Genomic DNA, 144179 nt, shown 5'->3' with positions numbered 1-144179 from the left:
AATAAGCTCTGCACTATGCAACCTTACTATGGATGCCTTTTATTTTTATCCTGATGAATATGAACACTATGGTATGTTGGTATCTATTTTATTTTCCACCTGGTATATATATATATATATATTAATGCTGTTGATTATTTCAATGCTCCATTTTTATGACATAGCTTTTGTCTCTTATCATTTAGAAGAACCTACCGAGTCAAGTAAATCATCAAATGCTGGTTTCATAATTAGAGCAACAATTGGCGGTGGTTCTTCCCTACTTGTGTTACTACTCCTCACAGGGGGTTGTGCTTTATGGCTAAAGAAAAAGGTAGAAAAAGCAATCCAACAAAATTACCTGTTTGGTATGATAAATTATATACGTACTTAGCTTCTACTTTACTAGTTTGTTTAATTAATATAGTGTTTGTAGCTATTGTTGCAAGAAGAAGCGTTTGAATGTGTATCGAGTTTTTTTTTTTCTATTTTTAAGAACCAATCTATTTTGCCATATTGTATAAATCTATTAGAACTTGATTCTTTATTCCCCCCTGCAGGTTTATGTTAACAAAAGTCGGGCGGAGTTGACAGGCCGCAATGGTCCACATTTAGTCATGTTAACTACTTAGGCCGCAATGGCTAACCTAAAAGTATAAAAGACGATTATGGGCACCAGTGCACTAGACAACCCATCTGTGGTGAGTTTAATTTCTAAGACCCTTCTTCTAAAGACGACTATGGGCACCAGTGCACTAGACAACCCATTTGTTGGGACACTAATTCAATTTTTCAAATAAATACAGTAGTGGAAAGTTAAGAGCTACATTCCAAGACATGGTGGAATGTATCTAAGTTCTTTGAGAACTTTAGTACCATAATGCAAGGACGTAGGTAGAGAGGAGATAATTAAGAATCACTAAGTCTCATTAATAATAGAGTCATGAAGTAATTAAGGTAGGCTAGAGATCGTACTCGTTTTACCCACAAATGCTATCAACTATATAATGAAGTAATTTTATGGAATATAATGTTATTGTTGTCTTTTTAAATCACATTGCCTTTTTTTAAGAAAATTTTGTACACATTTTAATAACATTTTAAAATCTGGATTCTTGGTGGATCCATTGATCATGAGTTTTTTCACATATAACTCATTTCAACAATCTTAGACTTATGATCATCTAAAGAGTAAAAATCTGATAAGTCATATATATGATAATTAATTCTCTCATGGTTCAAAAACTGAACGAATTATTTAACTACATATAAATGTGCAGTGTGCAAGAATTGAACTTCCTCCATAGACTATAATCTTGTCTACAATCAAAGAGAAAGAGACCAATCATGAGATCATTTTGTAGTAGCAACAACACTGTATCCAAAAATTGAGTACCACGAAAGTAAATGTAATTGATTAAAATGGCTGGTACCTGGTGTTGTAGCAAGATAAGCTAGAGGTAGCAACTTTGCATAAGTAGCCACATTGGCTGGCTTGTGGCTCTAAGAAGTATTGTAATTTATAAATTTTTGTTTGGACATTTTATAACATAGGTACTATGTATTTTCCCAAAATTTATCTAAATTTTGTTTTGTTTTATTGTTTGATTTTAGTTCTATTTATTGGCTTTGTCATATATTGTTCTCTTTGCAATTTATAAGTTTTTGTTTGGACATTTTATAGCATAGGTACTATGTATTTTCCCAAAATTTATCTAAATTTTGTTTTGTTTTATTGTTTGATTTTAGTTCTCTTTATTGGCTTTGTCATATATTGTTGTTTGTTTAAAGTGAATAAGCTTGGTATTTTTATGTGTTTTTGATATTTGTACGTGTAGATTATGATTATGACATTCATATAGTTTTTAAGTATAGTATCTTAAAAGAAAAGTGGCAAGAAAGTAGAGCTCATTTCACCTTTGCCTAAACCTCCAGAGGAGAAAAAAGAAGAAGAAATAACCGCAGCAAGAGGAGAAAAAGGAGGAGGTAAATCATTCCCCCCTTATTTGGCTTATTGTCTCCATTAATTTTCATATTAGACATTAAATTCTCCTTTTATTTCTGGTCTGTGTACAATTAATTCTTGTTGAGAGATTTTAATATTATATAATAATATTTATTGATTATTAGCAATATTGATGATATAAATTTTGATTATTAATTAACCTAAATTTTAATTGTTTGCAGGTTATTCAACATTTAACATCGGTGCTTACGTCACCAACGATGTTAAACCACACAGGTTATTCAACATTTAACATCGGTGCTTACGTCACCACCGATGTTAAAACACAATTTTTTACATCATTCACGAATACAACACCGACTTAGAAGGTATAATTTCTACATCGGTGATCAGGATAGCACCGATGTAGACAATATTGTATTTCTACAACAGTCGATTGAGGAACAATGTCAAAACTTTTAACTTTCAACAATATCATATTCAAAAACGGTCCAAAAATGATGTAAAATGTCATTTTCTACCGATGTAAAAACTGTAATTTCTAGTAGTGAAAGTTTATGAAATTTCATGAAGGGTTGCATCTGAACCCGTTTTGAAGTATTTTCATTTTCAATACTTAATTGGCCCCATTTTCTATCCATTTTTGGAGTGTTTTTGGCCTGAAAATTGTACAATTCTAATGTACAATATGCCAAATATTGATTACGATAAAAAATAAAGTGAAATTAAAGGTGTTAGAGATGTCATAAATTTTGCTCCAAACATGTACTACAACAAAATAACATTCTACATTATACAATTAGCATTAGTTATATGAGAACTAATGTAAAAAAAAAATGTAATGACATGTAAATAAATTAATGTTATTAACATTGGTTACCTCATAACCGATTTTACTAAACGTATATAACGTTGGTTATATCTCATAACTGATGTTGTGCATAAGTTTTCTTACCCTTCTTTCACTTTCATTATCACACACTTACCTCCAAACCCTCATTTTCTTTCCTCTCTACCTCGAGCTCTAACTCCCCGGTCTCCTTTGCAGCCACCAGTCAGTCTCAGCCTCCAATGCTTTGTCCATTGATCTAATTCCGCGCTTACTGCTAATTGCATTTTCACCATTATCGAACGTCATTATTCCTCGATCTCTACAGACTATTCGAACTAGTTGGTATGTAACTATCACAAAATTATACTACAATATGCATTACATGGGTACAATGATTTGATGATCATGTTAATATGAATGATTAGCTATTTACATTGCTACTATGCATTATGTTAGATCAATGAATTAGGAAAGTAAGTACTATTAACCCTTTCTAATTATTTTTATATTCTAATTCATGCAACTACCATTCAACTTAATTATCTATGATATATAAATATTGAATATATTACTTAAAATTAAGTAGCAACTTAACTGAGTGGTTAATTGCTTACTTTGTAATTGTTGTTGAGTATTAAAGGATTGCACCAAATGTATGTCTTCTCTATCATATTTCTCAAATGGTCGATCCTCAGTATTCCCTATGTATGACTCAGAAGGTGTTTCCATAAAAACATTCAAGAGCTGAAGACTCCATTTGTTCTTTTCATTATTAGAAAATATGCTTTCTACATCGGTTATTTATGACTTTCAACATCGGTTTTTGAATCGATGTTGAAAGTACCGACATTGATAGTATTATCGTTAACATCGGTTTTTTAAAAACCGATGTTGCTAATATGAATTACACCCAAAAAATGTATATTAATGTTTAGTTAAGATCGATTTTCTGTAAAAAAAAAAAAAAAAAAAAAAAACCGATATTAATGAATGTGTTACTATTGACAGTTAACATCGGTTTTCTGTAAAAAAAAACCGATGTTAACAAATTTATTAATGTTGACAGTTAACATCGGTTGTTTGTAAAAAATTGATGTTAACGAATGTGCTACTATTGACAGTTAACATCGGTTTTTCCAAAAAACTGATGTTAACTAACGTTAACATTAGAGAACAACTAGAAATGCATTACCGAAATTTCATCAAATTAAACAAAATAATTTTAACCTTAACACATGAATCTACCATAAAAATATCAGTCTCTCCAAACTGTCCAAACGAACAATTCAAGATTGAATACAATGATTAATGCAAACTGTCCGCAAGAATCATTGCATCCAATCTCAAACGGGAATCTAAGGTTCACTCATCATTAACACAATTTGTATAGCATATATCAATTGTCATTAATGGAAGTGAACACGTAATAAAAATATTCATTGGTAACAAACATTTGTACCTGCGATGATGAGCAACACGGTCCAAAATGAAAGCAAGAATCAAAGAAATAACTGAATGAACACCTACATCAATCATCATTCCGAAAAACAAATATCAATATGAAAGCTACACTCAAAAGCAAAACTCTATAGTATCGACTCATGTAACTGCTACTCAAAGTTAGTTTAGTTGCTAAGGATATAATTCATATTTAATAAAATCTATAAATGCCTACTTAAGTGAACTTTGAGTCCTGACATCATGTGTGTGGTAGTTGGTTACGATGTTGCAATCCATTTTAGTAAATTAAAATATGATATCTAAAAACAAAAAAAATTTAAATTTTGTTCTCTTTTATTTTTTTTAATTTCAATTTCAAATTTTTCCTTCTTTCACTTTTTTTTTCATCCAACCAAACTTATCATAAGAGTAAGACTCTAAAGTTTTCGTATATTAATATAATTACTAAGTTTATATTGATAATAAGATGTATCATATTAATGATGATTAATATATATTACGAAATGCATTATATTATCAGTATAATGTATTTCAATGATAGTGTAAACTTATAATGTCCATACCAAGGGTGCTTTTAGAAATCCATTTAGAGACTTATAAATAAAAAATCCTGTTATTCAAATGTCACTAACTTCACATGGAAAATCAATTAATATCTCCATAAATGGTCTTCTAGTTGTCTGTTTGCGATGACAATGCCATGACTACAAGACTTATCCTTCATGCATGTCTTTGGTTCGTGCCATATGTTTTAGAAAGGTAAAAAAAAAAAATCCAATCCAATTGGATATTAAATTAACACCTAACATGTGACACACATATATCTAATATCATTAATATCATTAAATGAGAGAGATCGAAGGATAAAATAACTAAAACTTAAGGTTTAAAAAAATTACTATTAATTTTTATAAAACAAAAAAGATAACATAAACTAACAAAAAGGACTAACATAATTTTTTAAAAAATGTCTTAAAAATTACCTTAGACTTCAATAACCATTGAGTCACCTCTGTGCCAAACCATAAACCTTAAATACTGTACCTGAATATACGAAGGAGTTGTCGCAGCTCGAAATCACCTAGAAAGAGTGGTTGTTTGGTGACAAATTCAGCTACAATTTATAAGCAATTAGTATTATTAGAAAAACCTCTATAACTCTTCCTAATATACAAACCAGAAGATCCTTGAATCCTCATGTTCTTACCAAATATGCAGCCAACGGACCACTTGTTGACTGTTGAGTAATGGGTAGCTCCCAAGAGGACTTCAGGAGCTCTATACCACAGGGTTAGTATCTGAAAATAGATACATATATTGGCATACAAAGGTTTAATATTAACCAAGGTAGAGAAAAATAGACACAAAAAAAAATTCTAGATATATTTGTGGTATTCAAATTTAATTATTACTATAAAAAATAAATAAAGAATAAAAATATAAGATAATATTTGTATAATGATTCTACAATCTTATTTTATTTCGACTAATAATAATTTTTAAATTTTTCTCTTATAAAATAACTCATGGCACGAATATTAAAAAATGATGGTAAAACATTCTATAACAATATAATTTTATAAATGTAATTTTTTTATGATTTTAAATTCTACTGCTTTTTTGTTAGTGAATGTAAACATTTACACACAAAATACATGTGTACACACAACCACTCATAGAAAGAGAAATGAAATGAAATCCACCAACGTGTATATCAATACTTTACAGCATCACCATAAAGAATTTGAATATCATTCATAGAAAGAGAAATGAAATCCCTTAAGTTTTGCATTTATCCAATCCCAAGATCTATAGATTTCAGAAGTCGCAGAACCAATTAGTTTCTTCGCCACCCAAGATAATCTAATTTTGGCTATATATAACATTCGAAAATCGATATATATATATATATATATATATATATATATATATATATATATATATATATATATATATATATAACATACTATTTACTTAGGATCAATCTAATCTCGATTATAATATTCGAAAATGTATAAAAATACAATGATGAAAGCATTAAGAAAATCGATATAACATTGTTCTAACTATATTATCGACGCAATTGGAATTAAAATGTGAGTTTGGAAGGTGTGGCTTTGCACTTACAGGACTTCTGTTGCTGCTGCTATGGCTGCACTCCGATTCCGTCCACGCTGTAGTGGCGGAGGAAAAACTAAAAAAGCCCTAATTCTAAAACCCTTCATTTTGTTTTTATTATTTTTAAAGGGTTCATTGCAGGTTAACCCATTAAACTATTTGACCCGAATAAATTCAACAAGTCGCACCTAATTACCCAACTGAGAAGGGGCTTTCCCAAGTTTAACATGACTTCCCCAAAAGAAACAAAAACAAGACCACCTTTGAGGTTGGTTATTGGAAATTAGAAAATAGAAACTAAGCTTAAGTTTAAAATATACGGACCTCAACTCTCTCCTTAAATCTGCCTCATTGTTTTAGCCTTGGAGTCCGCGTTCCGTTAGCATCAGTTCATCTCCCTTGTCATTCACGTACCAAAAATAAATAAAACATAAGGCGCTGTCAGATTTTGAATTTTCTTTTATTTTTTATGCAGTGACCATTATATATTTTTCAATTCTAAAAATACTGTTTTCAATCCTACTCCAGCTTGATAGAATTACAGGAAGTTTGTAAATTTTTGTTTTTAATATACAACCCAATCGCAAGATTTACGATTTAACGTTAAGTTAAAATAAATTTAGGTCAATTGATCTATATGTGTAATTTCCTAAAACTAATTTAAATTATTAACAAATAAAAAACAAATAATTCATACAATATAAATGTTTTGTAATTGTGTTCAAAGTAAACTGTTATATACCATTTTTTTTTTGTTTTTCTATAATCACTCTAAAAAAATATGTCAAAAGTGAATTTTAATTAATTAACAATATAACAAAATTATATTCACATAATCACATTACATGTTTATTGTACTAAAAAATATTAACGAGAAGTTAAGTCTAACAAATGAAATTATATTCACATATTCAGCATTTACAAAATTAATTTTAAATGGAATTGGTTTTGCATATTTGATTTTGATTTTGGGTGATATAATTCATGTTTAGAGTTTTTTATTTTTAACACAAGTTAATAATAAAATTCAATATATATTTTTTTATCTAACATGTGATAGTCTCGATGTTTATCATAACATCATTTTGTCAAACAAATAAAGTTGACGGCAAAATCTAAAGATAATAAAGAAAAGTTTGAAGACTTTGACAAGCCAAATATTTGTTCAAATATTAAAATTAGAATTTAAAAAAAATAGAGACTAAAAACAATTAATCCGAAATGTTTTTTCTTTGTTTCTTCTTTCCTAAATGAGTATTAAAATAACTTTTAACAAAAACAATTCATCACTATTTAAATATAATTCTTTTTCTTTGTTTCTTCTTTCCTAAATAATTTTTTTATTAAATTTATTAACAAAAAATTCACATAATTAACAAATGAGGTTAAAAATAATAAAAAAAAGAAAAATGTAATAAAAATAAATTACATGTGGATTATAATTAACTCTAAATTTAAAGACTTAAAACATAATTTTCGTGTCATGAAAATATTTTTATTTTCTGAAAAAATTGTTTAAAAATAATGAAAATTTCATTTTTTTTAAATCCTACAAATATATGAGATAACTATAATTATTTAAATTAAACCACTATAACATATATTTTTAATAAATCAAATTAATATATACAAATATTTTAATTTACTTTAAATTTAAAGATAATACGATAATATAAATATAGTAGGATTTCATAAAATTTTTAAACAATATTCTCCATTTACCTTTTTAAGAAGAAAAAGACTAATTTTTTATTTTTATAATAATTAAATAAAAATATAATAATAAAAGATTTTAATTTTTTATGATATAATTGTTTTGACCAACATTCTATAAAAATTCTATAAAAGTAAAACTCTATTATTAAAAAAAAAATTTATTTTATTTTCAAATTAACTAATATCAAATAATTTATATAAATGTGTGTTATATTTAAATGATGATCATTAAATAATAAAATTAAAATTACAAAAATTCATTTTAAAAATTTAGTTTAATTTTTAAATGCTTACCTTTTGAATTTATTATTGTTTATTAATTATTTTATTTTTTAATTAAAATATAATTAATAACGCAATATTTTATTTTTTAAAAAAATATATGAATAATTAAAAAAAATTATATTAACATCGGTTTTTCAAGCAACCGATGTTAATGCATACACGTTAACATTGGTTTTCAAAAACCAATGTTAACGTGTATGCATTAACATCGATTTTTTGGAAAATCGATGTTAACATATCATACGTTAACATCGGTTTTTCAAAAATCGATGTTAACTAATGATGTTAACATCGGTTTTTGAAAAACCGATGTTAATGTCTATGCATTAACATCGGTTTTCTTGAAAATCGATGTTCAGAAGGATATTTTATTTACAAATATACCACCGCATTTAACTTAACATCGATTTTGGACAAAATCGATGTTAATAAGCCGATGTTAAAACTACTTTTTGTAGTAATGTTTGTTTGATCTTCTTTATTGCTTTGAAGTCTTGAAAATGAAGTACATGCACAAATAGGAGAAGTTGTGATAATTAAACATATCAGATTTTGTTCAAAATGACTGTTGCTAGTTGACTAAATATAAAAAGTAAGCAGCAACATATTAAGAAATTAAGAATAATGTTATTCTACCTAAAATTTTCATATAAGTTTGACATCAAGGAAAGAGATGTGCAACATATGGAAGGAAAGGATGTATCCTTTTTGCATTGCTTTTATTCTGACCCTATGATTATGCTAACACCACTTGTTAGACTTTAGTTGGTACAGTAGATGCCAACTTGAGTTTGCTTAAAAGAACCTAGAATCAAGCAGGTGAATGTGCTTTGGTGAAAATATCGATTGTTTTGTCCGCAGAGGAGATGGAAATCAACCAGATGGTGGCACTAATTATTTAACATGTTGATGTACAATGTGTTAATTAATTTCCATGTGCTTCATACACTCATGAAAAAAATTATTGCCAAAAATTTATATTGCACTTTCTATTGTCAAAATGAAGCGTAGTAGCTAAATGGTGTTCGGAACCCATATAACGCAGGGAATTGGTTAACCAATTAAAAGGAGAAAATTTTTAATGTGGGAATTATTGTACAACGCAAAAAAAATCATATGTAGCATAATTTTACGCAATTCAATAAATTTTTTTTTCATTTTAGCTCCTTAACCCATTGTCCTAGCATTTTCCATGAGATAATAAATGTAATTTCAAGTACAACTATACATGTGATGTTTAACATTTTTTTTTTTTGCCTAATTCTTAATAAAAATGTTCCTAAAAACTTTTGTCAACATTCAAAAAATATCACCAAACTATGAATAAATGTTACTAATATGTTTTGCAACATTTTATCAAATATTGCATATAGTCCTTGTTACTAAAGCCTTTTCATGATATTTTCAAGCTTTAGCAACATGGGTTATACACAATATTTGATCAATTGTCAAAAAAAAAAAAATTAATAACATTTATTCATAATTTGACAATATTTTTTAAATGTTATCCAAGACTTTTAGTAATACTTTTACTAAATGTTAGACAAAAAAGTTACTAGAGGTCACATAGGTAGTAGTAGAGGTAGCATTAGCAAGAACCCAACATTAATGTTTTGTGCTAGAGCGGGATACAAAAACTTTAATTTTGCTAGGCCAAGAAATAAGAGAATTTTCCAAAAAGAAAAAAGAAAAAATAACTAGTTGTTGACCAATTATCTATTGGATCACTAGCCATTGGAGTATTATAAGACTTAACTACTAATTTGGTTCCTAAATTATTAAGATGTCTCATTCAGATCTACTAATTTTTTAAAATGTTTCAATCCCATCTATTTCATCCAATTGAGGATGACATCATTAGGATTGAGAATTTCAATAATTTTTGTTTAAGAGTTGTTGTCATTTTTAACCATTACTATATTTATTATTTGAAAATTAAAAATTATAAGAAAAATTTATAGGTTATGAGGGCACTCCTTTCATTTGTAGATTCTTCCAACTCACAATAGAGATCTAACCAGATCTCCTATTTTGGCAACATAATTGAATGCTCTTGGATGTGTTTTGCTCATTTTTTAAAGGTGAAGAGAACCCCTCAACCAATTTGATGAAATAGGTCCAAAAATCAAGATAGAGAAAAGACAAAACGAAGTTGGGCTTGACATGTTGCAGTTGCCAGGGACCAAGTATCTCGGCCTTTTTACCAATTAGGGGTAAAAAAATTTCCAATTCTCCAATCAGGGGTATATTTTAAAAAATTATCCAAAATGGGATAAGTCGTAATAGGTATTACGACTTCTAACTCAGAAGTCATAATACCTGTTACGACTTGTTATTTTTTTAATTTTTTAACTGAAATCGTAAAAATATTTACGACTTCAATGCAAATCTTTTTTTTTTACGACTTTCATTTTTAAAACGAAAGTCGTATTTTGCTTTACAACTTTAAAGTTATAAAACTATTTTATTCTTTTTTTAAAATTTTTTTAAAGGTTTACGATTCAGAGTCGTAAACCTATTTTTTTTAAGAAAAAACTACTTTTTTACTATTTGTAGACATGTTTTTGTTTTGTTAACCTATTTTTTTTCTTTTCGTAAATCTTTCTCTCAATTGTAATTCACCGGCATTCGTCTTCTTCGTATCTCTTTTTATTTGTAGACATGTTTTTGTTTTGTTAACCTATTTTTTTTCTTTTCGTAAATCTTTCTCTCAATTGTAATTCGCCGGCATTCATCTTCTTCGTATCTCTTTTTCTCAATTGATTTGCGTAGGGTTTTGATTTGCACATCTGACCCGCCTGAGCGTCATTAAAGTTCTAAGTCTCATTCTTCTCCTTGGTCACCGCTTCAATAACCGTAAGCGACTTTTGAGTACTCGTTATAGTGTCAGATCTCTGCTTCATCTGAAGCTTCCTCCAACAGCTTCACCTTGTGAATGGGTCTATGTCCTTCTCTTTGGCGAGAGCACTGAACTTATTTTGAGAATGATAACCTCAACGTACGTCGTCGTTTGGGTCAGTCTCGTGGCGGTGCATGCATGACGTAGACAACGAAGGTCGTCGTCAACAGGGTTTGGTGGAGGATATGGGAAAGTGGGAAGAAGAGGGTTTGGATTGATGAGGATTTGATGTTGCAGTCATGGGATTCGATTTGTGTGAGAGAGAGAGAGAGAGGAGAATCTGAGAAGGAGCTATGCAGCACAAGTTTTGCTGTAAAGGAGTTGCCACAACTAATATTACGTTTAGAGGTGAGAATATTTACATTGGTTACTAACCGATGTCAATTTTGCAGCAAATTACGGAATTGTCACTGCATGTTTTTTAAGTCATTTTTTAAGCAATCATTGTAAATTCGTGATGTAAAAAGTTTTTTTTTTTATACGGTGTGACATATAATGAGTTATTGAATACACAAATTTGAAACTCTACATGTTTAGTGTGCTTAATTTTAAAATATATTTTAGTGTTCCTTTAATATGCTACATAAAATTATAAACTATTTTTTCCGCTCAAAACCTCAGAAATTAAAAAAAAATATAAATATTATCATATTAAAATGAATAATATAGTAAAGTAATGTGATGAAAAAATAACAGAGATGGGAAACTGGTAAAAAAATAAAAATAAAAATAAAGTGAAGAGAAAGATGAAAGAATGCTTATTTTGAATTAATCCCTTTCAAAAATACTTGATACAAACTAAAAGAAATTATAAAGACTAAAATAAAATTAAAAAAACAAATATATTACAATGACTAAAACAAAATAACAACTAAAATAAAGAAAATTGATAGCTCCAAAAGTTAAGTAATTTTTTTTAATGGATCAAAAGCAAATATGACTATATTTACGAGACAAAGCATATTTAAACAAAAATTTTAAAGTCTTAGCTGTTAATTTTTTAGTAGATGACATTCTTTAGTAAGTCCTTTATATATATATATATATATATATATATATGATAGTTAGCAGTGCCCATTTTCAATTGGTTGGCATCTGATGATGGCTATTAATAATGAGATGATATACAATGCAAGCAAATTACAACCACCAAAATATGAAATTGGTATACTGTTTTCCAGACATAATTAAATACAGATAAGACATTAGTCTGGTACAAACATTCCAATTAAACTAGTGATCTGTTTAAATTGATCAAGGAGGATGGAGTAAGAAGAACCAAAAATGGCAACCCTTATCTTTTGGCGCGTTGTGGCACCTTCTTAAAAATAGCTTTAAGTAGATCAACATACAACGGAAATTGAATCACTGCATAGAAGGTCACGGGCAAGCAAGTGGCACCATAAATGGGGAATAAGATGTTCTTGTACTTATCCTTAAGCACAAAGAAATGAGCAGCGCAAAAAGAAACTAGCATTGAAGCAATGGACACGAAAAGAGAAGTTAGGCCAAAGAGAAGCTTTAATGGCAAGCTCTTGCGAAAGTCTTCAGCTTGTTTACGAGAAGTGAGTATGGCGAGGAACATTATGAGAGCCGTGACGGAGAAGGAAAGCCCAATTAGCGAAGCAATGGCAAATGCATCAAACGCCGGTTGGCCTTCCAATGTAGGTTTACCTTGGTCGGTGCCTCCAGGGACAGTGCTTGATGTTGCAAAGGAAACCCCAGCAATGAGAGCTGCCACAACCGAGCAAGAATTTGATGTCTCCTTTAGCCACTCCGAACTGTCTTTTATCAGGTCCTTGTGTTTTTGCTCGAAGATTTCCCATGGGGTTTCGCCATCCTTGTTGTTTATAAAAAAGAAATGATCTGGCACTAAATCTCTGATGTACTGCTCCATGCATGGTATAACCAGAGATCAATATACTTGTGTATTACATCAAATTAATTTATCTACTCTATGTAAGGGCAAACAAATGACAAAATATACAGACAAAACTGTCAAAATTGTTATTAAAGATTTAATATTGACTTGTGATATGATCATCAAAATAATATATATAAAAATGAATAATCCTTGTTTTATGAGCTACTTTTCAATAGTTGAGAACTTCATCAAATTTAACATGAGTTTCATGTCTAATAATGACTTAATTAGCCAGTGACCCGCTGCTTCCTCCCTTGAGACTTTATTAATATGTATAGATTAAAATAAATAAGAAAAATAGGATATTTGAGATAGTGTTTGCTTAATATAATTTCCTTCTAGTAATGGATCCTACTTCTAGTTTTACAAATATAATTAATAATAAATATTTTTTATAAAATTCATTATTTATTAAAAATTAATATTTATATTATTGTGGGAAAAAAAATTGGGGCTTTAATATATTTCCAGATCCGTCCCTGAACTTAACTATCCTATGGTAATAGTTGAGAACGTCAAATTTAATAGTTGAGCTTCGGAAACTAAATAAACACATAAGAGAACTGCTAAAATATTTAGTAATCTTAAATAGATTATCATAGCTCAAAAAAAAAAATTGCTGATAAAAAAAATCATAGCACAAGAAAGAACTGTAGTATATCGTGTGCACGACTTATGGTGTGGCATGCATAGGTTGATGCGAATATATATATATATATATATATATATATATATATATATATTATAATTTGTAAATATACATACCTCATACCACTTTATATGCCACATCATTTGCATGGCAGTACCAGCAATCTGCCAAGTCATTTGGCTGTTGCTTGTTGTACCTGCCGCCAAGTGTAACACAGTGTTCTCCTTGTTATCCACTACTAAAATTAGGCTAACAAAGAGTTTCTTATTCAAACTCTTCCGCAACTCCTCAACAACCTCAGTTTGCCTATTCTTCACTGCCACAAGCAATACGTTTTCATTGTTACAGTTAGTTTCATGTATGGCACTTGGTATTGCAGTTTGAAGAGCAAACACAATTTCGACTATGCCGTTTTTCGCTGCGGCCATAAATGCAGTCTCCTTTTTGTTAGTATCATGTTCTTGTTTTGGCATCATCTCTGATGAGCAATCTGCTGCCTCCTTTGGAAATTCTTCTTTGACTTCTGCAAATAATTAATATATAAACAGAGAGATGGGACCAACTACAATTAAAATATTATTAATACAAATATAAACTAAGCGCTTGGGTAATATTTAGGTAGCATGTTATAACATGTGAGCCCATGAACTCAGACAGTAAGTGAGTGTGTGATCTTCACATATCTCTTTACTTTCTCTATAAATATAAATATTGCGACATATCCATGTAGAGACTTTTTGGTCTACACACTTACGCATCATGTTTGAGAAAGAAGGAGGACGAAGATCCTATCCTACAAATCTAAGAAATGTAAGGCATTCAAGGTAATTAAATTAAGTCTAAAATCAATGAATTCAGAAACTAAGTACCATTGTCTCTTTCTAATTAGTTAATTGGTATCCTAATTCGTGTAATTACGATTCAATTTAATTATTTATGAAAATATAAAAATTTAATATATTACTTAATTATGTAGCAACTAAACTAAAGTGATTTATTGCTTACTTTCTAACTGTTGCAGGGTAATAATGGTTTTCCATGGAATTGCCATGCTTGTGTCTTCCTTTCCGTCATATTTCTTAAATGGTGGATCTCCAGTATTTCCTATGTACGACTCAGAAGGTGTTTCCATAAAAACATCCAAGAGCTGATGACTCCATTTGTGCTTTTGTTTGATTTTCCTTATTGCTTTGAAGTCTTGAAAATGAAGTACATGCACAGAGCAAGAACCGTTGTCATGGTTAAACATTAATTAGAGTTTGCTCAACATCACTGTTGCTCGTTAACTCAATGTAACATATATAAGAATAATGTCATTTCTATACCTAAAATTCTCAAATTACTTTTTACATCAAGAAAAGAGATAAAAGGAATAGAGAGATGTTAGATAAGATGAATGATATGTGAATGCACAAAATATTGCATTACGTTATAATTAGTAAAAGATAGTGTAGGTTGTTTTGCAAGATTACAATTTAAACATTCGTTGGGATCAAATTTGGTAAATCCTAATAAACTATGACACGGTTTTAAATTATGGCTCAGAAAATCTTTACATTGTGAGCAATTGCAGTTAATGTGATCGTAATTACAGTTGTAATGTGATTTTGGAATGTCAAAATATTTTGATGTTGCGGCCGTAACTACACTTACGGATCGCTATTTAAAATTATAGGTTATGATAAATTAAAGGCTAAATTTTGCTAGTTGAGGCATGGCCAATCTAAAGATGTTGGGGTGAATGGAGGAGGTAATAGTAGTTATGGACACATTTTAAAGGAAGATATATGGAGAGATTGAACTCAAATAACTAACTCATCCCGCAACTCATCCCAATAATCTATTTTGTTTATGGATCCTATTAGGGATGGAATAAAAAAGATGTTAGGAGGGACAAAAAGTTTATTGCTAAATTAACATTAATTAATTGTGATGTATATTAATGGTATATAATTATTTTTTGTTAAAGTAAATGCATTTATTATATTATTAAGTATATTCATCAATTGAAAAAATTATTTTTTAAAAATAATCATCACTTGAATCATTAAATATTATGAGTAGAATTGAAATAAAACTAAAATTTATGATATTATTAACTAAAATTGACTAATTTAACAACTTTCATTGATTTTAATTTTAATGAATTAAGTAATTGTTTCTTAAAATTAACAATGATATTAGTTCCTATTATTATTAATTTTTAAATGACTCTAACAAAAATAAAAATATCATATACCCTATCCTATAAAAGTAAATATAACTATTTTTTATGCAAAGAAAAAACATAAAACAATAAAGCATTTCTTTTTGTATATAATTTAAATTTTGGGCCATTAATTATATCGCGTTAGTGTATGGCCTAATTGGCCTCATTTTGTGCAGCGATCTTTTTATTTGTAGTTTTTCTATGAATCATGAATGATGAAAATGACATAGGCTAACTAACGCAGTGGCTTAGGACCCAATATTTTCTTTCAACTGCCTATATTAGGAGGTTTTGATATTTCAGGGGGTGCAGCTGCCCCGGTAATCTACAACCTAGTTCCGTCCCTGGATCCTATACCTAGACACCAAAAAGGCGAAAATGGATCATTTTTTTTCCAGTGTTAAGTTAGGAATCAGACTACTAACAGAAATTAGATTGAGTGTCAAGTTGGGGATAAAATATAGATGTCAAGTAGACTGAGTTTAGAGGTAGATATATGATCGAGTGAGTGATGTATATTTTAGTATCATTTGTTGTGTGAAACTGTCAATTGGTGGTTGCAAAAGGCAAGAGCTTGATGTTAGCTAGTGGTCATATGGTTACAAAATGCAAAGTCAAAGAGTCAAGAAGAATTACACAAAGTAGCATACAAGGAAGAAGAGGTATTGGAAGAGAACCCATTTTTAATTTGAAGATATCCGCCTTTCAATCATGGAGGGTATAAGGGACAGTGTTCAAGAATGTGGCCATAACCATGACAATACCCTCATTCTACAGTAAGGCAAGTACAAAAGTTATAACCACTTTGACGAAAAATGTTACAGTGTTAATTGTTGGGTTTTCAATGTGAGGATCGAGAAGTTGCAAGAGCTGCACCAAATTGAGGAATTTTATCCAGATTGAAGCGAGTTTCTTCAAAAAATAATTTCCTAAATAGAAATATATCTAATGATGGAAGTGGATAATGTCAATGCAAGAGGCTTGAACAATTTCATATTCTGGTTGAAGAGCCGTGAGAACCTAAATGAGAAGATGATCTTCACTGATTTTGGCAACAGCTACTTGATTCCAAATTGGTTGGACCTTATCAATGAAATCATTCATCCATCTTAATGAATGTTTTAATCCCTCAATTTGGAAGTTTTATCTTTTCTAGATCCACAAATTATTTTTTTAAATAACTGAATTTTAAAATTTATTCTTTTTAATCGTTCTTTTTATAAGTGTATGTCAAACAGTGAATAATAAATTAACAATGATGATTTTAAAATATAAATTTGGCACCTATAAATTAAAAACCAAATTGTTGCAAAAACCACCCCAAATTACGAATGTATTATTCTCTGTTTGTTGCACACTCATAGAATAAATTAAAAAGAATAATTTTCAAAATTCAATGAAAAATAAATAAATTTAAATTTAAGAAACTAAATTAATAATTAAACCTAAATTGAAAGAAAGCCTATGACACACCATGTGATAATTGTGAGTGAATCTAATTGTTTTATACCATGTAGCCAAGAAATTCCAGACTTCTATAGAATCATAATCAACAAATTAAACATGAATTGAAAGGATAGAGGTATATCTGATGATTTTACTCTCCCAAACAGTCTCCAAATATCAGTGTCATCTTTAGCTTTAGTTGGCTTAGTAATGCCTCTAATAACTGCACGCCAAAGCTTACGACCTATTAAGAAACTTCTCAATCCTTGAATCCAAAGGTTAATATTGGAGTATAAGTATTTGTTCAAATCACACAGTAGAAATAAAAAAAATTGAGGATAAATGATTAAAGTATGATATAGATTTACTTATTATTTACGATTGATCGATGCATATATCTTAATGTTTAACTTTCTTGTATGCACAATAATTGATATTCCGCTTGAGAAAAAGATTATCATATACAAAAGACTCACACTTAGAGAAAGATTATTTGACTCATGTGTACAATTAGGGAGAGATTGTTGAACTTATGTGCAAAAGTTATAGTTAGAGCAACACGAAGTGTGTGTAATAGCTTTGAGACATCATATTTCCCCATGAAGGGAAAAAAAAAAAGCATTGTTGGAAACAAAAAACAGAGAAACAGAATGAAAAGGAAAAAAAAAAAGGAGAAAGGAAAGGGTTTTAGAACCTAATCTCTAGATAGCATAATAGCAGAATATATGTGTAGAAGGTAAAAGTGTATCCTTCTTTCATTGCTTCTGTACAATGATACAATTCGGATATAAACAACAACAAAGCCTATAATTGAGAAAACTATGCAAGAATAATATTCTGATTAAAAATTATTTCAGAAGAGAGAAACACATACCCCGTGGGGTGACACCCAAACCTGATAGGCTAAGGCCTTCAAATGCTAGTCGAACAACGTTCTTTGCACACCGAACAGAAGTGGCATACTTTTGTCCGACAAAAGTTTGTGCTCTTCTCATAGTACGTGCTTTCTGGGCTGCACTTTCAACCTGTATTGTGACTGGAATAATACAACTCAACTGACTAAGTGTAACAATATTACGAAACAAAATATACTTAGTATTTGTTTTAATAAACTTCTCAATGTGTATTTTTAAAAGAAAATAAAAAAAATCTTCATAAGTTAAAATTAATCTATGCTTGAGTTAATTTGTAAAAACTCTTTTATATAACTTCTCTAAAAAAATAAATTTTAAATTATACATAACGCAAATTTTAGATCATGAAAAAATTCTTTTCATTTTTCTTCTAAAGGTACTTTTGAATAAACTTATTCAAATATGTCCTTAAACTGTTAAAGTAGCAATCAAAAAGTCATCATCTATCCATTTCTCAAGTCTCTAATAAAATATATCAATTAAAATATAATGAGTAGAACTAGGATATGAATTCGTTTAATGATTATGCTCTACTTTAATTGTTTGTTATTCTCCTACCACAATTCTGTCAAGCAAGGATGCATGATTGGGCTTTATATATAGTTTGCACATAATGCTGGATTTGGTACAAATTAAAAATGTCACCTTGTTGTACTGTATCCAATAAGGATTCTCATTCTTGTTAATAAAAAAAATTATGAAACAGTTTCATTGCATGCCTTATTCCAAAAAATAAAATTTACTATCCCCTTTAAAAGAGATTATTTTGGTGATTATATATATGCTTTATGTATTGAGCTTTTAGATTTTTAACTAGTGAAATTTTTTAAAATATAATTATTCTCCTTCATTAAATAAAATATACAAAAATCTTAATTTTGTTTCTAATTTGCATTAACTCAAAGTATCGTTTCTCACAACTATTTTTTTTAAAAAAATGAATTTGAAGAACTCATGTTGCATATAAAAGGAAATATGTTTGATGACCATTTTAGTTTCTATAATTGCAATAACTTCCTCTTTTAGTTCATGTGATTTGAAATGTCTTATTTTGACTTTTATGGAAGTTCTTTTCTTGGAATTTTATTAAATTTTTGAGAATATTATTCCTTTTTTTATGTAAGAATTAAACAAAATATCAAAGGATTTATAATATTCACACATCTTATTCAACTAGCTGAATTAGATTCTCTTGTTTTATATATATAAACACACTAGAACCATTACAAAACACAAATTGTCTAAAATTTTTAGCAGTTTTTTGCTTTCAAATTTAGTTTTGTAGCAATTTTAAAGGATTCAAGTGTCATTAACCACGTTAGGGGATTATAGACGGGATGAATAAAAGAGTAGAAAAAAAAATTATAACTGCAGCAACAACAATAAGATATTTTAAACTATAAAAGTAAGAGAGAAAATTGTTGCAACTATATATAAAGATCAAAATTATAATTAAATCAAATAAATAATAGTTAGCCAGATACATAAAAAAATTGCAATAATATAAGAAACAACAAAAAATTAAAACGTAGCTATAAAAATATCGCAAAATTAAAGGAACTAATATTTTATATTGTTCTAATAGAATGGAATCTATATAATGCTACACAAAATTCTGTCAAAAAATAGTCTTAAACAAAATAGGTGGTAATTAATAATAACAAAATAAACAAAGCAAAGGTACCTTATATATGATGAAATTCACTTCCACATGTGACTGTTCAATAGAGTTATAACATTGAGATATATAGTCATTGGAAGTTTACCTTCGCCTAGGTCCCCAGCTTTATCAATTTTCTCCTTATATGATTTTATTGCTTTTTTACCGTCTAGATGTCCTACGAGTATACCTTTGACACGAAAATAATAGAGATAGTCTTAGAAGGGTGTCTTGATTACCTTAATTTGACATGAATAACAATAATTCAACTAAATGTTATTTTGGTCTCCTAGAAAAGTATAAGTTTCATACGTTCTTTTTACTTAATTGTATTTCTTATTTTTCATATAGATTATTTAATTGCAAGTTTAGTTTCCTATGTTTTTATTAATTGAATTCCTTTATTTTTTTTAAATTAAATAAATTTAGTCTCCATATTAATTTTATTCTACTTAAAACTCTCAAATTATTATTCTTAATTCGATCTCTCGTTATTTGAGAGTTTATGATGAATTCCATACAGTAAGACTAAGTTTAAAAGATTATAAATAATAAATTTAATTATTGGAATAATAAGCTAGTGGACTACCTTTCAAAAAGGGGGGGGGGGGGGCTAGTTGACTGGCACGGAAATATTGAACAAATAATACCCAAATAGCTAATTACTTTTAAGACCAATAAAAAGCTCATTTGGAAAGAACCTATTAAATCTTATGGAAAAATAATAATAGCCGTTCAGATTCTTTTGTTTTTAAATGAATGGGTAACATTTACCCAGGGTACCTGCTGGAAGAGTTAATAATATTCGTTAAAAAGAAGAAGAAAAAAAAATCATCAGCTACTTTTGGCCAAAGCAAGTATTTGAGCTTTGCTTTAAATAACACCTATTATTCCTCGTTATATCTCTCTTTCCTATTTTTTTTATGTCTTATCTTTTTTTTTCTTCTTTTTCATCTCTCTATCACTTGATGTCACTTAATCTTTTGGATCACCAAGAATCATTTTTCTATGTAATCACTAAAAACCAAACCATTTATTATATAATAAACTGATTTGGATTAAAAACCAAACCGTAAGAGTGATTCAATTTGATTTAATTTGTTTTTTTTTTTAAAGCACAACCCTATCTACATTTAATTTATTTTTTCTTATAAAAATTCTTGATGCTCGGTCACCACGCAATATATACTTACAATAATATAGAATTTGCTTCCACCATGGGAGACTCCTTCCACTCTTGAAGGCCGAAGGCTTGCTGGCAAGAACTTTGAGAGGAGTGGCTCCGTCTTTGTTTCGTGTGTCAACAAGTCGACCAGGATAGCAATGAGTTATTATAATTGCCAAATCTGTAAAATTAATCACCACAGGAATATTATTAACCAATAAAATCAAAATTTTCATTGAATCAAGCTGAATCATTTCTCATTCTTTTTTGATTAAAAAAATCTCATTCTTTGTATTTTATTTTTTAATTTAAAATAATGATACATATATATGTGAACTAAATACATTTTAAGTCAACAAAATATAATGTTAGTAAAAAATTATCATTGGTAAAAAAAATTGACTAAAATCTAAACAACACCATGGTTGATTGAAACTTTTTAAAACAAGAGGATCTAATTAAAAAATTTAAAATAATTTGATTATCAAATTAAATATTAAGTCATAAAATAATAATAAAATTAATGTTATATCATCATTGGTGAAAGAATTATTTTAAATTTATTTGTAAACATAAAAGTCAATATGTGTCATTTAAAATATAAAGGATAAAAATGAAAAAAATTACAAAATTAATAGACTAAAAGATATTTTAACCTACTTAAAAATAACTTGTATGGGTAATTAAAGGATAGATGGGGATCAATTGCTTGCTTACAAGAATAAAGTAAAATAAATAAAAAGTAACATTGCTTACCGAATAATTCACCCCAAATGGCACGGTGAAGGATGGTATCACCCTCATTGTTTGTAAGTGAAACATCTAAATCCTTGGAAGCATGATAGAGGTACACAAAGGTCTTTTTGTGGTATGTGGCCACAGCACGGAAGAGAGGTGTCTCACCCTTGTTGTTCTTTACCTTGATCAATTCCTTCCTTTCCCCATGTTTCCCTATGATGCACTTGCACATATCAATGAACCCTCTTGATGCTGCAAGGTGCAAAGGAGTGTCCCCTCTCTCATTGGTTGATTTCAGTGCACTTTCATCGCTCACCACTTCCCTACCTTCGTGCTCCAAGATTGCACCAACAAGTTTATTAACAAGTTCCATTCTGCCATCATTCACTGCCACGTGAAGTGCAGTGCCTCTGCTTTCGTTGATTTTTATTTTGTGGAAGTCGCTGTTGTTTTTATATGCCGGAATGACGTATTCTTCCCATGCCCCTTGCAACACGCACCGTCGGAACAACGAGTCCCGATTCACATTGTCAACTTCCGTTCCTTCAATAATTGTTGCTGTTGATTCTACAGTAACCAATCTTGTTGATGATTCTAGAGAAACAAATTATGGATCCTTGTGAGAATTAATGGAATAATCGTAACATCCCCACCACGTGGTGAATGCAAATTATTTACATTATACATATATATGGGTGTGACAGAAAATTTTGATAGATTAATCCTTCATTCAAAGATATCACAAACCAGTCATACCAAAAAGCATAAATTATATATTAACTGAAGATACATCTATGATTTTATATTTGCATTTCTAAGACGATGGGGACGACCAAACTCAACTACATAATGGTCATAGAGATTTTGATACACAAAAAGCATAAGCTGTTAGGCAACTCATGATTTTATATTATATTTCTTGTCATTAAGAATTCATCCAAAAGACTTATTTTGGATCGAAATTATCTCAGATATACACTAATTTAAAGGTGCTTAAATAAATAAAAATGCTGAAAATAACGCGTGCATTGAAATTACGTTAGATAACTAACAAAATATAATGAAGAGATGGTCAATCAAACTAATTAGTACAAGGAGAATATGGAAATATTCAAAAACTTGTTTACAAATGTTCTAATCTACATTCCATTTTGGACTCACCAGTTGTAGTCATTTTGCGAGGTTGAAACGAAGAATGATGGGAAGGATGATACGATATAAGCGAAGTGGCAACTGCATGTAGATACTGGAAGGAACCTACGCAAGCTTTCCTTTATAATATCTCACGCTTCTAATTAATTAATTCAGTTAATTGTAGCCTATGGTGATTTGGAAGTAATTATCTATTGCATTTTTCATACTCCTATTTGCTTTATAATATTACGAAAAAAAATAGATGCATTAACAGTATAAATATTTTTATATTTTCATTCAGTGACAACTAATATTTATAATAAATTTATTATTAAATTTTAAAATAATTATCTTAAAATATGAGAAGCATGCTAATAAAAGGAAAAAAAAGTTGCGTCGATACTGATTTCTAATTAAGTAATTAATTGACAGCGTGAAAATTATTACATTAATTAACAGGGTGAAAGTCATCATAGTGATTTGATGAGTTGGAATTTTGGAAAAAAGTTGTGCATGTTAAGCACAAATGTTGAGTAAAGCGCACAAGCTTATAGTTAAAGCACAAACTAAAGGTACTTTCTTTTTCATTTATGTTCTGGCATTAACCAAATATTAGGCTTCGTATCTAATTGCCGTCTTTATTGTGGCTTTTTAATTTATTTTGTTCTTCAGTTCTTCAGTTGTGGTCTTTCTTTTGTATGAATTCTTTTTGGCTGTCTTAATTTTTTTATTAAGTTCTTTATTGTGGTTTTTTTTTTTGTTGAGTTCTTTATTGTGGTGTTCTTTTGTCGAGTTCTTTATGGTGGTCTTTTGTTTTTGTTGAGTTCTTTGTTGTGGTCTTTATCGTATTGGTTCAGTCATTTTTCTTGAAAGAACGCTATCTTGAAGTAATGCTATGATTTTTGGATAAAATAATACATGGGTAGCAAATGACGGATAGTATCATAGGTGGCAACCTCGTTGAGATATATGGGGGCGTGCTATTGTAATGTGTTATATAGCATACCTTAACTTAATTAAAAATAAAATAAAAAAAGGTAATGCTCTGATTTTTGTCGGGTAATTTTAAGATCTATGTTTGCTGTTGTAAATTTGCTTAAGTCCCTACTCCCTACCATACAAAGCACACTAAATGATAACCAGCAGATCCGATAACAAATTAGTAACTTAAAAAAACCATAAACACATAATATAAATATATGATAAGTAATATGACGTGATAAAAAAATTAAATAATAAATTTTGATAAAATATATAATATTTTGTTTGTGGTATATATATATATATATATATATATATATATATATATATATATATATATATATATATATATATATATATATAAAAGTAAGATTATCAGGAAGGATTATTTCGGTGAGTAACCAAGATTTTTCTCACAGATTAGTTGTCTCTTTTCAACAAGAGTGTTTCTCTATTTCACCACTAATATATTAAGATTTAAATTTGAAATTTTGATCAAATGTTTAAAGAACACAATTTTAGTGTCTTGGACCAATCACTTAGTCACTTCTTTAATTATATTTGAGACCATAGAAATATATATAATATATATGAGTGTCAATATATTATTATTCTGTACAAAATCCAAAAGAGACCAAAACATGGTATATGTAGCATAGTACAAGACATATATTATATATTCAGGTACAAATTACCCAAATAAAATTATTAATAAGTAGGATGAAGCAAAAAGAACAAAAGAATCCCCTCTAAAATTGGCTGCTGCTAATACTTGGTTGTGGCACCTTCTTGAAAATGGCTTTAAGTAGATCGGCATACAGCGGAAACTGGACCACAGCATAGAAAGTCACAGGCAAACAAGTAGCAATATAAACGGGGAATAGAATGTTCTTATACTTGTCCTTGAGCACAAAGAAATGCGCAGCACAAAAGGAGACGAGCATCGAACCAATGGACACGAAGAGAGAGCTTAAGCCAAAGAGAAGCTTCAAGGGTAAGCTCTTGCGGAAGTCTTGGGCCTGTTTTCGAGATGTGAGTATGGCGAGGAACATGATGAGTGCCGTGACGGAGAAGCAAAGGCCTATGAGCGAGGCGATGGCGAATGCGTCGAAGGCGGGCTGGCCTTCAAGTTCGGGTTTGCCCTTCTCGGTGCCACCGGGGACGGAGCTCGATGTGGCGAAGGAGACGCCGGCTATTAGGGCAGCGACGACGGAGCAGGAGTTGGAGGTTTCCTTCAGCCACTCGGAGCTTTCTTTCACGAGGTCCTTGTGTTTTTGTTTGAAGATTTCGCCTGCGGTTTTGTCGTCCTTGTTGGTTCTGAAAGCGAAGTGCTCCGGCACTAGGGCTCTAATGTACTGCTCCACATGGCAGAATCAAGGGATTAATAATATGAGTGTGCATATATGTTGTATTGTTGTATATGTTACATCAAATTAATTTACTATTATATTTGAGGGAGAAAGGGCAAAATAATGACAAACAATAATGGGTGGGCAAGCTTGCATAATCTTGTCCATGTAATTGTTTGGTTTTTATCCCTTTCTTTTCAGTTAGTGTAAATATACAAAGAATAATATAATTGGACATCCAAAATGGCATTTAATACAAAGTAAGAGAGACAGAAAAAAAAAAATATAAGTAAGGTGGATAGATAGATAGGTAGTATATTATGATAGATAGATAGAAAGGTAGTATAATCTGATAGGTAGGAAGAGAGATAGAGAAAAATAAGAGATATTGATAAAATGTTTAAAATAAAAATTTGTCTAATTGATTCCAAGTAAAAATGAAATTAAAATAGTCCCATCTTAAATAATTTATTTATAAAATTTAAAAAATTATCTTATTTTAAAATTTATCATTAATGTCATGACTATCACATTTAATGTATCATCTTTAATTTCTCTTTTATATTATTTATGTGTAAAATTAAAATTTTATATTTGTTAGTTAAAAGTTAATAATTAAAAGTATAAAGTATTAAAATCTCAATAATTATTTTTTTCATTCACTTTAGGTAAATAGTTATTATAAAAAAAAATTTAGGTAAATAATCTTCATTTATTTTACAACTTCTAAGTATAATATTTTAAATATTTTTCCAACGCTTTTATTATCATTTTTAATTAAAAAAATTTAGATAAAAATTATAAAAATTAAAATTACAGCCATATATATTTTTCCTAAGGTGAATAAAGAATATAGTGATTAAAAAATAATTATTAAGATTTTATAATTTTATTACATATACATTTACATTTATGTATTTTGATATAATTTTAATTATTAACTTCTAATTAACAATTATAAAATTTTATTTTAGATATAAATGATATGAAAGAGAAATTAAATATAAAACATTAAATTTAAATATGATAATCATAGCATTAATAAGTAAATTCAGAATAAGACAATTGTTTAAATTCTATTAATTATTGAATATGAGATTGTTTAACGATATTTTTATCTGGGACCAATTAAATAAATCCTTAAAATAATGTTATGTTCAAATATCATTATTCAATATGCAAACTTAATTCATCAATATTTGTGTATATTTATGCCAATATACACAATATTTTTACAAGGGAAAGGATTCATTCCCCCTTTTTGAATGAGCAAGTATTAATTGGTAATTAATTAGTAATATATCTAATGGGATTTAATCATATACTGGACAAATTGTATTTAAATTTTGCTAATCTCTCTTGATAGATATTCATTACATACATACTCATTTAACAATGAATCTTAATTGGAAAAAAATGCGATTAGTACGAATCCAAATTGGTGAAAGTTTATGAAACAAATATGAAAATATGCATACCTGATACCACTTGATATCCCACATCATTTGCATGGCAGCACCAGCAATCTGCCAAGTCCTTTCAGTGTTGCTTGTGGTACCTGCTGCCAAGTGCAACACAGTATTCTCCCTGTTATCCACTTCCAAAATCAAGTTATCAAAGAGTTCCTTATCCATATGGTTCCTTAACACCTCAACAACTTTGGTTTGCCTGTTCTTCACAGCCACAAGCAGCACGTTTTCATTGTTGGAGTTGGTTTCATGCACGGCACTTGGTATTTTGGATTGAAGTGCAAACACAATCTCCACAATGCCGCTTTTCGCCGCGGCCAAAAATGCAGTCTCCTTTTTGTCAACATGGTGCTCTCCAATTTTGTATTTGATGTTCTTCATTGCCACAATAAGCAAGTTTTCCTTCTCAGGGGTGGTAGTGTCATGGAGGGTACTTGGTACTTTATTGTGAAGCTCATTCACAAGTTCAACTATGCCGGCTTTTGCCACTGTCACAAATGTCTCCTTTTCCTCATTTTTTGCTGCAGATTCCACTGTATTATTTTCTTGTGGCCCTGAGCTAGCTGCACCACCCACCACTGCAAATATATTTATGTAAAGGGAAAATGCTATTTGGTACGAATTTGTTCATGCTCCTCGAAAAACATATATATAACACAGCAACCACCACACCTTAATTTCCATCAAAGATTGAACTTTCTGCTTTTAGTTTAGAATTTAGCCAAGAACATTTAATTGCCACATGTATTCGTACAATCTTCGTCGTGCAAATGGTATTCGTACTACCGTATAGCACTACTCATCTTTTCAAGGTAGGAAGAAAGCAAAGAAAAATACTAATTTCTGTAACACATAACATACCAACATTCAAGATTAATTTCAATACTCCATATTTTCAAGGATGATTTTTTAAAAAATATAAATTAAATAAATCACCAAAAGAATTGATTTCAAATATGATGATCACATTGAAGTGAGGCACACATACATACATGACATGGGTGTATGATCTTATTCCACATTAATTGCAAGAGCAAATATAAATAACAGGAGACCCAAGTGTAAAATTTTGTCATAGAGGGAGCAAGGTGCGTTCTTATCAAATCATTCGAGCATGAACTATTAAGTTATCCTACAATTAGTCTGAAAATTAACACACGTCCAATTTTCATAGGTTTTATTCTTCAATTTAAATCAGTACACATCACATTTAACATCATTTTTATCTAATACCTAATAATGTTACTAGAAGTTTTTGACGAAATTTGCAAATATTGTAAAATTATAAATGAATGTTATTAATATAATTTTGTAATATTTATCAATTGTTACGTATAGTTCCATGTTGTAAAAGTTTTTTTATGTCGCAAAAATATATTAATAATATTTATTTATAATTTGAAAAAAATTTAATGTTTTAGTAATATTTTTACTAATTGTCAGATAAAAAATGTTGTTAAAAGTTTATTATGTAGTAGTGGTATATTACTCAAATAATGTAACAACTAAATTAATTAACTGAAGTGATTTATTGCTTACTTCGTAACTGTTGTTGGGTAATAACTGGTTGTCCCAAGTCTTTGTCTTCTCCAGATTTGACAAATGGTCGACCCCCAGTAACTCCCATGTACGACTCATAAGGTCTTTCCATAAAAATATTCAACAGTTGACGACCCCATCTGTGCTTCTGCCTGATTTTCTTTATAGCTTTCAAGTCTTGAAAGTTATAATTAAGTAAATGCACGAAGAAGAGAAATTAATTGTGATTATTAAACCCACTAGATTAAACAACATATATTAAGAAAAATAATTCATGCTATATCCACTTAATTATAATACTCTTCAATAATTTTTATACAAAGAAGTGTAAGATAATTAGATGAATGATATGAAGAGAGAGGGAAAAAAATATTAAGTGAGAACAATATTATTGATTAAAAATTAATTCGAAAGAGAGACCTACGTACCCTGTGCAGTGACACCCAATCCTGAGAGGCTAAGGACTTTGAATGCTAATCGAACCGCGCTCTTTACAAACCGAACAGAAATGGCATACTGTTTTTCCACAAAAATTTGTGCTTTCTTGGCTTCACTACTTTCTAAATGTATATTAACTGGAATAATGCAATCCAAATGAGTAAATGTAATATCAAGTAACCAAATTAAATACTCTTAAATTAATTGTTTAAGTAATTAAGAGTTGAGTCCTCTATCTTTTTTTCAAGTGATGTCTAATCAAATATATCAACTAAAAATGTAAAGAGCAGAACTAAAAGGATTTGAATTAATCAAATGATTAATCCATACTGTTTTTATATTCTCTAATCACAATTCTGTCTATGGGAAGGCTATGATTGGGCTTTGTATTGCAAATAATGCTACGTTTGCTACAAAATTAATAATGTCATTCAATATTTTTGTTAGTAAAAAATTATGCATGAAACGGTAATTTCATTGCATGGCTTATTTTTTTATTTATTTTTTAAAAAAAGTCACTATCCCGTCTAAAAGAGATTATCTCTGTCACTATAAATATGAGAATTGGAGAGAACTTTTTGAGGGAAATGTTAATTATAAATCATCTATTAGGTGGAGGAGATCTTTGTTTAGCTTGTGGTGGTAAGACTCCATGGTATCTTGGAAACTTGGGGATGGTAGTAGAGCATGCTTTTGGTTAGACAATTGGTTAGGGGAAGATACCGTTGCCTTTTGTGATTTCTAACCAACAACAACATCTAGTTTCGAATATGGGAACATGGTTGGTGTTGGCAATTGCAATGGAGAAGGGATCTCTTTATGTTGGGAAGACAACTTAAAGAGTTGAAATCCTTGATGAATGGTATTGGTGTAGGTGTACGATTGGAGATGGGAGGAGGACCAAAGTGGCTTTGCCTGAAACTGAAATTGATCGATGGTGTTGGTGACGACGTATTTATTAGAAGGGTGTGGAAAATCCAAGTAAAATCCAACTAGGAAAAATCTCATTAGACAGAGGATCAACGTGGAAGATCTCCAAGGGTGTGGACTACACTTGTACATCTTTCCAAGTCTTTGGCCAGTTGTAATACATTTATTTTTCTGACCAAAAAAAATATATATATATCATGAGGTTTTTGAATTTTTTTTCTTGACATACTGTTAATTTTCTTAAGAAAATATAATCATCGCCCTTCATTAAATATAATCTACAGTGATCTTAATTTTGTTTTTAACTTATTATAACTTATATTTTTTTTTCTTAACCTTTGAGTTCATCAAAATAAAATAATTCTGATTAATTTTGAATTTGACTGAAAAATAAATAAATTTTGATTAAGAGTTATTTTCATCAAAAAATTAAATTCAAAGACTATCCAAACTATTTAACTTTAACACATTAATTCTAACTTATATATTTAACTTAATGTATGTTTCTTACGATTATTTTAGAAAGTTTTAGTTGAACTAATTTGCAGATGCCGTGTTTCCATATATAAGAAAATAATATAGTTAACCAAATACATTAAAAAAAAATTAAAATTATGATATTATAACAAATGAATTACCGATACAAGATCTCACAAAATTAAAGGAACTAATATTTTTATTATTCATCAATAAATTTATATGATTTTAAACAAAAAAGTTAAATAATAACTATAAGATCATAGAAGGGGGGGAAATTAAAAGCATCAAAAATAGGTACCAGATCTGATGAAATTCACTTCCATGTGTAAGTGACAGTTCAGTAAAGAGTTATAATATTTGAGATAGTAGTTGGAAGTTTACCTTTCAGTTCATTGTCCTGATCATATTTTTCAACTTTATCCATATAGGATTTTATTGCTTTTTCAGCGTCTAGATGTTCTACGAGTATACCTTCGACATGAAAATAATAGAAAATAATCTTAGAAGTGTGTTTTGATGGTCTTTAACATAAATAAAATTAATAACTCAAATAAATGTTATTTTGGTCTACCAAACTATAAGTCTTATAATGTTATTTTTTTACTTCATTTTACTTTTCATTCTTCTAGTTTAGATTATGTACATGATTTTTATTATCTAAGTTTTTAAAGTTAAGTAAGTATCTTTACTTTTAAAATTATGCAAATTAGTCTTCATGTCAATTTTTCTATTTCAATATTTACGCACATTATTATTTTAAAAAATATATTTTAGGGTTGATGATGAATTAGATATATCATATATAATTTAGAAGTTTAGAAGTTTAGAAATAACAAATTTAATAAAAAAAAATTGATAAAATTTGAAAGATTATAAGATGAAGATTTAGAGTTGGAAGATGAGATATTTTAAGATTAAATATTTATATTTTAGATGAAATTCAATGTTTTGTTTGGTGAATTTTAAGTAAAATATGATTAATTGGTTCAATTTATAAAAAAAATGAGTGAAAAATAAAAAAATTGACGATTTTAAGTAAAATAAAATCTCCCTAAAAAAGGTAAAACAAAATCAATAGGTGATCGATAGAGTTGCTTAATTTTTAAAATAGACATGATTAATGATTAGTTTGAAATGATAAAAAATACAACAAAAAATCTTTAATAAAAATTTGTATATTGAGGGATCATCATTCCAAGGTTAGTTTTTGAGTTAAAATCACTACTAGGTTACATTGATTAAGAATTCCACTCTTTGAAATTATTTACTTTATTTAGATGGTATAAATTTATAATTATTGATTAAAAAATTACTGAAATTAATTTTTATAATTAATTTTGTAATTTACTACACACACACACACATATATATATATATATATATATATATATATATATATATATATTAATAATGACTTTTTTTAAGTCATTAATATACTCAAAATAATCTATTAACCTATGTAATTAGGACAGTGTCTATCACAGGTAAGATTTATTAAAAGTATTAAATGCAATAAATTAAGAAGAAATAATTAAGGAAGAAGTAGAACAATATGATCTAAGATAGTTAATTGTCAAAAGGAGATCAAACTGCCTTGTACCACCACAAATGCTGAAGCCTGAAGTGCTGAACACTTAAACTACTATGAGATAAAATCTCCCAACACAGAATAACAATAGCTAACGGTCTGTTAAAAGAAAAACTAACGTAAAAATGAAAAGGCTATACTGTTCCAAATGCGACACTTATTAATTATTTAGGAAAAATATATAAAAATTAAACTAGTGGGATAATGAGAATAAATTAATGGAAAAGTAGACTAGTTTACATTCATGGAAGGAAGCAATACAACAAAATAATTTTTTTAAGAAAATAGTAAGATCGATAATTAATATGTAAATGATAAAAAAAAGTCAATTTAAATTGGACTTAAATTTTAAGAGATTTTTTACGTATGAAACATTTTTTAAGGGAATAATTATAAGAGAATTTTGTCGAGGAAACTAAAGCAAGTGTTTCTGTGTTTGGAATATTACTTTAGGGTTGAGCCACCCCTGAAATTTAATTCCATTTTTGTAAAAAACAGAAGAAGAAAAATCTTATGAGCTCAGCCACCACGCACGCAACACTTACAATAATAAAGAATTTTCTTCCACCATGGGAGATTGATTCCACTCCTGAAGGCCGAAGGCTTACAGGCAAGAACTTTGAGAGGAGTGGCTCCATCTTTGTTTCGCATCTCAACAAGTCCAGGATAGCAATGAATTATTATAATTGCTAAATCTGTCAAATTCAAACACCACAGGAATTATATTAACGAGTAGTTATGCAATCAAAATTTAGATCCAATCAAGCTGAATCAATATGTTTTTAGTTCGAAGACAACTGAGCTCAAATCTCATAATTTAAATCTTAAATTTAAGTTATTTGAGAGAAAATGAGGTTAAAAAGAGAAATCAAATCACTTTAATTCTTCTCATAATCCAAAAACTAAGCTGAATCATTTCACATGAATTTGTTGTCTAATTGTATTGCATATATGATTATTTTGTTAATTTAAAAAAGTGATACGAGTAATCTAAAACATTCTAGGTCATTCAAATTCATGTTTAGTGCTCCATTTTTTAGGATCCAAAAAAAAGTTTATCATATAAAAAATAATTATTTTCAGATTCATCCCATTCATTCAAATTCATCCAATTCATTCTCCCACAGTCTTAACTAAGAATCAACACAAATTCAAACCAATCATGAGTAATAAAAAGGATGGTCGAAAATAGAATTAAAAGCTTGCTTACCCAAGAATTCTCTCCAAATGGCATGGTGAAGGATGGTATCCCCATCATAGTTCCTAAGTGGAACATCTATATCTTTGGAAACATGATGGAGGTACACAAAGGTCTTTGTATGGCATGTGAGCACAGCCCGGAAGAGAGGTGTTTCACCCTTATTGTTCCTAACCCTAATCAAATCCTTCCTTTCCTTAAGCTCCCCTATGATGCACTTACACATTCCAATGAACCCTCTTGAGGATGCAAGGTGCAAAGGGGTGTCCCCTCTCTCATTGGTTGTTTTCAGTGCACTATCATCCCTCAGCACTTCCCTCCCTTCGTGGTTTAAGATTGCAACAACAAGGGTGTTAACAAGTTCCACTTTGCCATCATTCACTGCCACGTGTAGTGCTGTGCCTCTGCTTTCGTTGATTTTTATTTTGTGATAGTTACTGTCATTTCTATATGCTGTAAGAACGAAGTCCCATCTCCCTTCCAACACGCACCCTCGGAACAGTGAGTCACTATCCACATTGTCAGCTTCAGTTCCTTCAATTGTTGTTGTTGATTCTACAGAAACAAGGGATCTTGTTGCTGATGATTATAGTGAAACAAAGAAAGATGCATTAATGATTTAAATTTATTCGTGCATGCGCATGCACGATAAGTTAAAGAACCAATAATATTAAAAAAAAACACTATATTCAGAATAACTTTTATGATCAACAAAGTTAACATATAAAACAACTTTTTTATACATAGTAATTAAAGATAAGTATAACGATTAATAATAACTCATACATGTTTAATCAATTGAATTAAACTCTTCTCTAACATATAAAACTATCTATGATTGATTGACACTACAAAAATATTTAGACTGTGTACAAAATGAATTCTTCTAATTTTAATTTGCATTTCTAAGAGGTCGAGGACCAAACTCTACCACTTGATCATATAGATTATGAGTATCATACACAAAATGCTTAAGCTGTTAGGTAAGAGGACCCATAATTTCATATTAAATTTATAACTAAAATTAACTATAACAAGTTCACTCAATAATTATAACAAGATAATCAAGAGATAATAAAAAAAATTAATACCAATCATAGTAATTAACCTAATTACAAGGAGAATTTGGAAATATTAGAACCAGTATATAAATGCTCTCATCTACATTCAATTAATTGGACTCACCAAATGTGCTCATTTTGCGAGGTTGAAACGAAGAATGACGAGAAGGAAGATGATAGACTCGAAATGGGAGATGTAATACTGGGGGGAACGCAAGCTTTCCTTTATAATACCAAGGTTCTAAATCCCACGCTTCTAATTCACATGTGTCTTGTAGTGAATGGAAAGTGTGTATTTATTTGTTCTATAGAATTATTCCTTTCAAACTACATTTTTAAATTTTTTTATTATACTATTTATTAAATAATTGAGTCATACGGCTGTCTGTTACCACTTCCACCACATAAATTTCTAGTTCGCCATTATGATAATTTTAAACATGGAATCCATGCATTTTCCATATAGTTTCTTCTATATTATAATTTATTTTTAAATTCTGTTTATGTACATTTATGGATTAAAATTTAAGAATATTAGAATTCTATTTATATCTAAAACCCAAAAAGTTTACAAGTAATCATAATGACCTGATGAGTTGGGGTGCGTCGAGGAAAATTTTCTTGCATCACAAGCACAAATGCATATCCATGTTGAGTAAAACACAAGCTTGAGCAAAACCAAAGGTACCGTCTCTTTTTCATATTTGTTTTGGCATCAACCAAAGATAAATGATTGGTATCTAGTCGTCTTCATATTGGTCCTTTATCATATGATCTGTCCTTTTCTTTAAAGTAGCCTATATTGAAGTGATGCTATGATTTTGGTCCGTTAGTTTTAAGATGAAGACTTGCATCAAGAAAAGCGTTTTAAGATAAAGATTTTTTGTTTTAGTTGTACGTAGAGAAACAAAAGTTACAATATTACTTAAATGAGAGGAAAGAATTATGCTTCACTTCAGCAAGAAGACTCAGTGTATGTTTGACTTAATATTAGTAAACTTAATTTTGAATAAAATTGATTTTGTAAAATTAATTTAGATTAAAAGTGAAATCATTTTTATTATGGATCACTGTTTTAGGTGGTTCATTTAGGATCACTTTATATTGTCTGTTCGATTTAATAATATAAAATTTAACGGCCAAGATTATATACCGGCAACAATTTATAAAAGTCAAAAGTCATTCTAGTTAATGTTTATTCTTTATATGAATTTGAGTAATTTTACTGGTTTGTCCTTTTCTTATGTTAGTCATTTAATTAATTTTAGTCTTTGGGTGTTATTGGTGTGTTTCGAGGGTTTTTTTTTTCAAACTAACTGGTGCTGCAATGTTTGTTGTGGGATTAGGTTATCCTTGAGTTGGAATTGATGAACACAATTTGGTGTTAAACCAGCTTTTTGCTTTGATAGTATAGTTTTGTGTTTTCCTTGAGTTCCAATTGATCAACTGATTTTTTTTTTTTTTTTTGCGTGCAGTGTTTGTTGTGGGATTTACAATCACGCTTTTTTATTGGAAGTTACAACCATGCTTCTATTTGCCTTAATATGGCAACCGTGAATTTACAATTTGTGTAAAACTAAATTTCACACATTCGATTGTTCCCCAAACGATAATTAACAAAAAAATTGACAAGCAACAAAATAACCCCAAAAAAGCATTCGAACCATCACAAACTATGAAACTATAACGCATATACCAGAAGGACTAACAAAAAACACTAGGAAAAAAACTCCCAATAACATTACAACAAAAGACCATAAAAAACATTCCAAATTTTTTTCACCCAACTTAACTCATAACCCTCCACAATCCAAAAAACGATGACACAGTCGCCAACAATACTGTGTCCAACCCGATGTGGAAGGTATGTGGAAGGTGCACAGTCACGGGACTCCCACCGTAATCCCTACCTTTCACCAACTGTTAAGCTTTTATCACAAAAAATATTATTTTCACAAAAAATAAAAAATAAATAAAAACTGGGAAAACTTACGATATTGGGTTATACTTCATGGTCCAATCTGGACCATTTCAATAGCTCGTCCATCGAAGCAATATTCTAAAATTAACTTTGAGGTGATATGATTTAAGTTTTGATGTTTTATTATAAAATAAAATTATGAATAAAATTTGTAAAATATTGAATCTAACGTAAAAGTTACTTAAAATTATTTTAATTGGGAATTAATTTTAATTTTTTAAGTAAAATTAAACATGTAAAAATATATTTAAAATTAATTTTGTATTAAGAATCAATTCTCCAATGTTAAACTAAATATACACCGTAGATAAATACGTTTAGCTGAATTTTCAAATATTGGCATATATATACTAAGGTGGTGGAATTAAAGGGTGCAGAAATTTGGAGTTCCATGTATGCATGGTACACAACCACTGCAACCTACATGTAGGTTGAAAAAAAAAATAGGATAAATTACTTATTTGGTCCTTATAATTTCATAGTTTTTACCTTTTTAGTTTTTATAGTTTGAAAGTGATTTTTTTAGTTCTTATAGTTACATTTTAATTCTCTTTTAATCCCTGTAGTTTAAAAATGTTTTTTTTAGTCTTTATAGTTTATATTTTAATTCTCTTTTAATTCCTATAATTTGAAAATTATAAAGACTAAAAAAGTAAGAATCATGAAATTATAGAGACTAAAAATCATTTTCAAAATTACATGGACTAAAAGAAAATTAAAATGTAAATTATAGGGACTAAAAAAGTAAGAATTATAAAACTATATGGACTAAATGAGTAATTTAACCAAAAATTTATATAGTCCCTTTCAAACATTATTTTACATAAAGATATAAATGAATGCAATATTTGAAAGTAGTCCTTTATATTGTGTTTGAAACAAAGTTTGAAAGTATTCTGATGTTGTAGAGGTCCTGTCTAAAGCCATTTGAATGCACGATTAATTTTAGTCTTTCCTTCATCAATGATTTGCCAATGTGGGAAATTAACACATTAACATATATTTCGAATGTCGACATTATGTTCAACAAATTGTTCAACCACCTCCCTTGATTTCACTCAGCATTGGTCCCAAATGATCATAGGCACTTGAGCCTGTAACTACAACTGTGACTATCAGTCATTTTAAATTATGTATTACTAACATTATACAATACCAAAAGACAAGAAAAGAAAAAAAAAACATATTGTTTACTATATAACTAGCCGTTACTTCACCTTTGTCCAATGTTTTTATCCATGTTTGTTTTAGATTTTGAAATACTAAAATGGGCAACTTGGTTTACCAAGGCAATTTATGTGAATATGTGAACAAAACAACTCCCTTCTAAAGTCAAACAAATGCACAGCTAGCTGTGAGAACATTGGTGGAAGAAAGCTTAACAAATGCATATGAGAACAATTACAGAATCAATTAATGAAATTCTAAATACAAAATATTTCATTCCAAAATTATTGAAACAAAAGAAAAGTTATAACATGGTGCAAATTAGAGCCAATTATGTATAACCGGCCGGAAACAAAGAACCTATTGAAACTAAAATTAAATTGAGGTCGGTTCAAAGCCAACTAGTTATAAACTGATTTTAATACAATGTTGTTTGTGTTAGAATCCATTAATTATAGGGATTATATATATATAATTTGAATTTAAATTGTAATTAATTTAAATCCCTATATATTTTCTCTTTTTTTATTTGTGATTCTGTTTTGATATTTTGTCCTCAATAATCATGGAAAGATGGTAAAGAGGATAATGTATTTATTCACTGTTTCATATCAATAAAAATTACTAGATTTCATTTTCTTAACATGGTATCAGAGTCAACTCCAATTACCTTTCTTCTTTAGAAATTGAAGATTAGCTTCTGAGTACGAAAATGGAGAATAGGTCAAATGAATCAGATTTTGTTCCACATATGCAGGATTTGTCTTCAATCCCTACACCTGAGTGTCTTGATGGTACAAGTTATCCTGAATGACACCAAAAAGGAAAAAAGATGAAGTCTCCCAAGGACAACTCCACCGCTGCTACTGGAGTTGTGGCTAAGTCAGGAACATTTCAACCAATTTGTGGTTTTTCTGTTACTATTAAGGGTAGTGATTGGATAATTGATACAGGTGCAACAAATCATATGATTTGTGATAGAAATATGTTTACACAGTTTTCCTCTAATAGTTCTGTTTCAGTCATTATTAATGCTAATGGTGATTCTTCCCCAATTATAGGTAGTGGTACAACATCCATTTCTCCCTTGTTATCCATTTCTAATGTACTTTTTATTCCTTCTCCCAATTGCAATCTTCTCTCTGTTAGTCAATTAACCCAGTCTCATAACTGTGTTTTCTTGTTCTTTCCCACACATTGTACTCTACAGAATATACATACGAAGGAGAAGATTAGCAGTGGTAAAAGAAGTGAAGGATTATACTATCTTGAAGGTAATTCTCAATATACCAAAGGAAAAACATTGACTCACTCTATAAGTGATGAAACACAAGCTAAGAATAAAAGAGATATTTGGCAATGGCATAAGCGATTAGGACATCCATCTTTTAGCTATCATAAGAGATTATTTCCTTCATTGTTTAACCATTGTCATATCTCTGATTTTAAATGTGAAACTTGTGTAATGGCAAAAAGTCATCGCGTTATTTTTCCAATAAATAACAATAGAGCTAATGCTCTTTTCTCTATTATTCACTCTGATGTTTGGGGACCTGCCCCTCTTCCCACACATAATGGAATGCGATGGTTTGTGACATTTGTGGATGACTGTACAAGAATGACTTGGTTATACCTTCTTAAATGCAAAAGTGATGTGTGTAAGGTTTTTCAAGTTTTTCACAAAATGATATGCACACAATTTAATACTCCAATAAAGATAGTCAAGTCTGATAATGGAGGGGAATACTACAAAAATGAGTTGACAAATTTTATGAATTTTGTTGGTATTCTTCATCAAACATCATGTCCTAATTCCCCTAAGCAAAATAGAGTAGTCGAGAGAAAAAATAGACATCTTTTGGAGGTTACTAGATCACTATTGATTGGCGGTAATATTCCTTCTTACTTATGGGGTGAAGCTTTAAGCTCTGCAATTTATCTTATTAACAGAGTTCCCTCAAGTGTGTTAAACTTTAAGAGACCTCTTGATGCCCTTTCTCATCATTTCACCCTTAATTTTGTCAGTCATTTACCACCCCATATTTTTGGTTGTGTCATATATGTGCATTTCACTATTAGAAAATATACTTTCAACATTAGTTATGTACGACATTCTACATCGATTTTAAAACCGATATTGAAAGTACCGATGTTGAATGTATTATTGTTAACATCGGTTTTTTAAATAACCGATGTTATATATAAAGAACTACAACAAAATAAGTGTATACATGATGAACGTTGACATCGGTTTTGATATAAAACCGATGTTAACTAATAAATTAACATCGGTTTTTTATGTATAACCAATGTGAACGTCCATCATCTATACACTTATTTTGCTGTAGTTAATTATATATAACATCGGTTATTTATAGATAACCGATGTTAATGTTTGTATATTAATATCGGTTATGTATAAATAACTGATGTTATTAGAAATAATCAACATCGGTTTATTGAAAAACCGATGTTAAGGTGTATGTTGATATTGGTTTTTCTAAATAACCGATGTTGTTTACTATATTAACATCGGTTTTTATTAATAACCGATGTTGTTTTCAAGTTTTCTTTTTATATAAACTTTTTTTTTATAATAAACCCAAAATTGTACCTGTAAAATGCAATTTCAGACCCAATTCACAGCAAATAAATATTTTATTATGCTTTCAAGCAGTTTTAATCACAATAAACAATGAATAATTGATTTATTATTAACAACTATCAACAAACGAATTCAATGTTCAAATAACATAGGAAATGGCAAAAATGTTAAACCAAAGTAAACTAAGTTAAACTTAATGTCCCTGAATCCTAGCTCCTAGCTCTAACTCGGAGATAATATTGTGTCCACTGGATCCGAAGCGCCTTTAATCTCTCTGGCTCCAATGGTCTAGTATCGTTAAAATATTGCATGATGAAATAAATGATAAGTTAATAATGTAATACAAATTATAAAAAAAATCGAATTTGTTTGAAATAAACGTACCGCTTCCCAGTTATTCATGAAACTTCCTAATATGATGGTGGACATCCAATGCATGACATAATAGCCGCATTCAGTGCTTCCTTTTTGTCTATTACACTAAATACATAATGAAATTTGGATATTAATTAAACAGTTAGCGTACACACACATAAGAAGTATATATAAGTGGAAATTTTATGTAAATGACGTACCTTGACGACAATCCACCTAGTAGTAGCCTTTGATTTAGGTTGTGGAGCATCATCAAGACCTTTTAAAGTATTGTTCCAGACGAGTAACAATTAAAAACTGGTGTTGTTGAGGTATTTCAATGCAAATGTATTGAAAAGAACACTGACCTGTTAATTATCCCCTTAAGGTAGTTGTCTGGCCTGTTATGTAATGAACAAAACCAGACAACTAGGTGTTCCTTGGGCTGGATGACCACCATCTGCCAATGTCTGCTGCAGTGGAGACGAATATGGGTTAGTATATTAGTAAACATTAATTAAATTCAGTTATTTTGTATGACTTATCCATTCAGGTAGGCTCCAAGGTAGACATCGCGTTTTGAACTCTGCATCCAACTCTTTATGTAACTTCCAGACTCAAACTGCGACTGACCAGACCTCTGAATGGACTGTGGCTCGAGGAATCTATACAGATCATAATTTCTCGCTCACATACTTGTTTCAGTCAGATGATTGTTTATGTTAAGTCAAAGTTAAATATTTATGAATTGAAAGCAATAACTTAGGTAATTAAAAGTAATCTAAAATGACTTACAGAATTCACAACTATAACACTGATATGCTAAGACATTGACCACCATGTGCGATTTCAGAGAGGTATTCGTGCTTTATGTAGAGCAGGAAGTTTGGATTAAAGACCCCGAACATGGTGGCATCCCATGTAACCTGGTAAAGCCTCAAGAAAAGCTCTGGGATGTTCAATGTCATCAGATAAAGTGGATCATCGACCTCCGGATCCGGCTTTTGAGGTGGTTTTGCCGGAGACACAACTGCTTGTTCATGAAACAAAGTTAAATGGCCTAATTTAAGGCACGCTGAATGAATTAATTCAAAAAGAAGAAACATATAGTAAGAGAAAAGTATCTGTTGTGATAAAGACTTGACCAGATGTGTCGGCCATGCAAGCAAGGAAGGAGTGAATTGTCTACCCCACTAAGGAAACCTCATCAGTGGGTACAGGAATTGGAGCATCAAGATCTTTAGCCTCCTCCACACCCACCTTTACTTGGCCAGACAACAAAGGAGTGTTATCAACAACATTGGATCCCTCATAAACTCTTCCCAGGGCAACCAAGCGGGCAGGATTTGCTTCGATGTACAATTCGCACATGTCTGAGTCACCCGTCTCAGGATCATTTCCTGAGGAGTCAACACAACTCTCCTTTATGCTTACTCGAGGACCTGAGGGACCAACTAGAGGCTCCGGAGGCAGTGCAAGTCCCTGAGATTGCATCTGGGACTGAAACTGGGACTACATCTGGCTGAATGATGCCATGAGCTGCCGAGTCACTTTTTCTGTGATCGACTCCTCTAATTGGTCCCTGATTTGTTGGGTCAGCTGCTGCAATTCTTTAGGAGGCAGCGAGGAAGAGCTGAGGGACGTTCGTGGAGCCGATCCGAAGTATTGCTTGATGGTGACACCAGCTCCAGCAGCACGAACACGTCCAGGGTGCTCTGGACATCCAATAGCAGCGGTGAGAACATCCTGACGTCCATGGGGGACGAAGGATCCCTGTGACGCCTGCTCCTTAAAGGAATCCTGCATAGAAAAGACACATTTGTACATGGCATTCACAAAATAAAGAAATATAATTCTAATGGTTAGTTGAAAATGACTTACAATCTTCTCAACGATTTCCTTTGCGGCCTTAGTCGTCATCTCCCCTGTTTTCTTGGTGCGAGCCATCTTCCACTTCATGTGGCATCTGACAAGGGATAGAGGGTCGATGACGCCATCAACGCTTCCTGACTGTGCAGCTTCCTCCAGCTTCTTCTTAGTCTTCTCAACCAGGAGATTTTGCTCCAAATATTCATAACCCCCACGAGACAAAACGTGGGGGGCAGTGTTCTGTTTTTGGATGGCCTGTGCCTTTTTCCGCACATCCTGCAAAAATAAAACAATAATCTTTCAAATTGCTAGAATGAATTATAACAAGTTAATGTTTTTTGAAAAATAACTTAAATGGCAAGGTACATATCTCCCAAGAAGGGTCTCTGCGAGTCTGGCAAAACTGGGCCCATTTTTCCTTGCTTATGTCGTATTTCTCACAGACAGTGTCGTCCACACCGTCCTGATCGGCTGCAAGGGCCCATTTACTTGTGAAGTCTGATTTAAAAGCCTCCATCTCTTGCCAACAGTCTGAAGTAACTTCTTTTTTGTGCTACTGTCAGAAGCCTATGGGATTTCAAATTCTGCCTGAAAATAACAAATAAGGTATATTTGTTACAATAATGTATTTTTTGGCTATTAATTAAAGAACATCAAATAAGAAAAGAAAAATACTTGAATATCCTTCAAAATCAAGTCCTTCTGAGCAGTAGGGACCTCCTTCCAGTTCTCGTACGTGACGTCCAGTTCTTGTGGGGACCGTCGGCCTTGCCGGTAGCAGGATCAACGTGGACCACTGGTCTCTCAGCACCAGGTGGTCTAGTAGACAAGGATCATAGACGTGAGGCTTTGCGTGTCCGCTTCACGGTAGATGACAAAGCTGATGCGTCTGAAGAAGGAGGAGGAGGAGGAGGAAGCGAGGCAGGTGGAGAAGTCATGACCCTTTATACAAAAAAACTAGGGTTAATAAACATTACAAAAAACAACTGTATGACTTATGTAAATCAATCTAGCAAAATCAAATATATAAATAGAAAATTACATTAGACGATGTTAATTAATTCTCCTTCATCATGATCATTACGATTAGCATGAACGTTGTCAGCTTCTTCTTCTCCGACTACGTTAGGAGTGATTTGTGTGGACAAAGGAATAACATAGGTGTCCATGTATGAATCATCATTTTTTACATTAACACCAATTGTTTTGCCCTGTAGAACCACGAACCACCTTTCATCACAAGGGTCTTGCACATAAAATACTTGTCTAGCTTGTTCTACCATAATGAAAGGGTCATTGTGGTAAGCAAGTTTCTTTAGGTCTACCAACGTAAATCCTATATCATCGGTGTACACACCGGTGTTGCTGTCAACCCATTAACATTTGAAAACACAAACAGTAAATTTCACATAGTTAAGCTCCCAAATTTCATCAATGAACCCAAAGTAAGGGATGGAAGCTACACAGGGATTGGCGTCATGCACACTTGCGAAGTGTTGAGATTCAGCCCTTAGGGTGACCCCGCTATTCTGCATTGTACTTTTGTCGTTTTGTGCTTTTTGTGTAAAATGAATACTTGTTTATGTCGTATCCTTGACAAGTTATAACATTTCTTTTAGGCCCATCTGCTAGCTTTCTTAATGTTTCTGAAGCATTTTCATCTGCAAAAATTGTATCTTTAAACCAATCACAGAAAGTCTTGTTATGCTTTTTTAACACCCAATTCTTTGACATTTTTGGATTATTTTGTTTGACTAAAGCTTCATGCTTAAATATGTATGGCAAAACTTCATTACTGTTGTTCAAGACATACAATGAGCTTGTAACAAATCTTCTAGACTTGGAGTGATCACATGCAGTCCTCTTGAACCCTTACCACCCACTATGTCATCATGCTGAGACTCAGGAAGGCCAACAGGTTTAGCCTTCTCAATGTATTCTGAACAAAATTCAATGGCTTATTCTGTAATGTACCTCTCAACAATAGATGCTTCCGGACGATATAGATTCTTTGTATACCCTTTTAAGATCTTCATGTATCGCTCAACCGGGTACATCCACCGCAAATAAACAGGACCACAACATTTGATTTCTCTGACCAGATGCACAATCAAGTGAATCATGATGTCAAAGAAAACAGGGGGAAAATGCATCTCCAACGGGCACAGTATAATTGTGGCCTCATTTTCCAGCTCATCAAACTTGACAGGATCAACGACTTTGCTACATATGGTATGGAAGAAAAAGCACAGGCGAGTTATGGCTAACCTAACTTTGTTTGGCAAGATGTCTCGTATAGCCATGGCTAACAATTGTTGCATCAACACGTGACAATCGTGAGACTTTAACCCTACAAGCTTAAGCTCCTTCAACTGCACAAGACTCTTAATATTTGAAGAGTATCCATGTGGAACCTTCACCTGACGAAGACACTGACAAAAACTTATCTTCTCCTTTTTGGACAAAGTATGACAAGCTGGGGGCAAGTAAATTTTATTCCCATCAGACCTTGGATGCAACTGTGATCGTATCCCCATCTTAGTTAGATCTTGACGGGTATTCAAGCCATCCTTCATCTTGCCTTGAATGTTAAGGAGCATCCCAATCACACTGTCACATACATTTTTCTCCACATGCATAACATCAATACAATGTCTAACGTCTAGATCAGACCAGTACGGAAGATCAAAGAAAATGGACCTCTTCTTCCATATGCAAGTCTTACTTTCTTCCTTCTTTTGGGTCTTTCCAAATATAGTATTCAGGTGTTGAACCTGCTGGTATACCTGCTCACTAGTCAACGGTATTGGCGCAATATTGTGCTCTTGACTTCCATTAAAAGCTTTTTTCAGTCGTCTGTAAGGATGATTGGGTTTTAGAAAACGGTGATGCCTACTATAGACTATTTTTCTTCCATGTTTTAGTTGTATGTAGCTTGTGCTTTCTTCACAAATGGGGCATGCATGATGACCCTTAACACTGTAACCGCTGAGATTCCCATATGCTAGAAAGTCATTAATGATACAAAAAAGCATTGCACGCATTTCAAATGTCTCCTTGCGAAACGCATCAAACACTAAAACCCCCTCGTCCCATAACTTTCTCAGGTCTTCAATCAACGAACTTAGATAAACATCAATGTCATTTCCTGGCTGTCTTGGGCCCGATATCATCATAGACAACATCATGCATTTTTGCTTCATGCACAACCAAGGAGGCAAATTGTAAATTACTAGCAGAACTGACCATGAACTGTGTTGAGTGCTTAAGGTGCCATATGGATTCATTCCATCACTGGCTAGTCCAAGTCTAAGATTTCTTGGCTCATTTCTGAAATCCAGATGCAAACCATCAATCTTCTTCCACTACGAGCAATCAGTCGGATGATGGACCATTCCATCATAAATCCTTCCATTTGCATGCCATGTAAGGTCCTTTGCGTCGTCCTCGTTAGCAAAAAGACGCTTCAACCTTGGAATGATTGGAAGATACCACAAAACCTTCGCTGGAGGGCCCTTCTTTGAGTTTTCATCAGAACTGTTTTCCTCTTCATCCTTCACTTTGTACCGTGAAGTCCCACAGATAGGGCATTTGGACATTTTTTTGGAATTCATGTTTGTACAGTATGCAATCATTGGGGCAAGCATGAATCTTCTGATACTTCATACCCATCGGATACAATATCTTTTTTGCCTTATAATAATTTTTAGGTAGTGTGATGTCCTTTGGAAGCAGATTGTGCACTACCTCCAGCAGTGAGGTAAAGCTTTTGTCACTCCACCCATACCTAGCCTTCACATTAACCAGACTTAACACCATAGACAACAGGGTTAAGGAATTCTTGCACCCCGTATACAAAGGCTTCTTTGAATCACTCTGCAATCCTTCATACACAGGGGGTGTGTGCTTGCTGAAAAGACTCTTGTCCAAGGTCACGAATCATGTCCTCCAAGCGATCTCCCATTTCTACATCAAATGGTTCAGATTGGGACCCACTCTGCATGTCTGTCACTTCACCATGCCATATCCACGTCGTGTAATTCTTCTTAATCCCATCACATAATAGATGCTCCTGTATGTCGTCCAGTAGTTGTCGTCTTCCGTTCAAACAGTTGATGCAAGGACAATAATATTTTCCTCCTTCATTCGGTCAACCTCTTTCTGAAGCAAATTGCAAGAACTGCTCGACGCCATCCTCATATTCTGGGCTCATGCGACTTTGATTCATCCAACTTCGATCCATTTAAGCAATTTCATGCATGAAAATTTCACTTTTTTATTTATAGGTGTGGCCTTATCCTATTTAGGAAGACTGTCTTTTATGTTAGCTTCATATGTCAGGGTTAGCATTATTTTGAAAATTTTGACTAAATTTCGACAGCATTTCGCATTGGTCTCCAAGTACACGACATCACATCAGTGAAATTAATTTCTTGATAATCAAGTATGCACTCAGAGAACAACTTGAAATGCATTGTACCGAAATTTCATCAAATTAATCAAAATAATAATAACCTTAAAGAATGAATCTAAAATAAAAATACCAGTATCCCCAAACTATCCAAACAGACAATTCAAGACTAAATACAATGACTAATGAAAACTGTCCGCAAGAATCATTGTAATCAGCCTCAAACGGGAATCTAAGGTTCACTTAGCATGAACAACAGTTGTTTATATAGCAAATTACATTGATGATGTGCAAGAACATACAAAATCTAAATTTCGATTACAGAAAAATATCAACATCAACAGTTGTTTGTATAGCATATTACATTCATCACATACAAGGACATCAACAGTTGTCTGTGTATGTGTGTGTGAGTGTGGGGGGGGGGGGGGGGGTCATTCGAGGGTAGCAAAGGATCATCATATTCTAAACATCATCAGCCACACAATGCACTCCTATATTGAAGACTTACTAAACCAATGCGGCCAAAACAAGCATTATCATCAATTTGCAGCCGCATGAATTCACCTTCTTTGGAGGACACTACAATTCTGCCATCTATTATGCAACTGCCAAGGGATAACACTCAGATTCTCAAAAGCTAACTTAACAAGGATTCAATCACACTCCAACTATAAACACTTCCATCCATGCTCATGAGCAATTTCAATTGCTGGCATAGAGAGATTCCCAGAGAGAGAAATAGCCGCTACAATCTCTGAATTGATATGGTTTATAGAAAAGTCACACCCTATTAGCATCAGCTTGCAAGAAACTCACAGCATCTCGAAAAGATAGGTTATATGATTTAGAAGGAAAGGGCATTGAATTGGTTCTAGTGGTTAAAACTGTGGACAACAGTCATGATATGGCCAGTGTTCAACCATGGGTTGTTGGGGATATTTCAGATTTACTTTTCAGAAAATCCATTAGGTGTTAATGGAGTTGTGATTGAAATTGGATGATGGATTGATCATACAGGTAATTTGGTAGGTCCTTAAAGATCAACATAATGTATTAAGAGAAGAAAAGGAGATGAGAGAGAAGAAAATCAGAGAGAAAAATCTATTATTCTGCTCTGCCAAGGGAGAAAACCCTTCTACAATTGTTAAGTTTGCAAACTTAGTGCATGTTTGGATTAAACTTAAGTTTGCAAATGGATTGTTGCACTTAGTACATTAACATGTTTGGATTATTTTTCGAATGGTTAACCAAACATGCTCTTAATTGTACAGGATGAAGTGAGAGCATTCTTCGATGTGCTCTTAATTGCATATAATATTTTAAATCAAACACCAGTATATAAGATTTTAAATCAAACACCAGTATATACATACATACCTGGAGTTAATATAATCAAAGAGCTTCCATAGCAACGCGAATTACAAGTAGTATATGATAACCTGAAAAACATTCAAAAGTAACAATAAGGAGTGAAGTGTGTGATGCAGAAGTATTAGTTGGATCTCGTGTTTTACTTTGTCTTCCCAGCAAGACAAATAGCACTGACATAAAACTCTAGCAATAAAGTATAACATTTCAAACATAACAAAGGTTCAAATAACTAACTAGCAAATTGAAAGAGCATAAATTTGTTAGTTCCTAGGTTGGCAACGAAAATGCCTTCAATAAAGGAATGCAAATACACAATATCTCTATCATATGGATGGAAACCCCCTACACGCTTATAATAATTTCCACAAAACTCAACAAAGAGATGTTCAGTGAGATTGGTCCTATGCACCAAATCCCATGTTACAAACAACATTAGTTCCCACACACATAAAATATGCACAGTAACTGTCAAAATTTTCAAAAATAGCTTTTAATAAATAAATAGTTCATATATATTGAGCCAGGTGTGGGCAGGTCCTCTCAGTGATAACAAGGTAGTTGTGGTCTTATGGAATAGATCAAAGTTCATCAAATGCAACAGTGACTGCGTCTTGGTCTGACATAGGCCTGAAACCAGGAACTATGGTTAATGCAAAAGATTTATGGGCGATGAGATACATGGTTCAACTTATTCTGTTCTTTATAATGCAAATACCTAAGGTTTTGATCATGTGTAATATGAATTCTGCAGAATTCTACTCAACAATCAGCTTCAGGAGAAATCTCTGCTCAATTAGATTCACATGCATGCAAGATGTATGTTCTGACTCCGAAGAGCCCTTGACGAACAAGATAAACCAAGATTCAATTTCCTAAGAGGATATTATTCTTGGCATTGCTTTGATTTAGGCTGTGGATTTTAAGTAAGCTTAGGAGCTGTGGATTTAAGGTTGTGGTGCCCAAGACTAGGTAGTTTTGTGTGTGTGCGTGTGTGTGTGTGTGTCTCTCTCTCTCTCTCTCTGTGATTCATTTGGGTGATTCATTTTCAGTTTGGTAGGTGTTGTTGTAGTTATTGCTGATTTATATATTGTGCTTTGGGGTAAAGCCAAAGAGTTTGCTGAGAATAAACCAGAGGTGGCACCACAATCATCAAACTTACAAGATGATCATGATATAAGTAGTAGGATAGATTTGGAATAACCCCTTCTATCAGAGAAATTGTCTGAACATGTAACATAAGCATATAGCAAGGTGTAGCCATGATGATTGAACCAATATATGTGTGTGTGTGTGTGTGTGTGTGTGTGTGTGTGTATGTGTGTGTGTAGAAGTTTTGGTGAAGTTTTGATCATTGTAGAAGTGAAGAAACTGAAACATGGAACAAGTTGCAGCTTAAACAAACTTGGCTTAGTTCCTTTCACCAAAATTGCTAACGAGCTTAAACAAACTTGGCTTAGTTCCTTTCATCACTATTTAATAAGCTTAAACAAATTTTGGCAGACATGACTTAAGTGTACCTTCATTATCTGGTTGGAGAAACACTACCTATGATGGGCTATTGTTTCCCTATATATGTACAACATTGACTATGTTATGGTTAAGGGAGAGAATTTGTTGAATGGGGAATGCACAAGTTGGTTTTCAAATCTGGGTTGGTTTTGGATAGGTCCATTGCGTTGAAGTTGTTTGACTTGTATGGGAAGTGTTCAATGAGATGGGAACTCGGTTGTTGAACCTGGAATAACAAACCATAATAAGCTTGAACCAGTAGCAGAGAATGACACTCAACCCAAATTTTGCTCAATTGCCTGCTGACAACAATCTCAATTGGTAAAATAGCTTACATCAGCTTTGAAAAAATCAATTTTTGAATGGCCAACCTAGCATACAAACACAAAACAAATCCTCTTTGTGATTACTATACAAAGATACATGAACCCTCTATTACATTTAAGCCATACATACAAAGGGGATGGGGTATCAAGTAACTTGCTTAATGCTGTTAGCATTAGCATGGTTCCTCTTAATATGGAGACCATTTCTTATAACAAATTCTGAGATGAAGGACTAATTTATGTTGGCTGAAGTAGCAATACTAAAAATGCTGCTTTTGCCAATAACCATTGCAGTACCATACAGTCCAAACATTGAACATGATGACTACAGTAGCTAACACAATGTCATGCATTTACGGGGACCAAACTTAGGTACTAGACAAGAGAATGTTTTCAAAAGAGGATAAGTCATAAGTGAGTGGCTAATCAGCTCAGTCTAGGGTACAGAGAGAGCTTTCAAAAGAGGATAAGTCATAAGTGAGTGACTTAGTCTAGGGTACAGAGAGAGCTTTCCTTGTTAAGTTTTTGATGGTCTAGGCAAAATCAGCTCAATCTCTGTATTTGTTAAGTGAGTGGCTAAGTGTGGGGTTTATACAACATTGTCCTTGTTAGCTTGTCAATGATGCAAACATAATCAACCTATAGTTATAATGGCGATGAAATGAATTATAGAAAAAAAGTATCAAATACAAAAGAATAAAAAAAGAATTAAGGGCAGAAATCAGAAGCTTTTAACCATGTTGGTTGGAATTTAATCAATGAATCAATCATGTCATAGAAATTTGAAAAGCAAAAAAGAGGGTCCACTACCTATGATGTTAAGTAACATAAATGAACTTCTCCCTTGCTATCATTCTCTTTCTCTGTTTTTTCTCCCTTGCTAACAAAAAGTTCACACATTCCTTTCAAGTTATGTGTGATCAGTGTGTGTGATCAGCCAATTTGTGCATTGATCAGTGTGTGTCATCACTCATCAGCCAATTTGTGCATAATTTCTAACAATTTCATGTCTAGGCCAGGTATAGGGTACTACACTATTTAAAAGGCTGTCCTGAGAAAACAATTATTGTTTCCAAATAATACTATGGCCTTAGAACCTTGCACTTAAACTATATATGGCTTAATCCTTGTAATTAACACCTTTACAAATTTTCATAAAAACATACATTTAAGCTGAAATTTTAGATCGAGTATATGGTAAAAAAACCAGGAATTTCATAGACATTCTCAAGTAAGGAAGCTTGAACGAATGTAAAAATTATCAATGAAAACTCACAACTTCAAGTGAGATTATCCAAACTTCTCAACTCTTTGTCAGCTTGAAGCTTCTAGGACTTTAACACCTAGCTGTCAGTTGTATTTGGCTGTAGTGTTTTAATACAGGTTTTAATACATGCTTTACACATATACATGTATATATAACAAGTAGTAACAATGTGCTTTACCTGGACTTGATATAATGAAACATCTTCCACAACAACACCAATGGACAAACCAAGTTCAACTACAACAAACTAATTCAGCTTCACCTGGAGTTGATATAATGAGTAATGGCATTAGAAGAACTCAAGGCCAAACCAAGTTCAAGTACAACAAACTAATTCAGCTTTTTCTCAACCAAAGTATGTCAAACTACTTGTTGGCTATTAAAAGTGTTAGTTATTCATGTGAAAGGCAAAGAGAGTTGTAAGACGATAATTCTTGTTTCTATTCATGATTAAGATTCACCAAGCAGATATAGTGTTCTTTCTCCAATGATTGCTATCAGACGAACAAACAGATTTGTTAGAGAAAAAAGGTATGAACACCAGATTTTGGGATTTCAAAATTGCTCCCCAATGATGTAAGCCATGTCTCCACAGCTCCATAAGGGTCTCTAGGGTATCTTGACCCTCAATATTTTGAATTATACATGCTCAAGGACAAGAGTGATGTCTATAGGTTTGGGGTTGTGCTTATTCAGCTGATATATCATCCATGGCAGCAATTGATGTAGCTAGGGAAAGAGATGAAGCTAATACACACAACATATGGTAATTATGTCTTTTGTGCCTTCAACTTAGCTTAATTAGAAAATCCCATTATGTGGCCTTCTAAGCTAGGGGCACTGTACCATACACTTAACCTGGTAGTTCAGCCTATAAAATTAAGGGATATTCCTTGCATTTTACAACTTTGACCAATTATACCTAGCTTGTTGCTTCCACCAAATATTTTTGTGAAGAAACTAATATGGACTAGTAGGTCCCTACTAGATCTTAGCCTAATCGCACCCACACGATCAACTATCCAATGCCCTACGGGGTGCACCTCTTATACAAGAACACAGTAAGGGTAAGGGATATTCAGTTAAATATGAGATACCCTAGCCATGTTTACTTCACTAAGTGTGCGATACATGAATGCAATCAAATATTTATACAAGATTAGACGAAACATACCTAGGTAAGGTGGCGAAGGAGAAGAAGCAGAGAGTTGTGACAATGCTCGAGTGCGACGGAAAGGATGCTCGAGCTTAGATGAAACGATGCTCAGATGGAGAACAAAGAGCTTCAAGGTAGATGGAGAACAAAAAGCTTCTAGGTAGACGGAGAACATAGACCTTATATGGAGAAGAAGAGAGCGTGAAAGCTTAGATGGAGAAGAAGAGAGCGCGAGCTTGATAGGGCACATGATATTTTTTAAAATATAAGTTCAAGAACAGTTTTTTTTAAAAAAAAAAACCGATATTAACAACATGATGTTAAGGTTAACATCGATTTTCTGAAAAAAAAACCGATGTTAACATTTGAAACGTTAACATCGGTTTTCTCAAAACCCGATGTTAACAAACTTATGTTAACAGCGGTTATTGGGAAACCGATGTTAACTAATCGTTAACATCAATTTTCCAATAATCGATGTTAACATCACTTCATTAACATCGGATTTTCACAAAACCGATGTTAATGGATACACAGTATTTACAATTATGCCACCGCGCTTACGTTAACATCTGGATTAAATAGATGGTTTCCTTACGTATCTGGATTAAAGAAAGAAAAATAGGAGTAGAAAGATCATAGACCATGTTACACAATGGGTCATTGCTTTTTCTACTTTGGGGGAAATATTATATCATTAGATAAATTATTTGCTTATTTGCAATTCTTTGACACTTCTATTATTTGAATATTGGAAAATTGACACCATACGTGACACCATATACAAATATCTCTATCTCTTGCTTCTTTTAATTTTTTTTTTTATCTTTTTTTGTTTATACATACACCTCAAAATCAAAGGAAATAAGTTTTTTTTGTCCATTTTGATGTTCACTAAACATTTTCCATTCTTGTATGCTTGCTGTAGGAAAATACTATAGCAATGTTTTTGTACTTTGACTCCTTCGCTAAATGAATTCATGCAGCAATAGTTGATAAACAGGTCTTGTTCTGAATGTTGAAATTATGCAGCAATATATACTTTTGACTTATGAAAGTAGTAATGTTGGAAGGTTGGTTTGCATTTTGACTCAATAAATAAATGTTATTTTCCCCTAAAGTAACTAACAATTTAACTTTTATATTGATTGATGGATTATCTATCTGTTTTAAATTAGACATAATTTTGTACCAGCCTCCTTTGCGATTGATATCACTGCATCAGAAATCTTTGAAACTAATTGGAAATATTTATCTCCTAGGTCCATAAAGTGCTATAATTTTTTGTTAATTGCTAGTAATTTCAACTAGCTATGATCATGTTACTCACATCACATGGTAAAACTAATTACTGAATACTGAAGTAGCATCTTTTCATTTTATTTATTTAATTTTTAATGGACCCATTGTATGTGCTTTAACCTGGCAAGTAACAAGCTACTAATTTTTTTTTCTCTTGACAATGGTTAAAAGAAAATAGCATAAATTCAACCAATCATACTAATACTATGCTATATGCTAGATATCTTGTCTTTGAAAATGATCGGCGATTTAGCTTTTCATGTGTTTAGGAAAAATATCGGTTTCCACCAAATCTCAGTAAAGTACTACCAACCAAACTGAAGCATATGGTGGCAAGTGGCAAAATAATCAAGTTAGTTTCAATATTTGTTACTGTTGTAGCAAAGCACATAAAGCTCTGCATACAAACCTGTGTAATAGACATAGTCAATCTGGTATGAAGGCGATATTGAAGTTTTTCATCTATGACAGTGACAAATATTTGATGTTATTGAAAGTCATTAAAAGAAAATGATTGGCAATGAGATTAATTGGTTATATGATGTTAAGACTAAACAATTGGAATAAGAAACTGAATATTGTATTGATAGATTCTCTTAAAACAGAGTATAAACAAGAGTGAAATATGAAAATAGTGATGGAATGGAGCTAAGCTCCTTACAATGCCATAAGATTCATGCTCCAAGGTGAAATTAAATTCTATTCATCCCATTTTTTTGTTTCCTCCTGCATACTCTATAAACATAATGTGTAATAGTTGTGCAATTGTTCTATGCAAACAGAATTATGTCAATAATATTGATAGTTAGTGGATTATAGATATTTAGGTGAGATGTCAAGTGGTTTAGTTTTTAAAGGATATATATCCCTTTTCATCTCCTAGCTAGCTGCAAGGATGAGACACTAATTAAAGATATTTCGCATTAAACAAAGAAATGATGTTAAAATAATTAAAAATAAAAAAATATAGTTCTTTTGTTGTAAAAGAATGGTAGTGGCTTCTCTACTATTTTTTAGATTTATCAAATAATAAAAAGTCTAAAGTTGTATGAAAATGACCCATCAGTCAAACTTGTGATAGTAAAGGTAAAAGATAAATTATCATATTGCATTGATGGGGGATGACCATATGAAATTAAATTTGCAATTTCTTATTTAGTCAAGTATTTTATCTTTTTAGCTGATTAATCTTTTTCTTAAATGAACTATTTTTTTATTGAATATTTCCATTATCATATTGAAGTAGTAAATATCATCTCTTTTTCGATGTTAACTAGGGTAATGGAAAAGCTTTTTGTGTCGGTGGTCATGTGGTATCAGTGGTTAATTACGTCTTCAGTGGCAGGTACGACTTGTCCAAACCAGCAAAAATTATGTGCAAAAATCCCTACACTTGAACTAAGTAACTAGGGTCCCAAATGCTTGTTAGATTTTTTTGTAGTTATCTTTTATGCATATAGTTGTAGGTATCTATAAAGTTAGTTGTTTTTTACAATGATTACGAATATTCATGTAATCAAAATCATTTATTTAATTTTTTATCTAGTTGTAGGTATTCCTGAAGCAACATATTATGCATGTTCTATTGATAATTAATAATTGTTATTTTTCTTTATAATTACAAATATCATCTTATTTTTAAAAATAAAGAAAATATTTTTTTTTTACAAAAATGACATTCTAGAATCTTTAATTTTTAAAATAATACTTTTTTTTTAAAAAAAAAAAGACATTTTAAGACGGTTATTTGAAAAACCACCTTAGAATGTCTACCTTCTAATACGTTTTAGAATCTTTAAATTTTTTAACATTTTTTTTGTTTTAAAAAAATATATTCTAAAATGATTCTCTGAAAAATCTTCTTAAAAAATCTACCATTCTAAAATTATTTTTAATTAAGAACTGTCTTAGAAAAGTATTTTTTTTCTAATACGGTTTTTTATGGAACCATCGTAACACCTTTTATGATGTTGCTTACAATAATGATTAATAACTGACGTATAATAGCTTTTTTTAACCGACGTAGAATATTCTTTTTTGGGATTGTGTTAGGATAAGAATTTGATATTATTGTTATGCGCATATAAGTTAATTCATGCTCGTCCATAACTAGACGTTTATAAAAAAACACAATTAATTAGTTATAGAACAACCTCCATGTGATGGAAATATGAAATTGGCAATGCAAGAGCCCAAGTAGAAATCATGCACATTGCTACGACAAATAGGTATCTCTTCCATCTTAGCAGGGGCACTTGAAAATTTTCAAAACATCGAAACACCCTAAAATAAAATATTTTGACATTAGTTTCTATTAGCGTATTTGTTAGAAAATATTCATGTATCTTGGTTCAATAGCTTAATTTGTATTTGAGATGAATTTTAATGATGGAATATATTTTTTCAAATGGATTTTAAATGTTTTGGCATAAAATATATATAGTTTGGATTTCAAATCAAGGATGTTTGAAAATATAAAGCATTTTAGAAGACAATTTTAACTAAAGGATTTGAATTTTCACTCTTTTGGAGGATATTTTGGAAATGTTTGCTCTTGAGAATCAACTTCTAGTAAATAATTTAACTCTCAACCTATCTTATTTTGCAATATAATTTTTAAAAATGTTTTTTTTTTTGTAAAAAATAAACTATTTCGAAAAACTCATAAAATTAATATACAATAAATTATTTTAAAACTTTTTTATTCAATTTAAAAATAAAATATGAAAAAAATTATCTTGGATTGATTTTGATTCATAAGGGTTCACTATAATTTTTATTCAATAAAAAAACTTATTTTTTAATTCATCTTCCTAATCTAGCTACTATTATGGATATACTACTGACAGTCTTATACTCACGTCTCAACTATTGTAAAGGGAAAAAATAGTCTATACGCAAATGAAAAAAAACTCACATCGATTGAATAAGCCGTCCACCATGAAGCGATTACTACAAGATTACAAATCAATGGCCAAGAGCCGGTAAATCAAGTAAATTCAAAACTCTAAAAAAAAACAATAAGTCCCCTCATACTCTGTTGACAAAGCTCATGTTGAAAAAAAATTGTAGAAAAGGACAATTCTTAAAGGCACCAGAACTAAAAATGTTGCAGAAATAATGACACTGGTTTTAAAGGAAAATTGTCTAGATGCCATTGGAAGATGTGGTTTGTTTATCTGCAAAAAACATGTAACAAATTAGAAATAAGACAAATCATACAATACTTTTCCACCCAAAAGTTTGTAAGCTATAAAAAGTTGCATGTTTTTCGACCATATCAAGGGCTATAATAATTAATCAGACTTAATCAACCAAAATAACACATGGAATTTGGTTATCATATTCTTAACAAAATAATACATAAGCCCAAAAGACATAAAGAAAAGTATTTTATTATTTATTTAGATTATTTATTTCTAATAGTAAGTCTCATACCTTGTCTATTTCAATGTCATATATGTTGATTCACACCACAAAGATAAATTTCAATAAACAATTGAGGCAGCACACCCTAAAACATTTTAAAAACTCGATGTTAATGAATTTTAAAAACTCAATGTCTTGAATTAAGCGATGACAAGCTCAACTAACGAGTGTTCAGGTGATGTTTTGATGATTGGAAATTTGACTGAGTACATGCTAGAGCTGGTCCAACTTTCCAAGCAAACATAAGAAGAGGAAAGTTCATATGTAAGACCTTCAACATATTCAATAAAGCTTCCTTCAACATCTTGAATTCTATTTGTCTGGAAGTAATATATAACAAGCAGAATGCATACCTCCTCCCGCAGTAGGCCAGAAACTAAAGCATATACCTCAACAATATTTCTGCACAGAAGAGTTTTCATTGAAATAAGTAATTATATATATGACTCATATTATTTGAACTCAAGATAGAGAACTTACAGCTTTTTGTACCTTTAGTTTTACCCAATTAGCAGGAGGCCCAATATCAATCACAATTGTGTCCAATCTAGCAAGTCAGCGGATAAACTAAACTCCCAAAGTAAACACTTTCTAGTTTCAACCAAAGCAACAGGTTGGCAACACATTTCACTAATTAACTAGACAAAGCTGCAAGCATTAAGTAAGCACAACACACAAGAAAAAGCAACATTGAAAATGAAGCAATGGGATCTTAACTGTGGTTTAGATGGTTTAGTGCATGCAGCTTTGACTGCATTATCCATGTAAGAAGAAGATGGCTTCTTACGTTTGTGTATATCTGAGTCAATAAGGGAGATAATCCAAAAGTAAGAATCAGCAGTCTGCAAAGTAGGAGGAGGAGCTGGAGGTGCTGCAGGTGGTTGCAGAGGTTGGTACCCATATACTAGTATTTTGCACATAATGATAGCACAAACTAAGCATTCCCTTCTATAAATAGTTAATGATTTTGGTGATTATCCAACCTTCAATTGAACATGCAGCTAAACTATTGACCTTAATTATATACCATTGCAAACAAAATAGATTGGATTCAAGTTCAAGAAATAAAACCTTTGGATCAGTTGAAAAGAGACGCCAATTGCTCAAACAACCTTTCTTCTGAAATCCACATCAACTTTAGTAGCATACTCCTTAAATTCCAATTAGATAATTTAAACAATGTCAATTAGAGATATTTTTAATACCTAAGGAAAATTTATATTATTCTAAAATAAAATAAAACAAAGACATAAAATTAAAAGGCAAATATGACCTTCCACTTAATCCAATTATGAAAATGGTCAGGCTGCTACTAAGTACCTTATCACGCCACCATAAACTATACCATGATGAGGATCCTTCCAACATTTAAAAAGGTCTTGAATAAGTTCCTCACGATGAGGCTGAGCACATACCAATCCTACATATTTTGTTACTTCTAGCCAGTCCTAGGAGTCTACAACCAGAATAACAATAATCAGAAGACCAAATATATGGTCAGCTATAAGTTAAAGGACTTTGGAAATACTTACAGTAGCAATGGATGGACAAGGGTCCTCTCCAGATTCTAGATGAGTTACATCTGCATATAGTTAATGTAGTCACACAAAGATAAAGATCTTAAAGTCATCGTTTAAGATCATGATTTAGATAACAAAAGATGATCATAAGAAGCATTCTTGTTTTACCTACATAAATAGAGTCAAAAACTCTAGGAAATCCACAAAATATAGTTGGTTTCAGTTCCTGAATATCTTCCAGCAAGAACCTGACATCCTGCTTGAATCAACAAGAAAAATCCACATGAGTCATTAAAAACAGAATACTTAAAGAATGGACCAAAAACTAATTCCATGACGCCAATCAAAATCTTACGCCTTGCCAAGATCCTATTGATGAGCCCTTGGAGATGCAATAGGTCTCCATTATTTGGCCATATACATGAGCAATAGGAAGAAAGGAAAAGTACACATCGTCTTCTCCTGCCTAAAAATATCACAAAATATTTTCACTATCAGTACTCAGCACTACAATGTTTAATTTAACAAAGATTAGATATTCATACTCATCTTCTCATTGTTTTAATTTTGAATATGATTAAAATATGTACCATATTTTTCCAAGAGGAATGATGAGAATAACATTACTTTCCTTAGTCTAATGCGAGTAAAGTAATTGCTTACAACCTCCAAGTGAGCTTAATTATGTTCAATTTTATTTATTTTTTTATAGGCACTTCTGTCCACCTTACTTTATATTAGGATTTCACCATCCATTAATTGAAAAATAGTTGGGGTTTGATTTCCCCATTTTATTGCTTTTAACTATTATGTTGACAATGTTGCCACTTGATAATCATTATGACATTAATCAACATGGCAACCAAAGAAACATTGACCTGCACTACAAAAAAACAGCATTTTTCCATCGAAAACGTTAAAAATCCGTCGGAAACGTTAAAATCCATCACTAACTGTCAATTTCTGATGGACTAAAATCCGTCGGAAAAAAGGTCGTAAGAAATTTTAATCGACAGATTTTTTGTTATCCGTCGGAAATTTCTGACGGAATATCCATCGGAAATAATCAGTGGAAAATTTTCGATAGAAACTTTCTTTGGGAAATTTCCGTCGGAAAGTTTCCCACGAATTATTTCCAACAGATTTTTCGTCAAAAATTTCCGACGAATTTTCGGACAGATTTGTTCGTCAGAAATTTCGCACGGATTATTTCCGATGAAAAATCCGTCGAAAATTTAATTTTATAAATAATTTATTATTTCAATTATTTTTGTTTTTTTATCATTTATGATTGACATTTTAGCAATTATGTTATGAATTTTATTATTTACCATAAAAATTTGAATTTAATACATACTTATAATTAAGAAATAGTAAAATTGATAAATCCAAAACATAGATAAATAAATCATTAAGTTAAATTGAAAGCAAATGTAAAAGATAAACAATGCAAGACTTCAATGTCGATTGTCAATAGTAATTTTTTGTTGCTTAGTCAGTAATCAAAGTAGTCATTAGGAGAGTGTCTTTGTTGGTTATCATGTTCGTGCTGGTCATCTGCCTAGTGTTGGTGTTGGTGCTGGTCTTGATGCTGCTGGTGAGGTTGTTGTTGTTGTTGATGAATAATGTTTCGCGCTTCAAGAGGTAAGAACTGAAGGACAACTGACTGAAAAACACGCATCTCCTCCTTTGATTAGCGCAGCTCATGCCTTAGTCGGTTAATCTCTGCAACATCTTTAGCGCAACTGGAAGATCATTGTGTATGCTGCATGAAGCTGTCATTTCTGCATTTGTAAGTATGAGCAAGATCTCCAGTACCATATATGTGTCCCTTATGCTTTGGTCCTGCAGCTGCAATCCAACACCGACTCCTAAGTCTTTGTTCTTCAACAGGGTCTAAGGGAGTGAGTTGGGATTCACCAACACTTGATGCAACATCAGACCTAGCTTGAGATAGTCTAGCCTCAAATTTTTCCTGTAATTCATAAACAATTATTATTCCATAAATATAATAAACATTTAAAAGAATAAAAAAAATATGCAAGATAATGGTCTCACATGTGTCCGTCTAGATCTATCATCGACAAATTGACCAGTATCCTTTCGTAAATGACTTTGCTGAAAGACCTCATCTACATATACAGATCGACCAAGTTCCTCTAACTATTAACAAACATTAAAAAATAAACATTAAGTGGTAAGTTAAACAAGTATAAACAACTATGTATTATAATTTTAATGTACATACCAAGCAAATGGCATGATCCTGCAAGCTGATAGAATCACATGTGTGCATACACCTACCCTTTTAAGATGCTCGATTTATTTTGGCATGTGCACACTTGGAACGATATTCAGGTGCATTCCAATGTGATAACAGATCATTCCAAACACGATCTCCAATCCAATATGGCCTTTTATTTTCATTTCGGGCATCCCTAAACATCTCAGAAAGTCTATGAGAAGCTTTCAAGTTAAAAGCTTTTTTTATTTCATTCTCTTCCTTGGGTCTCCAAACCAATTTTCTCTAAAGTAATACAAAGTAATGAAATTATACACAATTAGAAAAATACAAATTTTATAATTTCAGTTTAAATAAAAAATAGCATTATTATCCATTTCAACCTTTGAACTAATTCATTAATAGAAGAATAATTTACCTTAAAACGCTAGAAAAAAAGTTCTTGATGATCTTTTGGAATCGCTCCCCATGTAGGCCAAGGCTGACCAAATTGTTGCCTAATGGACAAAGTGACAGCCTTTGCCGCAACCTTAGATGGATGAAACCTAAATATAAAAGATAATTAATCAAAATAGTAAAATATCATGTGATGCATCATATATAATGATAATTATATAAATTGTGTAATACTTACGCTCCATTAATTAGCATAATCATAGGACAATCATTAAGGAGAGGGTCTTCCATCGCCAAATTTATAGCATCTTCATCTGTAGGCATGTTACCCATAGGCGGGGATGGGGAAGGTGTGGATGTAGGTATTGGGGACTATCTACCAGCTTCTTCACTCATCCTAGTCAATATTGATATCAATTTCCTCACACCCCCTATTTTGTTACCTAACCCATCATATAATCCTTCTCTCTCTTTCCTCCCTTTCTCCAATTGACACCTGTCATTTTCTATTATTCTCTCCCTCTCCTTCAACCATATTCACATGCTCCACTCCTCGCCACTTGTGCCTTCATGGACCTAATTTCGCTTCCTTGCCACTACCATACTCGTATATAATGAGCCTATGATATTTTAAGCTGAAGGTTACAATCGCATTTCAAATTATATGAAATTTGATCATGCTGAATGAATAACACATTCCAAATCAGTAAACTGCTGATATCTTCTGAGGTTAACTCTTCTGATTTCATGAACTGTTAAAAACCAGCATGTTATGATATGATTAAATTAGGAGTATTTAAACTGCTACAGTAATACTTTGATTAACAAATATTGGTTGTATTGTTAAAATGAGATTTAGTCTACAATTTGGTCTTATCACTGGTTTATATAGAAGGAAGTTAATGTTAAATCACTTGTTAATAACAGAAAAATGATGAAATAAACATGAGACAGATCAAGAACAAAACCACCCTTGACCAACACAAGTTCCACAAAGTATAGCAAAATTAAGATTTTGTAATAAATCACTTAATAGAACATACTAGCAGAGAGAAATTGCAGTTTCTTATAATCTGATACACATAAAAGGGAAAAATTATTATAATAATAACTCGAATAAAAATATGCATGGATTCAAGTGAAGTAGAGATGGCAATCACAGAACCTAAGGGCAAGGATGAGTGTTGATTATTCCTAAACATCAACAAATTTCAATCAAAACCCTTATTTCGTTTTAGATGCAAACTCTTATAGAAACAATTGAAATATAAGCAAAACAAAAATGTTATACGCCTACTAAGAAAGTTGGTTATTGATATACTCCCTCCAGATTCAACTATGAAGAGTATATCAAATGACTTCCAAATGAATTTGCATGAGATCGATCATGTTATCTTTGTTCATTAATATTTTCACTAACTTTCTAATCATCAAACAATATTAATTTTTTTCATTATGTAGAACCGAGGTTGTGTTGATGAATAATTTGTAGCAACATAACCCAATTGAATGCTGCATAATTTTCATGATCCAAGGTAACACTCACAACAGTATTTTTATTGTCCACATGAACAAGCTCATCAAAATTGTTGCACCCAGTTTCATATACAAATTAAAACTTTCATATTTTTTAAAATTAATAACATTAGATTCATTTTCCATATACCCAGTGACTAAGCCCTTCACACAATTTCTACACAAAAAGCCACTACAAAATCAAAATGGAACAGAAAGAGACCTTGAAGCATAAAAAAAGATTGCTACAATATCACGAACCAATGCTAAACCACGGGCTGAGGCTGTGTTGCTTAATAATTTGTAGCAACATAACCTAATTGAATGCTGCATAATTTTCACAATCCAGGGTAGCACTCACAACAATATTTTTATAAACCACATGAATAAGTACATCAAAATTCTCGCACCCACTTTCATATACAAATTAAAACTTTCATATTTTTTTAAAATTAATAACTTTAGATTCATTTTCCATATACCCAGTGACTAACCCCTTCACACAATTTCTACACAAAAAGCCACTACAAAATCAAAATGGAACTGAAAGAGACCTTGAAGCATAAAAAAAGATTGCTACAATATCATGAACCAATGCTAAATTGTGTGCCAAGGCCGTGTTGCTGAATAATTTGTAGCAACATAACCCAATTGAATGCTGCATAATTTTCATGATCCAGGGTAGCACTCACAACAGTATTTTTATAAACCACATGAACAAGCTCATCAAAATTGTCGCACCCACTTTCATATACAAATTAAAGCTTTCATATTTTTTTTAAAATTAATAACTTAAGATTCATTTTCCATATACCCAGTGACTAACCCCTTCACACAATTTCTACACAAAAAGCCACCACAAAATCAAAATGGAATTGAAAGAAACCTTGAAGCATAAAAAAAGATTGCTACTATCTCACGAACCAATGATTAACCGCGCAATGCAGGGACAATAAAAAAACTATATTTTTAGAGAAAGGAGAGAACATCGAAACCACTTTCCTTCACAGTGTATGTTAACCTGAGAAAGTCTTGGTTCCTCACAAGTTTGATTGAAGACCTAGACAAGCCAATGGTTTCGCGTTAGTACAGTGGTGAGGTGAAAAGTAGCGACAAAGAGGGTTGGGCTCCAATGGCTTACCTGTTGGCGAGGTGCGCTGACAGCCGAGGTGCCACAGAGGCACGATAGTCGCGGAGGTGCAACGGAGGCACAACAGTCACGAAGGCACGACAATCACGGAGCCACGACAATCACTGAGCTACAGCAGTCACGGTGGTTCCCTTATCAATTCGCAAATGGGAGTGACAAAGGGTTAGGGTTAGGGGCATTTTATTTGGGGATAATTTTTAAATTTTGACGAATTTCATTCCTTCAGAAAAATCCTTTGAAAATTCATACTTTCCGACAAAAATTTTATCCGTGGGTAAATTCCGTCGGAAATTCAAAACTTTCCGACGGAATAAATTCCATGGGAAATATCTTTTTTTTTTTGTAGTGCTGGCGGCTGGCAGTGTTTGCAATAGTATAAGCTATACAACATGAAACTAATGAAGCTTCAAGGGAAATAGTTCTTGCCACTCTGTCTGTTAACATAAGTATGTGGTCAACAGACAACACTTCAGCCATGAGAGCCTCATTCTTAATAATGACACCTTTGGGATCTCCAATTATTTCACTTGTGTACATTATTGTGCAAATGTCAGTCTTCTTTTTTGGTGGTAGATCCCAATCCAAACATCCCTAGAGAAAGGAAGAAAAGATATTAAACTGTTATAATTATATCTCATAATACTCATAAGAAAATGGTTCATGATCCTAATTTTGGAACACCAAATAGGCAATTGCAAACCAAGTTTAACATCTTACCAGTTGGAGAAACTCTCCTCATGAGAAGCAGGACGCTCCATGCCCCTCGTGTGACTTAAAACAACATCTGTGTTGAGAGAATCTCCAGATAATGCTAGTTTCGTGGATCATACCTGAAGATGATCAAGCTTATCCCAGCAACCACTTCAAGAATACTTATGATCTGCCTGACCCATCAAACAGAGCCACTCTCGTCAAACAAGCAAACAATAAAACTTTATGGTTAAATCAAAACTGAAACATAAATACAAACACAAACAATAAGTGAGGAATGCATTGAGCTAATTGTTAGTCGTCATTTACAACTAACTTTTGTATTGAAAAACTTTATAAAATTTTGTCTTTTCCCTAATTTATGGTTCTTTTTATAGGTTCGTACATATTTTTATGTTTAGTTTAATTTTTGCTCAGTAGATATTCCCTATATTGTGAATTAATGTGGTTCAACTTTAGTTTCATGTGAAAAGATGAAGAATAAAAAGGTTGAAGCAACTGGTGTCTCGCTAAGCGAGGCATATGCGCTTAGCGAGTAACATCCGCTAAGCGAGGCACTCTGCTCGCTTAGCGGGTTGGAAGAATCTGGAAGAGAATCTGCAAAACATTCACATGTTCAGCGCGCCATCAGCTCGCTCAGCGAGTCATCTGTCTCTTCTGGTGCTCAGTGCGCCTAGCTTGTTAAGCCAAAATTCACTAACTCGCGCTTAGCGTGAAAATGGCGCTAAGCGAGCCTTCGAGGACAGAAAGCCCTTAAAAGCTGAAGTTGGCGAAAAAAGGAGAGAGCTTTTGGAAGAAAGCAATAGAGGAATACGTAAGAGACGTAGCAGAGGAAAAACAGGGCAAGAAAGCACCAAAGATCTCAGCTTTCAAGAGGATTCTAGGTTTTAGAGTGATTTCTAGGTTCCTAGAGGTGGAGGAGACATCCCCACCACTGTGTAATCTGAATTTTGCTTCCAAAACCCCATATTGTAGCTGAAAGGTGATAACTTGCCATGGAAGGCTAAAGCTCTTGTTGGGAATTTCTGCTGAGCCTTGATGTAAAACTCTTTACTATCTATTAAAAGTTGTTTTTATATGTTCATTGCTTCTATCGACATTTAATTCTTACATGCTTGTGGACTGATCACCCATGTGTGTGTAAAGTTAGGATTTTTAGCATTGGAAAGTGTTTTAAATCCTTAGAACTTGATAGGGCAGGCTAGAGAACTGTATGTTTGGACATGGAGTGCAGGGATTTAGTTTCCAATATGTTGTAATCTTAATGCAATTCATTTAGGCTAAGTTCGACGAGGGATCCGAGAACGAGGTTTAATTAGAATTAGCCCATTCATGCGAGAAATCGTGGCTTCGGGTAGTTGCCCTCAACATAGAACACATAAACAACCTTAAATAGAGAAAAAAATACCTAATTACATAAGGTTACTCAGTAGAAGGACCTAACATTTTAATCATCTGTTTATCTCTCACATTTAGGTAGCAAATTTTGTAGTTAACTTTAGGATTACAAAAAATAACTTTGTTTATTTCTATTTCCTGGTTTTATACAAATGTTTACTTGTTGAATGAACGTTTTTCTGAATGAAACAAACTCCCTGTGATTCGATACTCGATTCTTACCGTTTTATATTACTTGTGACTCAGTACACTTGCTAATAAATTTCGCAGTAGTGCAAGTTGTTCGGAACACCAATGAATCAAACCTTGAAGCAATGCTTTGTCTAAAATGTCCGCTTTCCTCATTTTGCTCCTTCAACAACTTCTTAATGGCCTCGAAGATGGAGCAGAAAATGACATCGTCCTTTTCTAGGGTTTTGCGGTGCGTTGTGGCGATGGAGACGTTGTCGAGGACAACATCGACGGCGATGTTGGCGAGATGCTTCTGCTTATTGAGAGGAACAGTGAGCTTGTCAAAGTAGCAGAGAAGCTCGAGGTTGACGTCGTCGGGGGATTGGAGTGAGGGCTTCTCAGAGCGAGAGCGAGAACGTTTGACACCAATGGGTTTGGCGACGACAGTAGGTTCGACATCGGTGGCGGACGGGAGTGACAACACTGGCGAGGTTGAGAGTATCACTTCCGCCTCGAAATAGTTGATTACAATGATGGCCTTGTCGTAGAGAGGCTTCCCACGGAAGATTTCGACGAGGATCGCTAGCGACGACATCCCAGCCATGCTCGTCACGAAGACGACGAAGATCAACATCACTTTTAGGTGTGCCACCACCATGTTATCCCTGCACGCCGTTGCACGGGTAGCGTTCATCACACACGCCGAGGCCATGCAAGGTGTGATGAGAGAGAATGAATGAATCGAGAAAGAAAGAGAGAGAAAGACGCCCGCGCAGGTAGCTCATCTTCATCTTCGTCGTTGTTGCTCGTGGAAGAAGAAGACGAAAGGAGATATTTTGAGTGAGGGGGCACAAATAAAGGGTGTATAAGGAGACTGAGCATAAATCATTGACGGTTTTAATAAAACCATCTTTGAACACTCACAGTTATTATGACCACATCAATAGCAATTGTTTGTAATTTCTTACAATATCAAGAATTGTGACAAAGTCGCACTCGTGACTATGATCACAATTTAAAATCATGATTACATGACTGACAATAGGCTCAACTCAACACACATAACAATTATGGTTTACAAATCATAGATAATAACTTTGCAGATCTACAGGCCATCAATCATAAACTCATCAACACAATGACCAATGCAACCCAACACCCTAACCTAAGCCACTGGCAGACTTATGTTGAAGTGAAGGTGTGGAAATGCACCCTCACTTTTTAAACACTATAAGTATATATCTAGAGTTTTTGTATTTTGCTCCCCTATTTTTATATATTTGATTTCATTGTACCCAATTTCTTTTTTTGGTGTCAAACTTTATCTTTTGTGGTTTTTTCATTTTTAGGTCTTTGAGTACTCTACTTTGGTCAATTTGATATCTCATTTCATCTTACATTTCATTCCATTCCATGACAATAATTATTATGTTTTATACTTTTATTTCTCTAAAATAAATTTGCTCCCACTGACTCCGGTCCTTGATCCATCATAGGCCTCCCTAATCAGATCACTCCATTACCTTACTTCTAAAGACTCCTTTGTACAACAATGGAATGTTTTGATATTTCTTATATATTACTCAAACTTTAGCATATGGTTATCACAAAGATATTTTTGGGTGTTTCTATCACATAAAAAGATGTCAGGATTCAGGCAATGTCCAAGTTGGGTGGTTGCATGATGTGTTGGTCAGCTACACACACAATCAATGTGTTCATTGTGAATACTGTACTACTATGATAGAGACATGAATGGCAACAATTTAGGGGTAACAATAATTTTTGGGGGTACTTCTTGCAAAAACTGCTACATGAGTCTAATTCTAATCTATATAAGGACTAAGTTGCAATTTAATTTCCACACAAATATAACTATAACTGTTGTTCTTGTTTTACACTCTCCAGCATAACTCGATTTTTAAAACATGAGAGCTAGCAATTAATATTTTACTTAAACTAATTATGTATTTTTTTTCTAAATTTAGTTTATTTTATATTTTGTATTTTAATTTTACCTATACTTAATGAAAGGATCCTGTATCTCGCCTTACACAAGTTTCATGGGCAATAATACTTGTCAACGAACTATCTAAAAAAAAAGAATACTTACCATTGAAGTTGCACACAGCAAACGCATAGTCAAAGCAAATTGACAGTAACCGTTTTTTGGTTATTTGGTTTCTTTTTTCATTAATCTTCGACAACATTTGTAACATTTTCAAATTCCATTGAACAACCAAGCACTATAGTTTCTATATCAAATTTCCAACATGGATGAATCATTGTTGAGCATGAAGGAGGTAAGGGAAGATTTCATGGTTTCACCTATTGGTGACAGTGAACCAGTTTTGAGAAGTGCCTATTTTCTGAAACCCCTTGCAAAGTCCCTTGATGGACCAGTTTCTGAGGTCCTTTCATCTTCTATGACTATGCCACTGCCACCTGTGTTTGAACCAAAGGACTGGCCTTTGGTAATCCATTTCAACTGGAGGTGCCACACAAAAAAGAAATGCGTTGAATGGGTGGATTCCCTTCAACTCAGGTATGAATCAATGTGGAAGAAAATTGGCATCTTTGAAGCCGTCATGAGCACCAAGTGTTCCATAGTGAAAGATCATAACTTGTGTTTTCGGGTTGCTGAGAAAGCGTGTCATGAGACAAATACCTTCTTGTTTCCATGAGGTGAGGCAACGATCACGTTGGAGGATGTGATGGTGTTGGGGGTTACCCTGTTGTTGGTGATCCTGTCTTAGCCCCACTTCAAAGCCAGGAAATGAGAGAGGTAAAGAACAAATTGATTCTTGCAAGAGAACAACCTTGGAGGAGGACAAAAGCTAAGGCTTCTTTATCTGCATGGATGGATGTTTTAATCAATAGTGGGAGTGAAGTTGAGCACGAAGCATTCCTTGCAACTTGGTTGTCAATGATTGGTTTTTCTTCCATAGGTTTGGTGAGTACGTTGGTTTTCCCTATTGCAGTTCATCTTGGTAGAGGAAATCCCATAGCTTTGGGACCAGCAGTTTTGGCCAGCCTATATAAGGATTTGACTTTGTTGAAGAACACAGTAGTCGGTATGACAGAGCAACTAGTACTTGGTTATAAATTGGAATTGGAGGTAACTCTTCAGTCACCCTTTTACTTGGTCCAAATTTGGGTGTGGGAGAGGTTCAAGAATTTGCAACCACAGCCCAGGTTGAACAACCATGAAGACCCTATGATGTTTAGGTGTCACAAGGTTAAGGCCTTGAAAATTGACAATGTGAGATTGGCACTAGACTCGGCGATGAAGAAGTACGCCGGCAAGTTCAAGGTGTTTTATTCAGAAAATGAAAATTTGGTACTACTTAATACAGATTTGGATAAAGAACCTACGGGACTACTAGTCTCTTTTGTTACATGCTAGAGAATTTCTCTGCTTGTTGGAATTAAGTCTACTATAAAGAAGTACGAAAAATTACTGCAGGCCAATGTGTGATGGGAATTTGTATTTTCCTGCTAGGCTTTTTGAGGGTGATATTACCACACGTTATGCAAAGTGATGGAAACAATCTGTAATGGGTCATCGGGATTTTGCAAAGAATATTGGCGAAAGAGAAGTCCAAGGTCACCTCAGGTATCAAAAGCAAACAAAAATGGGAATGATGCTGATGTTCCACCTGGTTCTCCTCCTAAACTTGGTACCACTGTGTGTCTTGGAAAATCCGGTGATGATGATTCAAATGCTAGAAAATGTAAAAATGATGTTGATGTACCTTCTGGTTTTCTTTTTAAAAGTTTGAAAACTGTTCATTCTAGAAATTCTGCTCAAGATGGTAGGAAAGCTAATGAAAATATTGATGCCGATGTTCCAACAAAATGTTAGAATTTGTCCAACCAAAGTTCTTCCGCCTCTACTGCAGATTACGAAAATGTTAAAAGGATATCACCATTGACAAAACTGGTTGCAAAAGATACGGTTGAACCATTGATGGGAGGTTTGGAGGAAGATTTTGAAGATACAAATAGGAGCAAAGATTCAAGGCTGTCTAGTGACAGAGTAAGCCTATCTGGTACTCAAGGTGAAAGCTATACCTTTGCATCTGGAATAAACGTAATGGATCTTGAACAGATAATCTACAGACTGGAGACAGTGATTAAAAATTAAAGATAGCAAAGTTTGGTCAATGTTGAAAAAATTATTACCTTATCAAACCAAGACCTTGCCACTTGTTAACATGACATGAATGTTTAGAAAAATAAATATAGGATGATCTTGTATTGGTACATTGTCTTGGACTTGGTTTCCCAGATGGCCTGTGCAGATAGACATATAATTGAGTATCAACATGCTTTTTAGGCTGAAAGAATCTATATCTGAATTTAGAAGATGAAAGATATATCTCTGTATAGTAAGAAAGTGCCTGTTAATCTAGCCATGCAATGCTATGGTAGATTTTACAGGTTATAAAATGTATTTATTTATTGCACACTGTTAGAATGTAAGATGCTGAGTAATTTGAAACTAACTTTACTCATTGCATGGTTGAATATTTCTAGTTGTACTCATTACTAATTAGAATGCACACTACTATTATATCTCTGTCCAAACCAAACCTGGTGTATGGGGTGGGTGATTTCCATATCGAGTATGATCAGTTACATGTATTTATGTACATACAGTTAGTAATGATCAGCATTTACAACTTTCGTTATTATTTTACCCAGAACAATATATGATGCCAACTGAATAAACATGGTCTATTTTGCATCTTATTACAGTTCTGTTTTGCATCTTCCTGTCAGAAAAATTGCCTATCCAATACCACTAACATTGGTTGTGAATAAGCATGGATTGTTTCCATCTAATTGTCAGATTATGCATGTTACTTTCCCATCTCGGATTATGGATCTAGGTATTAGTATTTTATTTAGCTAGCGTCAATTGGTAGTTGTGGCATTTATATAACTTGGCACTGCCACGACCATTTTTTAAATTATAAATCTTGCATAAATTGGCAATTGACATGTGGAATAATCGTTGAATGTAACTTTTCAATGAACTGATGAAACTCATCATACTTGGATAAGTTTTGCACTTGACTTAGTAACACCTTTAGCAATCTATTTCAGTAAAATTAACATATGGATTTATACATTCCACGGATTCGACTTTTTTTTTACAATATAAATACTGACAGAAAGTAGCAGAATTACAAACACAAATAGTATCATCTTGATAATCCTAATATACTGATACATCAACTTAAGATTTCAATCTTTTTTAAGAACTTCAACCCTGGCTTTTACATAAAACCAATTTCTACAAAAGTCACATTCTCTTGTAAAATTCTGCCTCTCCTCAACACAATTCCTATGCTTTTAGGTTTATAGCTCTTCAGTGGATTCATTTCCTTGCAATTGTAGTGCAACCAATTCCTATGTGTTGCTGATCGATAACACCTTATTGTTGCACCCATACCACTATGACATAGAACATGGTTTGGGAATCATACAACTAGCTTTGGGGGGTCATTCAACGAGTTTTACGCTGATTCAGCTAAAATCTAGACAACTTCCTCTCTTATCACAAGCCAATTGATCAATTTATTTCAAATGTTAAAGAAAATGACAACCACTTCCTATTTTTAGGAACTAGTATCATTGATAAGTTTTACCCGTCGCAAGCCATGAATATCAAAAAATCGTGAAAAATGTTCTAATATCTTTATTAAATTAAATATGATTTGATTTAGCTAATTTTTTATGCATAAAGTTAGTCTTCTCATTTGTGTGCTTTCTCTTCTCTATAACCCTTTTACTATGACCCATCGATTCACCGTTCTTCCATGACTTTCCAACCACAAGAAGAATCCTAGTTGCATGAGTTACAAAAAAAAGGATGAGGAAGATAAGGTGTAAGAAACTGTGAGTATTTGAAGTGGAAAAAGGCAGTGACATCATTAATTAAGGCCTCTTTCGCGTGTTGCTAACAATATAACTGCCCCATGAATTTCCTAAACAGCTATCAAAAAGCATAAAAAAATTATCGTAATCTTAAGGTTTACAAGATGTTATGCGATGATAATTCCCCTTAAATATGTTGAATGGTTGGGACAGATAGGAAGAGTAGAATCTTGATAAATTTATTGGTGAATTGGCCATCCGGATCAATGATTGTCAAGAGTGTTAATGCTTCTGCATACATGAAAGACAAGGAAAAATTTGAAGGGGAAAAAAATGTTATGCACGTAGTCACGAACATTAGTATTGACAGATAAATTTAAGTATCTGTCAAATTAGTACTAGCCAAGAAAAGTGCCTATACAATGATAAATTTTACAGAAATCAACAAATATACTTGCTTAGAATAAACGTAGATAAAACTAATCATCAGTAATCTATAACTTAATCAGCTAGCTATTCTTCCCAAGCAATTGGTAATCAGGAACGTAAGTATAAAAGTGTTTCTATTGCAAAAGTGATGATATTTTCTCTGGCCCTTTATCTGGAAAAAGTGAATAGACAGGGGATTGCTATGTATATCAAACAAATACAACTTTGCTGTGTCTATTTGGTGAGAGAGCTTTGTTTGCTTTCATACAACAGGGCGGCAGAAATACTTTTGTAACAGTACTCAAGCTGAAATGCTTGTGAGAACTCCTCAATCAAGGACTTATGTGTAGTATGAATAAGACTGGCATCATCCAGTTGATGCAAATCAGTTGTTCCATGATCAATAATACATTGCTTGCCTTCTCTCACCAACCCCTTAATGCTTCCTACTTGACGATCATGTATTCCGCATGGGACAATCCATTTAAATGGAGACAAATCTGTTGTGACATTAAGTGCTAAGCCATGATAGGTTATCCAGTGAGACACTCTGATACCAACAGCTGCCAGTTTCTCATTTCCTGTAATACATTACTAAGTAGAATAAGACAAATGATTTTTGACTATTGTTATATTTCAAACTGAATCATGACAAACTCACATGCATTATTGAATGTGTCTTATAATCTTATTTCTCAATTGTAGTAGTTGTCTCTGCCTTAAATCCAAGTAGAATATCTAAAAGGTTATAAATCTAACAACACACTTCTAAGCATAAGGAAGGAAACAAAGTTTTCAGAGTCCCATGCGGTGTATGATATTAGCACCAAAAAATCAAAATCTATTGGATGATATTTGATAATACTTAGATTAAAACAAATGCTGTATAATTATTAACTATTAATGTGTGTAATAACCAAGATAATTTAGAACCCAAGCAGGATGTGAGGAGCAAAAACCGTCAATGAGTGTTATATCAATAGGATTTAGAGATTTACCAACCCAAACACCAGTTAAACCTTCCAGCCTAGAAGCCTGAATTGAAAATGCTGAAGAAAGAACACGAATAACAACCTCTTCAAGAGTTCTAAGGTACCAATGAAGATCCATCTTGTGTCTTCGAAGGTTGATGATGGGGTACATAACTAGCTGTAATGCAAAACACAGTTAAGTGTTACAAAACACCTCAAAATAAAATCAAAACAGGAAATTTCCAAACTGTAAGCAAGTAATTCAGAGCAAACACCTGACCAGGGCCATGGTATGTAACTTCTCCACCACGCTCAGTGCGATAAATATTAAAGGGAGCATTTTTCATGTCAAACTTGAGGTTCCCCTCAGTACTAGCTGTACCTAATGTATAAACAGAAGGATGTTGTAGAATAATAAGGGTGTCAGTGCAATCTCCTTCCTTTTCAATCTGTGCCTTCTTTTCCCTGACAATCTCCTTTTGCCAAAACCATGCCACTTCATAAGGTACTTGCTCCTGGTGCAAATCAAAGAGATCACAGCTGCAAATTTTGTTTTATGATTAGATTTTCCAGTTAGGAACTGCGATGATAATGGAAATGGAAGAGTAGACCAATGCAACTTACATCCTTCTGTGGCCATTGATTACAAGAGAGTTGAATTTGGATGGTTTGGAATATAGGAGTGGCTTGTGCTGTTTAAAGTATGGCCCTAGAGGTAGAGATGAGTATGCTGATGCTGTTGATGGGAGTGTGCTGAAACAAGATGTACCCAACAAAATCATGTCTAATTTTCTATAATTAACTCTCTCTGAAATGGTACCAAGTGTAACGTGAAAACTGTGGAGCAATCATAGAAAAATGGAGAGGATGAGGAGATCAATGAGCTCAACCCAAAAATGTACAAGAGCGAACATAGGCACCTGAGTTTGTATTAGCAAAAAATATGAGCCAGCAAACAGAACAGGGGGACAATCTTTTTCAATGCCTTTCTGCATATGATAAATAATTGAATATACTAATTTAGTTATTTCTTTAAAACTATTTCATAGCATTTCAAAACACAACAGAACTAATAAAAGCAGAAAAAGCAAAGCACCAAACCAGTCATCAAGGTACAAACCAACAAAAATTAAGAAAGATTTGACTAAGTGTTCCCACTTGCTAGCTGAGGCATTAATCATGCACCAAAGGAGCTGAACTCCTATTAGTTGAATCTTATGGTGACACGAAGTCATTTGCATAAGATCAACAATAATAGGATACAAGTAACAGGTCCAGTGGTAAAAAGGGTCTATGCCTCATTAATATATGAATCAAGTGGGGGAAAGGAGGACCTAGAAGGAAAACCCTAATGGGAAACCTCCATAACTAAATTGATTTTGCACAGCTATGACTCGAAACGCTTCCATGGTAAGAATTAAGGAAGGCGATCTTAAGGGCCGTGCTTATACAAGTAGTATATGACTCTCGAATTAAACTGCCTATAACAGTGCGTGACACAAAATACTTCAAACAAATTGACAATGGAGACAGTAGAAAATTACACAATTTTGTCTAGAGGTTTTACATTAAGACTCAGAATGGATGCTAAGCAGCATAATGTTTAAACAAAGCGCCAAAAGAACAACAACATATGTAATAACAGATTTGAACATCCCTCAGATTTCATTTCTCCTCAAGGAAATTCAGTCCACTACTTTCAAGATAATAAATCATCATAGGGAAATTCGTTCATGACAAGCAAGGGAAATCATGATCAACCACTATAAGCGACCCATTTATTTGAAATCAACGAAAAATAAAAAGACTAGGCCAATGCTAGAAGCACCCGCTTGAACCCTAAAACCCTGAATAAACAGGATATTATAAAACTTCAACAGCCCTCAAAGTACCAAACAAAGAAAAAAAAAATTATCTTTCCCTTTTGAAAAATACTTTACAGTGTTCAACCGTGTTGCAATCCGTCAGATTGGAAAAATAGCAAACTTTTCGCATCAAAAGAGGGTAGAAAAAAGAGAACTTCATAAGGTTTAAATTAAAAAATAACCAGTCACACCAACACACACAATACTCCCTAAGAAAACAAACTGAAACACTCAAGAAAACAGATCTTGTAAAAAGGGACATTGAACATGATTGTGAGGGTCTATAATGGTTTATCCATAAAGCATATTTCCAATACTAATATAACAATCATAACTCCGTTCATTCTCCACTCTTCTGAAAAAATCAAACTTTTAAAAAGAAAACAATAAATGAACCTTATAGCATGCAATGCTCAATAACAAGAACAATAATAACATTGACAATAACAAAAGTCTCATAACACTAAACCAGATGTGCAATACACAAAGAGTAAAATAAATAAACTTCAACTGAAATTCTCAATCCGCCAAACACAGGGTAACCTACCAGTCCCCACAGTAACCATCTCAGAAGCGGCACAACAAACTAATCATAGGGTTTGGTTAGTATTTATAGAAGACAGAGCATGGGACATTATTTTTTGATTTTCCAATGTAGTCCCTCAACATTTTATATAATGACACTTCAGTCCCTACTTAGGTTGACTCGAGCGTTGGACTCAGTGATTCAGCAGCTATTGTGTCGGTGGAAAAATCAATACATTGTGAACAGTAAACACCCCTAGGAGCGTTATAATTATAAAAAAAAAAACTACCCATAAAACCCAAAAATAGAGTGCTTTACGAAAGATACCAGTTTTTTTGTTGTTTTTTTTCCTCAATCTCAACCATGGAAAAGCAGAAGACACTGATGAGTTTGATTCTGTTGCTGTTGTTATTTACTTCGGATGTGAGTGCTTGGACCGGTGAAATCCATGGAAGAGTTGTTTGTGACGTTTGTGGGGATTCTTCTCTTGGACCTGAAGACCATATTCTTGAAGGTTTTCCCCTTTCTCTCTCCTTTCAATTGGCGATTTCTCTCTCAATTTTGGGGCTTTTTTTATGGAGTTTCTGAAATGGGGTTTTCACTTTTTTATGAAAGTTGTTTGCTTTTTGCTGTTGTAAATAAGCCTTGTCATTCTTCGCCAATTGTTCAACATGGTTGAAAACCTTGTGTATGTATGTATCGATGGCATGGTTACTGGTTAACTTTTTAATTGTTTTGCACTTTGATTTCTTGCTTGATTTTGTTGTTGTTTGACCTGTGGAGTAAATTTGCCATATAACAAGATTTTAAATTGCCGTTGCTGATGCACTGTAGTGTTATAATCATTATTATAGTCTGCTAGACCTGGTGGCACATGGGATGGAACAAGGAAGATGTTTTAAGAATTTGTTTATTGCCAATAGTAGATGATGATGATGAACTGTGCTGAATTACCTCTTTTTTTTTCACTAATCAACGGAAGCAAAATAAGATGGCCTTGGTTGGTTTGATCAATGGATTTACAAATATTTCATAAGAATGCATAACCTGATTAACATCTGTTGGGAGTGGAATTATTGTTTTTCTCCAATCCCAAGTGCAATTTGATATCTGGAAGATTATGATCCTGGTCCAGTCTTATATATTGATTTTTGAATCATGGTAGTATAACCGGTTGGAAAAGATATGTTTCATGATAGTCTCTTCACCTGGTCACGGTTGCATTGCCATTTCTTTGAAGTTTATTTATATAACTGACTAGTAGCTCTAATCCTTGTGAAGATGTCTAATTTTTCTTTCTTGCCCTTTCATTTTTTTTTAAGAAAATTGTTTTGTGTGTTGTTAGTTGATTTGTGCTTCTGGATATGTTGTATATATGTAGTAATCTTGCTAATTCTTTTGAGTTGAAAACTACTTAACAGTATAAGGATTAAAGCAGTTTCAAGTGTTCATCAACAGATTCTGGTTAAAAGAGATACAAGGGATGGAGGGTGTTCTAACACCTAGTGTCCTTGCAAGTGCCTTCATGAGAGAATTAGTATTGTTGTCATTGGAGTACTTATAGTAATGAAGATCAAACTTGTAGGAATAAACACCTAGATGTCTTTCTATGTCTTGAGATTGGTGTCTCTTATCATTCTCCCAAAAGGTTTGATACGTGTCTGAGATGAAATTTTCTGTTATTCCATGTTCTTTATTCAGTTCCCTTGTTTTTTAAAGTAACTTTCATTCTATTTGTCTAAACTATTGGGAGTTTTTTGAAAAGTTTAGCTCACAATTGGCTGATTGTTTTCATCTGCACAATTGGTGAAAAACTGGGCCAACAGTTTGATGATCTGAAGTTTCCAAGTTCTATTTTTATCCTAAAGATCCTTCTATATGCCTCTGATGTCTCATGGCTATCTTTCTAACTATTTTATGGGGACATTTAATATTGATTCTCTGCTAACCTATTTTAATGTTGTCTCTATCAATAACAAGCCTTCTTTCTTATCCTATTGTATCTGGTTTCTATGTAATCCCATTTTCAGATTTAAACATTTTGGTGATCATTTCATTGTTTTGGGTGGTGGATTAGTTTTAAATTTAACAATGACACAAAAAACTGAGCAAAGGACATGTCACTCGTCAACTGGTCATCCTATATGCAATTGGTTTGAAGCTGATGTATATTTCTTTACCCTTTTGCTAGTGTATTTGGTGTACCTCACAATGCAGTTTCCATAGATTGATGTCAACATGATTGTAACATATTGTTAGACTATTATTTCTTTTTCTCAACAAAAGTAAGGTGATTTATGGTGCTTTTATGTAGGTGCTGAGGTTGCTGTTCTTTGCATCACCAAGTCTGGGGAAGTTCTAAATTATCAGGCATTCACTGATGCTAAGGGGATATACACGGTGGCCGAAACAATGCCGGAAAGTGATCGCTGGGATGCGTGTCTTGCCCGACCAATCAGTAGTTTCCACGAGCAATGCACTCAACTTGGTGAAGGCAGCATAGGGGTTAAATTCAGTTACAATCATCCATCAGGACATTCACACACTGTCAGGACCTTTGTATATCGACCCACCAGTGTTCCAACTTACTGCATTTGATATATATATTGGCTTGCTCTGAATCTGAAATTGCTTATGCTTGGTTGAACTAGTGCAAAACTAATGAGTATATGAGCATATTTTATTTATACTATATGTATGTGTAGTGGTGTTCCGGTATGTATTTCTATAGAGCTTAGTCAAAGTAAGCATGAGACACTTTAAGTAACTGTAAATGGCAATATTATAGAGAGCAATACAAAATCATTGTAAATGGCATTGTCATTGAGCAGGGCAATGAGTCCCATGGTTTAAATGCATATTTTATTTTCTTGCATTGCATTCATAAATACATATATGGACTGGATTAAATGATATCATATGTGCACCTCCAATAGCTTTTATCGAAAGTAAATTTTATCAATTTAAAGTTCTTATAAAGAATATCAAATGGAGAAAAAGGTTATGCACTTTTATTTTTTTATTCAATTACAAATAACCAAGTATGATAAATTTATTAATTTTTAATATAATTACCTTAAATATTATACCAACCATGATTTGTAATTAAATTAGTATTAAAATTTTATACGATGCATAGTCATTAAATTCGTATCAGTATTAAATTTATAAAACTTCACAAGGATTGTGTGTCACAATGCATTAAGAATTAATTAATATAGAATATTTCTTGCATTTTTTGTTTTACAAAATCATTTTTGACTGAGTAATTTCTCTGAATTTAATAAATAATAATGTCTTAACTCCTTAAGGGAGGTTTGGTTGTGAGGAGAGAAGAGAAGAGAATAAGTAAGAAGAAAAATATGTAAGAAATAGGATAAAAAAGATAAATGATTTGGTAGAAAAGAATAAAAGAGAATAGGTGAGAAATATTTGAATTAAGGTAATTTAATGGGTATAAAAAATAGAAGAGATGATAATATTAAAGGTAAATGCATTTTTATCCTTTATTAAAGCTTTCTACCCATCACAACTCACAAGGAGTGTGGCATCAAGGGGAAATTTGATGAACAGTCCAAAATTCTTCTCGCAACCAAACTGCCGCTAAAAGTCTAACTTTGTGACATATGAAGATAATTTTAAGAACCTTAATTTACTGCTTTACATGCACATTCAATAAAATTAAAGCAATAAATATATTATTGATAAAATTACATGCACACGAAGATGTTTGACTGATTGGTGTGGAGGCTGCTGGGTTGGGCCTAGAAAGTAGTAAGCATGCAGCTACTTTAAGAAAGGAGAAGCTGGGGTTTTGGATGGATCTATGAGCTATCTTTTGCAGGATGATGATGGGTAAATAATTGAGCCTCACTCTATCAGTGCAGGGTAATTCATCTGGTTAGCATTTCTTTACCCTTTCTCTTGTCTATCCATGTTTTGTTCATTCCAGTTTTCCTTTTTCATTGTATAGGTTGGACTACCCCGGGGTTGGACTAGAGCATAGTTTCTCGAAAGATGTAGGGCGTGCTGACTACTAAAGTATTACTGATGAAGAAGCATTGGAAGGTAGGACTACCCTATATTTATTGCCTTGTCAAATGTATAGTGATATCTTTGGTAGAAAATGAGCCATACTCTTGAAGAAAAGACCGAGAAGAATGAAGTGTCTTGACATCTAAGAAAGAGTTATAAGAAGTGGTCACTTGTACAGGATTTAACTATTTTCCACCTTGATAATAGCGGCTTATTGTTAGCTTGGATAGTAATATATGTTAAGAGAAATGATTGAAATATATTAGAAATAAATTTTTTATATGGGTCTAACTTATTCTTATTTAATGAATCATGCTAATGATTTTGTTATTTTCAAATGGATTTTAACTAATAATAGGAAGTGTTTAAAAGAGTGTGTTAGAGAGTCTGTTACTAACCATTAACACTTAACAATCCCCTATATGTTAACAGTAGCTATTGTTATGAATCACAATTCCAGATTCAATGTCCATTTTTGTTATGCTATTACAATATTCTCAACATGTTTGATTTTCTATATACACTGTTACATATTGTTTAGGCAACATGACATTTATTATGAAGTAGAGCTAGTAGCATATATAGTAAGTTCTTATGTTTTCCAAGATCAGTAGTTGAAGTTGCTCTTTTATCTTGTTTCTTTGTCTCATGTTGGGTTGCTTTTCGATCTACAGCCTTTAGAGATTATCTCAGCTGGAAGGTATTACTGCAGCTCTGGAGACATCTCATGCTCTGGCTTATTTAGAGAAATTCTGCCCTACCCTTCCAAATGTAACTAAGGTTGTGGTTAACTGCAGTGGCAGAGGGGATAAGGATGTCCAAACTACTCTCAAGTACTTGAATGTTTGAAAGTGGTGTTCCTGTTCTGCTAGACTGCTACATTGCTATGACATGATTGAATCTCCAGCATAGCTGAACAACTTGGCTCTTGAATGGTTTTCTTTCATATTGAGAATGGTACGAAATTCCTGAGTTTAGGTCGATTGCTTGTGAGAGAATTCATTTGGGAATAATTCACTTTGTGAAAACCAGCATGTGATTTAGACATTTTGAAAATGTTATAAGGGATTACGTGATGTTGTTGTCTTTGTTTGTTTCAAAAAAGAAGAAAAATGATTGGAATCATGGAAATGCAATCTAAGTATTTCTACTTTGATAGAAGAATAATAGATGTAATTTAGTTTTTCCAGAATAATATCATATAGCTATGCCTAATTCAGTTTAGTTATGGTAGTTATAAGTGTCAAAACAAGTGGAAAACTAGGAAGAGTTACATATGGCGGAGTTATTGTAGGAGCCTCTGCAGTGAGAAACTTGAGGAGTTATAAGTTTATAGGAGTTCATGAATTACAACCTTATTACAACGTTAAAATCATTCTCTGTAGTCGTAAAAAAAGTTGCCTTCACCCCTCATTTGTTGAGTCATCATAAGGCATCCTTTTCATTGATATGTAAACTATATTTTATAAACAACAAACGGAAAAATTGAAAACTTATACTTGAGCGATAAAAAATTGTTTTCACATAAATTATAATAGAAATTATATAAATCTTCTTTAAAAAAATTTACACTGACCGCATATCAAAATTAAAATAAAAAGCAAAAAACCATGTTCATAATATATTTTCTAATAGACACACTATTAGATAAAATTTATTGAAGGTTTGAATATCTTTTTAGTTTTTGTAATTTAATGATATCTTTTATATTTGTCCATGTAAAATTATTTTTTTTGTTTTTTTTTCTTATAAATTATGTTTGTTTTATTTTTTATCCTTATAGTATTTTACATAACCCTTTGAACAATGAAAAAAAATTCTATGTAAGATGCTACAAGAACAAAAAATAAAATAAACATAATTTATAAGATTAAAAATAACAAATAATTTTATAAAGATAAAAAGTTTAAAAAATATTAAATTTTAAAGATTAAAAAGATATCTAAATATTTATTAAAAATTATAAAATTATAGTTGATAACTCATTAAATAAAGAGTAAAATTAATATAATTTTTTTATTTCTGATAAATATTAATTAATAAAAAATAATATTTCTATCCCTATATATAATATTCTTTTTAATTTATTGTTTTTTATAATATTTTTTTTGTAAAAGTCTAGTATATTAATTATTTTTATCTTATAATATTTTTAATTAATTATAATATTTTTTTTCAAACATTAATTATTTTTGGAAAGAAAAATAAATAATAATTTTTAAAAAATATTATAAATAATTAATAAATTTAATGGGATTAATTAAATTATTTATTTTTCTTAAAGACTATGAATTATTAATAGAAAAAGTCTTACTAAGAATTAGAAGAGTAATATGTTAAAGAATATGCTGTAGAAATTGTCTTTTTCAAAATCAAGCTAAAAATTCAATAAAATATTTAGGCTCGTCAGAGTCGTCATTTTGAGAAAAGTCAAACTGTCACATTCATTTATCCATGGGCCCCTTTTCGCAAACGTGGCGAAATCTGGTTCGTTTCATGGACGTGTCAGCAACACAACTTAATGACGGAAATAACCTCCATTGCAGCGAACATCGAGACCGTACGAGGAAGGGAGAAAACCGTCAAAAAGAGAATAACTCCCGCACTGACGAATGTCGAAACCGTTGGGAGGGAAAGCGGAAATTGTTGTCCCTTCTCCAAAAACACCAGCATCATCGTCGTACTGAGAATAGAGAACAGAGAACAGAGAAAGAGAGAGACACAAACACACACAAAAGGGTTCCAAAGAGGGAGGTTTTGTGTCGACAATGATCGCATGGACGAAGCAGCTGAATGCTGCATTTGGGGCCTCGTTTCTTTGGCTGATTTGCTTAATTTACTTCACTCAGGTTTCAATTCTTCACCTTTTCTTTGCTTTCATATAAATTTTAAATCTTTTCGTGGAATGGTGGTTTTTTTTTTTTTTTAAATTTCTCTTCCCTTTTCTTTAAGATCTGAATTCTGATAGTTTCTTATTGGTTTTGTTACAATGGGTGTTATTGGTCAATTCCTTTGTTTAGTCCTTTCTCTATGCATAAAATTGTTCTGAATCTGAGTAGATTTTTTTTCTTTCTTTCTGAGGAATAGTGATTCTATTAGTTTATCAGCTGCTATTAGATGGCTTAATTGTCATGCTGACATAACATTATATAATGGTAATTGATGCCTTGCCTTTTGTTTTGTTGTTTCACTTCATTAATGCAGGGTTTTAGGTCTTTTGTATGGACATCAATTTCCTACCAGCTTAAAGATAATCTTAAGTTGTCACCCTCAGCTTCCCAATTTGTGTTTTCTGTAGCATTTTTCCCATGGAGCATTAAACCATTATATGGGTATGGATCTTTGGTCGTTTTTTTTATTGATTATTCACTTGTAAAAACCCTTAATATATGTAGGGAGATTTGTGCAAATTATATCGGCCTGGATAAATTTAATGTGATGTTTTTTGTGCTTATGTTTCTTATGATCCTATCATCTGTTTTCAGCTTTCGTATACAAGTATTGAGAATATATGATAGAATGATAGAAGTTATCTTTTGATTTTGAATAATGAAAAGGGAATGGACAGGAAAAAGTCCGAGATTGAAGTAAATTATATATACTAGTAGTTCCTAGTATATGTAAAAATTATTTTCCATCACCCTTAAAACATGCAGGCATAGTTTTTAAAATGACATAGGTATTCCCATCAAATAGGAAAAGAAAAGTGCTATGAATAAGTAACCTTTTCATCCAGCATGAAGAGTAGCTGCATAAACAGAATTTTAATATTACTTTTCAGTAATTCTCCAACCCACATAACTGTGTTGACCATTAAAATCTGCAGCTTAATTTATGTAGTTTTTTTATGCACCTATATCTGTTTGTGTACTAAATCAATTTTATGCTACCTATTGCAATCTGATTTTGTTACTGATACACAGAATACTTTCTGATTGTATTCCAATTAAAGGAAGAAAACGGATTCCCTACTTAGTGATTGCAACTGTTCTCTCCCTAGTGCCATGGCTTATTTTAGGCTTAATTTCAACCTTGAGGGATTCAACATGGCACCTTATGGTATTGTTGACTGCACAAAACTTGGGTTCAGCAATGGCAGATGTTGTTGTTGATGCAATGATAGCTGAGGCAGTAAGATATGAACGGTATGTTTGCATCACGAGTTCCTGATTCTCATTTTCAACAAACAAACTTCATATTGAATAGTATTACTGTTACTGCACACACATAAGAAAAATGCAAAAACACAGAACATCAGAATTGTAGTTTAATTTTTTTGGGCTTATTTGCAATTTCTCAATCTTCATAATAAGGATGGAGGATAAAATCAAATACTGTGTATTCAATGGTGTGAATGCTAATTCTTGATCATTGAAGAGCAATGAAAATTTGAAAAAGAATGGGGAATGAGTGAGAGTAGTACAACTTCTAAATATCAAACAATTTCTATCTGTTATTTTTTTTCAGGTTTTACTTGTGGAATCCTTTCCAATTGTTTGCTTTCCTGTTCAAGTTTTCATTTACTAGACATTGTGAATTTTTTTTTATTCATTTGGCACAAGATAAATTTTTGTTTTCATTTGATACTATCATGTCATTTGTATCACTAGACAATTGAATTCAATAGAATTTGTTCTTTCTGTGACATAAGAAGTTTCAATCTCTTAAAAATAATGGATTAATGAAGGTTGTTCCCAAGATTGGATTGGTTAATTTTGTAACTTTTGTTCATAACCTTTTAACGTATTACAGTTATTACTTATTAGAACCATACATAAGGTTTGACCTGGAGGGAATTTCCTGTTTTTGAATTTTAATGATGGATATCCTATATCTTGTATGTGTCTAATCTTTGGTGTGACTGTACTTTGTTCATATAACCTTTGTTGAATGCTTCTCTTACAGTCTGTGATTAAGTACTTGCCGTGTTGGTCAGGGCATCATTTGCAGGAGATCTCCAGTCGATATCTTGGTCTTCTATGGCTTTGGGAGGAATATGTGGGAGTTTGTTAGGAGGATATGCATTATCCAATTTACGGATAGATACTATTTTTCTTCTGTTTTGTGTACTACCATGCATACAGTTATTATCATGTTGTTTTGTGGAGGAAAAATCTGAAAATACCAAAGCTGAACCAGAGGATTCAATTGTAAGGGATTCACATATGAATGGTAGTACCCTAGATGAAGATAGTCCTTTAAGCAAAAAGTCCCACAGTAGCACAAGAAGAAGAAAGAAGGGCAAAAAGAACGCAAAAGGTAGAGCAGTAAATAGCAGCAAATCAAAGATTTATAAGAAAGGAGACTCCCTGGCATTAAAGTGGTTCCATTCTTTGAAAGAAGCAATTTATGATTTATGCCGTGCATTTAGACAGCCAATGATTTGGAGGTAACTAAAGCAATATTTAAAGTTTATGTACGGTGTAGATATTTTCAATTTTAATTGTTTACTTTTAATATTATGAATGATTCCTTATTGAAAGCATATCTCCTATTTGAGAGTTTTATCTATCTGTATAGTTTGTGTAAACCTGCATCCCGAATCCTCCTACCTGTTCCTTAAAGATGGTATTTTGGTTACTAAACATGTTCACCCTAGTTTCTGTAACTGTCTAACTACATAGACTTGAAAGGTTTGTTACGTAAAATGCAGCCCATTGAAATAATTAGTTTGGAAGAAATACTGGTGTTTACAGACAAAAGGACGTAATCAAGTTAGAAAGCTTATACTGACAGACGTTAACTTCAAAAACATTCTCTGCAATGGTTTATAACTGTGAATGAATTAGTTTGGGTGAATGATTTGGTGAAAAATACTGAACATCTGATATCATTTTTATACCAAATCTCTAAATTAAGTGAACTATATACAGTAATGAATGATAAAAGATCTAGGAAACAGAGATCAATCTAATAACTCTACAATATCTAATGAACCTAGTAATCTGTACATGGTAACCTGAATTTATTTCTACACAAACTAATAATAAGTAATGTTATAAAACACTAATATTTAATCTGAGATATTTAAGGTTTTGATTTTTATACTCCTCTGTATGTGTGCATGGCTTTACCAATTGATATCTCATGCATTATGCATATGCTACAACATGGTCATTAGTTACTAATAATCTTTGTCATATGTTGGTGAGGGAAGACCTATGTCTTGGTTTTTCCTTGCCCATGTTACGATTCCAAATCTTTCAACCGTCATCTTCTATTACGAAACCGAGGTTTTAAAGCTAGAAGCATCTTTCCTTGGGACTTCACGGGTTGTTGGTTGGTTGGGACTTATGATGGGCACCTTCATTTATAATCGTCACCTAAAGTATATGACCCTACGAAAAATCCTCATGTAAGCTACTAAGTACTAAGGACTAGTTTTCTTTGGTGGCTGGCTAACTTATGTATATTTAATATACTGATATGTTTTAATCTTGATTACAGGTGTGCCCATATTGGTTTGGCATTCTTGAATCTTCTGCAGATTGCTGTAGTGTCAAGGAAAAATATTGCCTTTGGCATCTCAGACAAGATTATGGTCCTTTTTGGCTCGGCTCTTGCTGATGGAATCAATCAATTCAAGTATGTTATTGGTTCTATTTTTAGTTTTAGTTAAAAATGTGCATGGTTGGATAGGTGAAAACTATTTCCAAGAAAAACATAAGAATAAGCATGAAAAAAAATATTATTTTATGAATTTAATTAGAATACACAGATAATATAAATGTTTTCTTTTACACTATCATCCAATCATAGGTTGTCTTATAACTAAAGATTTTTACTTTTGTAAATATGACTTTAGTCATATATCTAAAAACATTTATACTGAAAGTATATCGAAATTAAACTCTTATTTTATTAAATGTTCACTTCAATGTCATCTTAAAATAGAATCGAAAACATTTGGTATGGACAACATGCAAATGATGATCTTTCTATTTGTCATCTTAAAATAGAATTGAAAACGTTTTTCATTCCATAACATTATTTTTTTTCTGGGAAAAACTGCAGGTTTATGCCTTTCCTGATCTTGTCTGGGCAACTATGTCCTCCAGGAATTGAAGGGACTTTATTTGCACTTTTCATGTCAATAAACAACTTGGGATCCACACTGGGGTCTTTTGTGGGTGCTGGCTTGGCATCCATATTGAACATTGATTCAGGATCATTTGACAATCTTCTCTTGGGCATCATTGTTCATGCCTTGTGCAATTTCATCCCAATTGCTTTTCTGTTTCTGATACCAAAGGAAGCCACAGGTTCTTCAACATAAATTATGACTACCACAGGGATTCGCTTTGCTTCATTAGGTTTTTCTAGGCTTACCACAGTTGAAATTTTACACTTGTGAACGGGAATATTTTAGAGGAAATGAGGAACATATTAATCTGATTTATACGAACTCGGATCATAGTGACTGTATATACTCTTGTATTGACAATTTTGGTCAGCAAGTATATTTTACATGAAAAATTTGAAAGGTGGTCGACACAACTAAATCTTCGTTAATTTTTTCCTTATAAAAGCTTGATGACGAATGAGTTTGGTTTTGGCTAATAATCTATCTGAATCCATTTTGTTAAAACAATACTATTCACTTTTGTTTAAGCCTTAAGGTATTGTGTAGTGCGTTGCTCTACTAAAACTATCATTCTCATTCTTTAAATTCACAATTTGTGATTTTACAGTAAATAATAAAGGCATATATTACTGTAAAAAAAGGCATATATGAAAAAAACACTGTATGGAGGATCAAAATTCACCTTCAAAATTTAAGGTTGGCTTTTAGTTCTCTGGAATCAATTAATCAAATGGGTTGCTCCTCTAAATAATTAGGGTTTGAGGTTTTAATTCACAGTGAAAATAAGAAAAACAAAATAAATTAGCAGAAGCCACTCTTTTTTATCAGAGCCTGGTTTCGATCCAGGGACCTGTGGGTTATGGGCCCACCACGCTTCCGCTGCGCCACTCTGATTTGCTGATTTTATATTTCGACAGTATACTATATAATTATCTTTAATAAGTTAGTATTGAGAAGCCTTCTAAACTTGTCCATATTTTTAGGCCTCAAATGTAGTGTTGGCCCACGGATACTAAATTCCGTTGTGGATTCTTATGCATAGAAAATGGAAACAACTATTTCCGCTATCTAAATTTCACTATCAATCATAGCAATTTATTCTAAATTAATTTTTTTTATAACTAGGTACAAATAAAATTATGTGATAATTTTATAAATATATAAGAAATAAAAATATAAAGATAAATGATATTATCAATTTATGAATATAAGTATATGTATATTTACATATTCGATTTGGATTGAAATGAAAATTAAATCCAAAATCCAATTCAATTCAATCCCATAAAAAAATTTGATTTTTCATAATTTGGATCTCTTTTCTGTTTTAATTGATTTTCTGTTTTTTTTTTCAGAGCTAAAATATAAAGATGAATTGATTTTCTGTTTTTTTTATCAGTTTTTTTTCCAGTTTTAATTGGATTGTATCGGTTTATAAAAATCCTAAATCAAATAGTCATTTTATTTTATTAACTTTGATTAATTTACCTTTAAAAAAAAACCCTTAAAAAAACCTACTTTCTTTCAATTTTGATCAACGAAGGCACCATCCAGAGAACCCAAATTGCAAAAAACCAAAAAAAATTGGAACAAAGATTCGGCGAAGGCTAAAGGGAAATGAGAAGAAGGCCAGGAATTGGAGGTTTGCAGACGCATGCCGCTGCAAGGGATCAATTCCGGTTGCTGGGTGAAAATGTCGCAAAGATCAGAACCGATTTGATGAAGGAGCAGCTTGCCACCTTTCGCTCTCAGCTCGAAGATTTCGCTCGCAAACACAAGGTTCGTTTTTTATTGATGCAGCACATGATAGTTACTAGTTTTTATTGGTTTGCTAGTTTCTGAATAATAATAATAATAATAATAATAATAATAATAATAATAATAATAATAATAATAGTATTTGTCTGATTTATCATCAATTTCGTCGTAATTTGTGTGTCAAATTGTTTCAGTCTTCTGCTACTCCATTTTTTATACTGGGGTGTTTGGAAAAACTCAATTGGATTTTGGGAACTGGATGTTTTAAGTGCAAAATGAGAGTTGTTTTTTATGTTTTTTGGTACTTGGGCACTTGGGTGTTTTTGACTGAGTGAAATTAATAAAGGGCAAAACTTAAATGTAGTTGGTCCTATTCTTCAATTAGGATTAGAGTTTTACCTCAGTAATCTATGATGACCTTTACTACAAATATCTATTAGGCGGATTACTGAGGTGAGACTCTAATTCTTACAAGAGAATAAGAGCACAAACACGTAAAGAATTGCTTTAAGTTTACTCGATTGTAGTTAATAAAAGTTGAAAAATGATAGCAACATACTCTCTAAAAGGATGATATAGGAATAGGATGAGTTTGAAATATTTTGGCTATGTTGCTGATTGCTGACATAGCATCCCAGTGGAGTTCTGTTCAGGGGCGTGCTTGACTAATTTGATAGCCTTGAAACTTTGGGGCAGTGTTTGACTAACAGGTAACAACACACATTGTTCATGGTTTCTGGTGTTGGCCTTATAATGGAATCCTACTTTAATTATCACTTTTGTATTTTTGCAATTAATGATTAAATTAAAATACACTAACGGTTGGTATTACCTGTTCAGAATGACATCCGCAAGAATCCTGCATTCAGATCACAGTTTCATGAAATGTGTGCTAAAGTTGGAGTAGACCCCTTGGCCTCAAACAAGGGTTTCTGGTCAGAGCTGTTAGGACTTGGTGACTTCTATTATGAACTCGGTTAGTGATATCCTTCTTAACCTTGTATTAAATTAGTTTCTTATGCATCTATTGATCTTTTATGTACTAATATCCATATGCTATAATGATAATTAATATGGAATACCTGAGAAAAACATATAGGATAAGACAGGCAATGCTAGAGTTTGTAGTTTCTGAACTATACATAGTTTTATTCAGAATTTGAGCGATAGGAATGTGGCTTGGATTTATTATTGCAGCTCTTAACCAGGTTCACTTTTTGGGAAGAAGACTTAACTTCAGCAAGATTTTTAAGAAATTTCAAAACCACAGGCTGATAAGCATACATACCATGATATTTTTATGTTTATAAAGGTAAATATGAGATGAAATGTCCCAATTACTTGCATATAACATTGCACTGCACATGAACTAGATATCTTAATTGATCTTAATAATATTTAGCGCATGTCCCTTTATCATGACAACACTACTGGCAATACCTATTATAGATCTAAAATAGTAGAATCTTTGTCCTACCAATATGAGTTACTGACAAGTGTCAGCCACTGTTATTAAATTCAATGGCTGTGTTCCATAATTTGAGTAGCTTGTTCAGATCTTGTATCCTTATTTAATTATTAAATCTTCATTTTGTCAAAGCTGCAGATACCACGCCACTGTAAATTTATTGCAATATTATCTTCAAAAGCTGTGGGTTTTCTTGTGATTGTTTGAAGTATTTCTGCCTTTAATCATGCCTCTATATGTAGTTTTTTAGGCATTGTATTGTGGCTAATTATTATCAATATAGCATATGGGGTGATAGTTCATGTTTAGATTTTCCGTTCTTGGTTTTCAACAACAAACAAAAACAGTGAGTTGGGGTAGGTAGGTTGCCACGGGACAAGGGAAATGCTTAATGTAATGGAAATTGGAAACTAATGTTAGGTTACCAGACACTGGAAAGTCCCACATGACTTGCCTCAATTGTTGGGCTGCTATTTATATTCCTGTTGGGCAACTTCCCTTAATTCCAATTGGTTTTAACTTTTAAGATGAAATCTAACACGATATCAAAGCCTAACTCATTTTTCGTTGTCTCCATGTTTGTGGAGGGGATCTCCATTGCTTTTGTAGTTTTTGCTGTATATGGTTGGGTCTGGCTGGCATCTAAATTCATTTAATGCCAATTGATTCTAAGAAAGAATCTAACACTAGAAATATAGGTAAAACAGCTGTGGTTGTGGAAAAGCAGAGATTGGGATTTAGATTAATGGAAGTAGTCTTAGGGCCTGTTTGGGTGTAAGCTTCCCTAGAATCACTTCTATGAAAAGAAAATAAGAAAAAAAAATGAAATGAGCTTCTCCATAAGCTAAAATTAGCTTTCCATTAGCTAATTTGTAGAAGTTCTCTCATATAACTTCTCTAAAACATGAGAGGACATCTATAAATTAGGTAATGGAGAGCTAATTTTAGCTTATGGTGAGCTAATTTTAGCTTATGGAGAAGTTTATTTCATTTTTTTCTTCTTATTTTTTTCTCCTAGAAGTACTTCTAGAGAAGCTTACCCCAACAGGCCCTTAATGTTATGAAGAACATCTATGCCCTTAAAACTTAAAATAACCAATCTGACATTCTACTATTAATTAAATATATAACTGTCAAAGCTTCATATTCTATTATTAACTAGGCTTTTATCCTCCAAGATAAATTGTTCCTTATGAACATGGTGGTTTCTCTTTATGGTTTTATTCACATTACATTCTAATTCAGTGTTTACAAACATATAATTGTTGAATTATTTATCTTTTTTATCTAATAAACCATTCCTGATATATATTTGTAATTAAATCCAACCTGCTTATTTTCAAAATTTTTTATCATGTATTATGCTAAGACAAGCTACTTGACTAGACAGGTGTTCAGATTGTGGATATTTGCTTGGCTACTAGAGTCCACAATGGAGGACTGATCGACCTGCAGGAACTCTGCCATCTCCTTCGCCATAGACGAAAAACTGATCGTGAAGTTGTTTCTGAGGATGATTGCCTGCGTGCTATTAAGAAACTGAAGGTCTTGTGCTTTAGGTTGCCCATTGACTAGATTATGACTATTACTGTTTATGGGTGTGATGTAGATAATGTATGCTTGATTTGGGAAATCTTAAATAAATGCCAGACAGTCTCAAATAAATGTAAATGTGCTACTACTTTTACAGCCTACCTGTGACTCTTTCCCATTAATTAATCCTGCTCTGGGAATGACCATAGTCGAGCAGCAATATCTCATTTTGAACAACCCCATTACATTGAATTCATGATTTTTTTTTAACTGTTGTACAGCTTACAAACGTTTGGTATTTGGGATGGGAGTTTTGATACTTCTCAGGACTTAAATTCAGTGATGGTATGAGAAAAGGTCACGAATGGTAATAGCCAAACACATTTATCAGAAAAACAAAAGAAACTTGATAATATTCAGTTAAAGAGGGAAGTTGGGATGTGTTTGGGTTAATTGTGGGAGGGTTCCAATTCTTTTGGACAATTTTGGACTTGCTCTGAAATATGGATTTAAGTTGTAGGAATGACCTTCAGTTTTCCATAAGTAAACTGGGGAAAATTGATAGGACAAAACTCTTCCTTAATCTATGAATTGTAAATAGAAGATAGAACAATTATTGTTTATAGATCTTTATGTTTTGAAGTCTCTTATCATTTATCAATGATAAATAAAAACTTCGTACCCCATTGCCCGGAGGCTCTTCGTTATGCGAAGGTATGGGGGAGGGATGTTGTACGCAGCCTTACCCTTGCATATGCAAAGAGGCTGTTTCCGGATTCGAACCCATGATCAACAAGTCACCAAGGCACAACTTTACCGCTGCACCAGGGCTCGCCCTCTTATCAATGATAAATATTTTTGAAAAAAGGAAAACACTATATTGACAGGATATTAGTCTCTGTGCTACCTCATTATAGTGACAGGATGTTAGCCTCTGTGCTACTACACTATATTGACAGGATGTTAGCCTCCGTGCCTACCTAAAAAAAAAACACTAATTACTGAATATCAAATAATCTATCATAGTGCTTATCTAAAGACACTAGTGTAATATTTAATCACTCTTTATCTTTTTTAGTAAAAAGATGTCTACTTTTCTTATGGTTGGATTAAATAAATTACATATAGTGAACCTGAATTGCATGTATATGTAGGAAGAGCACTTGGATTGTGGAGTGCATGAGTAAAGAGTATTACATTTTCCTTTTGTTCATCTTTGTTCTCCACTTGAGAAATTTGTTACATGTGTCCTTGTTCATACTGATGTGTAAGTGTAACTAAATTTCAGGTGCTGGGTAGTGGTTTTGAAGTTATTTCTGTTGGAAAGAAAAAACTTGTTCGTTCAGTTCCAACTGAGTTGAACAAAGACCACAATGAGATTCTAGAACTTGCCCAGGTAACAATTATTTTTTCCTTTTAGGATATGGCTATGTGTGCTTTTCATTAGATCCCTAATGTGTATAACCTACGTTTAAGGTGTTATTACTAGCTAATGTTTACTTGTTCCTTTCACCTGAATTTGAACTATCTTGCTTTGGATCTTGTTTGATTGTTAACAATGTGTACAAGAAGCTTCATCCATGGTGTGATTTAATTAGATTGACATTAGTTAGAACTTAGAACATGGATTCCTTCTTGTGAAGGAAAGATTGCTTCTGTCCAACTTTTTTTCAGTGTAGCAAAAGTAGATATGCAATCAGTTTGCTATTTGAGAAGGATTAGTCTTTTCACATTTACATAACATCTTCTTTACTGCAGGCTCAAGGATTTGTGACTGTCGATGAAGTAGAAAGGCGGTTATCTTGGAGTTCTGGCCGTGCCATCGATGCCCTTGATACATTACTTGATGTAAGATAACTAAATTTCTTATAAGAAGAATCCGTTTCTTTCTCTTTATGATTAACATATACTAATCTCAAATCATATGTAATAATGAAACATGGTTGGCTCATGCAGGAAGGACTTGCAATGATTGATGATGGCGATAAAGATGGCAGACGGCGGTACTGGTTTCCTTGTGTGTCTCCCATCTCGTCTTCTATCGGAGTTGATTCCTAATAAATTTAGTGGAAAGGGAACTGAGGTCTGGTTTTTGAAGGCCTGTGTATGTTTAGATTGTTACATAATTGATATTTATTATTGCTTTTGATTTCTTGAATTCTTTGTCCTAAAATATGTGATTGGGAACTATGTTTATCTAGTGTACACAAATGTATGGCGATTGGGAACTGGAAATGTATACTACATTTTCTGTAAGTGATGATCGCGTAAAAGAAAAGTACTAAAATTATTTGGACCTTGTTCGGTTATTTCCCCCCAATCTTTTTCCTCTTCTCATTCAAAACAGGAAACCATTAATCATGTTCATAACTAGATCTGGTTCCAGCATCAGATGTATGACACAGTCACCTACGATTAGTTTTTGTTTAGTTTATTTTTCGTTTTCCCACGACTAAAAACTTCATGCAAACTGAAGCTAATGCTTTGAAACGTCGCCAATGTTTTATACCACGCAACAAGTTCCTTGTCCAGCTTTGATACCACATTGAAAATGACCAAAATTTTATGATATGATTGAATTGAGAAAGTATTTTTTTTTTATTTTGCAATTAATAACAAATTTTGGACTTATTTAATTTTGTTATTCAAAATATGTTAAAGAAACGGTGAAAAAGAATTTTGTTTTTCATTATTCTTTTATACAAATATTTGAAGACAAAACAAAACGAAACAAGAAAATATTATTTTAATTACTTGTGAAAATAAACAATATCAAAATCATTTTCATCAACCAAACACCTTTTTATATATGACAACAAAGGTTCAACCTCCAACCCGAGATCATATAAACTGACTTAAAATAGTAATAATAAACTTGCATATAATAGCGTTAATGCCCCCCCACCCCCACAACGCTTTTAGATGCTATAAATGAAAAGTTTTGAACATTACTCTTTAGAAAGAAACAACAAAGACCTCTTGTATCATATATTTAGCCTTCCAAGCATTATAAATTTAAATGTCGTGTAACATGACATGAGCCAAAAGCTTTTTTTATATATATAAAACAACAAAATATTTCATACTGCAATAAATGGTTTAAAAATTAAAGAGAATAAACATCATTGAGCTTGGATTTGAGAAGGGGTCTCAATCTCCTCAATCCACTCAGAGGCAGTCTCACTCCATGACCTTGGCCTAACCCCTGTTTTAAAATACAATACCATCTCCAAGGCTTCAAAGACCTTATGCTTATCAAGAAACTCATTCCATACTCCACTCACTATGCAGTAGTTGTTGTTATACGGTGGCCGGTGGTGTGCGGCATGTTGCGACCGTGACACAAGCACACCAGCCTCTTGCAACGCCACCACGAGCGGGGGAAGCCGGCTCTTTGTGCCGTGTGACCATGCATGAAACTGTTGACTAAACATGATGCAACCTGAACACATCCCAACAAACCCTTCAACAATAGGGTCATGGCAAAGAAGGACTATAGGAAGCACTGTAAAGGTCACTGCACGTGCCAATGCATGCAAATTGTTAGCAAATTGACGCTTAGTGATGGTCCAAGGCCACTTGTGATGACCTTGAAAGGCTTCAATTTGGGTTCCAACAATTGGGATTGAAGCATCGCCATAATTGTCAATGGCCCAATGGTAAACCCCAGATCCAAGATCAGCCAAAATATATCCAACCCAACCTGCCAAAATGGGCTCAGCCCACATGTTCAAATCCATTGCACCCTTTATAGACTCTCCCAATGAAATGAGCAAAGTTGTGCATCCAGCTGCCACCCATGCTCTATGAGACCATGTTGATTGCAAACTTGGGTCATTGTTCATTGGACGGGGGTTATCGGCGGTAACCACCGTTGGCGGCACCGGCACGAGCCATGGCTCAATGACCAATGGCTTAGGATTGGGCTTGTCCCTAGACGTTGTGGTTGTGGTGGAACAAAACACTGGAGACGATGGGTGGTGGGGTGGGTGGTTCTTGCAAGCTTGGAGGTGGAAGCGTGGTATGTACTTGTGTTGGGCTAAGGAATACATTGGAGTTGTTGAAGAATGAAGAGGAATCAAATTCTAGCATAAGAAAGAGCTAGATATAAAAATTTGGAGCTACTCAATAGTGGTTGTGGGAAGAAATGCCGATTTTGTGGAAGTAGGAGAAGGAAAAATAATGTGGTGGGGAAAAGGGATGCGTGTTGTTATCGAATTCTCAAAGAAACTTGGAGGTTTACATTAAATATGTGTCACGCATTTGATTATGGATTCCCCTCAACTTTCTTATTTATGAGCCAAAAAATCTTGGTAGAGCAATTTTGATACTTGGACTAAAGCAATTTGCTATTTTTGGTGGTCCCCCAGAGTGTGATATATTTGATTGGTTGGTGTGGCTGGCTCACAAGAATGGAAAGTCATTTAGTAGCGCACTCTGTGTCCAATTACAAAACTTTTTACGACGTCGCTTTAAGCCTAATATGGAAATAGAGATAGATATGTGAGGATGTGTTTCTTCCACGAATAACAAGTTGTAGAAGCATCTTCATTATATAAATTAATAAAAGCAAAATGATATATACTAGAAAAATTGGTATATTTCAGTCCCGAAAGCATCCAGCTTCTGAAAGCAACTAATAGAGGCCGTTCACGACACGGTAGGTATATGGTAAGGACTAAGGAGATTGAGGTGATTTTGACTCTCCTTATCTTTCTTCTTTGCAGATGGAGGTGGTTTGAGTTTAAAAGAAATAAATTTAAGATTTTTTTTTTTTGTAAAAATATAGACATAAGATCATTCAGTAAAAAAGAAATATATAGATTTAAGATTTTGAAATTTATTTTTATTTTTGTCGAATTTGATTGAATTCTGATTTTACAAGTTGGATAAAACCTGAATCCAAACCTTGTCAAAGCATTTTTTTTTCCAAACCCAAATGGCCAATGACTTATTTTTTAAGAAGGGAAAGGGAAAGATTGTTAAAAAATATGAAAAATTAATTGGACATTTTTAATAGTTTAACTGAAGTTTGATTCTTAATTATTTGTTTGTGTAAATATTCATCATCTATTAAGATATAATTTTGTTTTGTATTTGTTTTTCTTGCTAATTGTTGTGATTTGTTATGCTTATTTTTTTACAAGTAATTTATTAATGAATTTACCTCTTTGAAGTGTTTGATGAGCTCAAATTTCCTAAATAGTTGTTGTAAGTTTTTCTTTCCTTTAACTTGTTTTAATTTATAATTAGTATAAGTATAAAAGTCATTATAATTTTTTTTCCTATTAGTTAATTTTAATAAATTAATTTTATCAAAAACATGTTTTATATTTAGAAAGCCTTTAACACAAGATGAAATGTAAACAAGTGAAACAAAACTATTCTAGATAAGGTGCAACTTTGCCTTTTGGAATACTTAAAAATACAACAATTTACACCCCTACCCAGGAATCTTTCCTTGCAAATGTTAAATTCCTAGCCATATCATTGAATGTTCTAAAAATTATTTCTAAGAATCTAACATTTCAATGGTCTTTTTAATTAAGTTTTCACTAAGATTTTCTCATGAGAGTTGGTGGGACTGGGAAATGTCTTAAACATACTAAATAATTATCAAGAAGTTTAATTTCAGAAAATATGATTTCTGTGGATGAATAAAGATTTTGTATATTAAGCTGCTTTTCTAAGCATTGCTCTTAGATAACAAATATATATGAAACATATTTTATAACATATAGACTTACATATACCTCTCTTCTATTAATGCTCCAATCAAAGGATGAATGGTTTTAGATCTATTTTAATTCTACATACCTCAGCACAGAAGGATGAATGATTTTATATTTGTTTTAATTCTACATACCTCAGTACAGAAGGATGAATGATTTTAGATTTGTTTTAATTCTACATACCTCAGCACAGGAGACAACTTTTTCAAAGATTTTACATCATCATCCAAATGCTTTACGTACTTGAGATACATGATATTTTCTCCACGTGCAGTTCATACTTTCAAGCTTTCCAGCTTCCTATCTTGGATCAAGCCCCACTCCAAGCCCCATGATAGGCAATGGGGCTGTGATCCAAGATAGGGGGTTTGAAAGCTAAAAATAGTTGTCAACACTTGAACACTTGAAAATTTTGCATCTTTGAAGGCTCTCCTGTACAAACAAAATCCAGAATAGTTGAATATATAGTGAGCTACCTTGTGTATTTGAGTTTGCAAATTCCAAATCCAGAATGATTCTACCAACAAAACAATTCATCCAAAAGATTGGAAGATCTAACTTCTAAGATGGGTGAAGAGAGTATGTAGTGAGAGATTTTGGGACTCCATGAAAAACTTATGAAAGAACCACTATATATAGTTTTATAAACTACGGCATCGAATTAAATCATTGTATGGAATAAAATGACAGAGAAGTTGAATGTCATTCCTTCATTAAAATAAAATTTAAAGTAACTTCATATTGATGAAAGAAGGAAGGCAATGATTAAGATCATTTTTCAATTCAGAAATTGATGAAAGAAGGGTATCTTTTGTTTGGCTTAACTTGTGCGAGAAATTATTCCAGCGTACACTGACGAGCAAAGAATAATCCAATTATAAGAGTCTGACCTCGTTCATTCTTTTCTTTCTTTTTCCTAAATCTATCCTTTCTTTCATAGATGGAAATGGAATCCCTTTCTTGGCTGTGGATTAGAAGAGTACCAAGTTTTCAATTTGCTGATGTTGTAACAAATATAATTTTTATTTCTTTGAAATAGATAGTACTCTTGCAGCATTAATTATTCCTTACATCGGTTTACAGCTTTCAGACTAAAATGATCTGCAATGGGTTAAAGCACACTTCCTTTCTGGTCATAGATAAGCTCGATCAATTCACCAAGTTGCCAAATGCGCATTCACACCTTCATCTCCCTCTCTTAATATTAGAACCTTGGCTTAAATTTTTATTTATTTATTTATTTATTATTTTAAACCTATTGGCTGATTTTTTAATGTGAAAAGGGTATAGCCATCGTGCTCCAAAATACATCTAAGACAAGTCTACAATTTTTCCATAACAAGCAACACCAACTGCAAACGGTATTAGAAAGACAAAATGGCTATCAAGAAACATGGGCTTGTCTTGTCGATTTGCCCCCGTGAGCGATAATCGGCCCTGCAATTTTTTTAGGTTGTGATTTAATAAAATTCCCTGAGTTTTTTTTTTTTTTTGAATTTCTCAAGTTTATCAGAAAATTCTTTGTTTTGAAAAAGTTAACATGTCTTTCACTTTTTTTTTAAATTACTGATCAGTGATTCATATAACTCATACGGATTGACAATTCATATAACTCATACGATTAATGATTCGTATGACACGGATTGACAATCTGTATGATTTTTTTTTCAACTTATACAGATTGATTGTTGATCCATATGAGTCATATGAATTGTCAATTTATATGACTCATCAATAATCCGTATGAGTTTTTTCTATAAAAAAATAAAAAATATTTAAAAAAAATTATACAGATTGTTGATCTGTATGAGTCATATAAATTATCAATCCATATAATCATACGATTATCAATCCATATAGTTATACGAATGATCAATCTGTATGTTTTAATTTTTTTAAAAAAAATAGAAATTTTTTATTCATTTATTTTGTTTACGAAATTTGATAATTAAAAAAATTTAATAATTGAATGATGTATTTAGTTATTTTTTATAGCAATTGATAATTAAATAAATTTGATATTTTTTACATATGTAAATATTGATTAAACCTATGATTTTTATTTATAATTTATATATGTAAACAAATTAATGATTAGATAAAAAAATAATCATCACAAAATTTATTTATTATGTAAATTTAGATGTAAATTAAATAAAAATTAGAAATTTTAATGTTGGATGTACTAGCGTTTCGCTGAGTGTCCTAGCAATTCGCTTAATGTGAGAGATTTAAATAAGGTCCAATTACGAAAATTACAAGATTTTTGGGCCTGAATGTTTTTACCATTTTATCAATTACGGGATTTATGTTTTTATTATTGTTTTAATTAACGTATCAATTATGTTTTATTACGGACTTAATTTATGATTCCTTGTTTAACTTTCAAACGGATATATGCTTTCTAACACTATATAAAAAGTTATTCTAAGACTGTTTTAGACACCAACAATGCATCCTCTTCTCTCTTATTTTCGTTTTCTTATATGTTTCTGAGTTTGAATTTTGTCATTGTCAATATATAATTTATAACTAAGTGAAAACGAGAACCACTGTACAGCAAAGTACTGAAATATCACAATCTACTCACTGCAACGACACAATACCAACTCACTCAAGCTGCCACATCAGTGCTGTATACACCACCAAACTCTTGCTAATCTGATGTGAGGAATGACAAGAAGATATATCAAATGGATGGTAAAATTAATTGGTCATATTTATAAAATGATGTAAAACAGAAATATTTATGGTTCTTACACATTTCTGAAGAACTTGTTTAAAATATATATGGTTAAATATCTGTAGTTTCAAAATAGATATTTTAGTTTTTAGAATTTTTTGTCATGCTTCAAATTTTCAGGATATTTTGAAAAATATAAGGATAGTTATTTTTATCATTTAGATTTAGAATGTTATTGGTTTGATTTTAATATTAGGATAATATTAGTATTTGATTTTTCTTACACTCTAACTCTATTTAATAGCACCTATCAATAAAAGTGAAATAAGTTTTCCTCAACATGGCATATCCCCTTTTTTTAAAATTATATTTTTTACACTATAAAAGTGTGGTATATAACATGGTAAAATATTGTAACACGCTGCAATAACAGGGAAAATATTGTAAAACGCTACAATGACAGGGAAAATATTGTAAAACCCTATAATTAAAACGCAAGGGCTATACACTCTATAAAACACATAATATTAAAGTAGTATGTCGTGGATTAGTTTGGCTTGGATTGGTTTTAAAGACACAAATGGCAACTAAATCAAACCAATAAGTTTGAACACAAAATTCAAACAAATCCAAAATTTTTTGGTTTGATTTGATTTTCTAAGTGATTTTCATTTTTTATTTTGGATCAATTTAGATTTGAACACTCCTAGGAAACACATCTAGGTAGGGGCGGACTTGGAACATTTTGTTTGAGGGGCCAAAAATAAAAATTTTAAAATTAATATATTAAATTTAGTTAATAGTTAGAATTCATAATCATTTAACCATATTATGAAAGTCATATTTATATAAATTAAAAAATAAGTTGCAAGATTATAATGCCATATTGAAAGAAAAGAGGTTCAATTTTAAAAAATTTAAGTTATAATGATATGAAGGGATGGGGAAAATATGGAAAGTGAAACACAAGAAAAGTAAGAAATATTTGAAGGGGCATGAGCAAGGCCATTTCAGCTGTACAAGTATCTTCTTTCCTAAATACTAGGGGTGAGCATGAGGCGGGTTTGGGTGCAAAATGTTCAATCAGCTAGGAACCAATAGATAAAAAATGTGACCTATTTCCGACGATCGGTTCGGATTTAGAGTGTTGTTAGGTATATCCAGCATTATTGCTGGTGCAACATTCTTAAAAAATGACAAAATTGTCCTTACTTAGTTTTCCTCCTACAGATCAACTTGATCCGTAACTTTCGGATCAAGTTGATCCGGAAGTCTCTTACGGATCAACTTGATCCGTAAGAGAAAAAATAATTATAATATACTTTAAAATACAACATATTTATTTATAATATAATTAAATCTATTTTGTATTTTATTAATTATAATATATTTATAAATATTGATTTATTATAAATAATTAATTTTTTAATATATTTTTTTAGAATAAATTTATTTAGAAGATGATATTAAAATACTTACTCAGTCCCATTATAATTATTGTTTAATGTTATTTTATACATATTAATAAAAATCAATAAATACATAAAAGATAATATTATAAAGAATTAATCATATCATTATTAATATTATAAAGAATATAAAAAAAATAATTAGTATTATATAAAAAATTAAAATACTAACTACTTTATAATACATTTTAAAGTTATATTTAAAGTTATATTTTGATGTCCATTTATATAAAAAATTAAAATACTAACTACTTTAGATAACGAATGATGTCCATTTTTTGGTTAATTATTTTTTTTACCCCGTTTTCAACTTCTTTATTTCAATTATATTTAAAGTTATATTTTAAATTATTTTTTATTAGTTGGTAAACTAAGTTAACTAGACTATTTTAATAACACGCGTGTATATAGACACAAATGGAATACACAATCAATGAAAATAAATAAAACTAACATTAGTAATGAAAATAAATAAAACCAACAATACTCATGAAATGAGTTCATGTACAATATCTGTATATACAAGGAATATCAATGTAAAATATGTACATAAACTACGCCTGATCAGTGCGCCGCCTGCGTCTACACCTAACGTATACTAGATGGTCCTGTGTTACACTCTTGGCCAATCTGAGGCATTCTTCGATTACCTCATGTGTCGATGAGCCAGGCGTGACCACCCCTAGACTCAGATGGCGCTCCAACCTCTCAACAATGTCTTCACAAACTTCCTGTTACATACAAAACAAACTAATTACACAAATTATTATGCAAATATTGAGGTAAATGACGTAAATTATTAGTATTACTTACCACTGCATGTCTGGGCTCCTCCGCAGACGATGCTCCTAGCTCTGGCACGCGAGGGATATTCGTCTGTGGGGCCTGAGGGACGACTCGGGGCTACAGGGCGTGACCATGAGGCAGAGGATCTAATGCGTGGCCTGGTGTCATGAAAGGATGGGAGCTGCGGAAGAACCAGTCGATGCAGTCATTGGAACATGCCCCTGGCACAACACACACCTCACCTGCAGGTACGATATGATCCTCGTAGTGCATCCACCTGTCGTGTATATCATCATACGAGACCCATGAATCGACAGGAGGAGCAGGAATGGTCTGCGTGTAACCAAACTGCCGCACGGCCCTCTCCGGTCGGTAATAAACAGCAACAGGCCCCCAGCGCAAGAGACCGGAATAGCATGATCTGACGTGGAAGTCCCAGACCTCCCGATGCTCCCCATACGGGATCCAACAGACATCTGGAATCCGGAGTCGGTCCAGACGCTCCCTGTACGACGGCATGCAAATGCTCTTCACGGTCTTCTTTGTCGCAATCCACCTGCACGCACGCGGAGAAGCCTCGTCGTAGTCCTGATCAGCAGTGGACTCCGCAACCGAGGAAAAATGCTCGTAAACCCAACACTACATATGTAACATTCAAATTATAAACATTAATAATGAAAGTGTAACTAAATTTAAAGTTGAACATTGTTTAGCCTGAATGAATGAAAAACATATTTGTTACCTGCAGCAGTGTGATGTAACCGTCAAGCTGTCGACTGTGGCTCATAGATGCATCGTTTAGCTGATCGTACATATGAACCAAAGTAGCCACTCCCCAAGCGTACCTCTCTGTCATACTGAGGTCACAAAGGGCCTCAAAGTAGACAACATGGACATTGGTTGCACTCTTGTTAGCAAACAAAGTGCAACCCAGTAGGTGAAGAAGATATGCGCGAGCCGCAGCTATCCAATGACCTGTCTGGCATCGGCGCTGATATATATCACGTACCCATTGCAGGCGTACGTACGGTCCGCGACACTAGACTGTCTCAGCCCTAGCAGACTCTGGAGACACCATTAACAAGTCCACCAGCATCTAAACCGCATCGTCCACGTGCAAGGGCTCAAATGCGTGTAAGTCGCCTATAACGGGAAGATGGAGAAGAGAGGAGACGTCGTCCAATGTGATGGTGAGCTCTCCCACCGGGAGATGGAAACTAGACGTCTCCCGATGCCACCGCTCCACAAACGCGGACAAAAGTACCCGATCGCCGGTGTCTACCGAACACGCGATCAGAGGACTTAGTCCTGTACTAGCAATAAGTCCCTCAATGGCAGGGACAGGCCTGCCTAAACTGTGGACCTTCCTCCCATGAAAGGATAGCTTCAATTCAGGACGCTCCTAAATTGAAGTATAAAAGGAATGCAAAATTCGTTAAAATTATCATTTAAAGGAAAACTAATAGTATAATTTACAAGTAACTAAAAATAAATAGTATAAATACATCTCTCCTCCATACGCTGCAAGCAACGTGGTCCGCATACGCTGTCAACACGGATGGGTCGCTTGGACCACCCGAAAATCCCTGGTGCTGATCTTTAGCCGCCTCTGCGCCTGCGTCCGCAGGAATGTCCTCCACAGCAGCTGGTGCCTCCATCAGGTCATCCTGAACATCTGGCGCAGGGATGACTGGCTCATCGACGTGATCCGCAGTCACAGCGACTCGCTGCCTCCGTGCGGATGCAGTAGGCCGTCGATGCTGCGGAGCATCATCGGAATCATCACGATCTCCTCTGCCCAGACCTCTGCCAGTGACCTGACCTAAGGCACGATCTAATCCTCTAGTCCTAACCATGATCTGCAAATGAGTACCGCAAAATCCATCACTCATTTCATTTTCTCAAATTTCAAGCATTTGGTTAACTCAATTCAATTACTCTAACTTGCTGAGCTTTATGAATCTGACAAACAATGGTCAACAAATTTGTGTTTGTGGTCAACAACATCTCAAATTTGTGTGGATAAACAAACTAAGCATAAACAATGGTCAACAACATCTCAAATGCTTAGTGGTATTGACCTTGATTCAGCAAGGTGTTGTGTTTGTGGTCAACAACATCTCAAATTTGTATGGAAAATCAAACTAAGCATAAACAATGGTCAATAGCATCTCAAATGCTTAGTGGTATTGACCTTGATTCAGCAAGGAGTTGTTTTATGGTCAACAACATCTCGAATGTGTGTGGATAAACAAACTAAGCATAAACAATGGTCAACAACATCTCAAATGCTTAGTGGGAAACTTGCTGAGCTTTATGAATCTGAGAAACAATGATTCATGAAGGAATGATGTGTGTGGATAAACGAAATAGAATCAAACCAGGATTGATGTGTTTGATGTGTGTGGATAAACGAAAATTAGGAATTAATGCTAAGATAGTGTTTGATGTGTGCGGATAAACGAAATAGAATCAAAATATACCATTTCTCAACACAATATTGTGTTTTGTTCTATTTTTATGATTGACCAAAGCTAGAATAGAACCCATTAGAGGATTGAGTGAAGGAATAAAATAGCTAACTTGAACAAGTGCAGAAGAAGACTTAAATTCTTACTAAAATGTACAAATTTGGATGACTCTAATAGAAGTAGCCCACTACTTTAAACTAATTCAATTGACATAACATGTTCACTTCATTATGATATCAATGTCAATTCACTCCCTTGTTGGCTATCACAACTAGGACCATTCCTTGTTATACTGCTTGTGAAAATTCCATCTAAGAACAATATATATTAATATATAGAACAATATTGATGTTCAGTCTGAAATAGAAATAAGAACAGCTAGTAAAAGTTGCAATCATTATAGGATTTGGATTAATTGTTCTCCTAACCCTCATAAAACTTTCTCTCTAAATGTTTTCTATATACACTAATTGATTGTCCTTATAGCATTCTATCTAGAAATAATTCACATTGACCAATATGTTTTTGTTGACCAGTTCTATAAAAAGCTAATAATGCTAGTCCTAAATATGTTGTGAACGTTGAAATTGAAGTTAGTAGTGTGACCACCGGATAATGATTCATGAAGGAATGATGTGTGTGGATAAACGAAATAGAATTAAACCAGGATTGATGTGTTTGATGTGTGTGGATAAACAAAAGTTAGGAATTAATGCTAAGATAGTGTTTGATGTGTGTGGATAAACGAAATAGAATCAAAATATACCATTTCTCAACACAATATTGTGTTTTGTTCTATTTTTATAATTCACCAAAGCTAGAATAAAACCCATTGGTTATGTTCCATTTTGTAACTCCTGTTCTAATATGTTTATCAAATGCTACCTAAGAGTGTAACACTTACCAAAAATATATGATCGGATTCCTAGGAATCAGCATTTAGGATTATGGAAGGTGTTGGTGGGGGTGGCATCTTTGTGCCCGTGCTTACTCTAGTTGTGATTTTTATCTTTGTAATAATGAGACTAGTTTTACTAGCAATATTTGGTTTGGAATATTTGGATAATTTCATACAAGCACTACCTATCTCTTGGAATTTTTTAAATGAAGTAATTCATGCTAATCATTCAACGCCAATGGGTATTGATGATGTATTTTTTTTTTTTGTAGGGTGGATCACATCAGTCCAAAAGTAGCATCACATGTGGATCCACTAGGATTTTTATAATACATTGTAATTATAGTACCTCTGGTACTCTTTTATTAATATATATATATATATATATATATATACTATTTTGCTGATAAAAAAAAATGTTAATCAATATATACTATTTGGATAATTCCCTAACTAAAAGAGGATATATCTATATATATAGAAAAGTTTATCTAAATAGACCCATAAATGTAACCATTGATGTGTGTTTTATTCTATTCATCATATAAGGGGGAGCATCCTAACTAATATGTATGTCTACCAAAAAGGGATATTAGGTGCTAACCGGGACAAGATTTTTTTCTAATGTGTCCAAGAAACAACCAAAAAAAGCTAATTAAAGGGGGAGCATTGTCAGTAATTACAATGTTCAAGTTCAACAATATTGAAACAACCAAAAACAAAATAAGGCAAGCAAACCTAATTAAAGGAGGAGCATTGATTTGGTATTTTTTCAATTAAAATGAAATTGTTACTTTTACAGATCAAGTGATCTGTAAACTATTTTTTAGTATTTACGGATCACCTGATCCGTAAGCCTCTTACAGATCAAGTTGATCCGTAAGAGTCTTACGGATCAGGTGATCCGTAAATACTAAAAAACAGTTTACGGATCACTTGATCCGTAAGCCTCTTCCAGATCAACTTGATCCGTAAGAGGCTTACAGATCAGGTGATCCGTAAACAGCCCAGCAACTTCCCGATAGCGGTTTCCGCCATCGCTGGCAACAATGGTGGAAGAAGAAGAAACGCGAAGGAGAAACGTACCTCGAAGAAGAAGAAGAAACACAAAGAAGAAGCTTTCCACTTGATCCCGACAACAATGGCGGCAATGAAGATGAGGAAGAAGCAGAAACGCGAAGAAGAAGACTTCACTTGGGAAGAAGAGGCAGCGCGAAGAAGAAGAAGAACGAAGAAGATGCAGAATGAAGCAGAAGAATGAAGAACAAGAATGAAGCAGAAGAAGCATAAACGTCCGAGGAAGGAAGAAGAAGAAGCAGGCGTGGGAGAGAGAGAGGCGAGAGTTATTTTTTTTAAAAAATCCTTAGGGCCTTTTTAAGTCTTTTCCCACAAATTGTTGGGTGCACCAGCAAAACTGCTTGGTGCACCTAGCAGCACTCTCGAATTTATGTCAGATGGTTTTTTTCTTGGGCCTATATCTAAAAAAATTCATCTTGTCAACAAAAACCTAAAGCCAATCATCTTGTTTTTTCGTGTGACTCCGACGAAGAAAGAACAAAAGAAGAAATGGTTCCTTGAAATGCAATGAAGGGAAGTAATACAAGAACCTATTAAAGCTTTTGTGAATTTCGAAGTCATCGAACCTAGAACTCTTTCCTTGCATGGATCACCCTCTTCTTCGAGAAACAACAACCAACCGTTGAAGGTTAATAGCAAAAAAGTGTCCAAGTTCTCTTTCTTTTTAATATAATCACTACTAAAGAAGATGTTTTTACGACACACAACCTAAGATGGTTATTGTTGGATAAGTGGCCTCAATAATTTACGAAGGGGTGACTTAAGTTTTAAAATTTTCCCACTAACAATTTTTAACCTCCTTTTAAATGATATATGATAGGCTTAGAATGAAAAAAAAGAAGAAGCAATTAATTTAATAATATTCTTTTAAATGCGCAAGACAGAGTAAACTACAATAAAATAACTGAGATAAGGGAAAAGAGAAATGCAAACTCAATTTATACTGGTTCAGACACTTCCCGTGCCTACGTCCAGTCCTCAAGCAACCCACTTTAGATTTTCTACTATCTCTGTAAATCCTTTAGAGTCTTTGAACACACATTGGGATCCCTCACCCTTGTGTTCAAGATTCTCACAAGCCAAGAGACAAACAGTCTCTTGATTACAATTGAGTTTATGAGATGTACAAATTGATTTCTCTTCTTTAGAGTAGATAATACAAATTGAAGATCTTAGAAGAATTCTCAATAGATTTGCAAGTGTTTGGCCAATTATTATTTAGAGAGCATTTGACAATTAAGTTCTCCTAGAACATCTCTCTCCCTTGCTTTTCGAAGTCAGACACACACACATATATATAGACTCATTGTGCCTTTTAAAAATAGTTTGAAGAGATGTGTCTTTTCAAAAAGTTTTTTCTGAAATTTTCTCACTGGTAATCGATTACAGATTTCTAGTAATCGATTACACAATTATATTTTGAAAGGTCATGACTTTTCAAAGTGTTTTCTGAAGTGTCATTACTGGTAATCGATTATAGACATTTGGTAATTGATTACAAGATTTAAAATTAAAATTCCAAAACCCTTTTGAAAAGCCCATTTGCAGTCTTGTCTCTAGTAATTGATTACAATACCTGGTAATCGATTATCAGTGCCTTGAGTTGTTGAAAATAATTGTTTAAGGCAAAAATTGATCAACCAATGAGATTATTTTAATTTAACAAATAAACTAAGGTCTTATCTTTTTCTTGATCTTGTTTGCTTGATATTGAATTAATATTGAAGCAATCTCTATTTGCTTAACCTTGAATGTTTCTTGAAGCAATCTTATTTGCTTATACTTTGGCATCATCAAAAACTTGTATACATATATTTACATTCTCCCCCTTTTTGATAATGATGACAATCATTATCAAGTAAATTCTTTTTGGCATCATCAAAACCTACATGATTCACAGTTATGCGAAACCATCTTAGAATGCCACGCGGTGACAATTTTGTAAATATGAGATTATTTAACGAAAACAATTTTCATAAAACCATCCTAGAAAGTGTCATTTTACAACGGTTTTGAGAAAACCGTCTTAGAATAGTTGTCATTTCAAGACAATTTTCATAAAACCGTATTTGAAGTTAGCGGTTTTAATTTTTATTTTTCCCTTTGTTTTTCTTAGTCTCCCTCTCGTCTCTCATCATTTCTCACTCTCCCTCTGTGACACCCTGACTCCCTCTCTTCGTCCTCTGCCGTCACTAGGGCGCCTTCCACATCACCAACCACGGCATCCCCCTTCCCTCGTCACCTCCCTCCACCGTGCCAACCTCTCATTCTTCTCTGATACCCTTATAAACCCTAAATCTCCATTTTGTACAAAAATGGCTCCCCTGTCAACTTCACCGCCTACATTGTCATCTTGAACCCCTACGACACCTCCGATGGCAAGAAGATCTCTGCCACCTCCATTTACTTTGAGAGCCTCCCTTACAAAGTAAACTCCACCACTGGCTACATCGACAACGACCACTTGGAGGAAAATGCCCTAGACTTTAGGCCCAAATTGATAATCTATAGTGGCAGTGCTTACCCTCGCGATTGGGACTACAAACGCTTCAGGGAAATTACGAATAAGTGTGGGGCATTGCTTCTTTGCAACATGGCACACACTAGCGACCTTGTGGCCGTACAAGAAGTGAACAACCCCTTCGAGTATTGTGACATTGTGACCACCACCACGCATAAGAGCTTGCGAGGTCCAAGGGCCAGGATGATTTTTTATCGGAAGGGCCCGAAGCCGCCAAAGAAAAGGCAGCCGAAGAACACAGTTTATGATTTCGAGGACAACATTAACTTTGTGGTGTTCCCTTCGCAATAGGGTGAGCCTCATAACCACCCGATCAGGCTCTTGTCGTGGCACTGAAGCAGGCCCCATCGCTCGGGTTTAAGGCCTACGCCAAGCAGGTTAAGGCCAACGCTATTGCGCTTGGGAATTCCGTGATGAGAAAAGAGTACAGTCTTGTCACTGGAGCCACGAAGAACCATATTGTCTTGTGGGATCTCAGACCCACCACAAGCCATGGAACCAAAGGCCTCTCTCTTTCTCCCCATGTTTTCTCTTCTTTACTTCTTTGTCTGATAAAATTTTCATCAACCTCCTCCTCTTCCCACTCTTTTTCTCCCCCCCCCCCTTTTATTCTTCTTATTTTTTCCCTTGCAAATATACATATAATATAATATAATATAATTAATGTGTTCTAAGGCATATTTTCTTAAAGAGCTAAAACACATCATCGCCTTGATCATTTGAATCTATGAAACAGCTTGTGAACTTCATCATCCAGCCGCCAAGGTATCATTTTTTCTTCTTCCAACTCTCGCATCCTTTTCCTTGAAACACCTTTTTGAATCAAAATATTCTTTTTCTTTTTCCAAAATTCCCAAATGAGTATTTGTTTTTGCTTGGTGTTGTTCAGTTGGAACGTGATGGAATTCAATTTAAAGTTTTGATTTTTAGCCTTTGCAAAGCCCTAACTCAACTTGGGTTGGCGCAATTGAATTTTAGTTTTGTTATCAATCTCTTCCTCAGTTCCTCTTTTTCAAAAAGGGAAAACTAGAACAAATGCAAGTAGATTCAAAATTTCACTTCCTTAGCCTATTTTCCAAAAGCATGTTTTTTGGAGCTATCACACCATGTTAATTTCGCATACTGTTTATTTGGTTGGAAATTTGAGATCTATTTTTAAGCTACCTTGGGGAAGTTCTTTGTCACCTCATATTCGGGTGTTAGATTTTCATTCTTCCAACTAAAATAAAGTCTTATTTAAACACTTCTTATTTTGTAATCAATCCTTTTTTTGTGTTCTTAAGAAATGGATGCATCTGTCATGTAACTTTACATGGTATTAATATGATAAGGACTCTTAGATAGACATTTGAACTCTTACTTATCTTAACACATATTAGTTGTTGACTGATTATTTATGCCTACTATTAAATTTCTTATTGCTTTTTTATTTTCTTTTATTCTGAAATTGGGATCTATAAAATTTATGCTTCCTAAAAAAAGAAATAGCAAATGAATGGATGCATTACTTTGAATAATATATGTATGCTCAATAGTTATAGTGAAAAGGCACACATCCTTCAAATTTTGAGGTATTGGTAGAAAGCTCAGATGCAATATAGGCCTTGAGATAACATTATGCTTGCTATACAGTTGTATGCAGTATGCTTGTCACATAATAGCTACAAACAAACTTGCACTTCAAGTCATCTATCTACAATTATGGCCTTAAGATGAATTGGCTTGAATCATGCACAACAGTACATGCCTAGCTGATTTATTTGCACTATTTTTGTTTCAAATTTAACTTCAACTTTAAATTATTGTGATCATATCTTTTATTTTGGATGAAGAGTTGAATATGGCCCCAAAAGTGATTTATTGGATTAGGAGTTTATGTTGAAAGGGAAATGGTATCAACAGAAGGATGTAGAGGTAAGTTTTAAAAAGTATAATTTAGTGCATTAGCAAAATTATTTTGAGCATTGGCTATGTGGAAATGCATTTGAAGATGAATTTATCTTATTCTGTAGTGTATCAGTAACAGATTTATGAATCTAAATGTCCAATCACTATCTTCATTGTCTTCTTCTTCTTAATATTTTTTTTAATTGAATTCCTAAGTGATCACCATCATTAGACAACATTAATGTTAAAAGGTAGATCCTTAGGCGGGCCACCATTAACTTCAATGAAGATTATGAACCTATAAAACTTATGCAGGGCCATTAACTTTACATGTGTAATATATTGTCATGGAAACAAGTGATTGTGGGATGTTTCTTTTTTTATGTTAGCAAGTAGGCTATTGTTTGAAACAGTTCCACTGAAACTCAAGTTTTCTTTTGAAAATTTTGGGTGGCGCTTGGTTTGAGTGTTTATTTTTTGTTTTCTTTTTCTATTTTTCAAGATTTAGAAAACATGTATCCAGAAGAAATTACTCTAAGGTGCCACCATGTTTTCACTTTTTCTTGATTTGTTGTTTTCAGTTTTGGGCCTATTTTTAAAATATTTTCAGAGAAAATGCTTTCTAAATTTTAAAGAAACGTATTGTCACTCTTATTTTTTGTTTTTTTTAAAATGAAAACAGAAAACACTCAAACCAAGCACCACCTTAGACTTTCTCCTTTCCTTTTTTATTTTTTATTGTGCACCATAGTGCATGTATGGTGTTGCATAGTTTATAGATTTCAATTTTATAGGGTTGTACTAACTGGGTGAAATGTTTGTATGACAATGGATGTAGGGATAATGCTAGTGAAGTTGCTATAATTTTACTTCCATCAAACATTACAGTTTTTGCTCTGGATTTTTCGGGTTCTGGAATTTCTGGAGGGGAGCATGTCACTCTAGGCTGGAATGAAGTATGTGCTTTCTCAATAACTTTTTAAAAATATCATATGTTACTATTTCATTATTGATATAGCTTAGTCTTATTGATATGTCATTTATTCACTCTCGTGGGGAATAATGATTTCTCTATCTTTTCCCCACAATTAATACGAGTAAATGTGAGAAGGACATTAAATGAAAGAGATACTTGACTTGTCAAAGTTCTATTCTTTCCTTTTGTGGTCTTGCATTCAGATTGGACACAATACACATTAGTGAACCTTATCTAAAGATAGCTTCAATAACTTGAATGTTGTTGTTTTTGTTAACTCAATCCAAAATTATTAGTCCAAGTTTGCATACACATTACTACTACTTGGTTTGTTGTCATTATTCATTATGAAATGATTGTTTGTTTGATATTGTTGACTATTTTCAGAAGGATGATCTGAAGGTTGTGGTAAACGATTTGCGGGATGATGTAAATGTCTCTTTGATTGGCTTGTGGAGTCACTCAATGGGAGCTGTAACTAGGTAGGTTTTCATCATCACCCACTTTTTGCTTTTGGTCATATCAACCTGTTTAGTCCCTTTTTATTTATTAATGAACATTATCATACTTGAATAATAGATTCTGTCTAACACTGTTTTAATCCTGAGGGTGAATGATCTGTGATAATATATTCATGTGTGTGATTGAACTAGGAAAATAGTTAGTTGTTCAATATTTGTGTAGACTTGTAGAAAGTACCCTCCCCTCTTGTGTAAAAAACTCATGTATATGTTTGTTCCCCTCTGATTTGAATGGTTCTCTTTTTTAGGTGCATTCCATATAAGTACTCTAATTACATAGCCATTCAAACATACCATTTTAGATGATGCATAGTTTTTTTTTTTTCAGAACAGCTAATGATTTTATTACTTGCAGCCTCATGTATGGAGTTGAGGATCCTTCCATTGCAGGGATGGTTTTAGACAATCCCTTTTTTGATTTGGTTGATTTGATGATGGAACTTGTAGATACATATAAAGTACATCTGCCAAAGTTCACTCTGAGTATATTATATTACTTTTTGGCTGGAAATGAGAATACCTTTTATATAGAAATATTCTATCAAAAATTTGGAATATTTAGTCTCAATATTTTATTGCTTTTTTCATGGAGGTTATTGGAACTATTTTCAGTCTATGCCAGTATGCCTCAATGATATGTGACATGATATAAATAAGTTTGATTGGAAATGACATATTAATATCATTGAACTTCCTTGTCCATCCAGTTTGAAATTTAATATCTCTTCTTCATGACTTGTTATCATGACCAAAAATTGTTTTGTTGAATTTGTATCTTGATGAAAACTGATTTTTACTGATAAGAAACAATGGAGTATAGCTCCTTACTATTGGGGAAATCCCTCTTAATTACATAGTGTGGATCATAGCTTTTGTGTCTGTGTAGTTTACACAATTCTAAATATCCCCCTTGTTCTCAAATCATAAGTATAGGAACCAAAGTGCTCCTTCTCCACTCATCTGGTATATGCTTAGATCTCAAACTCTTGTTAAATAACTTAGGGAGCCAAATGATACCTTTTTCAGTTCTTATTATAAGAATAAATTCTTACACTTATTGTTATGCTGATTTTGTTTCATTTTTGTCATTGCAGGTGAAGTTTGCAATCCAGTACATGCGAAGAGTGATCCAACAGACGACAAAATTTGACATAATGGACCTCAATAGCATTAAGGTTTTTTCATCCTTTTATTATTGTTATGTCTATTTAACTTTTATTTTGTGATAGGAGTTTTTTAATGAAAGGAATCAGTACTACTTGCCTGCCTGATTGTATAAAATGATTGATTAGTTAGTTTGACGGAAAAAAACTAATAAGCTATTACTGCTTTGTTTTTCTCATCATTTTTCAATACAAGTTAAAATTTCCATTTGTACCCGAGTTTAGTTAACAAATGTTTTTTGTTTTTAGCTTGAATTTGTAGAAATTATATAAATGCACAATATTTCCTTTTGTTGGCAACAAATAACATAAATTTATTAATCTCCAAGTTAATACATAATTTCTACAACAATCAATCCCATATTCACTAAAAGGGTCACTAATCTCCCAGGGAAATAGTTCTCAACACCTCGACATGTCATTCATGTTGATGTATGTCGTAATTCAGTTAGTAGTTAGGAGTTAGTTAGTTTGACAGCTATGAAGGTTGTTATAGCTACATGTGCAGTGTATAAATATAGTAGTGATCATGAATGAAAATGAGGAGTATGAATGAGAATGAGAATGCAGAAGTTTTATTCAGAATTCTAAGTTCCTTCTATTTTCTCAATCAATTCTTTCATCTTCTCTTATTCTCTAACATAGAGTGAGTGAGTGCATAGTGTGAGTGTGTGTGAAGAGCTTCTTTGTTCCAACAACTGGTATTCAGAGCAGAAGTTCAAGATCCTTGGATACTGAAATTGAGATGACTTCCTCGAATGGAAATTTTCCAGCATCCATGCCTGTTCTCAAAGGTAAGAACTATGATGATTGGTGTGCTCAGATGAAGGTAATCTTTTGATTTCAAGATGTGACAGAAGCGGTGCAAGAAGGGGTTCAAGAACTTGACAGGAACCCAACTGATGCACAGAAGGTGGCTCATCGTGATTTGATGAAAAGAGATGCAAAGACATTGTTCATTATTCATCAGTGTGTAGATGCAGATAATTTTCAGAAAATTAGATCTGCTAATACTGCAAAGAAGGCATGGGATACTCTAGAGAAATCCTATGCAGGGGATAACAAACTCAAGAAGGTGAAGTTGCAGACCTTGAGAAGGCAGTATGAACTTATACAGATGAGTGATCAAGAAAGCATTGGTGAGTTCTTTTCTCGAATCTTGGCAATTACAAATCAAATGAATGCTTATGGTGACAAGCAATCAGACTTGGGGATCATTGACAAGGTATTGAGAACCTTGACACCAAGATTCGATCATATAGTGGTGGCAATTAAGCAAGGCCAGAATCTTGAAGAAATGAAGATTGAAGAACTGCAAGGAATTCTTGAAGCTCAAGAGATGAGGCTCAATGAAAGAAATTCACAAAGATCAGCTGAGCAAGCTATGCAAGCCCAAACAACCAAAGGGAAAAACTATGATGGTGGCAAGAATAAGAAGCGAAAGGGAAAGTGGAAGAACAATAAGTGGAAGGGGTCAAGTGAAGGCTCCAGCAGTTCTGGAAATCATAACCAGAATGAAGAAATAGATAAGAAAGGTGGAGGGAATCACAAAGTGGGTAAGAAGAAATTCAACAAGAAAGGGATTCAGTGTTATAACTGTCAAAAATCGGGACATTTTGTAGATGAATGCAGAAATAAAAGGGTTCCAAGAAATGCAAATGAGGCTCAATTGGCACAAGATGAGGATTCTGACTCTGATATAGTGTTACTAATGGCAACAACAAACTCAGAAGAAGACAATGTTAATATGTGGTATCTTGACACAGGTTGTTCCAATCACATGACTGGACATAGAGAGTGGTTTGTAAACATTGATGATAAGGCGAAGAGCAAGATCAAGTTTGCAGATAACAACTCAGTAATTGCAGAAGGCATTGGAAAGGTGATGATTCAGAGGAAGGATGGACAACACTCATTTATCAATGATGTGCTATATGTTCCCAATATGAAGAATAATTTGCTGAGTTTGGAACATTTGCTAGAAAAGGACTACTCAATGCAGATGAAGGACAATCAAATGAAGATATTTGACAGCAAGAGGAGGCTGATCCTAAAGGCTTCTTTATCAAGAAACAAAACATTCAAGATTGGAATTCAGATTGCAGAATTTCAATGCTTGGCTGCTTCTATAAGTGATGAAAGTTGGATGTGGCATCACAGGTTTGGTCATCTAAATTTTAGGAGTTTAAGTGAATTGAAAAGTAAGAAAATGGTTCATGGTCTTCCCCAAATTGAGATACCAAAACAATTGTGTGTTGAGTGTTGTGTGTCAAAGCAACCAAGGAATTCTTTCAAGTCAGAAATTCCAATCAGATCCAAAAGAAAGCTTAAAGTGATCTATTCTGATGTGTGTTGTCCTTTTGAGGTGAAATCCCTAGGAGGTAACAATTACTTTGTGTCATTCATTGATGAATTTACTAGAAAAATGTGGATTTATCTCATTAAGCATAAAAGTGAAGTGTTTAACATTTTTAAGAAGTTTAAGTTGTTGAGTGAAAAGCAAAGGGATAAGGTAATCAAAGTGTTTAGAACAGATGGAGGTGGTGAGTATAACTCACATGAATTTCAAGTATTTTGTGATGAAGAGGGGATAATTCATGAAGTGACATCTCCCTATACACCTCAGCATAATGGTGTTGCTGAGAGAAGAAACATAACCATTTTGAACATGGCCAGGAGCATGATGAAAGGAAAGGGAATGCCTCATTATTTCTGGGGAGAGGCAACTTCTACTGCTGTGTATATTCTGAACAGGTGTCCCACTAAGAGATTGCAGGGATACACACTTGAAGAAGCATGGTCAGAAAAGAAGCCTAGTGTGAGTCATTTTAGAATATTTGGTTCACTGTGTTTTAGGCATGTGCCTGAGCAGAACAGAAAGAAACTTGATGACAAGGCTGAACCAATGATACTCATTGGAAATCATCCAACTGGTGCTTACAAGCTGTATGATCCTAGAATGAGGAAGGTTGTGATTAGCAGAGATGTCTTGATAGATGAAACAAAGGGTTGGAATTGGGAAATAAATGTTGTTGACAATGGTGAAAGAAAGGTGATTGTGAATCTTGAAGACAAACAAAGTGAAGAGGATGTACCATCATGTGGAGAGCAACTCAGAAGGTCACAAAGAGAGAGACAAGTACCACAAACACTTAGAGATTATGAATTGTATCCTGATACAACAATCATTGCAGAAGGGGATTTTGTGCACTTTGCTCTACTTGCTGAATCAGAACCAATGAGTCATGATGAAGCCTCACAAAGTTCACATTGGAGAGCAACTATGGAAGAAGAATTGAGATCAATTAAGAAGAATCAGACTTGGGAGTTAGTCCATTTGCCTCAAGGAAAAAGACCAATTGATGTGAAGTGGGTCTATAAGACTAAAGTAAAGCCTAATGGAGATGTGTCCAAGTATAAGGCAAGATTAGTAGCAAGGGGATTTATGCAAAAACATGGTTTGGATTACAATGAGGTTTTCGCTCCAGTTGCAAGACTTGAAACTGTTAGGCTCATTATGGCAGCTGCTTGCAACAAAAATTGGTCTCTATATCAACTGGATGTGAAGTTAGCATTTTTGAATGGGCCACTTGAAGAAGAAGTCTACATAACTCAACCACCTGGTTATATAGTTGCAGGACAAGAGGATAAAGTCTACAAGTTGAAATATGAAAATTGATAGCTTCCTAGTCTAGCAGAAATTCACCAAGTGCACTACTGAGCATGGAGTCTATGTCAGAAACACAAATTCTGGTGAGTTTTTGATAATATGTGTCTATGTAGATGATTTGCTAGTGATTGGCAGTAGTAAAGAAGATATAAGAGTGTTCAAAGGAAGAATAATGGATGAATTTGAGATGTCTGATCTTGGTGAACTATCATACTTCCTGGGTATTGAATTTGTTTCTACCAGTAAAGGGATTTTCATGCATCAAAAGAAGTATGCAGAAGACATCCTAAAGAGGTTCAATATGATGGAGTGCAATTCTATTATCACACCAACAAAAACTGGAATTAAGCTGCAAATAGATGAGGATAAGAAAGATGTTGATCCTACCTTGTACAAGCAAATTGTAGGCTCATTGAGGTACCTATGTAACACCAAACCTGATATTGCCTATTGTGTTGGGTTGATAAGCAGGTTTATGGAGAAACCAAAGACACCTCACTTCTTGGAAGCAAAGAGGATTCTGAGGTATGTGAAAGGAACATTAGATCTTGGCATTTTATATCCTTACAGTCAGAAGAATATAGAAGGAGAAGTGTTTGGTTATAGTGATTGGTGTGGTGATAAGGATGATAGGAAAAGCACTGCTGGGTATGTTTTCAAATTTGGAACATCACCAATCTCTTGGTGCTCAAAGAAGCAGAGCATGTGAAGCAGAATATATTGCTGCTGCTATGGCAGCTTGTCAAGCTCTATGGCTCGAAGCGTTAATGGAAGAACTGAACTCGAGAAATTGCAGTCCTATGAGGTTGTTGATGGATAACAAATCAGCAATTAATTTACACTACTAGAAAATACACTTTCAACATCGGTTATTTAGAACATTCTACATCGGTTCTAAAACCGATGTTGAAAGTGACGATGTTGAATGTATGAATGTTAACATCGGTTTTGGAGAACCGATGTTAACATACATATGACAACATCGGTTCTCCAAATACCCGATGTTAAACACAATGAACAACAGCAAAAAAAATGTAGGCATGATGAACGTTGACATCGGTTTTCCAGTAAAACCGATGTAAATATGTTAGTTTAACATCGATTTTCTAGAAAAACCGATGTTAATATATGCCCTTAACATCGGTTTTGCTAGAAAACCGATGTCAACGTTGATGATGCATACACTTATTTGGTGTAGTTCTTTGTGTATAACATCGGTTAATTATAAATAACCGATGTTAATATTCAAATATTCACATCGGTTATTGATAATTAACCGATGTTAATGTACACTAGTTAACATCGGTTTTCTACAGATAACCGATGTTAAATTACAAACGTTGACATCGGTTATACACAAAAAACCGATGTTAATATACAAACGTTAACATCGGTTTTCTATTATAACCGATGTTGGTTATGATATGAACATCGGTTTTTGTTAATAACCGATGTTGTTTTCAAATATTTTTTTTTATATATACTTTCTGTTTTTACAGTAAACCCAAAATTGTATCTGTCAAATGTAATTTCAGAAGGCCCAATTCACAGCAAATAAACATTTTATTCTGCTTTCAAGAAGTTTTAATGATAATAAACATCAAATAATTGATTTATATATTATAAAGAACTATCAACAAATGAATTGAATGTTCATGTTACATAGAAAATGTAAAAAATGTCAAAAATGTTAAAAAATGTCCCTAAATCCTAGGCCTGATCTCTAATTCGGAGATAAAACTGTGCCCACTGGATACTGCCCCTAAAATACCAACATTATACTCACTACTGTTCAACTTGCCATAATTTATATAAAAAACAATATAATCCTCATACAAATACAATCATGCAAGCATATTTCAAAACTTAAAATAGGAATAAACAACTCTGAACAAATTAACTTATGTAGACTTGGCAAATTTGTTTTCACTAATATTAGTAGGTCATCACCACTACAGTAGAATTTAAGTTAAATTTAGATAAGTACCTTATGAAGAGGCCAGCTACCTTGTCACACCTAATAAATTACAATTGAAGAAATTTCTGCATGTATAATTGAACAAATTTGTTATCAAACTTCTGTGTGTGTGTGTGTGTGTTTGTATGATGAGTGTGTGTGTCATGAGTGTGTGTGTCTCTGTGTGTTATGTTTCTAATTTAAAGTTCTAAGCTGTTTATTTTGTATCAGGATGATGATGATGATAACACTGTTCTCCATATAGCAGCAGAAACAGCAAAAATGATACGTGAAAATCTTGATTAGCTCATTGTATGCTTGTGAATCCTAATGCTGATGTATTAGTCAGAAACTACTGCCAAGTTGCAGCTCTGTGCACTCATTGTCATTAGATTTTGATAATTTATATCACTTGCAAAGCATGACAGCAAGTTTTCTTTTGGATTGAATTTCCTTTAATTTCTATATTAGTAACACTGGAGGTAAAATTTGGGGAAATAAAGGCCAGCCCCCCCTTTCCCAAATTCCCCCCCCCCCCCCCCCCCCGCAGAATCAATTTTGTAATGGGCCAACTGGTACCTTGGGCCCATTTCGGGAGAAGAATGGGAGCTATAAGGGTGGTCTCTTACCCATAGCCCATACATCTAAAACAAAGTCTGAATTGCACCCTAAAGTCTATGTTCGTCAAAAATATACCAAAGCCAAAGCCCAAGCTCTTGAACCTGTGGAAGAGGAACCTCTGTTATCTAAAAGTGATAACGCTGTGGAAATTAGGCCTGCATCTCAAGATAAAAACTTACAGCAGTGCAAGAATGATTCAGGGAGGGGCTTAAAAAGCATAATTGAGTGCAACACAGCAGTGATGGAGGAAGCCCAACAACAATGGAATATCGGGAAAGCCTTAGGCCTTGAGGGTGCCATAGACCAATCTATCCATATCCAAAATTTTGCCAACATGGAAATCCGTGATAGGGAGGAAGCTCTGCAGCTGGGAAATAAATATATTAACAGATGAATATCCTCTCATATAATATTAGAGGGATGGGCAGGGGCATCAAATGGGCCTCTATTCGGCACCTGGTGGGGAGATATAAGGTTGATCTTCTTTGCTTGCAAGAGACAAAGAGGGAGTCCTTTGACAAGGCTTCCTGTCAGGCTCTGTGGGGTGATGTTGACCTTGCTTGGGAGTGGCAGCCTGCTGTTAATGCTGCAGGGGGGTTACTTTGTGTCTGGAACAACAACAATTTCCAAGTTGACTTTAGAGTCTCTAAAAAGGGCTTCGTTATGCTAGGAGGGGTTTGGGTGCTTGATATGCAAAGGGTAGTTGTGATTAATATATATGCCCCCTGTGACATGGTGGGCAAAAGGCAATTATGGCAGGAATTGAGTAGAAGGAAGCTGCATTCCCAAGATATATGCTGGTGTCTTATTGGCGATTTTAATTGTATTAGGCACCCTTCAGAGAGAATGGGAAGCAATCATGGAAATTCAGAGTCCAGCATCATGTCAGATTTCAATGATTGGCTTGCTATCATGGAGGTGGAAGATATTCCTAGTGTGGGTAAGCAGTTCACATGGGTTAGGCCTAATGGTTCCTGTAAAAGCAAATTGGATAGAGCTTTTGTCTCTGATGGTTGGCTTTCTAAGTGGCCAGACAGTTCGCAGCACAACCTTGAAAGGAACTACTCTGATCACTGCCCTATCCTCATGAAATCTAAGAGCATTGATTGGGGTCCTAAGCCTTTTAAGGTCTTTGATGGATGGCTTAATAACAAGCATTACCACAAGGTGGTAAGGGACTGCTGGATTGAGAATCAGCCTTCGGGGTGGGGGGGATTTGTCTTAAAATGCAAGCTTAAGGATCTCAAACAAAGGCTGAAAGGCTGGAGCAGAGATACTGTAGGTGACTTGTGCTTTAAGGTTAAGCAGCTGCAGCAAAAGTTGAATGAATTGAAAGATTCCATGTCTCACCAACCTTCTGACCAGCAAGTCCTTCATTTGAAGAATATTCAGGCTGAGCTATGGGAAAAGGCTAAGTTGCAGGAATCCTTTGTTAGGCAGAAATCTAGATGTAAATGGATTAAGGAGGGAGATAGCAACAGCTCCTATTTCCATAAAATTATCAATTTCAGTAGGAGAAGAAACACCTTGAGGGGGCTGATGATGGATGGTACTTGGGTAAAAAACCCTGATTTGATTAAGGATGAAGTTCTACAGCATTTTCAGAACAGATTTCATGAACCCCATTCAAGCAGACCCAACTTAGATGGAGTGCAGTTTAATGTCTTATCTGATACCCAGAGGGATATGTTGGTTCAGCCTTTTTCTGAAGAAGAGATAAGGAGTGTTGTGTGGAGCTGTGGAAGCGACAAAAGCCCGGGTCTAGATGGGTTTAACTTCAGATTCATCAAACATTTTTGGAAGGAGCTAAAACCTGATTTTTTAAGGTTTATTGCAGAATTTTATGTCAATGCTTCTTTCCCTAAGGGCAGCAATTCCTCTTTTATTGCTCTCATCCCTAAGCTAAAGGACCCCCAGTCTATTAGTGACTTTAGACCTATTTCCCTCATAGGCTGTGTTTATAAAGTCATTGCTAAACTGTTAGCTAATAGGTTGAGAAAGGTCTTAACCCATCTTATTGATGAAAGGCAGTCAGCCTTTGTAAAGGATAGAAAGCTGTTGTATGGGGCTTTGGTTGCTAATGAGGTAGTGGAGGAGGCAAGGAGGACCAACAGGTCTTGTATGGTCTTTAAAGTTGACTTTGAAAAGGCCTATGACTCTGTGTCATGGCAGTTCCTCTTCTATATGTTGAGAAGAATGGGCTTTAATGAGAGATGGATTAGCTGGATCAAGGGGTGCATTACTTCAGCTTATGTGTCAGTCCTTGTTAATGGAAGCCCAACCTCAGAGCTTAAGCCTCAAAGAGGCTTGAGACAAGGGGACCCTTTGTCCCCACTCCTTTTTGACCTGGTTGCTGAAGGTTTGACAGGTTTGATGAGGGAAGCAATCAGAAAAAAATTGCTTCCAAAGCTTTCTGGTGGGGAAGAATAAAGTGCCTATTAATATTCTCCAATATGCCGACGATACTATTTTTTTTGGAGAAGCTTCTATGGAAAATGTCAAATCTGTGAAGGCAATGCTTAGATGTTTTGAGATGGTGTCTGGCCTACGAATCAACTTTGCTAAAAGTCAATTTGGAGCTATAGGGAAATCTGAGGATTGGTGCATATCTGTTGCTGCCTTCTTAAATTGTGTTATGCTCAACTTTCCTTTCTGCTATCTTGGGATTCCTATTGGAGTTAATCCGAGAAGATTGGTGGTGTGGGAACCTATTATCAGAAAATTTGAGGCTAGACTCAATAAATGGAAATAGAGAAGCATCTCTATGGCTGGCAGAATTACTCTAATTAAAGCTGTCCTAACAGCTCTACCTTTGTTTTATTTGTCCTTTTTCAGGGCCCCTTCAGCAGTGATTAATAGGCTAACTGCAATCCAAAGGAATTTTCTCTGGGGTGGCAGCTGTGAAGGGAAGAAAATACCTTGGATAGCTTGGAGCAAAGTCTGTGCCTCTAGAGATATGGGAGGCTTGGGAATTAAAGACATCAAGGCACTTAACAATGCTTTGTTAATCAAATGGAAGTGGCTGATGTTTAATCAATCAGACCAGCTTTGGTGCAGGATTTTATTTTCCAAGTATAACGGATGGAGAGGCTTGGACCAGGGGCCATCAAAGAAATACTATTCCCAGTGGTGGTCTGATTTAAGGCTTGTTAACCAGCACCCGGTAATGGAGGATGTCTCCAAGCATTTCTGTTGGAAGGTGGGTAGGGGAGACCAAATTTTTTTCTGGGGAGATTCTTGGGTTGACGGAGGGGCTCCCCTTAAAGAGCAATTTCCAGAGCTTTACCAAATTTCTTCCCAAAGATTTCATGTTGTGGAAGACATGGGGTATTTCTCTGATTATGGCTGGGAATGGAACTTCTCTTGGAGGCGTAATCTGTTCGAAAGTGAGATGGGGGTAGCTTCAAATTTTCTGGACGTTACTGCAGGTATCACAATTCATGCCAACTTGAAAGACACCTGGCTGTGGGGGGGCTGAACCTAATGGGATATTCTCTACCAAATCAGCTTACAACCTTATTAAAGCTGAGCAGTTCCCTGAGGTTCAAGTCTTTGGTTTCCATCAGCTTTGGGACCTGAAAGTCCCTCCTAAAGCCTTATCCTTTGCTTGGAGGCTGCTGTGGGATAGACTCCCTACTAAGGATAATCTGGTTAGGAGACAAATTCAGCTTGATAATAATCTATGTCCTTTTTGCCAAACTCAACCTGAAACTGCCTCTCATTTATTTTTCACCTGTGAGAAAGTGTTGCCTCTGTGGTGGGAATTCTTTTCCTGGGTCAAGCAAGATACAACTCTTCATTATAGGCCAATGGATAACTTTCTTCAACACTCATCTGTAGCTGGAGGAAAAGACACTAATAGAAGATGGAAGATTTGGTGGTTGGCTGCTACAAAGTCAATATGGCACTTCAGGAATGACTTGCTGTTTCACAATCATCCTTTTGACTCCTCTAAGTTGGTTGATAACTCTATTTTCCTCACCTTGACTTGGCTCAAAGGGTGGGATAAGGACTTCAATGTTCCTTATCATCAATGGTCATCAGCAATGCCTTTAGCCTTTGCTTAAGTTTTTATTGTGTATGGTTGGGGTGGTGTTGTTTCCTTTGTGGGGTTTGTCTTATGGTCTCTATCAGGAGATATATCTCCTCTGTTATTTGTAGTACCCCTGGTACTCCTTTATATTAATATATTATTACTTTTGGCGGTTCAAAAAAAAAAACACTGGAGGTGAAGTAAAAAAAAGTAATCAATTTCCAGGACAGAAGAATTTATCAGCCAATTTCTCAAAGGGGGTCCTGTCGTTGTAAATATACCTGCATCATTATCAACACAAGCATAAGATTGTTGTGTGTGTTTTTTTTTATCAGCCAAAAATATAATATATTCATTAATAAGTACCAGAGGTACTAAATTGATACATATTTGTATAAGTACGAATCATAGCTGATTCTCTAACAAGCCTTCATATTATACAAGCTGAAAGAAAACTATGGAGCTGGGTAGCAGGAAATTTTTAAAATGAATATTCTCTTATAACATTAGAGGGCTTGGTAGAGGTATAAAGTGGGCCTCTATTAGGAGATTGGTTGGGAAACACAAGATAGACCTCCTCTGTTTGCAAGAAACAAAGAGGGACTATTTGGATAAGGCACTGTGCCAGACTTTGTGGGGTCAATCAGACTTTGAATGGGAATGGGTCCCTGCTGTGAATACTGCTGGGGGTTTATTGTGTATCTGGAACAATAATAATTTCCAGGTTGAGGTCAAAACTGCTGAAAGGGGATTCATTATGTTGGTGGGGGTTTGGATGGCAGAAATGCAGAGAGTCGTGGTGGCCAACATTTATGCTCCTTGTGAGATAGAAAGCAAAAGACAATTGTGGGAGAAGCTGTACTCAAGGAAGAGCCAGTCCCAGATTCAGTCTTGGTGCCTGGTGGGAGACTTTAATTGCATTAGACACCCAGCAGAAAGATTGGGAAGTAGACACTCCAATTCAGAAGCTAACCTTATAGCTAAACTTCTATATTTTGGTAGAAATTGCATTCCCAACGTGCATGATGTGTACTAGAACACAAATAGTCAAGCATCGATCCATGTCATGGAGACCGAAGACAATCCTTAGCTTTAATTAATATTGTACCTTTCCATTAACATTGATCATTCTCACTACTTCAAAATTATTTGTGTTTATTGGATGATCAATTTAAGATCTATTAACTCGAAAGTCAAATTAGATCGAAAAAAACAACATATTCTACTTTCTCATTTGAATGCTTTTAGATTAAATCTCGTTTATGTGAAACCTGATCCGCTACATGAACAAATATATATTCAATTATTTATGCATGCCACGGCCAATCAACATATATAATAACACTGATCGATACAATGTAAGTTGTAACACACTCTCAAACTGGATGAGAAAATAAACGTGGAACTTGAAATGAAAATTATAGACATGCAGGAAGTAAATTAAAATGACTGGTGTGATAAATATGTTGATGTTTATTAGCATGGGAAGAGCCATTTTGACAGTAGCACTAAATGAAAATTGATCTGGGAGATCAGATTTTAGTCAAAAAGTAATTATTAAGAGGTGCCTGAGCCTGACATGCGTATACTTTATACATACTAATTAATCTTGTTCCATAATGAAATAAGACATAAATATTAGACCTAGTTATTAGCTTAAAATACAAGTCCTTTATTATTAGTACCGTTGAGTAAGAGGGTGCAGCATGCCACACTTGAATTTGCATTGTTCTTTATTTCAATCGGGACACAATTGTTAGTTTGTAACCGAAAATTGGGGGTCATCATGATCATGCACAGGTCAAAATTCAAATTGTGTTATTAATGCAACCAACCATAATATAACCAGGTTGAGTGGTCATGTGGAAATATGATTATGAGAGGCAACTGAAGGTGAAAAAAGGAAAGATTGCGTGCTGGGCATGGCGGGGTGGTGGGGTTGTGGCATAGTCATAGCTTTTTTCTCCCCTCCAAGGCACCCCAATGCCATGTGCTTCCCACACAGGCCGCGTCTAGAGAAGACACCAAACAAATTCCATACGATTGGGCCAATGCCACTGTGGTGGGAATTCTTCACTTGGGTTAAGGAAGGCACAGTTCTACATAATAGTCCCATGGCTAATTTTCTTCACACCTCAACTACAACTGGAGGAAAGAATATTACTAGAAGAAGGAAGACTTGGTGGTTGGCTGCTATAAAGTCAATCTGGCAATCCAGAAATGACTTGGTGTTTCACAATCAGGCGTTTGATATTCATAAGTTGATAGATAATTCTATTTTCCTCACTTGGACTTGGCTCAAGGGGTGGGAAAAGAATTTCTGTGCTCCTTTTCACCACTGGTCCTCAGCAATGTCCTTAGTTTTTGTTTAAATTTGCTTTGTAGGGAGGGGTTTGTGGGTTTCCTCACGAGGGGGTCATGTTTTTTGTATCCTTTCAGGAGTTTCTTCTCCTGTGTTTCATGTAGTACCCCTGGTACTCTTATCTATTAATATATTTATTCTTGGCGGTTAAAAAAAAATGGTCGTGGATCAAAGCAATGGACAAGGATTTTACTTTTCATTTTAACCAATGGTCCTCTAATCTTAAGGAAGGTTTTAGGAACTAGGAGGCATTAACTCTTAAACTCTTAAACTGTTACAAGAACACAATAAGGGTAAGGGAAACTGTTAAACTCCAATAATAGGCGTTAACTCTTAAACTGTTAGAAGAACACAATAAGGGTAAGGGAAACTTCACTAAGGAGAAGAAGCACAAAGTTGTCACGATGCTCGAGTTAAATATGAGAAACCCTAGCCATGTTTAGTTCACTAAGTGTGCGATACATGAATGCAATCAAATATTTATACAGGATTAGACCAAACATACCTACGTGAGGTGGCGAAGGAGAAGAAGCACAGACTTGAGGAAGGCCACCATTCTTGCTTTCCAGTATTCATAGTTGGTTCCATCAAGAATTGGTGGTCTGTTCACTGGTCCTCCTTCTTTCTCCATGTTCATCAGAATTTATCTCCCTAGATCTCACTCTGTGATTTCGAGTGTTGGCTCTGATACCAATTGAAATTCTGATACCAGGGGACAGATGTCGTACCGGATGTCACGACATCACGCTTCAGAACATGCAGATTATATGTGTCCGTATGAACAGATTAAACAAGTAAATAACACAAGAGAATTGTTAACCCAGTTCGGTGCAACCTCACCTACATCTGGGGGCTACCAAGCCAGGGAGGAAATCCACTCGCCAGGGAGGAAATCCACTCTCAATAGTGTTAGTTCAAGGTCTAACAGCCCCTGTTTACAACCTTCTCACCTAACCACTACTCTTAGATATGAGAACCTCTGCTCACTCCCTCTCACTCACACTCCCGTGTTTACAATTAAGTCAAAGACACACCAGAGATCAACTCTGAACAAAAGAGATCAACTCTACACACTAGAGATCAACTCTACACACTAGAGATCAACTCTACACACATAGGTCCAACACTTGATGTTAGGGTACCATCAAGGTGGCTCACAAAACACTCAAGTCCCAAAACTCACAAAATAACTCTTCAATCCCGGACTTGGTACAGAACTCGTGCAGCCTTCATGATTATATAGCACTCTGCGTTTCTGGGCTGCAACGGCTTGTGCTGGAGGAGATCTATCTTCTTCTGAAAAAAATCTGCAGTTAAAGAACTAAAAGATAACGTTTGATCTTTTAGTTTGAATCTTTAATCTTTAATCTTTAATTCCTGAACGAACTCTTCTACTTTGAAATTCGAACTTTAATTATCTTTTAATTCGTTCCAAGAGATAGATCTTCTAATCTTCTGCTAACTGCACAATAATCTGTTAAAGATATAACAGATTTATGTGTCCAGTATTTTCGGGCAAGATGTCAGGACATCGTATCCGACATCGTGGATCCTGCAGTTTCACTTCTTCACTTGACTTTTATCTTCCCTTGTACAGCAACGCCAGTATTCTCGGGCAGGATGTCAGGACATTGTATCCGACATCGTGGATCCTGCAACTTCAATTCTTCATTTGACATTTTATCTTGCCTTGTGCATTGTGCAGCCCGATCTTATTCCTTGACATAACGTTGGACATCATGTGCAGCAACTCCAGCTTTCCTTCATTGTCTAAGTGCTTATGTTTTAACAAAATCTTAGCCAATCTTTTAAAGCTCAGTAGAGCTAAGCACTAACAATCTCCCCCTTTGGCAAATTTTGTCTAAAACATACTTAGACACTTCCTGAGCAGGTACGAGCAGTTATGCAAGTGGGATCCGCAACTTCCATTATCAGAGTAATCAAGCACAGCGGAAATTCTTCAAGTTGCAAATCTACAAGTCTTCTCCAGGATGTCAAGACATCTCACGTGACATCAGCTTTTTGCTTCTGCTCCCCCTGTCTTCATGCTTACTGCAACATCTTCTATCAGCTACTAGTCTTTTCCAGGATGTCGAGACATCTCATGTGACATTCGCTATCTGCTCCCCCTGTCTTCATGCTCTTACTGCAGCATCTTCTAGCAGCTTCTAGTAGCTTACATCAGTCATCATCAGCAGCAGTCTCCCCCTCAAAATCGTATACATACAACTCCCCCTCAAAATCATGAATCATGCATACATCGCTTCCTACTGCCATACATCGTATCAATCATGCATAATACGACTATTGCATACATAGTACTCTACTACTCAAAATCATGCATAATAGCAAGCATAATACTATTATACTATTACTCCCCCTTTTTAGACATAATTTGGCAAAAGTAGGATGCATGAAATTAATGTGCAAATATTACAGACCCATAGTAAACAATTGTTCAAAGGGACATGCCCCTTTAGCTAATAAAAGTGAGAATAAAGGTCTGATGATCATGGGGTGGCTTCAGAATCATCATCTGATTCTGTCTCTTCTGCTGCATCTTCCTCTTCCTCAGCAGCTTCTTCTTCTTCTTCAGCTGCTTCTCCTTCTTCCTCAGCTGCTTCTTCATCATCAATGCTACTCTCTGAGAGCCTTTTGATCAGTAGTTCCAGCTCCATCTTCTTCTCTGTGTTGGCTTTGATGGTTGCTTCCAGCACCTTGCATGTGTCCTTGAGTTCAGCAATCAGAGCATCCTTGGACACAGCACTGAAGCAGCAGCTTTCCCTGATGTCAAGACAATGTCTGGGACATGTGTCCCCTCAAACAGTTTGTAATGCAGGGATAGAGGAGATTCTCTCTTCATTACAGAGTCAATGTTGTTTAAAATATTTGGATGTTGACTCAACATAATGCCACACAATACAGTAGGGAAGGCAATGGGTAATTTGACAGCAAATGATTCTGAATGCTTAACAGTTTGATCAAAAATATAGTTTCCAAAATTAAATTTGGACTTGGTTCCAACAGCATACAGAAATTTACCCAAACCTGTGGCAACAGTGGAAGTATGATTGGTGGGAACCCAGTTTGCAGCTCCAATCCTGTGCAGAATTGCATACTTCACACTTAGCTTCCCTGCTGAAAGCTTCCCTTTCTTCGGCCAATGCTGGACTTGTTTGGCAGTGATTTCCTTGGCAATCTGATGCTCAGAAACATCAATATCCACCATTCCATCAGTAGGTCTGCCCAGATGTTTGTTGATCACAGCAGGGGAGAATCTAACACACTTTCCTCTGACAAACACTCTTTGATAATCATCACTTTTTCTGTTTGATATGTCAGAGGGAATGTTGACAATGAATTCCCTGACTAGGCCTTCATAACAGTCTCCCAACTTGGTGACTGTCTTCAGTAGTCCAGCAGCCTTGATGAGGTCCATGGTCTCCTTGCAATCCAAGGCATCTCTTCCCAGTTCTCTTTCAACCGCAAGTCTGCGTTGATACACATATTTCCACTTTTCAACATTGCCAATGGAGTGGAAAGAGATGTTGTCCAATGGTGCATCAGGAACATTTCCAGGCACCTTTCTTCCAGATTTCTTGGCCCTCTTAGATGTCGAGACATCTAGTTCGACATCATCATCAGAATCGGATGAGGAAATTTCTTTCCTTTTCTTGGAGGGGATAGCAACCTTGCTTCTTCTGGATGTGGCAGGAGTGATTGGAGTACTCTTCTTCTGTGCCATAGTCTTGATTCGTCCAGACCTCTTAAGGGGGGTTTTTCCCTTTCTGTTTTGAAGTCTTTCCGCAATGCCAGGTGCCAACCTGTTGGCAATGGGTTCTTCATCAGATTCGACTTCTTCCAGGTCGATGAGGTCACCTGGAGCAGATTCTGGTGCCCGTGGTGCAGGGGTCTCCTCTGCGGCTTGATCCTCTTCTTCCGTTGATTCCTCTTCACTGGGTGAAGGGACGGCTTCAGCATTTGGAGCGGAAGATGTTGGAACATCTTTCTCAACATCAGGCACAGAAACATTCGGGGTGGAAGATGTTGGAACATCTTTCTCAGCATCTGGCACAGAAGCATCTTTCAGAATGCTACTCACAATATTGCGGATTTTCTTGTCCATCTCCGTGTCTACTTCCCTAGGACTTGTTGCAGGGCTAGGGTTTTCAGCAATCTTCACTCCCTGTTGTCTTCTGGGAACCAGTTTCTCAGGGACTGAAGCTTGACCAGGAATTATTTGTATGGGTTGGATGTTGAATTCTGGTTGTTCCTGGTGCGGAGATGATGGTACAGCGGGTGAACCAGAAGCGGAAGTTTCTTTTGGTGAGGAAGCCATGGAAAAACAGAGCGTTTGGAATGATTTCGTAAATCTCAGAAAACTATTGGGAAATGCTGGAGAAAACACGAATGCCAAGCAGATATAAATTTGAATGAAGAATGTAGAGGGGCGTGTGAAGCAACGGTCGAATTTGCTTTGTGGTGAACGTGCTATTAATGTTAAGTGATTCGTTTGGGCACGTTCAGATTGCAGTAGCTGCTATAATTCCTCTAGCAAACAAATGCCCAGCTTGCCCCTCAGTTTTTCAAACTGATTTGCATCCAAAGCCTTTGTGAAAATATCTGCTATTTGTTCCTCAGTGTCAACATGCTTCAGTGTGATCACTTTATCATCAACAAGATCTCTGATATAGTGATGTCTAATGTCAATGTGCTTGGTTCTGCTGTGTTGAACAAGATTTTTAGAAATATTAATAGCACTCATGTTGTCACAGTACAATGTCATGACATCTTGTTCGACATTGTACTCCTTCAGCATCTGCTTCATCCAAACTAGTTGTGAACAGCTGCTTCCTGCTGCAATATACTCGGCTTCTGCAGTAGATAGGGACACACAGTTCTGCTTCTTGCTGAACCATGAAATAAGGTTGTTTCCCAAATAGAAGCATCCACCAGAAGTGCTTTTTCTGTCATCTGCACTTCCAGCCCAATCAGCATCGCAATACCCAACCAGCATTGAATCTGAACAATGACAGTACATAATCCCATAGTCACTGGTGCCATTTACATATTTCAGAATTCTCTTTACTTGAGTCAAGTGACTTATCTTAGGATTGGCTTGATATCTTGCACAAACACCTACTGCATAGGTGATGTCGGGTCTGCTAGCTGTTAAATATAGTAAGCTCCCTATCATGCTTCTGTACAGACTTTGATCAACACTGGTACCAGCTTCATCTTTTGTCAGCTTCAAGTGAGTAGGTGCAGGTGTTCTTTTATGGCTGGCATTCTCCATCCCAAACTTCTTGACAATGTTCTTTGCATACTTGCTTTGTGAGAGGAACATGGAGTCTTCCATCTGCTTCACTTGGAGTCCCAGAAAATAAGTCAGCTCTCCAACAAGACTCATCTCAAATTCAGATTGCATCTGTTGGACAAAATGTCGAAGCATCTCATTCGACATCCCTCCAAACACAATGTCATCAACATATATCTGTGCAATCATCAAGTTTTCAGCATCTTGCTTGACAAAGAGAGTCTTGTCAATTCCTCCCTTCCTATACCCTTGCTGAGTAAGGAACTCTGTTAGCCTTTCATACCAAGCTCTTGGAGCTTGCTTCAATCCATAGAGAGCCTTCTTGAGCCTGTATACATGATCTGGATGAGTTGGGTCTACAAATCCCCTTGGCTGCTCCACATAGACTTCTTCATTCAGGTATCCATTCAGAAATGCGCTCTTCACATCCATCTGGTATAGCTTGAATTTGAGGATGCAAGCTACACCAAGTAATAATCTGATGGACTCAAGTCTAGCAACTGGGGCAAAAGTCTCATCAAAGTCTACACCTTCAATCTGAGTGTAGCCTTGAGCAACCAGTCTGGCCTTGTTTCTGGTTATGACACCTTCTTCATTGGTTTTGTTCTTGAAGATCCACTTGGTGCCAATCACATTAGTTCCCTCGGGCCTAGGAACTAGCTCCCAAACTTCATTCCTTTTGAATTGCTCCAATTCTTCTTGCATAGCATTGATCCAGAACTCATCAGTCAGTGCCTCTTTCACATTCTTGGGCTCAATTTTGGAGACAAAGCATGAATTGGAGACGATCTCAATCTCCCTTGATCTTGTAGTGACTCCTCTGTTTGGATCTCCTATAATCAGCTCCTTGGGGTGCATCTTCTGGATTCTAATGGAGGGTCTCTTGTCAGGTTGGTTGATGTTTGATTCATCTGTAGCAGAATCAGAGTTTTCTGCATTTTCTCCACTTTTAGCTGCATCTGCTACATTGTCTCCAGATGTTCTGACATCTTCTTCGACATCCTTCTTTCTTGCTGGAGTTAGATCATCAACAACCACATTGATGGATTCCATCACAGTTCTGGTTCTGGAGTTGAATACTCTATATGCTCTGCTGTTTGTAGAGTATCCCAGGAATATTCCTGCATCACTCTTGGGATCCATCTTTCTCCTTTGCTCTCTATCTGCCAAAATGTAACATGGACTTCCAAAGATGTGGAAGTGCTTGACAGTTGGCTTCCTCCCTTTCCAGATTTCATACAGTGTGGTTGGAGTGCCTCTTCTAAGTGTGACTCTGTTGTGGATGTAGCATGCTGTGTTCATGGCTTCAGCCCAGAGATTATAGGGAAGTTCTTTGGCATGAAGCATGACCCTAGCAGCCTCTTGCAAAGTCCTGTTTTTCCTCTCAACTATCCCATTCTGTTGTGGTGTAATGGCTGCAGAGAACTCATGAGTGATGCCTTCAGATGTGCAGAATTCAGTGAACCTGCTGTTTTCAAATTCTCTGCCATGGTCACTCCTGATTCTCTTGATGACACAGTCTTTTTCTCTTTGAAGTCTTAGACTCAACTCTTTGAATACTTCAAAGGTTTCTGATTTCTCTCTGATAAAGTTGACCCAGGTAAATCTGGAGAAATCATCCACAACAACATAGGCATACCTCTTTCCTCCAAGGCTTTCAACCTGCATAGGCCCCATCAAATCCATGTGGAGTAGTTCCAGCACCCTGGAAGTGGTCTGATGTTGAAGCTTCTGGTGGGACATCTTGACTTGCTTTCCAATCTGACATTCACCACAGATTCTGCCTTCTTCTATTTTCAGATTGGGAATGCCTCTCACAGCACCTTTGTCAATGATTTTCTTCATGCCTCTTAAGTGCAGATGTCCGAACCTTTGATGCCATAATTTGAATTCATCTTCTTTGGAGGATAGACATGTGGAGGAGTAGCTGGTTTCTTGGGGTGTCCATAGGTAACATTTGTCCTTTGATCTGCTGCCCTTCATTAGAACTTCACTCTTCTCATTTGTCACCAAGCATTCTGACTTTGTGAAGTTTACATTGAATCCTTCATCACACAGCTGACTGATGCTGATCAAGTTTGCAGTCAGTCCCTTCACCAGCAGTACTTTGTTCAGACTAGGAAGTCCATCATGAACTAGCTTTCCCATTCCAATGATCTTTCCTTTAGAGCCATCTCCAAATGTCACATAGCTGGTGGAGCAGGGCTCAATGTTCACCAGGAATTCTTTAACTCCTGTCATGTGTCTGGAACAGCCGCTATCTAGGTACCAATCTTCCTTAGCTGATGCTCTAAGTGAAGTATGAACAACAAGACTGACAATCTTGTGTTTTGGAACCCACATCATCTTCTTTCTGCTGTTGCTACTTTGAGTTCCATGATGTGGATGGCCATGTAGATGATAGCAAAAGGGCTTTATGTGACCATACTTGCCACAGTAGTGACACCTCCACTTCTTTCTTTTGCTCTTTTTCTGCTGCGTTCCATGATGTCGAGACCGATGTTGTGACATCGTGGCTCCCGTGCTGTTTTTGGCAGGAACAAATTCTGTCATGGTTATTCTGCCAGCAGATTTATGATTAAGCCCAAGTCCTCTCTGGTCTCCAACATTCTTCCCAAGCTGTAGCACCTCATCAAGCATATCTGAGCCTTTATTCAACATCTTTATTGATTTGGTCATGTTTTCCAGTTTAGAGTTCAGAAAACCGACTTCTCCTTTGAGCTCAGAGATCTCCTCTTTATGTGCCTCCTTCTCAGCCTCCAGATCTGCAATGACCTTCTTCAGTTGTGCTTCTTGCTGAAGAATCTTCTCACTTTTGATGCATAGTTCTCTATAGGATGTAGCAAGCTCATCAAAAGTGATTTCACTGTCTGTATCACTTGAATCTTCAGCAGATTCAAATCTCCCAGTGAGTGCATTCACATCTCTGTCAGAGTCACTTTCTTGTTCACTCTCTGTATCAGAACGACATACAGAAAGTCCTTTCCTCTGCTTCTTGAGATGAGTGGGACATTCAGCTATGATGTGTCCATAGCCTTCACACCCATGACATTGAATTCCTTTGCTGTGACTGGGCTTTACATCTGACCTTTTCTGGTATTTGCTGCCTTTCCTGATGTCGAAAGGGATGTTCTGGACATGTGGCTTCTGCCTCCTGTCCATTCTGTTCATCACTTTGTTGAACTGTTTTCCAAGGAGCACAACTGCATTAGTCAGACCTTCATCAGTATCCAGGTCATACTCACCTTCTTCTCCTTCATCATTGGACACGAAAGCCAGATTCTTGCTCTTCTTTTCAGCCCTATCCGAGAGTCCTAACTCAAAGGTTTGAAGGGAACCAATGAGTTCATCTACTCTCATGTTGCAAATGTCTTGGACCTCCTCTATTGCAGTGACTTTCATGTCAAATCTCTTAGGCAAGGATCTGAGGATCTTTCTCACCAGCTTTTCATCTGTCATCCTCTCTCCCAAGGCAGTGCAAGCATTGGCAATTTCAAGAATGTTCATGTGGAAGTCATGAATACATTCTTCCTCCTTCATCTTCAGATTTTCGAATTTTGTGGCCAATAGTTGCAATCTGGACATCTTCACTTTGGAGGTTCCTTCATGAGTGGTTTTCAGGATCTCCCATGCATCCTTGGCCACTGTGCAAGTGTTGATCAGTCTGAAGATATTCTTGTCAACTCCATTGAATAGAGCATTCAAAGCTTTGGAGTTTCCAAGTGCCAATTCGTCTTCTTCTTTAGTCCAGTCTTCTTCTGGCTTCAATTCTTCAGTGGGCTTTCCTTCTGTGTCCAGCATCTTGGGATGTTCCCAGCCTTTGATGACAGCTTTCCAGGTTCTGCTATCCAGTGATTTGAGGAAGGCCACCATTCTTGCTTTCCAGTATTCATAGTTGGTTCCATCAAGAATTGGTGGTCTGTTCACTGGTCCTCCTTCTTTCTCCATGTTCATCAGAATTTATCTCCCTAGATCTCACTCTGTGATTTCGAGTGTTGGCTCTGATACCAATTGAAATTCTGATACCAGGGGACAGATGTCGTACCGGATGTCACGACATCACGCTTCAGAACATGCAGATTATATGTGTCCGTATGAACAGATTAAACAAGTAAATAACACAAGAGAATTGTTAACCCAGTTCGGTGCAACCTCACCTACATCTGGGGGCTACCAAGCCAGGGAGGAAATCCACTCTCAATAGTGTTAGTTCAAGGTCTAACAGCCCCTGTTTACAACCTTCTCACCTAACCACTACCCGTGCGATCTCTACCTAAGAGCCACTCTTAGATATGAGAACCTCTGCTCACTCCCTCTCACTCACACTCCCGTGTTTACAATTAAGTCAAAGACACACCAGAGATCAACTCTGAACAAAAGAGATCAACTCTACACACTAGAGATCAACTCTACACACATAGGTCCAACACTTGATGTTAGGGTACCATCAAGGTGGCTCACAAAACACTCAAGTCCCAAAACTCACAAAATAACTCTTCAATCCCGGACTTGGTACAGAACTCGTGCAGCCTTCATGATTATATAGCACTCTGCGTTTCTGGGCTGCAACGGCTTGTGCTGGAGGAGATCTATCTTCTTCTGAAAAAAATCTGCAGTTAAAGAACTAAAAGATAACGTTTGATCTTTTAGTTTGAATCTTTAATCTTTAATCTTTAATTCCTGAACGAACTCTTCTACTTTGAAATTCGAACTTTAATTATCTTTTAATTCGTTCCAAGAGATAGATCTTCTAATCTTCTGCTAACTGCACAATAATCTGTTAAAGATATAACAGATTTATGTGTCCAGTATTTTCGGGCAAGATGTCAGGACATCGTATCCGACATCGTGGATCCTGCAGTTTCACTTCTTCACTTGACTTTTATCTTCCCTTGTACAGCAACGCCAGTATTCTCGGGCAGGATGTCAGGACATTGTATCCGACATCGTGGATCCTGCAACTTCAATTCTTCATTTGACATTTTATCTTGCCTTGTGCATTGTGCAGCCCGATCTTATTCCTTGACATAACGTTGGACATCATGTGCAGCAACTCCAGCTTTCCTTCATTGTCTAAGTGCTTATGTTTTAACAAAATCTTAGCCAATCTTTTAAAGCTCAGTAGAGCTAAGCACTAACAGAGACGAAACATACCTAGGTATGGTAGCGAAGGAGAAGAAGCAGAGACTTGTGACGATGCTCGAGTGTGACGAACACGATGCTCAAATGCACACAGGGACGGTTTCGCTAGACGGAGATTAGAAGAAGAAGAGAGTGCGAAAGCTTAGATGGAGAAGAAGACACAAAGTGCCAACTTCTTAGGGCTCACCGTATTTTTTAAAATATAACTTCAACATCGGTTTTTAAAAAAACCCAATGTTAACAAAATGATGTTCAGGTTAACATCGGTTTTCTAAAAACCCAATGTTAATAAACATATGTTAACATCGGTTATTTAAAAACCGATGTTACTAATAAATGTTAACATCGGTTCTCCAATAACCGATGTTAATGAACTTCGTTAACATCGGTTTTTCACAAAATCGATGTTAACGTATACACGGTATTTACAATTATGCCACCGCGCATATGTTAACATCGGTTTTTTTAACAACCGATGTTAACACACCGATGTTGAATCCGCTTTTTGTAGTAGTGTTAGCTAAGCATCCTATGGCACATGGCAGGAGTAAACATATTGAAACCAAGTTTCATTTCTTGCGTGATCAAGTGAGTAAGAAGAAGCTTGAATTGGAGTTTTGCAGGTCTGAAGATCAAGTTGCAGACATACTAACTAAGCCATTGAAGTCTATCAAGTTCAAGGAATTGAGAGACAAGTTAGGAGTGACATCCTTGACAAATCTGAATTAAGGAGGGATGTTGATGTATGTTGTAATTCAGTTAGTAGTTAGGAGTTAGTTAGTTTGACAGCTATGAAGGTTGTTATAGCTATATGTGCAGTGTATAAATATAGTAGTGATCATGAATGAAAATGAGGAGTATGAATGAGAATGAGAATACAGAAGTTTTATTCAGAATTCTAAGTTCCTTCTATTTTCTCAATCAATTCTTTTATCTTCTCTTATTCTCTAACATAGAGTGAGTGAGTGCATAGTGTGAATGTGTGTGAAGAGCTTATTTGTTCCAACAATTCAAAGTCATAATGTAGGAGTGATACTCACGAAGATACCCCACTAGGTAAGACCCCCAGGTCGCTTTAGTGAGTTAGATTTTTGGCATTGAACTCACTCTCTCAAGTATACCATTTTCTAAGAATAATAAAAATCTTCTCAAATGATATAGTTACCTACTTTTCACACACATGAATGGTTTTCAAAACAAAATTATCATCTGCAACAATCATACGTTATCAGAAATTCATTCACCAATCTTGACACCATAAGAGGTTATAATATCATAAATTCATCATTCTTATGCTTATCACAATCATGAACCCTCCTATAGTTCAGTAAGCCTAGCAAGACATTCCAACACCTTGAATTCTTGCAACAACTTATCAAAAACTTATATGAATGTGAATCTCGTATTTCAATATAAAGTCAACTTTAATTATAAAATAACATCATCTCATATCATCATAAATTTATTAAGATTTCAAAATAATTAATTTACGCAAGGAAAATAAACATTAATCACATCCACATCAAAACTGGTCATTGGATGCAAAATTGGTCATTAAATGCAAAACTAGTGATTGGACATGAAACTTGTCATTGGATGCAAAACTTGCCATTGGGTGTGAACTCTGCGGAGTTTCAAAATTCACCCACCCCTTTCTTATGACTCAAGGTCCAAACACTCTAAAACTCATCAAAACATACATACAACATGACATACACATAACATATGCCTAAATATAACAATCCATCATCTCATAATTAATTATAGACCCTTAAATTAAATTTAGTTACTCTTACAATCTAATTAAAACTCTTAATCAAACATTATAGAAATTACAATGTTACAATACTCCTTAACAAAAAAAGTTTCATCTTTAAAATTTGCTTGTGAGGATATACTATAAACATTTTCCAAGCATAAAACTCCTTCGTCTTTCGTAAGTCTTGATCTTTCCTGTGTGATCTTTCGTTGAGTGATTCACCCAAATTCCCCAACTGTAATCCTTCCTAGATAGAATGTCTCTAACCAACTTTCCCACTTGCTAGTATTGTGTAACATTTTGCATAAAACCATGATTTTTATTTACCACAAATATCTTCTTTTCCAAAACATGAATCAAACAACTTCACGAAGATGAAAACTTATTTTTTCATCAAGCATGCATATCCATTTTTCAAAAGAGAGCTTTGAAAACACAAAAAAAGTTGAACTTAAACTTTTTAACAAGTTTAAAAACATAAACCACATTTTGATCCATTTTTCAAAAGAGTTTTCAAATTACATGAAAACATAGATAAGTCAAAACTTTCAACATGATCTAAACATCAAAGCTCTATTACACTAGGTTTTTCAAATGACACACCCATAAGATGTCTAATAAACATTTCAAAGCATTTTTTTTCTTCTAAAAAACATAGGAAGGTTAAGGTGAATGCTAGGATGTAATAGGTGTAGAAGCAAGCTTCATTACTTCATGATGATGAATCAAGATTGATTCAAGGTGTTTTGATGATAACAAAGATGATGACAAAAAGCCCATGAGAATGATTTCAAGATTGAGTCAAGAACAATTCAAGAATCAATAGAAAGATTCAAGAGAAGTTTCAAGTTTCAAGTTTTCAAGAATCAAGAATCAAGAATAATCAAGATCAAGATTCAAGAATCAAGAAAATGTTCAATCAAGATAAGTACAAAAAAGTTTTTCAAAACATTGAGTAGCACAAGAAGTTTTCACAAAAGCCTTTACCAAATAGTTTTTACTCTCTGGTAATCGATTACCAGTTTATTGTAATCGATTACCAGTGGCAAGTTTTGTTTTCAAAAAGCTTTCAACTGAATTTACAACGTTTCAATCAATTTCAAAATGGTGTAATCGATTACAATATATTGGTAATCGATTACCAGTGTGTTTGAACGTTGAAATTCAAATTCAAATGTGAAGAGTCACATCCATTCACAAAAATGCTTTGTGTAATCGATTACAATGATTTGGTAATCGATTACCAGTGATAAGTTTTGAACAAAAATCAAAAGATGTAACTCTTCCAATGGTTTTCAAGTTTTTCTAAAGGTTATAACTCTTTTAATGGTTTTCTTGACCAGACATGAAGAGTCTATAAAAACAAGTCCTTAACTTGCATTTTTAAGAACATTGATTACATTCTTTTACAACCTTTGAATCTCTTTGAACATCTTCTTATTCCTTTGTCAAAAGCTTTCTTAAGTTTTCTGGTTTTCCAAACCTTGAAAACAAAACTTATGCTATTCATCTTTTTCATTCCCTTCTCCCTTTGCCAAAAAGAATTCGCCAAGGACTAACCGCCTGAATTCTTTTTGTGTCTCTCTTCTCCCTTTTCCAAAAGAACAAAGGACTAACCACCTGAATTCTTTCGTGTCTTCCTTCTCCCTTGTCAAAGAATTCAAAACGACACAGTCTGAGAATTCTTTTGATTCTTCCCTTTCCCATAAACAAAAGATTTCAAAGGACTAACCGCCTGAGAATTCTTTTGTTTCCCCCTTCACAAAGTTTCAAAGGACTAACCGCCTGAGAACTTTGTCTTAACACATTGGAGGGTACATCCTTTGTGGTACAAGTAGAGAGTACATCTACTTGGGTTGATGTGACTGAGAACAAGAGAGGGTACATCTCTTGTGGATCAGTTCTAGTGGAGGGTACATCCACTAGGTTGTTCAAAGAGAACAAAGGAGGTTACATCCCTTGTGGATCTTTGCTTGTAAAAGGATTTTTACAAGATTGAAAAGAAATCTCAAGAATCGCAGGTCGCTTGGGGACTGGATGTAGGCACGGGTTGTTGTCGAAGCAGTATAAAACTCTTGTGTTTGTCTTCTTCTTCCCTACACTCTTTAATTTCCGTTGTGCACTTTAATAATCACTTTTACTTTTGGTTAAGTTTTTATTTCTATTCTTTATTTTCTTAACAACATAGTAAAAGCCTAAGAAGGGTAGATTTTTAATTAGTAAAGGTTCAGTAATAATTAATTCAATTCCCCCTTCTTAATTATTCTGAGGCCACTTGATCCAACAATAGGGTTTCCTCTGGGGCTCATAACTCTTCTCATTCTAATCTTCACTAGCTTTCTCATACTATAGGGTCTTACCCCCAGAACATTATTCTGACTCTTCTGATCATAATCCTTACTAAAGTATAAGATCTTAGCTTAAGAAACTACTAGACTCTAGCCATCACCCAAAGCTCTGACCTCTCCTACCACTAGCTACTAGGAAAGGTCAACACACTTACTCCTTAGACCATTCCACTAATGGAATCTTCTCATAGTAGACTTCAAAATCTAGTACTAAGGGTTAAGGATCAAAGTCCTACTAGTTTCTAACTTGAGTTGGCCAAGAGAAGGGCTTGACATCATCTCATAGTTGAGTGTGTATTCTCGACTAGACCATCTCATACTCCCTAATCAACACAAAAATATCCTACTTATATAAAATTCGATGAATCCTCTAAGGTAAGGGTTAGCTAAAAAAAGCAACAAGGTTCATGCATCAAACTAAATCAAAGGAAGAAAAAAGAAGATACAATCGAGGAATCAAAACATGCAAGGTTCATGAAACTCATGCAGAAACAAGGATGATGAATTTTGAATGCAACCATGAAACTTTATCAAACCCCTCAACATCCATTTTATAACCAAAAAAAGATCACAAAACATGTTTTAAAGAAAGACTTTACCAATTATGGAAAAACAAGGACAAAGGGACGAACTTTTTTTTTTAAGAACAACTTTCAAATCAATTTCATAGTTAAGAAAAAGAAATCTCAAAACTAAAGAAATCTATGTAAGAGATTAAATCTTTCAAAATGGATTTTCTACCAACAAGAAAGTAGTAAAACTTCCTATTGGAAATAAGAAAATCACTAAAATGCTTCTCCACCTTTAGAGTTAAGTTTTAAAAGATTTTATTGGAAAACATCACATGCATCATAACTAACTTTAAATTCAACAAGGGGTAATGTAAAGAGAACAAAGAGACCATAAGATAACAACTTCGCAAAACATTTTTTGAACAAATAAAGTTAATTATAAAAATAATCATGCATCAAAGAGGCAGTTTGTTTTGCATAAAAGAGATAAGCAAACCTAAGTGAAATACATTGCAATTGAATCAATAAAAACCATCTGATCTTGAAAACAAAAAACTAACATAGAGAGGAAACACAACAACATAAATGGACAAGGATTATCAACACCAAAAGCTTTACAAAAAAATTGAGTAAATAAGGTTAAAAGAAACATCTTCATTCTCAAGGAAAAAACCACTTTGAACAACAACATACAAGTTGAAATATGATCATGGGAGGAGACACAACAACATATATAAAAAATGAGAACTATAAATCCAAAACATTTGTAAAACCACTTTGAGCAAAATGGTAAAACACCATCTTCATTTTCAAAAGAAACCAAATTTTAAACTATATCAAACATGTTAAAACACTGAAGAAACATAGGGAAATAACAACGAAAATATCATAAAACATCATAGGTTATAAAAAGGAAATCTCATTAAGCACACAATACTTGGCTAAAGATTACTAGTCTCAACATATTCTATCTGAGGTAAGTTTTCATTCTAGGTAACCTTGGCCTCACTCAAGTCTTCATTTATCGCAAATCATATAATCGATAATCACAGATTCAAGGGTTCTCACACAAAGAACTGCGACAACCCATATCTCGCTATGAATCTCTAATAATACGAACTGATTAGGGATCATAGTGAGATCTCACAAGCATACACATTGACTACAATTATTCTCCCTTGGAATAATTGTACTCAATGCACAACAAACACCATACCCGGGATTTCCTTAGAGAATCAACTAGATATGGTTCAATAACCAACAATAGTTTTCTCATGAAAATGATTTCACAACACACAACAAAGAAGACTAAAGACCTATTTGTCAATAAGTCTTCCATACAATGTCGCCTCCCACCTTTAGTGCCTAAACATGATTTTAAGGTGATTAGTCTCACAATGGTATTGTAGCCACACTACTAGAAAATATGCTTTCAAATTCACCATTTTAATATCGGTTTTTATCAAAATTGATGTTAAAAAAATATGGTTGCATATTTGTAAACAACATGAGTTTGCTAATAATGGTTTTTCAAAAATCGATGTTATTTGACACATGTTAACATCGGTTTTTAAAAACCGATGTTGTGTGTCGATGTTAACATCAGTTTTTATGAAAATCGACATTGTGTTTTTTCCCAAATTGAATGTTTTCACCCTTTTCTCAGGCTCACTCTCACTCTCATCTCATCTGAACCCTTATTTCGAAAACCCTTAAGCTACCTCGTAACTTCAAATCCTCACTCTTACCACTCTCACTCTCATCTAATCTATTTCCTTTTCTTTGCGGAGATGCTTTTGACAGCTCTCACTTGCGCTAGCTCTGTTCGTAACACCACATTCAAAACTCATAAGACCGCACAACTCCATTGCGCTGCTCTTCTTTCTCTCTCTCTCTCTCTCTCTCTCTCTCTCTCTCTCTCTCTCTCTTGTTCATATGCGATAGTTCATAGCATGGATTGTATTGGACACATTCAACTATTTTTTTTTCTTCCTTTTCTTCTTTATTTGATAGGGAATTGCACACCGTTGTGTGGAGTAGGATATATTGGAAGTGTAAGATCAAGGGTTGCACTTAATTTGAAGCGCAAGAACAAGGCTTGCATAAGAACAACCTGGTTATATAGCTACTCAGTGAAGACTTTCTTCTTATGTGAATGGAAATATGGTGATGTTTTTATAATGCCCCTAATTGGCCCGCTCCTCTCCACTATGTGTGTCTCCCATTACCAAATTTGCCACTACTACCTTTGCTTGTTATGTATATTGTATACACAACCATTGCATTATTGGATGTTTCATATGAAAAGGGGGATGAAGAACCATTAGTTTATTTTGTTCCCCCTTTTTGGTCAAAACATGAGTTTTATATGTCAATCTTTGGACCCCCTCCCTAACCGGAATTTCCTTACTAGGCAGTAGGCACGGGTTACTATCTAGGATTGAAGTGAAAAACGATATGAGATTGAGTGAGGAAAAAGATTTCGTGTGAGAGGAAATTAAGAAAGTCATTTTGGAATTACAAACATATCTTAATCTAATTGAAATATAGCCTTTCCAATAACATGGTATCATATATCTCTTACGTTTGTAATTCAGAGTTCGATTAAGAATTGTGTGTATAAAATAACATTTGTTCAAAGATATCAATTACTTAATTAATTGTATTTTCATATATGTAGAGATTAGTTTGTAACTTTTAGCCAGAAGAATATCTTAGGCTTTGAATAAGTGATACAT

The 144179-nt window shown here is 33.9% G+C and overlaps 11 protein-coding genes, 3 non-coding genes and 1 pseudogene across 16 annotated transcripts; 6 read left to right on the top strand and 9 right to left on the bottom strand.

The window, feature by feature from the left end:
- Positions 1-12339: 12339 nt before the first annotated feature.
- LOC100813582 (uncharacterized) lies at positions 12340-23337 on the bottom strand. The gene is made up of 8 exons (XM_006602150.3): positions 23123-23337; positions 21980-22555; positions 21252-21404; positions 20165-20248; positions 18359-18520; positions 14835-15026; positions 13946-14352; positions 12340-13144 (listed from the first exon to the last, which is right to left on the bottom strand). The coding sequence occupies exons 1-8, from the start codon at positions 23133-23135 to the stop codon at positions 12551-12553; spliced, it is 2181 nt and encodes a 726-aa protein (XP_006602213.1). The 5' UTR covers positions 23136-23337; the 3' UTR covers positions 12340-12550.
- A 1326-nt stretch (positions 23338-24663) lies between these two features.
- LOC100813041 (uncharacterized) lies at positions 24664-34380 on the bottom strand. 2 transcript variants are annotated; one of them, XM_006602149.3, is made up of 8 exons: positions 34253-34380; positions 33080-33622; positions 32415-32564; positions 30663-30752; positions 28862-29008; positions 28434-28610; positions 26904-27472; positions 24664-25431 (listed from the first exon to the last, which is right to left on the bottom strand). In XM_006602149.3, exons 1-8 carry the CDS (start codon positions 34263-34265, stop codon positions 24826-24828), a joined length of 2295 nt encoding a protein of 764 aa, XP_006602212.2. In that variant the 5' UTR covers positions 34266-34380; the 3' UTR covers positions 24664-24825. The 2 variants fall into 2 exon arrangements, with proteins under 2 accessions (XP_006602212.2, XP_006602211.2); XM_006602148.3 differs by having other exon boundaries at positions 24665-25431; positions 33080-33646; positions 34253-34374.
- A 34377-nt stretch (positions 34381-68757) lies between these two features.
- LOC102667612 (uncharacterized) lies at positions 68758-69387 on the top strand. Its single transcript, XM_026126836.1, has one exon. It carries the CDS (start codon positions 68758-68760, stop codon positions 69385-69387), a length of 630 nt encoding a protein of 209 aa, XP_025982621.1.
- A 2910-nt stretch (positions 69388-72297) lies between these two features.
- On the bottom strand, positions 72298-75951 carry LOC100797208 (octanoyltransferase LIP2p, chloroplastic). Its single transcript, XM_041011767.1, has 6 exons — positions 75948-75951; positions 75680-75698; positions 73892-74020; positions 73543-73807; positions 73295-73445; positions 72298-72877 (listed from the first exon to the last, which is right to left on the bottom strand). Exons 1-6 carry the CDS (start codon positions 75949-75951, stop codon positions 72531-72533), a joined length of 915 nt encoding a protein of 304 aa, XP_040867701.1. The 3' UTR covers positions 72298-72530.
- Positions 74920-74993, bottom strand: LOC113000286 (small nucleolar RNA R21). Its single transcript, XR_003265577.1, has one exon. It is a non-coding gene; the product is annotated as a small nucleolar RNA R21 (small nucleolar RNA).
- Positions 75952-76007: 56 nt separating the features above from the next.
- LOC100305581 (uncharacterized) lies at positions 76008-78474 on the top strand. The gene is made up of 2 exons (NM_001250485.1): positions 76008-76172; positions 77973-78474. Exons 1-2 carry the CDS (start codon positions 76022-76024, stop codon positions 78254-78256), a joined length of 435 nt encoding a protein of 144 aa, NP_001237414.1. The 5' UTR covers positions 76008-76021; the 3' UTR covers positions 78257-78474.
- Positions 78475-79395: 921 nt separating this feature from the next.
- On the top strand, positions 79396-80769 carry LOC113000165 (tryptophan synthase beta chain 2, chloroplastic-like; annotated as a pseudogene).
- A 1475-nt stretch (positions 80770-82244) lies between these two features.
- On the top strand, positions 82245-87088 carry LOC100796680 (probable folate-biopterin transporter 4). 2 transcript variants are annotated; one of them, XM_003551843.5, is made up of 7 exons: positions 82245-82542; positions 82898-83025; positions 83617-83838; positions 84630-85082; positions 85851-86048; positions 86141-86278; positions 86708-87088. In XM_003551843.5, the coding sequence occupies exons 1-7, from the start codon at positions 82462-82464 to the stop codon at positions 86967-86969; spliced, it is 1482 nt and encodes a 493-aa protein (XP_003551891.1). In that variant the 5' UTR covers positions 82245-82461; the 3' UTR covers positions 86970-87088. The 2 variants fall into 2 exon arrangements, with proteins under 2 accessions (XP_003551891.1, XP_006602206.1); XM_006602143.3 differs by lacking the exon at positions 82245-82542 and having other exon boundaries at positions 82895-83025; positions 83646-83838.
- Positions 87089-87599: 511 nt separating this feature from the next.
- TRNAM-CAU (transfer RNA methionine (anticodon CAU)) lies at positions 87600-87671 on the bottom strand. The gene has a single exon. It is a non-coding gene; the product is annotated as a tRNA-Met (tRNA).
- A 490-nt stretch (positions 87672-88161) lies between these two features.
- LOC100796153 (vacuolar protein sorting-associated protein 22 homolog 1) lies at positions 88162-93826 on the top strand. The gene is made up of 6 exons (XM_003551842.5): positions 88162-88556; positions 89376-89511; positions 91394-91548; positions 92825-92932; positions 93295-93384; positions 93493-93826. Exons 1-6 carry the CDS (start codon positions 88395-88397, stop codon positions 93592-93594), a joined length of 753 nt encoding a protein of 250 aa, XP_003551890.1. The 5' UTR covers positions 88162-88394; the 3' UTR covers positions 93595-93826.
- A 672-nt stretch (positions 93827-94498) lies between these two features.
- Positions 94499-97871, bottom strand: LOC100795628 (fatty acid desaturase 4, chloroplastic). Its single transcript, XM_003551841.4, has 2 exons — positions 97452-97871; positions 94499-96014 (listed from the first exon to the last, which is right to left on the bottom strand). Exon 2 carries the CDS (start codon positions 95586-95588, stop codon positions 94659-94661), a length of 930 nt encoding a protein of 309 aa, XP_003551889.1. The 5' UTR covers positions 95589-96014; positions 97452-97871; the 3' UTR covers positions 94499-94658.
- On the bottom strand, positions 97540-97690 carry MIR5042 (microRNA MIR5042). Its single transcript, NR_048832.1, has one exon. It is a non-coding gene; the product is annotated as a microRNA MIR5042 (primary transcript).
- Positions 97872-102323: 4452 nt separating the features above from the next.
- LOC102667483 (protein MAINTENANCE OF MERISTEMS-like) lies at positions 102324-103062 on the bottom strand. The gene is made up of 2 exons (XM_006603138.1): positions 102949-103062; positions 102324-102845 (listed from the first exon to the last, which is right to left on the bottom strand). The coding sequence occupies exons 1-2, from the start codon at positions 103060-103062 to the stop codon at positions 102324-102326; spliced, it is 636 nt and encodes a 211-aa protein (XP_006603201.1).
- A 240-nt stretch (positions 103063-103302) lies between these two features.
- Positions 103303-104098, bottom strand: LOC102667361 (uncharacterized). The gene is made up of 2 exons (XM_006603137.1): positions 103727-104098; positions 103303-103608 (listed from the first exon to the last, which is right to left on the bottom strand). The coding sequence occupies exons 1-2, from the start codon at positions 104096-104098 to the stop codon at positions 103303-103305; spliced, it is 678 nt and encodes a 225-aa protein (XP_006603200.1).
- Positions 104099-117562: 13464 nt separating this feature from the next.
- On the top strand, positions 117563-119653 carry LOC106796867 (uncharacterized mitochondrial protein AtMg00810-like). The gene is made up of 3 exons (XM_014770503.1): positions 117563-118038; positions 118129-118195; positions 119579-119653. Exons 1-3 carry the CDS (start codon positions 117563-117565, stop codon positions 119651-119653), a joined length of 618 nt encoding a protein of 205 aa, XP_014625989.1.
- The last annotated feature ends 24526 nt before the right edge of the window (positions 119654-144179 follow it).

Source organism: Glycine max, chromosome 18 (assembly GCF_000004515.6).
Source record: "Glycine max cultivar Williams 82 chromosome 18, Glycine_max_v4.0, whole genome shotgun sequence".
Classification (NCBI taxonomy): Eukaryota; Viridiplantae; Streptophyta; class Magnoliopsida; order Fabales; family Fabaceae; genus Glycine; species Glycine max.
This window is presented reverse-complemented; position numbering and strand designations above follow the sequence as displayed.

What these genes read in the sequence shown, in the direction of transcription:
- LOC100813582 (XM_006602150.3), bottom strand. An exon ending in AGCTGGGGACCTAGGCGAAG is followed by an intron (nt 18,521 to 20,164) that starts GTAAACTTCCAA and finishes GTATTATTCCAG; the next exon opens with TCACAATACAGGTTGAAAGT. An exon ending in TACCCTGCAACAGTTAGAAA is followed by an intron (nt 14,353 to 14,834) that starts GTAAGCAATAAA and finishes AATTATTTGCAG; the next exon opens with AAGTCAAAGAAGAATTTCCA.
- LOC100813041 (XM_006602148.3), bottom strand. An exon ending in CATTTGGAGAGAATTCTTGG is followed by an intron (nt 32,565 to 33,079) that starts GTAAGCAAGCTT and finishes TGAATTTGACAG; the next exon opens with ATTTAGCAATTATAATAATT. An exon ending in ATTGGGTGTCACTGCACAGG is followed by an intron (nt 28,611 to 28,861) that starts GTACGTAGGTCT and finishes ATAACTTTCAAG; the next exon opens with ACTTGAAAGCTATAAAGAAA.
- LOC102667612 (XM_026126836.1), top strand. Translation starts at nt 68,758, where the DNA reads ATGAGAGAGGTAAAGAACAAATTGATTCTTGCAAGAGAACAACCTTGG.
- LOC100797208 (XM_041011767.1), bottom strand. An exon ending in ATCAATGGCCACAGAAGGAT is followed by an intron (nt 73,808 to 73,891) that starts GTAAGTTGCATT and finishes CAAAATTTGCAG; the next exon opens with CTGTGATCTCTTTGATTTGC. An exon ending in TTTAACTGGTGTTTGGGTTG is followed by an intron (nt 72,878 to 73,294) that starts GTAAATCTCTAA and finishes AATGTATTACAG; the next exon opens with GAAATGAGAAACTGGCAGCT.
- LOC100305581 (NM_001250485.1), top strand. Translation starts at nt 76,022, where the DNA reads ATGGAAAAGCAGAAGACACTGATGAGTTTGATTCTGTTGCTGTTGTTA. An exon ending in TGAAGACCATATTCTTGAAG is followed by an intron (nt 76,173 to 77,972) that starts GTTTTCCCCTTT and finishes GCTTTTATGTAG; the next exon opens with GTGCTGAGGTTGCTGTTCTT.
- LOC100796680 (XM_003551843.5), top strand. Translation starts at nt 82,462, where the DNA reads ATGATCGCATGGACGAAGCAGCTGAATGCTGCATTTGGGGCCTCGTTT. An exon ending in GAGGCAGTAAGATATGAACG is followed by an intron (nt 83,839 to 84,629) that starts GTATGTTTGCAT and finishes CGTGTTGGTCAG; the next exon opens with GGCATCATTTGCAGGAGATC. An exon ending in ACCCTACGAAAAATCCTCAT is followed by an intron (nt 86,049 to 86,140) that starts GTAAGCTACTAA and finishes TCTTGATTACAG; the next exon opens with GTGTGCCCATATTGGTTTGG.
- LOC100796153 (XM_003551842.5), top strand. Translation starts at nt 88,395, where the DNA reads ATGAGAAGAAGGCCAGGAATTGGAGGTTTGCAGACGCATGCCGCTGCA. An exon ending in ATTTCGCTCGCAAACACAAG is followed by an intron (nt 88,557 to 89,375) that starts GTTCGTTTTTTA and finishes TTACCTGTTCAG; the next exon opens with AATGACATCCGCAAGAATCC. An exon ending in TGACTTCTATTATGAACTCG is followed by an intron (nt 89,512 to 91,393) that starts GTTAGTGATATC and finishes TTGACTAGACAG; the next exon opens with GTGTTCAGATTGTGGATATT.
- LOC100795628 (XM_003551841.4), bottom strand. Translation starts at nt 95,588, where the DNA reads ATGTATTCCTTAGCCCAACACAAGTACATACCACGCTTCCACCTCCAA.
- LOC102667483 (XM_006603138.1), bottom strand. Translation starts at nt 103,062, where the DNA reads ATGACAGAGAGGTACGCTTGGGGAGTGGCTACTTTGGTTCATATGTAC. An exon ending in GTTACATCACACTGCTGCAG is followed by an intron (nt 102,846 to 102,948) that starts GTAACAAATATG and finishes TTACATATGTAG; the next exon opens with TGTTGGGTTTACGAGCATTT.
- LOC102667361 (XM_006603137.1), bottom strand. Translation starts at nt 104,098, where the DNA reads ATGAGTGATGGATTTTGCGGTACTCATTTGCAGATCATGGTTAGGACT. An exon ending in CGGACCACGTTGCTTGCAGC is followed by an intron (nt 103,609 to 103,726) that starts GTATGGAGGAGA and finishes ACTTCAATTTAG; the next exon opens with GAGCGTCCTGAATTGAAGCT.
- LOC106796867 (XM_014770503.1), top strand. Translation starts at nt 117,563, where the DNA reads ATGGATGAATTTGAGATGTCTGATCTTGGTGAACTATCATACTTCCTG. An exon ending in GATAGGAAAAGCACTGCTGG is followed by an intron (nt 118,039 to 118,128) that starts GTATGTTTTCAA and finishes CTGCTATGGCAG; the next exon opens with CTTGTCAAGCTCTATGGCTC. An exon ending in AGAAATTGCAGTCCTATGAG is followed by an intron (nt 118,196 to 119,578) that starts GTTGTTGATGGA and finishes ATTTTGTATCAG; the next exon opens with GATGATGATGATGATAACAC.